The 121,896-nt window shown below is 57.8% G+C and overlaps 7 protein-coding genes across 16 annotated transcripts; 6 read left to right on the forward strand and 1 right to left on the reverse strand.

Moving 5' to 3' along the window:
• Positions 1-2,898: 2,898 nt before the first annotated feature.
• NOL12 (nucleolar protein 12) lies at positions 2,899-8,382 on the forward strand. Of its 6 annotated transcripts, none has more exons than XM_079142107.1 (6): positions 2,899-3,056; positions 4,406-4,511; positions 4,760-4,808; positions 5,271-5,413; positions 7,629-7,726; positions 7,969-8,382. In XM_079142107.1, the coding sequence occupies exons 1-6, from the start codon at positions 2,971-2,973 to the stop codon at positions 8,132-8,134; spliced, it is 648 nt and encodes a 215-aa protein (XP_078998233.1). In that variant the 5' UTR covers positions 2,899-2,970; the 3' UTR covers positions 8,135-8,382. The 6 variants fall into 6 exon arrangements, with proteins under 6 accessions (XP_078998233.1, XP_078998237.1, XP_078998238.1 ...); XM_079142111.1 differs by having other exon boundaries at positions 2,900-3,056; positions 4,690-4,808; XM_079142112.1 differs by having other exon boundaries at positions 2,900-3,056; positions 4,698-4,808.
• Positions 8,383-19,979: 11,597 nt separating this feature from the next.
• LOC306662297 (TRIO and F-actin-binding protein-like) lies at positions 19,980-40,449 on the forward strand (the record flags this gene model as incomplete). Its single annotated transcript, XM_079141792.1, has 9 exons — positions 19,980-20,059; positions 21,483-21,626; positions 24,292-24,490; positions 25,156-25,306; positions 27,865-30,523; positions 33,700-33,814; positions 34,362-35,459; positions 37,984-38,061; positions 40,212-40,449. 9 exons carry the CDS (start codon positions 19,980-19,982, stop codon positions 40,413-40,415), a joined length of 4,728 nt encoding a protein of 1,575 aa, XP_078997918.1. The 3' UTR covers positions 40,416-40,449.
• A 3,617-nt stretch (positions 40,450-44,066) lies between these two features.
• LOC306661656 (TRIO and F-actin-binding protein-like) lies at positions 44,067-64,435 on the forward strand. Of its 3 annotated transcripts, none has more exons than XM_079140729.1 (14): positions 44,067-44,243; positions 48,683-48,739; positions 50,883-50,951; positions 51,039-51,128; positions 51,447-51,556; positions 53,107-53,614; positions 54,214-54,324; positions 59,079-59,226; positions 60,646-60,748; positions 61,169-61,328; positions 61,393-61,503; positions 62,288-62,374; positions 63,111-63,274; positions 63,853-64,435. In XM_079140729.1, the coding sequence occupies exons 1-13, from the start codon at positions 44,070-44,072 to the stop codon at positions 63,270-63,272; spliced, it is 1,890 nt and encodes a 629-aa protein (XP_078996855.1). In that variant the 5' UTR covers positions 44,067-44,069; the 3' UTR covers positions 63,273-63,274; positions 63,853-64,435. The 3 variants fall into 3 exon arrangements, with proteins under 3 accessions (XP_078996855.1, XP_078996857.1, XP_078996856.1); XM_079140730.1 differs by lacking the exon at positions 44,067-44,243 and adding an exon at positions 46,972-47,814; XM_079140731.1 differs by lacking the exons at positions 59,079-59,226; positions 60,646-60,748; positions 61,169-61,328; ... (2 more) ...; positions 63,111-63,274; positions 63,853-64,435 and adding an exon at positions 54,472-54,893.
• A 22,319-nt stretch (positions 64,436-86,754) lies between these two features.
• On the forward strand, positions 86,755-88,797 carry H1-0 (H1.0 linker histone). Its single transcript, XM_079140570.1, has one exon. It carries the CDS (start codon positions 87,114-87,116, stop codon positions 87,696-87,698), a length of 585 nt encoding a protein of 194 aa, XP_078996696.1. The 5' UTR covers positions 86,755-87,113; the 3' UTR covers positions 87,699-88,797.
• Positions 88,798-89,311: 514 nt separating this feature from the next.
• Positions 89,312-95,661, forward strand: GCAT (glycine C-acetyltransferase). 2 transcript variants are annotated; one of them, XM_079140569.1, is made up of 9 exons: positions 89,314-89,561; positions 91,552-91,682; positions 93,230-93,331; positions 93,623-93,769; positions 94,214-94,368; positions 94,481-94,563; positions 94,681-94,852; positions 95,123-95,244; positions 95,486-95,661. In XM_079140569.1, the coding sequence occupies exons 1-9, from the start codon at positions 89,366-89,368 to the stop codon at positions 95,635-95,637; spliced, it is 1,260 nt and encodes a 419-aa protein (XP_078996695.1). In that variant the 5' UTR covers positions 89,314-89,365; the 3' UTR covers positions 95,638-95,661. The 2 variants fall into 2 exon arrangements, with proteins under 2 accessions (XP_078996694.1, XP_078996695.1); XM_079140568.1 differs by having other exon boundaries at positions 89,312-89,561; positions 94,481-94,852.
• A 3,267-nt stretch (positions 95,662-98,928) lies between these two features.
• Positions 98,929-103,049, forward strand: GALR3 (galanin receptor 3). Its single transcript, XM_079140127.1, has 3 exons — positions 98,929-99,423; positions 100,295-100,672; positions 101,480-103,049. Exons 2-3 carry the CDS (start codon positions 100,314-100,316, stop codon positions 102,246-102,248), a joined length of 1,128 nt encoding a protein of 375 aa, XP_078996253.1. The 5' UTR covers positions 98,929-99,423; positions 100,295-100,313; the 3' UTR covers positions 102,249-103,049.
• An 8,142-nt stretch (positions 103,050-111,191) lies between these two features.
• Positions 111,192-121,661, reverse strand: ANKRD54 (ankyrin repeat domain 54). Of its 2 annotated transcripts, none has more exons than XM_079140757.1 (8): positions 121,215-121,661; positions 119,135-119,182; positions 114,907-115,005; positions 112,777-112,848; positions 112,223-112,270; positions 112,025-112,149; positions 111,714-111,821; positions 111,192-111,514 (listed from the first exon to the last, which is right to left on the reverse strand). In XM_079140757.1, the coding sequence occupies exons 1-8, from the start codon at positions 121,537-121,539 to the stop codon at positions 111,440-111,442; spliced, it is 900 nt and encodes a 299-aa protein (XP_078996883.1). In that variant the 5' UTR covers positions 121,540-121,661; the 3' UTR covers positions 111,192-111,439. The 2 variants fall into 2 exon arrangements, with proteins under 2 accessions (XP_078996883.1, XP_078996884.1); XM_079140758.1 differs by having other exon boundaries at positions 114,907-115,000; positions 121,215-121,355.
• Between the last annotated feature and the right edge of the window lie 235 nt (positions 121,662-121,896).

Below are 121,896 nucleotides of genomic sequence, written 5' to 3' on the forward strand. Positions count from 1 at the left end.
CCCCATCCTGATTCCTCCAACACTAGCCAAGCATGCACTCTTTACCAGGACTGAGACTACGATGTGCAGAGGAGATCCCTGGAGCCAAGAACAGACCACTGGGCATGAAATCGGATAGAGCTGTGTTTAAACCTCAGCTCTACTGCTGTGTGTCCTTGGACCAGTTACTCAACATCTCTGAACTCATCTGTCAACTTAATGCTAGCATCTACCCTGTGGGGTTGTGACAATTAGCTAGGTAAGGTATGGACATGTATGGTGCCTGGGAAGATCACAAGTTTGAGGCCAACCTTGGTAACTTAGGGAGACCCCCATCTCAAAATGGAAAATAGAAAGGGCTGGAGCCAGGCACAGTGGTGCACACCTGTAGTCCCTGTGGCTTGGGAGGCTGAGGCAGGAGGACTGCCAAGTCCAAAGCCAGCCTCAACCACTTAGCAAGACCCAACTTAATGAGACCCTGCCTCAAAATAAAAAAAGGGGGGCTGGGGACGTGGCTCAGTGGTTAAGCAACACTGGGTTCAATTTCTGAGGGGGAGGGAGTGGGGAGGGGGAGGAACAGAAATGTACAGTGCCTGGGACCTGAACAGGGGCTCTGGAACATGACTCCCCTCACCCCTTGTGTACCCCAACAGGCTAAGAAACAGTCCAGAGAAATTAAGAGGCGCTCTGTTCTTAGACCCCTCAGACGTCACCCTCAGCTCCTGCTCTTGCCTCTGTGATCTCACGCAAGAGACCGCACCTCTCTGAGCCTGTTTCTTCCTCAGCAAAATGGGGCTCATGCTGCCCAGGAGATGATGTGAAGAGCTGGCCAGGGGCAGCGGCCGGTTGAGTCTCCTGCTCATCTTCATCATCGATTCAATTCAGAGAATGCGCCTTATCTCGCTGCTCCTGGCACACAGCAGATGATCAATAAATGCAAAAATGACTTTTAGCGGAAACCCAGCCAGTAGGGTGGTGGGCGGGCCTCGTCTACTCTCCTCCGGCAAGGGGACCTGGGAGGGTTAGGGCCATGGAGCTGACCCAGGCAGCAGACTCCACCCTGCCTGGGACGTGGCTTCTCTCTGAGCCCTGCAGGACCCGGACCTGGGGCTGGGCTGGGAGAGGGGCAACCGTGCAGAGCCTGCCACCGAGTCCCATGCCAGCAGCTGCCCCTCACGCATTCCTGTCTCTGTGCCAGACGAGATGCCCTGGGAAGGCGGAACTGTGCTGAGTTCAGGGCAGTAGGCGGGGGTGGCTCTGACCCCAGCCCTTGTTATGTGGCTTTGGCCAAGTCACTTCCCCCTTCCAAGCCCCTGCATTCTCCACTGTAAAACAGGGACGAGGGCTGCTCTGGAACATTCCTCAGCCAAGAGTCCAATGAATGAATCGTGGAGAGGGGAGGGGCGGCGAGAGAGGCAGTCTCACTCACAAGCAGGGCTTCCCTTTGATCTGCAGCCACTCTGAGTGGGAGGCTGCGACACCTTACCCTCCAGGGGGGCACGTTGGCTCTGGGCGAATGGTCCCTCAGACCAGCGGCCCAGAGAGCTGGACGAGGAGCCCAAGGTCCAGGTTCAAGTCCCAGCCTTGCCCCAGTCCCTTCTTTCAGAAACAAGTCAGCTTCTCCGCGTGCCCGGCACACAGCAGGCGCTCGCGTGTGCTCCCAGCATCTGTTATCCTCTCCGTAACCCATTCCTCCGCGGGTTCTGGAGTCACCTCCACTGGAATCCCTTCCTGTCCTCTCCCCTGGACGAGCCAACCCTGAGCTGCCCAGCCTCCGGAGCCTGCCACAGAGACATCACCCCCTGGGCTGTACTGATCACTAACCTGACAGCCTGCTGGTCCTTAAAGTCAAGGACAGTCGGACAGCCTGCAGATTCAGGCAGACAATGGGCATGGAAGTCCGTCTGCGCTGTTCCACAGAATGCCTTCACATCCCTGCTCAGGGAAACAGGCAGAGTGGGGTGGTAGCTTGTGCAGCAAACATGAACTTAGCACAGTACTGTGTCATGCACACAGTAGGTACAGCACGTGCTCCTCACAATTAGGGTTCTCAAAGTTTGGCCCAGCAGCGTTGACGTCACCCGACAACTTGCTGGAAGTGGAAATTCTGTGGCCCAGCCCTGCGGAAGCAAAACTGTTGGAGGAGCCTAGTGATCTGTTTTGTTTTGCTTTTTTGGTACCAGGGATTGAAACCAGGGGCGCTTCACAATCAAGCCACATCCTCAGCTCTTTTTTTCTTTTTTTTTTTTTTTTTTTTTTTTTCCTGGGGGGAGGTCGGGGAGGGAAGTACCAGGGATTGAACTCAGGGACACTCAACCACTGAGCCACATCACCAGCCCTATTTTGTATTTTGTCTGGAGACAGGGACTCACTGAGTTGCTTTGTGCTTCAGTAAGTTTCTGAGGCTGGCTTTGAACTCTCGATCCTCCTGCCTCAGCCTCCTGAGGTCCTGAGATTACAGGCGTTCGCCTCCACGCCGTTAGCCTAGCGATCTGGATTTTAGTAGATCGCCCTCCAGACGATCTACTAGCATCCTAATATCCAGAACCACTGTCCTACAATAACCCTACAAAGTCACGAAAATTATCGTCATTTTACAAATAGGGTGAATGTAGCAAAGGGGGCAACTGGTCGCGTCCTCCCCACTGTAGGCAGGATACCCGCAAACAAATCCAGGCAGTTTGGCTCTCATGAAAATCACCGATGAGTTGGCATCAGAACTAAATTAGGACCAGTAAATTTTGGCCATTCACGAATAACTACGATGAGTGCCCACTAGCGCCGGGCATGGGGTCTGGGACAGAAGGCCATAATCACAACACAACACACTGGGAGAGGAGCTGGCACAGGCTGGTGGCCCCTTTAAAAGGCGGGGCCTGGCGGGCGGAACTGTGGATCAACGCTGCAAGGTGCACCCGGGAGGTCGCCAACGCTACACCCGGAAGTCTCTTGGGCGATACAGGAAGCTGCGCCGTAGGAAACCTCACCACGATGGGTCGCCACAAGAAAAAGAAGCAGCGAGATGGCGACGACCGGCGGCCCCGGCTCGTTCTCAGCTTCGATGAAGAGAAGCGGAGGTGAGTGGCAGGGCTGGACAGCGTCCCCCTCGGGCTGCCCGGTGAGGCCTGGGCCAGGCCCGGGTCGCGCCCGCCCGCGCGGAGAGCTCTTCCGGCTCCGCCCCCGGGGCGTGGCCAGGCTTTCCTCCGGGCTCCGCAGCTCCGCGGCGTGTGTGGCCGGTTCTCCCCGAGCTCGCGCAGAGCGACGGCTTGGACCTCTGCAGTCCAGCTGGTCCCATCGACCCTGCACCCAGTAGGCTCTCGGCCGTCGTTGATGAGCTATGAGCCGACGAAGTGAGAGTGGCTTGCCCTCTTTCATGCACTCGCCGGACGCACATTGGGCTCCTCCGGTGCTAGGAAGCCCCCCCTCGGAGCCTCAGCGCCCCGCTAGACAAATGGCATATGGTGGCGGGTCCGCGAAAAACCCAGTGCTGGGCGTCAGAACCAAACGGAATAGAGCAGCCGGCACTGGGAGTTGTTAGGGGCAGAGACCAGATAAGGGTACGCAGCGAAACGCGTGGGTATCACCAGGAAACTCCAGGATAAATCAGCGAGCCCTACGGGTGGGGTCAGGGGCCCGGGGAAATGGGTGTTGGTTCAGTGGAGTACTTTTGCAGATCTGGGTGAAGGTGTTCTTTAAAGCCCTGCCAGCAGTGGCTTCATTCCCTGAAGGGTGATATTTGACAGCGTAGAGGGGCCTTGTTTGCCCTTGTTTGAAGCTTAGAGCTCTGGAGAGTGGAGAGTAGAAAAAGGCAATGTCTCCCATATTTTGCTGAACTTCATGGTCCAGCAGGGAGTGATGGTGCACACCTGTAATCCTGTGGCTGGGGAGACTGAGGCCAGCCTCAGCAACTTCGTGAGACCCTGTCTCAGAGTAAAAAATAAAAAGGGCTGGGGGTGGGGCTTAGTGGTAGAGCAATCCTGGGTTCAGTCCTGCATAACAAACAAACAAACAAAAAAAACCCCAAAACAAAAAACTTAAACAGTCAGGTGTTCCATGGATGATTTGGTCATGATGGCTCATGTAATGATGGCGTACCTTGCCACCTCCAGGTGTAGGACACTACTATTTAAGTTTGTGTAAATATAATTTGTGATATTTATGGAACAACAAAGTCACCTAGCAATTCATTTCTCAAATGTGTCCTTGTTATTAAATAGTGCGTGACTGTACTCTGTGTGACCTTGGGCAATGTCCCTATCTGTTAATGGGGTTTGATCCCTACTGTCGTGAGGGCTGAACGAGTTGGTAGGTGGGATGAGCCTGGCACACAGTGGTGCAGCATTGGCTTTTCTCTCTTCCTAGGTGAGGCTTCTTTCCTTGTATCTCCTCCCGACTCTCCTGCCTCTGGCCTGCTTCCTTCCTATAGGGAGTACCTGACCGGCTTCCACAAGCGCAAAGTGGAGCGGAAGAAGGCAGCTATCGAGGAGATTAAGCAGCGACTGAAAAAGGAGCAGAAGAAGCTCCGGGAGGAGGTGCAGGGGAGGGTGGAAAGAGGGGGACCAACAGCCCCAGATGGCCCTGACAGAGATGGCTGCAGGGAGGGGAGGAGTGTGGGCAGAACAGGACTGAGGCCCCCTTCATACAGGAGAGACACTGACCTGGTCGGGGGAAGGTGGAGGATGGAGTCTCCTCCTGACTGTCCACTGTCAGGTTAGCAGTGCCCCTGTCTGAGATTGGACTGAGAGGCCATAACCACTGTGCCCTTCCCATCTGGTTTCAGCGCCACCAGGAATACTTGAAGATGCTGGCAGAGAGAGAGGAGGCGCTGGGTGAGTCCTCCTGGCCAGAGCTGGAGAACAACTGGGGACCCTGGATTTCTGTGTCTGTTAGTGGGTGGATGGGGAGAGGGATGGGAACCGCACAGGTGACCAACCTCCTTAGCTCTAGGAGTCTTGGTGATGACCCTGGCACCAGGGGTTGGCCTCACATACTCTAAGCACAGGGGGATCGGAGACCAGGAGGAGATGCCAACCTTACCGTAAACTGAGCCTGAGCCCAGTTTCCAAGGACTGGAGGATTTGGGGTTGGAGGGAGGAGCGGTAGCAGCTCCTGATGTCACAGAGTTTGTCCAGATGGGGTCTGGCCGAGAGCACGAGAGGAAGAGTAGATCATTTGTTTGCGGGTCAGTCTCTGGGCCAGTGTGGAAGGGCATTGCAGTTTGGACCGAGGAGGGAGGCTGGAGCTCGGTTGCTTGTTCTGGAACTGAGGCCTGATCTGTGCCTTCCCTGCAGAGGAGGCAGATGAGCTAGACCGGCTGGTGACGGCAAAGACAGAGTCTGTGCAGTATGACCACCCCAACCACACAGTCACTGTGACCACTCTCAGTGACCTGGACCTCTCTAGAGCCCGACTGCTTGGATTACCCCCGCCCGAGGTGGGTTCTGCCCTGGGGAAGAACAGGCGCAGGGCGTGGCTTCTCAGGGGCTTCTGATACTGCCCATGTTTTGGGTATCCCAGTGCAGGGAGCTCTTCCGGGATGGGCCCTTCAGTCCCCTGGCTGTGCACCACAAGGCAGCTAAGGAGTTTAACCACTGAGCCACACCCCAGCCCTTTTTTTCGGCTAGATGGACCCAATACTTTCATTTTATATATTTATTTTATGTGGTGCTGAGGATCCAACACAATGCCTTACATGTGCTAGGCAAGCACTCTACTGCTGAGCTACAACCCTAGTCCTTGCAGCCCTTTTTTGTGTTTTTATTTAGAGACAGGGTCTTGTTGAATTGCTTAGGGCCTCCCTAAGTTGCTGAGGCTGGCTTTGAATTGATCCTCCTGCCTCAACCTCCAAAGCTGCTGGGATTATAGTTGTGTGCCACTATGCCCAGCTTGGGCAAGTTTCTTTGACTTGCCTGCTTCTCTGTCTTCATCCATAAATTGGGAGCTACAGCTGGTAGCACTTGACTTGTGGGATTGCTCTGAGGATAAAAGTGGTGAATCCAGCAAGGTGTGGTGGCTCTCACCTGTAATCCCAGCAACTCTGGAGGCTGAGGCAGGAGGATCATCAGTTTGAGGTCACAGCAATTTCCCTGTCTCAAAAAATAAAAATAAAGAGGGGATATTTCTCACTGGTAGAGTGGCCCAGGGTTCAATCCCAGTACCCCCCAATAAAAGGGATGAATCCTTGTGAATCACTTGATACCATGTTTAACCAGCACTGCGTACTCAGCGAAAGATTGCTATTTATTTTTATTGTTTCTCTGGTGTGATAAGCAGCAATAACATGGCACATCTGTGTACACTGAGAATGAGTTTTCAACCTGTGGGTTGTGAGTCATCAGTAGGTCACAGTCAGCATTAAAAAGAGGGACAGGGGTTGTGGCTCAGTGGTAAAGCGTTTGCCTAGTATGTGTGAAGCCCTGGGTTCTATCTTTAGCACCACATAAAAATAAAATAAAGGTATTGTGTTCACCACAACTAAGAAAACCCTGTATATACACATACACACAACGCATATATGTATATATGTGTATATACATAAAGAGGGATTAGGGAGGTAGCTCAGTGGTAGAGTGCTTGCTTGCTCAGTATGCATGGGACCCTGGCTTCAATCACCAGCACTGCAAAAATAATAAAAAGAAAAGAATATAATTGAGCCAGGTAGCAGTGCATACCGGTAATTCCAGCGGCTCAGGAGGCTGAGGCTGGAGGATCACAAGTTCAAGGCCAGCCTTGGCAATTTAGCAAGGCCCTGAGTAACTTAGTGAGACTCTATCAAAGCAGAAAATAACATGGGGGCTAGGAATGTGGCTCAGTGGTTAAATGCCTCTGTGTTCAATCCCCGGTACCAAAAAAAAAAAAAAAAAGAATTAAAAATAGCAGAAAGCACCATAGTGAGTGCATGTTACCTGGTTTCATGACACGTCAGTTGCGGTTACAGTTGTGCCTGCCTGTTCCTGTAAGAACTCGTTACGTTTGCAGTTGTCCCACTGTGTCTGAGGAGGCTTGGTTGCAGGACTCCCCCATTCCAGGGTCTGCAGATGGTCTGGGTACTTGGGGTAGTCCGTGCCATCCCACTGCCGGCTGCCGGCTTTCTGTCATCTCTCAATTGCTCATGTCTTGCGAGGCCAGTGCCAGGCGCATAGCTACACTGATGGTTTAAGGAACAGTGACAAGAAAAGTCCGTGCAGTTCAGTACAGAAGGAGTGACATTCCCCCAGTGTTTTTAGGCCAGGGCTAGTTGAGTGCGGACCTGGGTACAGAGACTGACCGCATGGCCCTCGTGCAGTGTCCTGCCTGTGGTCCCTAACGCCTCACTCATCTGCCGCTGTGCTGGCCCTGGTGTGGGATCCGCCTCAGGCCAGTCCTGCCACCTTCTTGCTCACTTTTTACTCGCGGGTGTTCACATGTCCACTGTAAGCCACTTGCTGAGGCCAGGGAGGACTTTGAAACAGCTTTCCCCTCTGTGATCCTGGCCTTGGGGGGAACATGGGCCATCTACCCAAGGCCTTCTCTGGCCCCACACCAGGTCTGGGAGGCAGGCCCTGCACCCCCCAGTCCACACTTGACATAACCATGCTCACTTAGGGTGCCCAGGCTGGACTTCCTGTCCATCCACTTTCTGTGACAGTTCTTATTCTGCTCTTCTGTAGCCAGGAGTCGGGAATGGGTCCAAGGAGGAGATGTCGTCTATGGAGAAACCAACCAGAGCCTTACCCAGGAAGTCCAAAGACCCTCTGCTGTCTCAGCGGTGAGCCCTGGCTTGTCCTGGTGTCTGGCATCGGTGACCGTGCCTGTGGAGCTACCTCTTGTTGGCCAGTGGGGGGCAGCTTGGGGAGCACGTGTGGGCCTGCAGGCGCTCTGGAATCAGGACAGGCCAACTTTGGGGTGGGTTTGGGGCCTGTCCAAGGCTGGATGACAACTCGCCCCAAGCCCTCCACCGTGTTCCCAGGACAAACTGAGGCCCTGGCCTCACCCCTCCTCCCTCCGCAGGATCTCCTCCCTCACAGCATCGCTGCACGCCCACAGCCGGAAAAAGGTGAAGAGGAAACGTCCCCGACGAGCACAGGACTCCATCAAGAAGCCCCCAAGTGCCACTCGTACCAGCAAGACCCAGCGCCGCCGGCTGACAGGCAAGGCCCGGCACAGTGGAGAGTGACCCAAGGACACAGCGCCCCAGCCTGGGGTGCAGGGTCTTGTCCTGGCCCAGTACGGTCGTCCTGTAACCTGCGCACTGGGCGGTGATTCCACAGCCAAGCTCGGGAACCAGGACCTCTCAGGTCTGGGACTGGCCTTGTCCTTGGCTGAGGATACTCTGGGCCTTGAACCCCAGGAGCAGGCAGGGTCAGGCCGGGTGTCTTCCCAAATGTATCCCTGCCTGGAGCTCATCAGATCTGTGAAACTCCAGAGGCGTGCCTTGTGGTTTGTCCCCTGGCCTTGACACCATGTCCCAGGCTGGCTTCTGGGGTGGCGGAAATGGGGTGCGTGGCCCAACCTCACCAGCTGCTCTCCCTGAGGGTGACAAGGCTGTGTGAGAGCGGGGTCCCCCTGGCAGATCCCTGGTAAGATCCAGAGCCCACCTGCTGCTCTGGTGGAGGGACAGTGGCAGGCCTGCCCTCTGCTCAGACCTCGGGCTCAAGGCTGCTCAGCTGGAGGTGAAGTGGTGGAGTGACCAGATCTGGGACCACTGCCAGCCTCCCAGCAGCTCCCAGAGCCAACAGGGGGCATTCGTTGGCCTTGGGCTTTTCTTTTCTTTTTTTTAACTTTCTTTCTGGGTTTTGTGTGGCGCTGGGGCTGGAACCCAGGGCTCACGCGTGCCAGGCACCGCTGCACCATGAGCCCCAGCCCAGCCCAGCCCAGTCCTCAGTTGTTAAAGAAAGCGCATCGAGTGTGGCCCCTCCAGCACGGACCCCACTCAGGCCAGCTGGTGTCCATGAGGGCTGCCACTTCTTCATACTCTTTCCAGAGAGAGCTTCACTGTGGCTTCAGGAAGCAGCCTTGGGCTGGGCTGTGGCTCAGTGGCAGAGCACTTGCCTGGCATGTGTGAGGCCCTGGGTTCCATCCTCAGCCCCACATGTAAAGAAATAAATAAAACACAGGTCCATCCACAATTTAAAAAAAGAAAGCAGCCTTGCCTCAGCGCGGCCCAGCGGGAGTCCTGGGGGAGCACTGAGTCTGGCTGGCTTGGTTAGGGGAGCCGTGTCGGGATCTGTGCGCCTCTCTGGCAGGATCAATTGTGTTCTCAACTCCCAGGAAAGCTCCTGGGCTACTGTGGGCTACTGGGCTACTGGGACGCACAGGACAGTGCCTGGCGGGGGTCTGGGGGGGGTGCCTGGGGCGGCCACAGGCTTTACTTCAGAACATGGGAGGGACTCTGGAGGATGGCCACCAGCCAGGGCTGCAGGACAGGCCTCCCCGACTCCACAGAGGGTGTGTTGGGAGCAGCCATACTCAGCTGGAGGGCAGGCTCAGGAACCATGGCTCAGGTGCCACCTGGGGGAACCTGGGCTCCCTCTTTGGCACCGTCAACCCACCTAGCGGTGTCTGAGGACAGCTGGTTCACTCCTGCAGGCCATGCCCAGGCCTGGTCGCTCTGGCCCACAGCCTCCCTGCCAGCGTCCTGTGCTTGGGGCACCTGCTGGACAGAGTGTGCCTGTTTCCAGGTTCTCCAGGTGGTTCTGGTACTCAGCCCAGAGCAGCAGCTGTGGGTCTCACCCTGCAGACCACGGGGAGCAGACATGGCAGGGCGGGGTCTGTGCTGAGCTGCGTAGGCCTCTGGGTCTGTCTCCTTGTGTGGAAGATGACAAAACACCTTCCTCAGGGCTGAAGCACGGCCACCTGAGTGACCACTTCCCCACACCGGCCACCTGTGTGTCCTCTTGCCGTCTCAGCTGAGACATCCCCTGGGGCCTGACTCCAGTCCCTTCCCATCTCCAGTGATGAGCTCATTTGTAACACACGTACACAATTTTCCATGTTTACAAATATTAAATCCCGACCGGCCCCTCCCATCTGTGCCAGTGATATTTCCAGCCAAGCAGAAAACTGAGTCACCATGGTTTGGCTAATCCTAGGGTCAGGAGTGATAGGGTCCAAACTCCCTGGCGAAAGCCCGGGACCCCTCTCCATGCTCCATGCCTGGATTTCTCCCTTCCCGTTGCCCCCAATTCTGGTGTGACTTGGGTCTCTAGGAGTTTCATCAAGACAGGTGAAGCCACTCATGGTGGTACGCACCTTAACCCCAGCAACTCGGGAGGCTGAGGCAGGAGGATAGCAAGTTGGAGGCCAGCCTGGGAAATTTAGCAGGACCCCATTTGGAAAGGGCTGGGGTGCAGTTCAGTGTTAGAGCACTTGCTTGCATGAGTGAGACCCTGGGCTCAGTCCCCAGGACTTCAGGAGAGGGGAAAAAAAGGTGAGGTTTCATCTGGGTCATCTGGGTGTGGTGCACATGCCTTTAACCCCAGCTACTCTGGAGGCTGAGGCAGGAGGAATAGGAATGGAGCTCAGTGGTAATGCCCCAGGTTCAGTCCCAGTGCCACAAAAAGAAACAAAGTTTATCAGGGACTCTGCTGTCCCTTTCTCTCCCCATCCTGCCATCTCTGCTGGTTCCTCCTCAGATGTTTAAACAGCACTGCTAAGTCTTTCTTAAAGAGCAAGTTCACATCAGATAAAACCTTGCTTCCCTCTGAGTGAAAAAAAAAAAAAAGTTTAAAAGACTGAGTTTAGGGGCTGGGCTGTAGCTCAGTGGTAAAGCACTTGGCTGGCATATGTGAGACACTAGGTTCGATCCTCAGCACCACATAAAAATAAAGGCATTGTGTTCATTTACAACAAAAACAAAAAAATTTTTTTTTTTTTTTTTTTTTTTTTTTTAAAGAATGAGGTTTAGCTGTACATATAAAAATTGATCTACACAACTAATTCTCTGCTTGGCAGACATGGGAGGTTACCAGCTTGGAGCTGGGCAGGCTGAAGGGCCAGGATGGCAGGCTTTTAGTTGTTTGGTTTTTGTGGTACTGGGGATTGGACCCAGGGGTACTCTACCACTGTTACCTCTTTCATGCCATTCTTAACACATGGCTTCTGCCTCACAGTCCAAGATGGCTGCCTGAGCTACAGTCATCAAATCTGCATTTCAGCCAGCAAGATGAAGGAGAGGGTAAGGATATGACTTTCCTTTTAAAAACTCTCAATGCTTGGGTTTTGTTGGCCAGGCAGAAGGCAAAGGCCTGGGGCAGGGGGATGAAGGAATTTCTGACTGCAGAGAGGCTGGAGAACTTTGGCCTTTTCTGGGAAACCAAACACCTGTATGAAAATTGGGGATAACAGGTGGTGGCACAAGCCTGTAATCCTAGCAATGTGAGAGGCTGAAGGAGGAGAATCACAAGTTCAAGGCCAGCATTGGCAATTTAGTGAGAACTGGGGGGCTGGGGCTATGGCTCAGTGGTAGAGCGCTTGCCTAGCACCTGGGAGGCACTGGGTTTGATTCTCGGCACCGCATAAAAAAATAAAGATACTGTGTCCATCTATGACTAAAATATTTTAAAAAATATAACTGGGATGTAGCTCAACAGTAGAGCACTAGAGCACCCCTGAGTTCAATTCCCAATACAAAAACAAACATAAAATTGAGGATCATGTTACTAACAGGAGAAGAGGTGTTGGGGGGCAGCCAGAAGGTTCTACACTGTTTTAATTGGCTTTTTCGCTGCTGTGACTAAATGATTGGACCAGCACAATTATAGAGGAGGAAAAATTTATTTGAGGGCTCACGGTTTCAGAAATCTTAGTCCGTAGAAGGCTGGCTCCATTTCTCGGGGCTCAAAGTAAGGCTGAACATCATGGCGAGTGTAGTGGAGGGAAGCAGCTCAGATCATCAGGAAGGAGAGGGAGAGGGAGGGGGAAGGAGAGGGTCTCCACTTTCCAGATACAAAATATGTACCCCAAAGCCAGGCCCCAAATTCCACCTCCTCTAGCCACACCCTTCCACTTTAGTCAACCCCATCAGGGATCAAGTCAATGATCGGGTTAAGGTTCTTACAACCCAGTCATTCCCTGAACCTTCCTGCCTGGTCTCACACGTGAGCTTTTGGGGGACACCTCACATCCAGACCATAACATACCCCAAAGCCAAATGCATAAAAGGCCGTGATGGGGAACTGTAGGCACTCCACCCTCAGTTCCCTCCTTGGGTCAGGCCCTGCTCTGGGACAGCAATAAGCAGTGACCATGGTTGCCAGGAGCTGGGCTCAGCCCACTAAAGGAAGGAGCCTCTTCTGTTAGGTTCTTTTGAGGTGGCTGTTGCGAGCAGTGAGAGGAATCGAGCTTGGTTCTAACAAGAGGACTTTATTCACACAACACACACTCAACATTCCTAATGACAGCCAGTCACCAATACATGGAAGATTCACTCCCTTGTTCACCCGGAGTCCAGTCCCCGTGGACTTACTCAATGCAATGTCTCGTAGCCAAGAAGTCAGTCAGCCAGACCAAGGGGACTCCTCAGCCGTAGCCTCTCGCAGCTCCTCGGAGGTCTTTGGATGTCCTCGGGTGTCTGATAAGCCAGAGGCTGGGTGGTGGTCGTCGCTGCGGGAGAGGTGGTTAGTCGTCTAGCGTCGGTGACAATGGTCGATCAGCAATCAGTGATGGAGTGGACAGCAGCCAGGGCAGTCAAGAGACAGTGATGCGGAGTCCTCCAGTCGCAGTGCTGCTGGTGGTTTGCTCCACAAGTCCAGGGGTTTCGGTAATGATTTTCACCCAGTCACGCTCTGGTCTTCATGGATAAAGACCAAAACACGACTAGACTAGGAGCCCCCACTCAGATCATAAATGAAGGTTCATATCAGCATTGTTCAGGAGTGTCATCCTGCCACACAGCAAGTTTATCACCAGGCACCTTTATTTTAGTTTTACAAGTTCAGGCAAATACCAAATACAGCTTCTTATTACTGCATAACACACGACTGCAAGTCCTATTATTTCCTTTTCTCATTACAGTGACCTGAGTCTCCTGTGGGCCAGGCGAGGTCAGGAACTGTGGAAGACAGGGCCCCTGTGTCAGGGTGGCCTCAGCCTCTGTCCTCTCCAGGGTCCCTGACTTCACCGTGCTGACCTTCCTTTGGCTGTGAGGTGCTCTGGGGAGGCTTCCTGGCTCGTCCCGAGTGCGGCCAGCTCACTGCTTGGCTTGGAGAGGGCTGACTGGGGAACTTCCTTTTCCTGAGCTGGCAGTCTGCTCCCTCAGAACCCTTCAGATGGCGCAGGCTGGTCTCAGTCCTTTTTGCTTGCCCTCCTCACCTCTGGGCTGCCGCGTCCAAGAAGCCTTCCCTGCCCATTTGATAAAATATGGATAAGGCTGCTCTCCCTGTGCCCTAGATGGCATGGGCATAAACATGCCCGTGTGCAGCAAGAGGGTGCTTTGCCTCCTGGGTAAGGGAAGGGCTGCTGTCACTGGGATTGCTAAAAGCCCTTCTCTGCCCCACAGAAGCACCTTTGTTCACTGACTGTCCTGACAACTGGACAAAGGGGCCCTGTAAATATTTAGTGAATGAATTGTCCCAAGTGTCACCCTGATTTGGCTCTAGGTTTTGCTTAAGGGTGGGGGCTGAGAGCTGGGGCCACACCCTGTCTTTCAAACTCAACCCAAGCACCCTAGGCTTAGAGGAGTCAAGTCACGTTCTCAAGCTCACTAGCCAGGAATGCAAGAGAGACACGCACTTCCTGAGTGGGGGTCTCGCTGGCCCCTGTTTTGCTTGGAGTAAGAAGGGTCAGGCAGGAAACTGTTGCCCTTGTTAAGTGGCGTGTTCTACCCAGTTCCATGCTGGGCAGGGATGTCTGTTTCTCTCACTGATCAAGGGACTGCTCACCGTGGGAGGAGTCACACATTTTCTTCTTATTTCCTCTCCCAGAACCCTCCACGGCCGAGCATGTTCCAGGCACAGGTGAAGGTCTGCGTGAATCAGCAAGTGAAGGTCTCTGTCTATAGTGACCCATGGGGGTTTAGGCCTGGTTCTGCCTCTTACTAGCTGCATGATGCCGGCAAGTTAGTTAACTTCTCTGATCTTCAGTTGCTGCGAAATGGGGACCTTAGCACTTAGTCCTTCAGGTGACTACTGAACTTGTAAGTAGCTGGGATTGTAGGTGTGCACCACTGTAAGATCACAACCTTCAAGTTCCTGGAAATGTATCCACTCTCAAAGTTGCCCTGTGCTCTATGAGTTAACCACTGTACATGTATTTTCAGAATGGATTGAGCAGAAGGAGATGGGAAACCTGTCATCCAGGGCACTTTCCAATGTTATCTATTGATCAGATAATGGAGAAGACACCAACCTAAGGATCCTAAGAATTGCCAGATCACAAAAGGTCTTAGGATCACCAGACTGATGTCACCCCTATGAACCTCGCCACACACACCCCTCACCAAGCTTCCTTTAAAACTTCCTTTAAAAGAAGAGCCTAAGACCCCAAAGCACTGCTCGATCGCTCTCTCTACACACACACACACACACACACACACACACACATCTCCCAAATTCTCCCGCAAACTTGCTTCCCTAAATGACTTTCTATACTTCCCTGACACACAACAGAACTCTTCTGTCACCATGTCAAGGACCGCCTCATCTTGCGTTGAGGTCCCCTTCTCCAGGACCTCCTGGGACTCCTTCAGTAGGTGACACTGTCTTCTTGAAGGTAGACAGTCCAGAACAGAGGTCAGCTTCAAAGTGGGCAGGGCGGGTGTAGTCGAAGCCTCTGGGCAGGGATGTTCGGCGGTCCCCGAGGCCACGACTGCAATACTGAGTTCTGTGCATCCATTCGGCGTCTACTGGGTGCCTGTTCTGATACACTTGGTTTACTCCGAACCATTTGTTTCCATTCTCACGTACACTCTTCCAAAAACAGGCACAGAGGTTAAGTCTCTAACCCAACGTCGCGGCTAAAGCCGGCTTAGGGCACTGTGGCCCGAATGATCCAAAGAGAAGATCCATCCACCCGTTCAGCCTCGTCAGACCCCCTGGGAACCGCGCCTGGGAAGGGTTGCTGGCCGCTCAGGCTGAACGTGCGGAGTCCCGCGCTCCCAGGCAGCTGGGCACCGCCCGTCTCCGCCCCGCCCCTCTTCGGCTGGGCCAATCCCACGGCCTTTATGTAAATGAGCCTCTTAGAGCCAGCCTACCACCGCCCAGCAGCGTTTTGATTCATTGTTAAAATGGAGAGGCCGTGACCCTGGCACTCCCACCTCCGCAGCCCAGGTGCGTGGAAACCCGAGCCCAGGTGAGCGCCGAGGGGCGGAGGAGGGCGGCTGGGGAGGGGAAGGGGGCTGAGCGGTGCGGGAGGAATTGGCTGGCTGCATGGATGGAGAGAGTCCGGGGGTCCATCCTCCGGGCGGGGCAGGCGTGTCCACTTAAGGTTTACGTTATCAAATCTAAAGTGCATTTCAGAGAAAGGTTCTGCCAATTGATTAGGGGTAGGGGAGAAACGGGAACAGCAGGGGCACGTGGAACAGAGCCCCCCACCCTGCCCCCAGGGAAATGAACGGCGTTCTCTGTCCAAGGCGTTACTCCTTTATGTGGACCGACAGGGAAACACCGCATCCATCCACCCTCCGCAGCAGGGAGCGAGGCGGGGAGATGACTGTCCCATAAAGATTCCAGGCTCCGGGACTAGTGGATGCCCCACCCTGTCCCCTCTGGGTCCCTCCCTGTCCCCTCTGGTGGAGGACCTGGAGCCTTCCCCTGGCTGCCCCAGTGGAGACCAGCTCTCAGCTGAGATTGACAACAAAGGCCTGATCCCCTGCGAGTGTTGGAGGAAAGTTACCAGGTAGGATAGGGTAGGTGTGGAGTGACTGGGGAGCCATAGGGTGCTCAGGGTGTTCGTGTGTTTGGAAATGTCAGATGTCACCCCTGCCCCCAATCTCCTCCTAGTCTCTGTACCGGTGGGGAGGGCTTCTTCAAGTCCTTCTCCTGACCCAGCTTTGCTTCCAGGGGTGTGAACCCTGGGCTCATGTCAAAACCTCACAGTTTCTTTCTGGCTAAGCTCTGTCACAAACTCGCTGTGTAATCTTAGCCTCTTTACTTTTGTTTACGACTTTGTCCTCGACCCTGAAAATACCTGGCCAGCCTTTCGCCTCACTCCTGTTTCCCAAGTGACCTGTGCAAGCTGTCAGTGTGACCCTAATGCCCCTCACTTCCACCCGGATCCAAGAGAGTGAAGTGCACACAGACCTGAATTTGAACTCAGCTCAGCCTCCTCACCGTGTGTCAAGGAAACTCTGAGCTCTGGTTGTCTGATCTGAACTTACATGAATCTGAACTACAAATGCCAGGGTAGCTAAAAAGGAAAGGTACTCAAATTTGGGGGTGCTTGGTGGAATCTCCCAGGGGAATTGTTTAAATGGCATACCCCTAGGTCTCCCGCCTCCTGAGTGACTCAGGAGAGGGAACAGGGAATCTGTATTTCGTAGCGGGGGTCTTGCTATGTTGCCCAGTCTGGCCCTGAACTGGATTCAAGTGTTCTCCTGCCTCAGCCTCTTGAGTAGCTAGAAATCTGCATTTCTTTATGAGCAGACCAAGAGTGTAATGTACGGTCCTTGAAACACACTTTGAACATCACTGTAGTAAGGACTGAAAAAATCACATGTCAAATAGCTGGCAGCGTGCCTAGGTGCTTAGGTGTTGAGGAGTGTTTACTGAGCGAATAAACAAACATATGAGCGGATGGATAATCATATATCCTTGGTCCTTGCTGGCCTGGAGACCCTGGGGCTAGGGTCTATGTGATGGCCAGGTAGTCATCTGTCCTTGAACTACTCCCCCTTTCTCCCCAGGCCCCCTCTGGAGGGTCAGCCGTTGGATCGCAGGAGCTCCCTGGCCTGGCTGGCCCAGCATGGAGCAGGTGACTGACAGTGGGCCCTGTGAACACCTCAAGGCCAATGTGCTCACCCAGAGTTGCTGTCAAAGCTGCTTCCACCCTGAGGAGGCCCGTGGAGCAAGGCACCAGGTGGGCTGGCTTTCCTGGGTGGTGGGGGTGGTTTGGGTTGGGGGAATCATGATGGCTGGGCCATGAACTTGAAGTGGAATCCAAATGCTTCCTTTGGGCCAGCACCTCAGTTTCCCTGTCAGTACAATGAGGTGGCTGAACCACGTTAATGTCTTCACATCATTAGTTGTTTTCCTCCTGTTTTTGATTTTTACCACAGCTTCATCTAACCTATTACTTACTTGATTGTTCTTTGAATTAACATCTGTTGTGGGGGACGCTGGGCTGGGGATTAGACCCAGGGCCTTGTGCAAGCTGTACCTCTGAGCTGCCCTCCCAACCCCAAATCAACATCTGTTTTTCACTCATGTGAGACAAAACTTTACAACACCACCACAAATAGAAAATTAAGACCATGGTCTAGCGAGGTGCGGCGATGCACACCTGTAATCCCAGTGACTCCAGAGATGGAGGCAGGAGGAGCGCAAGTTCAAGGCCAGCCTCAGCAACTTAGTGAGGCCGGAAGCAACTTGAGGAGATCCTGTCTCAAAATAAAAAATAAAAAGGACTGGGATGTGGCTCAGTGGTAAGGCACCCTGGGTTCAGTCCCCAGTACCAAAAAAAAAAAAAAAAAAAAAAAACGAGGCCTGTACATAGAAGGCTAAAAAAGTAAAAGAAGAAAACCAGAGAAAGCAAAACAGAACAAAACCGAACAAATGTCATCTGAACAAATGTTGGTGTCTGCTGAAGGCTCTGAGCCTGAATCCTGTTGTCTTTTGTCAAAGAGGGAGATTAGCAGACATTGGGTGTTAAAGCTACCCCAGAAACCATCAGAGACTCTCTTCTGGAAGCTTCTGCAAGAGTGAAAGAAGAGTCGCTTTCTCACTCTGCGCCTGGTGCCAGGGCCCATACGCATAATCTCAGTGCCTGGCGAGGGGTGTGGGGCTCCTCAGCCTCCAGGGGCCCTTCCAGCCTTGAACCCCTTTGCCTTCATCATTCCCAGAGGGTCCGAGGCTCCTCCTGAGCCTGGCTGTCAGCTTCCTGCCGGGGGTTAGGTTCTGGAAGGGGCCGGAGTGAGGCATTCCTGTTGGGTTTTGGAAGAAGGCAGGCCGCAGGCGCCTTCTGAGGATTTGCATTTGTGGGCTGTGTGACCTTGGGCCTTTACTGTCCTCATGGGTCAAGCAGGGGCAGCAGGCTCCTCACTCCGGGGGGCTGGCAGTACTTATCCCAGACTGCATGGGGCTCATTCAATACGTGCAGTTTCTTCTCAATCCCTTTCCTGACCAGAGAAGTAAGCCTTGGAGGCTCCTTTACTGTCTTGATACTTCTGACGGCGGCTCCCACCTTATCTCTAAGTTCAGGGACAGATGCCTGAAAGTGTTGGGAGTCCATCTCCTGGGGGCTGGGTAGACACCAGTGCGGGGAAGGAAGTGTGGATTCACATGGGTGTGAGGTCTAACCTCAGACTCACCAGTTCCCAGCAGACCTTGGGTCAGCTCACAATTCGTTCATGTTGAATAGGTGTGTAAAATGTGCCAGCCGTCATGCTAGATATTGGGGACATAGAGGTAAATAAGATAGACACATTCCTGTCTTCATAGGACTGATAGTCTAGTAAGGGACGTGGAAATCAAAAAGAAATTCTGCAAGTAATTATCTAGTCATGGTTGTGATAATTGCCGTAAAGTAATAGTAAGTGGCAAAGGGTAAATGATAGGGCATGGGGAGGGTTCCTCCAGTGACACTTGGCTGCTTGGGGAAGGTTTGCAGGCATTAGCCAGTGAAGCTGGGGAAGTGGAGAGGATGGCAATCATACTGCCGTATGTGCAAAGGTCCTGAGGCAGAAAGAAGGAGGCACATTGGTGGACTGAAAAGTGGGAGGGACACCGGAGCTACAGGATGAAGCTGAATGGGAAACAGGTGATGCCTGGGCCTCATGTGGCTTTGTGGTCGTGCGGAGGAGTTTTGGATTTTATTCTGAGAGTCATGGGGACTCACTGAGGATTTTAAGCAAAGTGACGAATGTGATTCCATTTGCATTGTTCAGAGTCACTGATTTCTGGGCAGAGAATGAAGTTCCGAGAGACGGGAGTGAATCAGGGACCGGCGAGGAAAACGTGCAAGCATTCATTGGTGCCAGAGGGGATGGGGCTTTGAGGGCGGCAGAGGGGCACATCTGAGAACTAGCTGAATAATTTGGACGTCGATTCCTCAGTTGTTTCTGCAGGCAGCGCACTCGGGCTGGGAGGCCAGCGTGGAGCTGCGGGGCATGGCGGAGACCAGGGGAGGTAATGGAGGACCCAGGGCTGCAGCTCAGGGACAGACCATAGCAGGAGATAGAGCCTTGCCCATCATCAGGATCTGGCACCAACGGAGTCTTGGTCATGAATCAACCCACCATCCGCGGAGCAGAGTGGGGTAGGAAGCGAAGAGACCTCGGGAGGCCAGGACACAGCTTTTTCTACACAGGCACTGTCCACCGAGCTACCTTCCGGGTCCCGGGAGAATAGGCTTTAACCACAGGTAACAGGGGGCAGGGAATCCCAGAGGACAGCGACCAGCAGCCACGTGACTGGAGGCAGACCCCGGAGTGTGGCCCCCTCCCAGCGACCACAAGGAGAGTGGCTTTCATGATCAGAGACGGGGCACTGGTACCAAATCCTTTAGCATCCAGTTGCCCCAAGGACAAGACCCCAAGGTGTGAAATTCCCCTGAGCTCTGCAAATACTGAGGACGGTGGGGACAGGCCCGGGACCCAGCTCCATGGAGGACGCAATTCCTGCGTACCAGGCACAATGGGGGAAACGGACCCCTTAGAAATGACACATGCCTGTCATCCCAGCTACTCAGGAGACTGAGGCAGGAGGAGCAAGGCCAGCCTTGGTTAATTAGCGACACGCAGTCTCAAAATTGAGAAATAAAAATCTAAAGGGCTGGAACGCAGCTCAGTGGTAGAGCGCTTGCCTAGCCTGGGTGAGGCCCTGGCTTCCATCCCCAGCCCCAAACACCAACCAGACCCTGACTGGAAGATGGCGGTCATCTGGACTTCTCTGTCCCCACCTGCGCCTGCTGCCACCGTGGCCCCAGTTCTGTACTGCTCCATGGTCAGGTAGGGCAGGAGTGGTGGCTTCTTCCTGAGGCTCCATGGGGAGGGGGAGCCAGGCCCTGGGGGCTGCCGCTGAGGCCTGCTCTGCCCTCAGTGTCCACGCCGCCCCTCTCTGTCTAACCGTGAAATAGAAAGTGACTCTACAGTCAGAGAGCGCCTCGGCCCTGCTGGGCCCTGGAGTTTCCGCTGGGTCCCTATCACAGCTGGGCAGAGACGCGGGCCAGGTCCATTCTGACGTCTTCAGCTACGCTAGAATATGTATAAATGGTCCACGTCCCAGGTGTCCCCATCATCACCGAGAATGTCCAACTGTTGACCAGCTGGTCAACAAAGAGCCCATGGAATCCACTTCCATAGGCCTCTGGGCTCTGGATTCCTGTCCCCTCTCTTCACGGCTGAGTCTCCCACAGGCTGGGAGGCAGGGGAGGGGTCAGCCCTGGAGATCACACACCTGGAGGTCACGGCCAGGTCTGGGGGCGGGCAGCGGAGGGTGGGCGGCTGGGGGTCAGGTCCTGTGGGGTGCCAGAAGCACACCCCTTTCCCTTTAGTCTTGATCGTACTGAGCGTCATCCTAACAACTGGATGTGTCTACGATTTTATTTCCTGCGTCACTGTTATATTTAGGATGGGCAGGGCAGCCACTGTGGTGCCCATTGCAGATGGTGACTAACTTAATTCTCCCGACAGCCCCTGGGACGAAGCTCAGGCCCGTTCTGTGTGATGTAACTGTGGCCACGATCTTGGTCATGCCTCCGTCCCCATTTCAGAGACACGGCCCTGGGTGAGGCCACCCCGTTGGGAAATGGAGGAGCCCAGGCAGGACGCAGGTCTCAGAGCAAAGCCCGTGCTCGCCCGCCAGACAGGCCTCAGAGGGGGACTGCCTGCAGGTCCTGTGGTGTGGGCATGGGTGGCGACGGGTGAAGGTGGAGCAGGTGCCGTGCCAGGCTGGAGGGGCGGAGCCAGGACCCCCTGGTGAAGTCCGGCAAGCCACTCCCTCTTTCTCATGCTGCTCGGTCCCCTGGGTGTCCCAGGCGCCCGGCGGCTGTGGATCTGACACCTCCTACTGCCGAGCGCTGATCAGAATCTGGCTGCGGGGCAGGGGGTGAAACCGAACCTGGTCGGGCCTCCTTGGCCTGGGGTCGCAGCGGACACCAGGGCCCTCCCGCAGCACTGCCCAGGCCCTGCCAGTGGTAACTTTCCTGGGTCCGGGAGAGCCTGGACCCACCTGGGGCACTGATCAGGCTGCGTCTCAGCCCTGGACTGCAGTCCCCAGGGTCCCCAGGGAGCCCTGCCCAGGCTCCCGCCGCCCGGGCCTGGCGAGCTGCTGGGATTGGGTTCCTGCGGTTTCATGTCCCCATTGTTCTTGGCTGGGCCCTGGCTCATGAAACAGTAATGAGGGGCCCCTGCTCCCGGCGGCCCCTCTAAGGTTTCCGCTGCCTCTGCCGCCGCCGCCACGGCCCAGAGTCGGGGCCTGGGAGGGCGGCAGCGCGGGGGCTGAGCTGCAGCCCCCCGGGGACAAGGGTGCTGACAGCCGCCAGCTGCTGCCGCTACTGCAGGAGCCACTGCCCAGGTAACCCGAGAGGAGGCGGGGCGCGCGTGCCATGGCCCTGGGTCCCACCACTAGGGAGGCCCTGCCACTCCAGGCAGCGGGAGGACTTGGGGGGCCCCTGTGGAGCTGAGCGGCCGTTCCCCCTGGGCAAGCCCAGCTCCAGGACCCAGGTGGCCTTGCTGAGGGCAGGAGTGGGAGAGGAGCACCAGGGCCTCGGGCTCCCCGGCCTGGGCCTGACCCGCCTCTCCCAGAGCCCCTGCCCCGCCCGGAGCCGGCAAATCTCTCCTCTCCCCTGAGGTCTGGCTCCCCATCTCCACCTCCAGACCAGCTCTTCTTCCCCCAGACCTCGCCCAGTTCTCCAGGCCAGGAGTCCTGCACCCGCCTCTGGCCACCAGAGACCCCTTTGGGTCACTTCACATTCTCAGACATGCACGCACCTAAACACCCACGAATGGACCTGCGTGTGCTTACACGAGCTCACCTATGCGCACATGTGCGTCCAACACACACGCCTTTACGCCTTTGTGTATACATGCACTTCAGCCTCCCCTGCTGGCGTGCACACCAGGCCCGTGGCCTGTCCCCGCGTGGGTCCCAAGGGGCACGTCCAGCCGCTGGGCGGCCCTCCTGGAGGAGCATGAGATCCTAGGAGGAGGCGTCTGGACCCACCCCGCCCAGCGCGGGAGGGGCTGTGCGGCAGGAGCCCCCACCCCGGGGCGCTGAGCCGCCTGCTCTCTCCCACTCTGCCCCAGGAGCCTGGGAGCCCTTCCCGTGCCGAGGCACCCTACTGTGACCTGCCCCGCTGCCCGCCAGCCCCTGAGGACCCGCTTGGCACCTCAACCTCCGCTTGCCAGTCTACGGTGGGCCTGGGCCTCAGGCAGGGGCCCGAGAGGTGGGTAGAGCCGAGGTCCCAGAGAGGGGCTCCCTGGGGTGGGGTGCCTTCACCTACCCTGCCTGCACCCTCCACAGGGGCAGCAGCTGCCTGCTGGCTGCTGGCAGGGGTCACATGGTTAGTCCATGCACCTGGGCACAGGCAGGCAGTGGGAGAACTCAGATCGTACTGTCCCTTTTTGCACCTGGGTCTCTGGGCCTCCTATCCCCAGCCCCGGCTGTCTTTCCTGAGGGTCCTGCCCACCCTGTGGCTCCCCAAGACCTGGCTCGGCTTCCTCCAGGGTGGGGCGACCGGGCCGATGAGCTATCCCCTCAGCCCGGGACACCCTCCTCACCCTCCTGCCTGAGCATGCACTGCTCCAGCTTTATCCCTCCACCCCAGGCCTGCGTTGACCTGCACCTCCCTTCTGGGGTCACGGGACCTTGGGAGGACACAACTTCAGGATCCAGAAACCCAGGTCCCAGCTTCCGATCTGTCCCTGATGGGCTGTGGGACCTGGGGCAAGTCAGTCATCTCTCTGTGCCTCACTTTCTTTGTGAGATAAGAGGGACTGGGTGCACCTGAGTGGCAGAGTGCTCACCCAGCAGGTGTGAAGCCCTGGGTTCCATCCCCAGCCACACACACACACAGACACACTCACACACACACTCACACCCATTCACACTTGCATACACACACCTGCACACAGTCACACACACATGCACACACAACTCACACTCACACACACACCTGCACACAGCCTCACACACACTCACACCTGCACACTCACACACTCTTACACACACCTGTGCACTCACACCTGCACACACACACCTGCACACAGTCATACACACTCGCACACACACTCACACACTCACACACACACATACACTCACACACCACCTGCACACTCACACCCACTCACTCACACACTTGCACACTCACACCTGCACACTCACACACACGGACACACACTGACACACACACACATATACTCACATGAGGTGCTGAATCAAATTGGCCTCCCTTGGGAACAAGCGCTCTGCACAAGTAGGCTTTGTTTTTATCTATTCATTCGTTTTTCACAGTGATGGAACTCGGAGCCTTGCACACGCTGAGCCGGAGCTCTGTCACTGAGTCACGTCCTAGCCCAAGATGTTATTTTTAAAGGAAAGCTCTGCTTTCAAATACAGTTTGGAAACCCCGGGGTTAAGTGACGCTGAGTGCTTCCCAGGAGGCCTTGCCGGGGCCTGAGTAGCAGGCACACTCTGTGGGGCTCGGGTGGGGAGGCGGAGAAGTGCGTGTTACGTCCCGAATCTAACTGTGGAACCCTTTCTGGGTCATCACTCATTACCAGCTTGTAGGTCACCTGTGTGTCCCCATCTCGGGAATACTGCCAGCCACGAGCCTTCTTGGGTCTGCGGCTACCAGGACTGACTTCTCTAAGACAGCTCTCGCCCCACCGTCTCCCACACCCCCATGAGCCCAGCACGAGTCTGTCTCTCTAGTCTTACTGAGCCTGGGGTCCCCAGTCCTGCCCAAGTGACAGGGGTTCACAGCCTAGCTCTGCCCTTTCTGGCTCTGTGATCTCAGCCAATCTCTTGACCTCTCTGAGCCACGGTTCCTTCATCTATGAAATGGGAATCACTGTCCTCAAAGGGAGGCCGTGGCAGCTACAGGAGCGATCCAACTAGAGATCCCAGCTCACGTGGCCCCCGGTGTGGCTCCCTGTTCTGCAGAGAGAGCAGATTCCTGGCCCCTGGGGAGGGCGTTCTTGTGTGTCTGGGTGTGAAAGTCGAGTGTCTCCTGTCCCAGGGACCTGTCCCCAACAGCAGGACTTCCTGAGGAGGACCCCAAAGCGGCCCTCAGTTGCAGGCGCCAGGAACTCGAGGCGGTGCCCTATCTGGAGGGCCTGGCCCCCTCCCTGGGTGGCAGCTGCTCCGAGGACCCGGGCTTTGACACCAGCTGCAGCCCCCACAGTACCACTGATGACACCAGCGAGCCATCCTCCGTGGTGAGCGGGGGGCTGGAGACCAGCCTAGGTGCCCCTCACCCCCAGACAGGCCGAGCCTCACTGCAGGACTGGGAGGGTCTGTCCACCAGCAGCTCAGGTGAATCACCAGCCCGCCGCGCTCCGCTCCGCCGCCCAAACCTCAGGTCACGGAGGCCTGGGAATGTAGGACGTAGTGGTCACCCACTGCTGAGCCCCATGGCCATTCCTGGTCAGGAGAGGACTGGGGCCCCGTTAGTGGGGAGAAGAGCGGAGCCGGGAGACTTCTCAAGCATTCGCTTGGAGGGCGCAAGAGGCTGGCCTGTCCTGAGACCCCTCCCTCAAAGGACAGTGGTGGGGAGTGACAGGCTCACCTAACAACCAGCCTGGGCAGGTGGCCCGAGCCATGGGAAGGGCCGCCAGGCGTGGGCTCGGAACGGCTCCCACTTCCCCCTGCCCTGGATGGTGGTGGCCGCTTGACCACACAGCCGGAAGGGACGGGCTGGGATCTGAACCCAGTCCTCCCGGCCATGTGGGTTTGGACAAGTGCTGGGCTTCCACGGCCGTGCCCGCTGGCCAGGGTTGGGGGAGGTTAGTGCCAGGCACCCAGTGCCCTCCGCGTGCTGGGCCTGCAGGCCCCCGGCCGCTGCCTCCTCCCCACACGCCTTTTTCCTCCCTTTTCCTGGTAGGACTGGGACACTGTTGAGCGGTGGGCGGAAGGTCCCAGCTGGGACCAGCTTACAATGATCCCACAAAGGGCCCAGGAACAAAGAGCCGACAGAGCCCGGAGGGTCTCCAGGTCCCCTGCAAGAGGAGACGCCGCAGGCCAGAAAAAGGATGGTGAGTCCTTTGGCCATGCTAGTCCCCGTGACCACGGACATGGTGATAAGCCTGGAGTTCCCCAGGTAGCCATCTCGCCGGCAAATGGGGCCGTAGGCAGGGCTTACTCTGGTGACCTGAGTTCTAATGACAGTAACAGTTCCTGTGTAATTGTGGGGCAACCACAGTGGGAACACTACCTGATTTAACACATCATCTTACAACCAGCAGGTTAGGATCTAACCGTGAGTGGAATGATTCACATAAATAAAAAGCCTAGGGAAGGTGACTTCAGGCATGACTGGATCCAGGTGTTCAAACAGCATCAGAAAATTGGTCTTTGATCTGTTTTCTTCTGAGGTGGCTGCATCCTTACCTAGACCTGCCCCTCATGGTGACCACCACAGTGCTAGGTGTCCCGCCAGCTCATCAGTCTCCTCAGGACTTCTTCTCCATCACTGGGGCTACTGTCGGGAAGGGTTCTCCCTGGAACCCAGGATGGGCGATGTGCCTACCTGGTGGTCAGGGTCAGCCTCTGGCAAACCCCATGACCTGCGATATGGGGAGAGGAGAGTCCCCAGAGGAAATGAGGGTGACTGTTACCAGAGAGAGGGGAGCCCACAGCGGCCAGTGACACTGGCTGACATCTCACCGGGATGTGAGCGCAGGATACTGAGTCCCAGAGTTTAAGCCTTGATTGCTACTGCTCTACGTCCACTCCTCGTCTCTGTCTTCAGCATGGACAGGATTTGGGGTTGTGGGGCCAGGACATTCACTTGCTAACCCCAGTGGGCAGTCCTAGCCACCCAGCCACCTCCCTGGGGAGCCAGTGGCCTGGTGCGGCCAGGTGGGATTTGTACTGAGCCCCTGGTTTCTCGCTCTTAGACACATTGTGAGCCGGGTGTAGTGGTGCAGGCCTATAATCCCAGCAACTAGGGAGACTGAGGCAGGAGGATCGCAAGTTCAAGGCTGGCCTTAGAAATTTAGCAAGGCTCAAAGCAACTTACTGAGACCCTGTGACAAAATAAAAATAGAAAGGGCTGGGGACGTGGCTTAGGGGCTTAGCACCCCTGTGTTCAATCCCTGGTACTAAAAAGAAGAAGAAAAATGCACGGTGTGGTGGGTAGACAGCCGCACTCTGTGACAGCTTCATTGGAGGCAGACAACACCTGTCCTGGTGACGTCTTCCTCAATGGCCGGCCAGGGCCGAGGCCCAGGACTCAGCCGACTCTGTGACCCTGAGGGCTCTGCTCTCCACTCTCTGAGCTCTTGCCCGTTTGCACGGCTGGCCAGGTAGGCAGGTGATGCAGAGCCCAGCTGGCAGAGGACAGGGCACACAGCACTCGAGGGCCTCTGTGGGCTGCCCGGGGTCTCCAGGGGCTGAGGGGCGAGGGAGGACCCTGGATGCCCAGGCTCGAGGGCCGCTTGAGACCATGGGAAAGGGAAGTTCTGGGCCACGGCCCTGAGTCCACGGCAGGGGCAGCTCAGCCATGGCCCATGCCCGAAGGACAGGGAGACCCCAGGCCTGAACAGAGTTGGAGCTGGCGGCCGCAGTGTGTGCTGGGCACCTACTGCGTGCTGAGCACTTTCCCAAGTCCCATCCCGAGGGCAAGGCCCTACCCAAAGGGAGCTTGCTGAGGAGAGAGCAGGTGACCAAATGAACAAGACAGAAGGGCTGAGGAAGGACAGAGGGCTGTGTCCGATGGCTGACAGGGTGCCCGAAGGAACCAGCCAGGTGAGGAGGGTGGAGTGCTTCAGACAGAGGCAGCAGCAAGAGCAAAGGCCCTGGGGTGGCAAAGTGTTTGTGGCAAGTTTGAGGAACTGAAAGAAGGCGGGTGCTAAGCTGCTGAAGGAGGGCAGAGACCAGACGCTGCACAGCCCTGCTGGAGTGGGAAATCGGGCCTTATTCCAAATGCAGGAGCAAGGCCCTGAGGGTCCCCCACTCCCTCTCTCTCTCTCTTAAACTTCTTGTTTTGGAATAATCTTAAATTCCTACAAGTGCTGCCAGGATTGTTCTGGAAGTTGCTATTTTGCTGTTCCTTCGAGACCCAGCCCCAGCCCAGGGACCCCCACAGAGCCGGTGGCCAAGGAATCCAGAGGGGTGGAGGTGACACCAAGGTCATGGCAGTCCCATCCTGGGCCTGGGAGTGGAGAAGAGGTGACCGTGGAGGGAGGTCATTAGTCCCCTGGACCAGCGCTTCTGAAACTGAGCTGCCTTAGGTGGTCTGGGATCTGGTTAGCTGTGGTGCACAGCCAGGGCAAGGCCTGGGCGTCTGCAGAGGAGGAGCTGGCAGGCACAAGGAACAGGAGCCCCTAGAGCGTCACACGGGCGCTCCTTAGAAGACATCAGAGCAGCTAGCAGGACCCTCTCTGCAGGAAGCAGAACTGGGACCGAGTTGTGAGGTGGCGTCGGGTCTGGAGCCCCGGTTGGCTTTTGATTTCAAATTCCCGGCCCCAGAAGGAGAGGGAGGTCTAGCCGGCCCTGGTTTGGTATGCGTGGGAGCGGGCTCTGCCCGAAGCTAGGGCATGGGGGCTGTCCAGACCCCTCCTCACTTTGCACCTTCCGCGTCTCTCCCTAGACACTGGTGGTGCGACCCGCAGTGCCGGGCAGCACTGGGCGAAGCTCCGGGGGGAAAGTGGGTACTTCTCCTTGGAGCGACACGGTTCAGCCCCTGCCCAGGCTTCCTCTGTGACGCCACAGCACAGACCTCGTAGCACCACCCCCCCGGCCTCTGCGCAGCAAGAAGCCCCCCAGGCCTCCTCATCCCACAGAGTCACCCAGAGGGACAACCCAGGGGCCTCATCCACACAGTGGAACACCCAGGCAACGCCCTTACCCTCCAGAGGAAGCCCGCAGGGCAACCCCGGAAGCTCGTCCACCCAGCGAAGCCGTCCTCGTCCTCGGCTGTCCTCCCCTGTCAGAGCTGCCCACCAAGACAGCCCTGGAGCCTCTACCCAGCAGGACAGCCCACAGATTGCTATTTCCACTTCTCAACGGGAGACCTCCAGGACCTCCTGTGCCCAGCGGGGCAAACCCAGAGCCTCCTCCCCCAACAGGACCACCCAGCTGGAAAACTCGAGAACTTCTTGTACCCAATGGGACAATCCCAGAGCTTCTCCCAACAAAACCATCCAGCAGGAAAGCTCTAGAACCTTCTGTGCCCAGGACAATCCCAGAACCTCCTCTCCCAACAGGACCACCCAGCGGGACAACCCCAGAACTTCCTGTGCCCAATGGGATAATCCCAGAACCTCCTCTCTCAACAGGACCACCCAGCCGGAAAACTCGAGAACTTCTTGTACCCAATGGGACAATCCCAGAGCTTCTCCCAACAAAACCATCCAGCAGGAAAGCTCTAGAACTTTCTGTGCCCAGGACAACCCCAGAGCCTCCTCCCCCAACAGGACCACCCAGGGGGGCAACCCCAGAGCCTCCTCCCCCAACAGGACCACCCAGGGGGGCAACCCCAGAGCCTCCTCCCCCAACAGGACCACCCAGGGGGGCAACCCCAGGGCCTCCTCCCCCAACAGGACCACCCAGGGGGGCAACCCCAGAGCCTCCTCCCCCAACAGGACCACCCAGGGGGGCAACCCCAGGGCCTCCTCCCCCAACAGGACCACCCAGCGGGGCAACCCCAGAGCCTCCTCCCCCAACAGGACCACCCAGGGGGGCAACCCCAGAGCCTCCTCCCCCAACAGGACCACCCAGCGGGGCAACCCCAGAGCCTCCTCCCCCAACAGGACCACCCAGCCGGGCAACCCCAGAGCCTCCTCCCCCAACAGGACCACCCAGCGGGACAACCCCAGAGCCTCCTCCAGCCAACAGATCACCCCGAGAACCTCCCCTGTCCAACGAGCCACCCCTAAAGCCTCTTGTACCAGATGGGAGCACCTCAGAAGCGCCTGCACCCAGCGGGACAGCCCTGGGACTCCCACCTCTCAGAGCGGCGTCAAGGACAACCCTGGACCACCATCGCCCGGAAGCAGTCCCAGGAACCCTTCTCCCCACCGCACCAACAGAGACATCCCCTGGGCTTCCTTTCCGCTCCGGCCAACTCCCAGCGACGGCCCCCGAACCTCTTCCCCATCGCGCTCCAAGCAAAGTGAGGTGCCCTGGGCGTCCATTGCCCTCCGGCCAACCCAAGGTGACAGGCCTCAGTCCTCGTCTCCCTCCAGACCAGCCCAGCGTGAGCCACCCCAGGCCTCCTCTGGCCCCTCCGGGGCCACCTCTTCTATCCACAGCCAGGGCCACCTCGGGGCCTGGCGGACCTCCTTGCCTGTGTACCCCGCGGCCCACGGGGCGCCCCAGTCCTTCTCAGAGCCCTTCCAGCCAGCCTGTGCCGTATGCATCGGACACCGCGACGCCCCTCGAGCCTCTTCCCCACCGCGCCATTTGCAGCACGACCCCTTCCCCTTCTTCCCCGAGCCCCAGGCCACTGAGAGCGAGCTGCCCCACCATGCCCCCCCCCACCTGCCACCGGCTGTGTGCATCGGCCACCGCGATGCCCCCTGGGCGTCCTCGCCGCCTCGCCAGACCCAGCATGACCCCTTCCCCTTCCTCCCAGACACGTCGGACTCCGAAAACGAGCCCCCCCACCACGAGCCTCCCCAGATGCCCCCAGCCGTGTGCATCGGGCACCGGGACGCGCCCCGGGCCTCCTCCCCGCCCCGGCAGCTCCCCGAGCGCTCCTTCCTGTTCCAGGACGTCCCCGGAGCCAGCACCGAGAGCCTCGTCCCTTCGACGGACTCTCTGCACGAGGCCCCACGCGCGCCCGTGCCCGTGTGCATCGGGCACCGGGACGCCCCCTCCTTCTCATCGCCCCCGCGCCAGGCCCCCGAGCCCTCCCTCCTCTTCCAGGACCCCCCAGGGGCTAGTATGGAGAGCCTGGCCCCCTCCACCGACTCTCTGCACGGCTGCCCCCGGCTGCCCCCCCAGGTGTGCATCGGCCATCGAGACGCACCCCGCGCGTCCTCCCCACCCCGACACCCGCCCAGTGACCTGGCGCTCCTGGCGCCTTCGCCTCCCCCGGGCAGCTCGGGGGGCTCCCGGGGCTCGGCAGCCCCCTGGGAGACCAGGCACAACCTGGAGAGGGAGGAGTACACCGTGCTGGCTGACCTGCCCCCGCCCAGGAGGCTGGCCCAGAGGGAGCCAGGGGCCCAGGCGCAGGGCAGCAGCGCCGGCCGCACCCGCAGCCCTGGCCGCGCAGAGGTGGAGCGCCTCTTTGGACAGGAGCGCAGGTGAGCCCAGGGCAGGGGCGTCCAGCGGGATGGGGAGGCTGGACAGCAGGGCAGGTGGACTCAGGGTTGGGTTGCCAGAGCAAGGTCAGATCCTTCTGCCTGCTGGCTGTGTGACCTTGAAGCTACTTTATCTGATTTTGCATGTTCGTTTTTTGTTTTGTTTTGTTTTGTTTTTGAGGATTAAATGATAGCCTGTGGTCAGAAGCACAGACTAGAGTCCGGCAGGCTGGGTTCAAATCCAGGGTCAAAGCCGCTTATGTCCTGTGTGAACTGCCAACATGATTTCACCCACCTGAGTCTCAGTTTGCTCATCTGTCAAATGGGGGAACACATTTATTTAAATGAAGTTAAATTCTCAGACTTTCTATTTGATCCAGTCAGGGATTTGTTTTGGTTTTTCTTTTCCTTGTGTGAGGAAGGACATGATTCTTTTCTACCAAAGAAAACTCACAGGCCCTTTTGCAATTCCAAAACCAGAAAATGTCCAGCCAGAGCCATGTATTATTTATTTGGCGGGGCTGGGGATGCAACCTGGGGCCACACCCGCAACCAGGAGCCCTGTGTTTTTTATAAGTGAGCTCACAGACTGGCAGGCTTCTTCTTAGAGGTCGCACATTATTTTCCTGGGACATGATACCTGGAGTGCCAGTGTGTGGTACAGCCTAATTCTAGAACGTATTCCACTCCCTAAAGGGGCATGTAATATTTGGTACCTAAAATTCCTCTCTGCTGCCCCTGAGACAGTTCTCTGAGATCTAAACCTACCTGAGAAATCTTATCCCTTATTCTTCAAATTTCCTTTTCCAGTGCACTTGATCCATTTGATATCCAAGTAACAACCTTTGGGGACTCTGGTGTCACCTTTTTTTTTTTTTTTTTTTTTGGTCCTAGACCTGAACCCAGGAGCACTTTACCGCAGAGTCACATCCCCACCACCTCTTTTTGATTTTTAAATTTTGAAACAATGTCTGGATAAGTTGCTTAGGGCCTCACCAATTTGCTGAGGCTAGTCTCAAACTGCAGTCCTCCTGCCTCAACCTTCAAATGCTGGAATTACAGACATGGGTCATGGTGCCTGGCTGATGCCAATTTGTATACCTTTGTTTTAATGATAGTTCAGCAGAGACTCTGAAATCTTTAAACCAAGTTAATTTTTTTCTAGTTCCTCCTGGGATAACTGTTGGAGAGAGAAAGGGGTTTATAACAGAAATCAGGAATTTGTTTGCCCTTGCCATTTAATTGTTCTTATATGATCCTACACATTTTATTCTGCTCCTCTTCAAAGTAGATTATTTACCTTTTAGTCTAGGTTTTAGAACGACTGGGTAAAATTTCCCCTTATATGGCACTTTTTCCACATGGAATACCACTTGTCCTCTGAAGACAAATTTTTAGACTATGCATTTGTGTAAGGGACAGATGAATTTATGGGTGGGTGGCGGCAGAGCTGTATTTTATTGTCTCCCTTTCATCCATCTGGCACGTGTTTATTGAGCATCTACTCTGTCTAAGCATTGTTTTGAGCCTGGGACATTTTTCTGGAAGGGCTATCACATCAAAGCATCGGGAGTTTTAGTTTGATATCTTGACCTTTTTTCATCAGATGCCTTTGTGCTCTCTTATTTTAGAACCATATAAGCATTCTGCTGTCACCTACATTTTTTTTTTTTTTTTTTTTTTTTGTGGTGCTGGGGATTGAACCCAGGGCCTTGTGCTTGCAAGGCAAGCACACTACCGACTGAGCTATCTCCCCAGCCCCTGTCACCCACATTTAAAACAGCCTCTCTTGGGTTTGCTAGGCTTGATGACTTCAGTTCTTTAAACAGTATTTAGAGGTCGCCGAGCCCATTTATGCTTCCAAAGAAAACTCTTCTGCCCTCCTCCATGTGGCCACACCAGCCTTCAGGAACAGGGGTCCCTATAGACACGGTTGCCTCAGATCAGGAAAGCAGGGTCTCTGGAGGGGCCTCAGAATGTTCTAGAATCCCTAGGTCCTCTCTCTCAATGTCTCATGGGGGAAGAAAGAATTCCCAGAAGGAATGCCCACCTGCAAGCAGAAGTCTGAAAAGTGCGCACACAAAAAAGAGAAGGCAGGTTTGCCCTGCTCCCTGGTGTGGCCATTTCCCACTCCCCTCACCCCCACAGGAGAAGCGACCGCCAGTCACCAGTCACGTCTGGGGCTGTGCTTCACCGAAGCGCCCAGACCTCAGTTCTGGGGAAAGCTCACTTTCTTGGCCCTCCAATTAGATTGAACGTGAAGCTGCTCAGGGAGCCCACGGCTTAGAAACCCCCGGGGAACCTGGGCTCTTCTCTGTGCGAGCTGCTGAGGACTCAGCGTGGGCTGGGGTGGAGCGCTTGCCTAGCATTTGCTAAGGCCCAGGCTTCCACCCCAGCACCGTAAATAAATAAATACATACATATTCAAACTCAAATTCCTTCATGGATCTGGTTCTAGTGACATTGGCAAAACCATGTGACCAGAAACCCCAACCTGCACTTTTTTTGACTCTGCAAAACCTCTACGGTGTTCCATATGCTTCTGCAGGCCACACAGGTGCTGGGAATTGAACCCAGGGTCTCAAACATGCTGAGCACATGCTCTGCCCCTGAGCCGCCTGCCCTCACCCACTCCCTCTCCACTTGCCAATTTAGATGAAGTCAGACTCTCAAACCCCATGAAAATCTTCATGGAGTGGTTGGGTCTATGGAGGTGACCTCCTTACTAAGGGAGGGGACAAATGTGCCCCGAGTCTGTTGGATGTTCCTACTTTTCAGTGCTCAATAAATGTTTGCTTAAACATCGTGACGGTGTGTGCACAGTGCCTGGTACACAGTAGGTGCTCAATAAACCTGAATTCCCACAAGAACCAGTCTGCCTTTGTCTGAGGTACCTGCTGGACGGTACCAGGAAGCACTGAGCGAGACAGAAAAGCCTGGCCCAGGCCTGACCCTGCTTCTCTCTTGACATCTTCCCAGTAGCCCCAGGAGGCAGAGTGGCACTGACCACCCCATTTCCCAGAAGGGGACACTGAGGCCCAAGAAGGTCAACCCTCACTCAGGGCCCTCAGTGGGTTTCTGGACCCCCCATCTCCTCCTGTTGGGAGGGAGGGGAGGGCCTGGGTGCTCAGGGTGGAACAATCCCGAAGGTCCTCAGGAGCAGCTGCATTTGCTCCTAGGAAGCCCGAGGCACCAGGGGCCTTCCAGGCTCGGGACGGGGGACGGTCACAGCGGCCCAACCAAGGCCAAAGCCAGCCTCACCGAAGACAGTCCAGCCCCATCCCCAGCAGGCAGGTGAGCACTGCCAGCCGCCGTGTCCCAAGGGACAATCACCCCTCCCCCGCCTCCTCCATGCCAGGCAGAGGCCCTGGGCAGGGAGATCCTCTGAGAAAGGGTCAGGTCCCAGTCACGGGTGTCCAGCCCTCCCCTCCCGCAAGGGCCGGAAGCTCTTAGTCCTGCAGACAGCCCTCCAGGCTGCCCCTTCTTCCCAGTTCCCCGCTACTTTGAGAAGAGCCTGGCACACGCCACCCAGCTCTCAGCTGCCCCTTCCAGGGCGGGGATTGTATTTCTTAAGAAACTCTCAGAGGGCACGGCCCACCCAGGGGAGCCAGTATCAGCACCCGATCGCCTCGGGGAAGGGGAGCCGGAGGGTGCGCGCTCAGGCACGCCTCTTTCTGGAACTGAGGAACGTGGGTGAGAGGGACGAGCTGACCCCAGAGAAGAAACCCAGAGGCCTCCGCTCATCGGCCTGCTCCATCCGGGCTCCTGTGGGGACATAGCTGACTCTCCGGGGCCCCGGCCAGGTCCCCGGAGCCTCACCCGCCTCCTACCTCTTTCTCAGGTGAACAAGCTCCCTGCCCAGCAGGCAGAACCAGCCCAGCGGAGCAGAGCAGAGCCCCCACTGTCCAGGAGTCCCGCGAGGCGGCCTGAGGGGGACCGGCGACTCCAGGCCTCCTTACCACCCCCCAGGACATCGGCCAGACCCCCTGAGAGGGAGCCACGGACAGAAAGGCCTGCCCAAGGAAGCCGAGCAGACCCACGGCAGCCTCTGAGGGGGTGGCAGAGCCAGGAGGAGCTTGGAGGGTCCCAGGGCTCCCACAGACACCTGCAGAGAAGTTGGAGCAGCGACGGGGAGGGCCCAGGGCCTGAGGACCGGCCGGGACTTGGGGAGCCCTGCCTGGGGGCTGCCAGAGCCCTGGAGGGAACATGGAGGGGCCCTCTCACGGAGTACAGGGAGAGCTGGGGCCAGTCAGAGGTCTGGGAGGAGGAGCCCCCCAGGAATGGGCTGCAGGAGCCCGTCCAGGAACCAGCCCGGAGGGGCTGGGGCAGCCTGCAGGAGCTCTCCAGTCCCCGCTGGCCTGGGACTCCCCCAGAGAGCTCCTGGGCAGGCCCAGCAGACTTCCCACTCCTTCCGCAGCCTGAGACACCCTCCGCTCTGGGCAGGAGGGCCGAGGGAGCATGCCCGCACCGCCTTGGTCCTGAGAAGCCACTGGATCTTGACTGGAGGGACTTGCTGGGCCTCTTCCGGGCACCTGGGGAGGGGGCCTGGGCCCGACTCCCACGGCTGGACTGGGAAGGCCTCCTGGAGTTCTTGCAGGCCCGGCTGCCCCACAAGGACCCAACTGGACACTGGGGTGGCCCAGCCAGGACTTCAGGACCAGAGCTGGTCCCCCCAGGCACAAAGGATGCCCCAGAGCCAGAGCAACACAGCCAACCCAAAGACTGGATGGAGGCCACTCAAGTTAATGGACACAGCCCTGGGCAGCAGCCCCAGAGCCTGGCACAGCCACCAATCCCTGCCTGCACCTTCACCCCCACCCAGTGGCTAAAGACCAAAGTGACCAGTGAACCCGAGACCTCAACCCTGGGAGGTCTGGAACAGAGAGGCCACCTGGGGAGCAGCAGCCCAGCAGAGAGGCCCAGCCAGCCAGAGCTGGAGGTAAGTCCGTCCCTCCTCTGAAGGCTAGCCAGAAAGTCAGCCCCGTTCCAGACAATCCTGAGAAAGACTTCCCTGTGGCCACGACCCCAGCTCAGGCTTGTCCCCCGGGGTTCAGTCCTTGTCATCCCTACTGACCGAGATTCTCCCAGCTGCCAACGCTGGACCGGTGTAAGGACCAGCCCTTGCTTGAGCATTCGCCGGGTGCCCAGCCTGGCGCTCTGCCCTTCGCCTCGTGGCGCCCTGATGAGCAAGGCATGGTCCGAAGGACCAGGACTCTGAGGCCCAGGTCGTTCGCAGGTAGTGAGGGCCCAGCCAGAGAGCCGAGTCTGCCCCCGTGGTCACCCTGAGATGCTGAGCTCGACCCTCTAGCCAGGCCCTCTCCGCTTCTGGCCCCACAGCACCTGGTTTGTGTTATGTCTGAGGTCCCTACCTGGCCTGCAGCCAGTGTGGCTGTGTCCCCTCTCCCTTCACTATGCCAAGTGGCTGAGTCCAGGGGAGCCTCACCCCCCTCGCCCGGGACCCTACAACTCTGCAGACACAGAAGAGGCTGCCGGGAGCTGGCTGGGTCTAGGTGGCCACCAGGACAGACTGCTTAAATGGAGGCTGTGTGCAGAGTAGGCCAGCACCAGGCACATAGTAGGTGCTCCCCAAGCCCCTCTCACTGTCCCAGAGCTGGACCTGAAGGGGGGTGGGGAGAGCCCGGCTGCAGCCCAGGAACACAGCGCCTGCTTTGGACGCGCGGCTGCTCTCGGTCTGTCTCTAGCCTTAAAATGGGACCAAGCACTGGCGGCACCCCTGGGGTGACGTAGAGGCTCCTGCCTGCTCATCCCACTCCCCACCCCATGGAGGGTGAGTTTCTTGGCGTTGGAGTTTACTGCCATGTGACACCTTGGGTGCTGTGCCCACTGTGCCTCAGATGGACAGGAGGGAGATGCCAGGGTCCCCATGTTACAGACGAGGAAACCAAGGCTCAGACTCATTAGGCATTGCCAGGGACCACATATGCAAATTTTAAAAGAAATGAGATTAAAGCCTCCACTCCGGAGCCCAGGGCGGCACTGGGGAGCCCTCTCCTGTGGTCTTTCCCGGGGTGTTTTGTTTTGTTTGTACCCTGAGCCACACCCCCAGCCCTTTTTATTTTTTATTTTGAGACAGGATCTTGCTGAGTTGCTTTTATAGCCTCACTAAATTGCTGATGCTGGTTTTGAACTTGTGATCCTCCTGCCTCAGCCTCCAGAGTCACTGGGATTACAGGCTGCACCACCGAGACCCACCCTGAGACTTTTCTTAATTGGTCTTTTATCAGCTCTATACAGATATCAGAGATGCAGGGAGAGCCAGCTTACTCCTGCCCTCTAGTTGCCATTGGACTTGTTGGGGACTAGGGAGACCACAGGCAGCTCAGGGAGGAGGGCATGGTGCTGCGTCCCAGGGACCATTGGCGTGCTGCAGGCTGGACGGTCAAAAGGGAGGCAGGAAGTCAGAGCAACTTCAGCTGGACTTACCCTGAGCTGAGGCTCAGGGGTCTCTGGGAGGCTCCGGAGTGGTAACCGGGGAGTGCACTGAGGGCACTTCACAGATGACAAAGCAGCAGCGTTCACAGGGTCCTGCTGGGGCCGCGGCCACTGCCCTCCATGTCCGTCCCTGGCGTGGCATTCACAGGCGCCCACCCCGAGGGGGCTGCAGGCCTGCGCCCATCTCCCTGCCTTCCCGCGTGCTGTCCCATTGCCCAGATGCTCTCTCCTTGCATCTTGCCCGCCGAGCCCCTGCTGATTGTTCAAGCTTTGGCCTGGGTGTCCTGTCCTCCACGTCCCCCCAGGTCCCCACCCCAGCTGGCCCCGTGCCCCTTCTGAGCTTGGCAGTTCCGCTTCCCGCCATCGGTCACTCTGGATTGTCCTTCCCCATACAAAACGTGAGCTCCCTGGGGCAGGAGCCAAGCCTTCTTTATTGTGTGCCTCTGACCCTGGGCCAGGGCCTGACCTGAGTGAGGTAGGGCTCAGCTCGGCGGGTGGCCGGTCGGCAGCTCCATGGATGTCTGAGTGCCTGCGAGAAACTGAGGCCAGGTGGGGCCGCGGGTGCATGGGATGGACTGACAGATGATGAGTGGCCGATAAATGGTGCTGCTGAGCTGCTGGGTGAGCAGGTGGTGGGGAGAGGAGGCTGCGAGGACGTGCGGGTGTGACGCCGATGGAGGGACATCACGCCATGAATCCGTGCTGGCCGATGAATGGGGGATGACTGTTGGGATGGTGGCAAGGCGGATGGGCAGGTGTGGAGCAGCTGGAGGAAGGACACCAATGTGGGACGGCTGGGTGATGAATGTGGAGAAGTATGAGTGGGGGTGGGGTGGAAGCTGAGTGGATGAGCGGATGGACGACGCTGTACAGTCCAATGGACACGCAGACCCAGGGGTGCTGGCGAGATGGGTGCTGGAGTGATGGATGACAGGTGGACAGGTGGGAGCGGATGACAGGGGGACCTTGGGGAATAACCTGGGTTAAGCTGTGTTTTTTCTCATCTCCAGTTTCAACCAGAGGAGCGTGAGGCGACAGAACAAGGCAAAGGCCAAGATTCACTGACTGACCAGAAGCAGGCGGACCCGGTAGTTGGGCGATGGGTGTGGGCATGGGCACAGGGCATGGAAGGGACAGGGACGGAAATCAGCTGGGCACCTGGGGCTCTGCCCTGGGGTCCTCTGTGTACACGGTGGGGCCTGGAGAAGAGGGATTTTGGAAAGCTGGACAGCAGCGGGACTGGTGTGGAGACCTAGGTGAGTGGCCGGTTCTGGGGTTGGAAGCCCAGGACTCTGCCTCCGACTTGCCGGGCTGCCCTAGAAAGGTTGCTGCCTTTCCCCAGGCAAATGGTGGTTTGGCCCCAGGGTCTCTGAGGCAAGATCCTTCCGGCTCTGGGGGGCAGGACCAGGCAAAGGGGAAGGGTGGGACATCCAGGAGCCAGGGAGGAGTTGGGGAGGGCCGAGGTGTGCCCGGGTCAGCTGGGCCTGGAGGGTTTCCAGGTCCTGGAGGAAGGGGGATGGGAGCCAGGGGGACTCAGGGGGCTGCTCTGGGCCTGGCTGGAGCGCACAGCTCTGCGCCGCCCCTCCCACGACCTGCCAGATGACTCTCATCACCCTCAGCCTCCAGAGGGCTGAGGTCAGAGCGAGGCACACAGCAGGCGACTCACGGCTCCAGCCTGTTTTCTTGGTCCCGTGCCTCCCTGTGCTGCCTCCTGAAAAGCCAGGCCTGATGGGGGAGCATCCGTCTGGCAGCCTGGAGCCCGTGTCGGGCCCTGCTGCTGGTCAGAGCTGGGGGATCTCTGCGTGCCTCGCTGTGCAGAAAACAGGCAGCGCGTCATCCCAGGCCACGCAGCCAGTCGGTGGCTGGGCTTGAACTGGAACCCAGGCTCAAGACCCCCCCCCGTGTTCCCTCTGCCCCTGCCCTTGCCCCCGCTGCTCAGCTCTGCCCTGATCTGCGTGGCTTCTTGCTAGCCGCTTGGTGGGCCAGTCTTCCCATCTGTGAAGTGGGGAGGGTCAGGGGACTCTGGTCACTGACTGGGTTCTGACAGTGCTGCTCTTCCTCTTTTGGAATAATTTCTTCACACTTTCTGAAGCCACAGCTTTGTGAACAAAGAGGAGATAGCAACACTGGGGACCCTCCAGGCTCCCACGACATGGAAAACCTAGCCGGCCCCAAGCTGCCCCGACTGGACAGATGTGCCCAATGCTTCATTCGCTCAGTCGTCATCTGTCCTTCACTCAGTGTGCAGGGGTGGGTCGGGGGAGCAGCGGTGCCACCACTGGGCAGTTCCAGGCTGGTGGTCAGGGCCACGATGGGGCACTCTTTCCTCCAGAGCCTCTTGCTAGGCCTACGCTTTGTGGCCTCCAGCTCTGCTTCCAGGGAGCGTGGATTCCAGCTGGCCCAGTGGCACGCCTGGCATGGGAGGCTCGTGAGTTGGCCTGTTCAAGGCCAGCTTGGGCAACCGAGCAAAACTCACAAATAAAAAGTGCTGGGGATGTGGCGCAGTGTAGAGCTCTTGCCTAGCATGTGCAAGGCCCCGGGCTTGATCCCCAGCCCTGCAACAAAACAAAAACCAAAGAAAACCCCAGGGAATCTGCGACTCCAGAGAGGGACACCCCGCTCTGCCCTACCCCTGCCTGTTGCCTTGTGACTTTGGGCCAATCCCTCTGCTTCCCTGGGGTCTATTTCCCCAAAAAGGATGAGTTCAAAGGGGAACGTTTGGGGGCTCTGCCAGAGGTATCTGCAGGTGTCTGTGACTCGTTCATTTCATGTATGATGGCCAGGCAGGTGACGAGAGTGGGTGTCGGGGGACACTTGTTTGACCCCTTGGCTCTAGAGGTCATTGCCATGAGGAAGATGGGCCTGGAGTTCCACATCTCTTGATATTTCGAGAAATCAGCGATACATATTTAATGCTAGACCGTAATGTACAATAGGGCGCACTTCAGGGGCTGAACGTGTATGTCGGCGACCTGTCGCCACTCCTCTTGGCAACCTGGGGTCTGGCTCTAGGGTGTGGGGTGCACATCCCCAAGGATGCTGAGCCCTAGGGGCCTGTCTGTCAAACACGATATAGTGTGAAGCAGTTAGCAAGCTTGTTTCCTGGGCGGTTCTGGAAGGGGAGAATGATGGGAATCCTGGGCTTTTGAGGTGGCAGAATGGGCAGGGGAGGCTGTGGCCAGGGATGCCCCCATCCTGCCACAGGGACATGCAGCCAACACTGGACCCTGTTTGACAGGCAGACAAGAGGCCAGCAGAGGGCAAGGCTGAGAGCCCGCTCAAGGGCCGACTGGTGACCTCATGGCGGATGCCCGGGGACCGGCCCACGCTGTTCAATCCATTCCTGCTGTCTCTGGGGGTCCTCAGGTGGCAAAGGGTAGGCTGGTTCCAGCGGGGCTGGAGGGCGAGGGTGGCAGAGGGGGGAGGGGAGGGAGGAGGCTGATGTTAGTCCCAGAAGAGAGTGGGGCCTGAGGGGAAATTGGGGCCCCCACATGGAGAGAGAGCCCCAAGCTCCCGCCAGTCTCTGCGAGGTGGGTTTCCTCACCTCAGGGTAGGGCTGGGCTCTTTTTGGCTTTCAAAGCCAGGACAACCAAATAACCCACCCACGCAGCTGGGAGGTCTCTTCAGCAGCTCCTCCCAGCCCTGGGCCAGGGGAGCCAGACTGGGGAGGGGGAAATATGGGGGAGGGCTGCAAGGGGCTCTGGGATTGCAAAGTGTGTCTCAGACCTGGGTCTGAGCCAGTTTCACAAACATCTGGCGTTACGTAACCATCCCCTGCCCAGAGAGGCCTGTAAACACTCTGGCCTCTGGCTGGGGCTTCCTCAGGGCAGGGAGGGAGGCAGCTGTGACCTGCGCCCTCCTGTCCCCTTCTCAGCAGAAGAGAAGGGACCTGGCATCTCTAGGGGCTGAGGGCTGGCTCATGGTCTCCTGTCTTGATGACAGGTCAACTCTTGTACTCTGTATAGTTGGCCCTGGGGCCGGTGCTAGGCCAGGCACCTTAGAGACAGTGTACCCATTTTATAGACTGAAGCTCAGAGAGGTGAGCTGACTCACCTGAGTGAGCCCTGGGTGTTCAGGAACTGATTTTCCTCTTCCCAGGTGAGAGAAGGGTTGCAACCAAACTTACAGGGCCCGCCCTGGTTGCCATATCTATCGAGGAAAAATCTGCCGTGAATCTCAGGGCTGCAAGGGGGCTCTGGGAGACCCGGAGGCATGGAGGTTGGGGAGGGTCATCCGAACAGGAGCTTTCCCAATCCATGCCATTATTTCCTCTTTGGGGGGTCAGGGCACCAAAGGCAGTCAGGCAAACACAGTGATCCAGGGAGGGTGGTACCTTAGAGCCGTGGGCAGGAATTACCTTATCAGATTAGCTGAAGGTCACCAGCAGGTCCACCAGGAGGGGGCAGGTGAGTCTTTGTGGAGAGAAGGGGGAGGGAAGTTAGGGACAGCAGTCTGGGATAACAATGATGGTAATGGTAACCAGCAATCACCATGTACCTACTGTATGCCCAGCTGGTGCTCAGTGCTCAGTGCGCCTGACCACATTCAATCCTCACCTCCAGTCACAGACAGACCCCAGTTGTCCATTTGCAGATGAGGAAATGAAGCTCGGAGGAAAGTCACTCGTTTCAGGTCACACAAGGGCAAGCAGCAGAGCTGAGATTCAAACCCTGCTCTGGCTGATCTCAGAGCTAGATGTCTGCAAACCCTCCCGGCACATGCTGGTCTCCCTGAGTCCTCCTGGATCTCTTAGGGGCACCATGCTTTTTTCCCATTAGACAGAGGTGGCCACTGAGGCTTGGTGAGTGGGGCCCCAGCTGCTCTCCCAGCTGTTCTCCCACCTGGGATGAGGAAGCACAGGCACAGGGATGGACGGCCAGGGCTCCTTAACAGTCTCCTTCCAGGAGAGACATGTAAAGAAGCTTCACGTACCTTTCCTCCCAAGAGGACACCAAGGCCAAGAGCAGAAAGTAGGGCCTTGAATCTTGTCTCCGCGCTCACTTGCCATGTGCTCTGGGCCACAGCCCCCCTTTCTGAGCTGTACCTCATTATCCTCAAAAGAGGGTGTGAGACTGGACCACCTGAGTTTCGGGCTGTGGTCTTTGCCAGCTTAGACACTCACGCCTGGTGGTGCCAGCTCTCTTCGGCCAGGGTGAGCTGTGGCTCCTTCATTTGGTGTTTATCCAAGGCCCTGGGCTGGCCTCCAAGATCTAGAACACACTCCATCCCTGCCTACGAGGAGAACAGTGAGCTGAGGCCCCTGAAAGGTAACTGCTTAGAACACATGGTGCGACCTTAGGGAGGAAGTGCAGAGGCAGAGCACTCCCAAGGGAGCATTTGGCAAGGAGTTTCTGAGTTTAACCTAACCCTTGGCTCCCGTTGGACCAAGGCTTGATGGGTGAAGAGGAATATTCCAGACAAACATTGTGGGGGTGAGGAGAGAGAAAATGAGTGTGTGTGTGTGTGTGTGTGTGTGTGTGTGTGGTGTGTATGTTGTGTTAGGGTGCAGAAGACAGGATGGGGAGTGTTCCAGACATGGCAGCCAGGAGGGACAAAGGACCTGGCTTACCCTGGGCATTTCCAGTAGTTGGTATTCTGTCCCCCTGCATGTGAAACGTACCTATGTGAGGGGGCCAGCAGGTGGGCCTGGCTGTGAGGACTACGCAGGACGAGAAGGTGGAGCTGACCTGTTAGTGAGGAAGGACTTCGTGCAGTGGAGAAGCTCTGGGCCCTGGGTCGAGGGTACTCGGTGAATCCCTGACACTAGGAAACCAGCGGGGCGGGGGTGCTGTTGGTGCCCAGGCTCTAGGCCAGGCCCCTAGTGACAGGTGGGGTCTTCTGTCTGTTCCTCACTCTCCTGAGGATAGAGGCCTGAGTGACTTGCAGGAGGAGGGTGGGAAGTGACAGCAGTGCCACAAGGCCAGGGTCTAGAGTGAGGTGGACTTATCCTTGGCCTCGTTCTTCATGGTGGGGAGACTCCCAGCAGAAAATGCTGAGAAAGAACTAGCAGCTTTCTGGACCTCCATTTCTTTATCTGTGAAATGGTGATAGTCATTACAAGCCAATAATGTTTAAACCCCAAGTCAAGGTGTCAGATTAATTGAAAAGGTGAGTAATCCAGGCTCCCTTGCCTCTTACCTGTGGAGGGCTAAGTAGGGATAAAGAGGTTGTTTCACATGCTTTACTTGGATTAAAGCTTAATCCTCATCTCAACCAGATGATGTAATAGCATTAGCCCATTTACAAAGGGTGAAACTGAGGCAGAGTCCAGTACCTTGCTTAAGGTAACAGAGTTTGGCTATGCTACACAGGCTACAAGTCAATTAGCCAACAAATTCCACCAAGGACTCTACTCATCTGCAGGCCTCAGATGAGATCCTGCAGCCAAAGAGCCTTTAACTGCCAAGAGCTCTGGGAACATGATCGACGGGTGCACACCCACACCCAAGAACCAAATACGAAGCTCTTAACTCAGCAAGATCTCCCGGCAAGGAGGGAGTATTTGGGGAAGGCTTTACCATTCAAAACTCAGTTTGTGTGCATCTTACTAACAATTCTGCCTTACTCTGTGACCTCGGGCAAGTCGGCCCACTTCTCTGCTTCCGTTTTCTCGTTAGTAAAATGGGGACAAGGAGCACTCCCTTTCAGGTCCACCTGAGGACAAAAGTCGTTTACACAGGTAACAGGTGTGCCCCTCCGAGTCGTTAGTACTAGATGCTTTGCCCATGTTCCCATCCAATCAAGGTGCGGGGACCCGTCGGGCTGCTGGGGGCGACGAGGAGGCCACCCCAGCTCCCGCCCTGGGCAGTTGCCGGAGAGAGTCACCTGCACGCCGGGCTCTTCCTTCCGCCCAGCCAGCCGGCTGCGGAGCCCGGCCCGCCCTCCGAGGCTCCCTGCCGCCGCCCCCATCCGCCCGCAGCGCCTGCTGCCGGGCCACCCCCGCGCGCGCGTCCCACCAGGAAGGCTCCGCCCCTGGGCCTGTCCCGCGCCCCCATTGGTCCGCTCGCGCCCCCCGCCGCTGTTTGTCCCGGCGTTCCCGCCGCCCATTGGTCCGCCCGGGTCCTCCCAGGAAGTTTGAAAAAAAAAAAAAAGTTTTATGGGCGGATGGAAGGGGCCGGGACTGCGCTGGGGAAGGGCAGGGCTGGAGGAGCGGCGGGCGCCGGCCGAGAGGGGCGGCGGCGGCGGGGTCCCCGCGCCGCGGAGCCCGGCCCGAGAGCGCCTTCCACCGTCAGGCCGCCTGCTCCCGCCGCCCCGGGGCGCCGCCATGACGGTGAGTGCCCCGAGCCCCTCCGCGCCCCGCCGCCCGGGGGAGCCCAGCCGCGCCCGCGCGGGCAGCCCCCTCCTCACTTCCCGGAGTTGGAAGGTGGTGTCGGCCGCCAACCTGCCTCCGCTCTGCTCCTCTCGTCGCCCCAGGAGCCCAGGCGACCCCAGGAGCTGGGAGCTCCGGGTCCCCGGCACCCCGCTCGCCTTGACGGGACCCGTGGCGGGCGGGTTCGAGCGAGCCTTTCCCACCTCCCCGCCGACTCCGTAGATGAAGACCCGATTTCCCCGGGCCAGGGACCCCGGGGCCGCGGGAGGAGCGCAGACGGGCCTGGCCTGGCTGGGCTGGGTTGTCTCCGGGCTTGCTCGAGTGGGTCGCACAGACCTGGCCTGCAAAGACTGGCCACCCGTGTGGGCGCTGGTGCGAGGTTAGAGGGCGAGAAGGGCTGGCCGGCCCCACACCCCATGGTCCGGGTTCCATCTGGGACTCTGAAGCTGCGGGATAACATGCTCTTCCCCCTTGGGCTTGGGCGCTGGGGCCTTGGGTGGGGCGAAACTGCAGGTGGGGCGGTGGGCATGACGACAGGAGGTTGTTTCTCTCTCGAGGGGATAAGCGCTACTCAAGCGCTGTCAGTACTTGCGCCTTAATAATCCTAGCGAGCCTCACAACTGACTTCACTGTTCTACTTCACAGCCAGGTAAACTGAGGCTTGGGAAGGGTATTGGTGAGTTGCCCGAGGGTTGTCCCTGAGGTAAGGGAAGAAGTGCCCCTTTCCAGATCAGTCTGGCCACCTGATCATGATGTTCTGGGAGGGAGGGGTGGAGCTGCTTTTGATTTCTGGCTAGTGCACTAGGGAGGCTCCAGAGTTTGGTGACCCTCCCGGTTAGGATGAGCTGTGTGTGTGTGTGTGTGTGTGTGTGTGTGTGTGTGTGCGCGCTCGCACATGCGCATTCTGCCTTCAAATTGAGTGAAGTCCTAGTGAGGAGTGGGCTGGGCTGCCTGGGGTGGGGCCCATCTGGGGTCCCTGCCCCTGTGAGCGTGATGACCTGGCGCTGCTGCCTGGACTTCCTCGCCTCCACACATCCTGCCACCTCCCTGCTGGCCCTTCCTGTAGTCGTCAGCCTCCCCTTAGTCAGGGAGCAAAGGGGGATGTTGGGGGAGGAGCTGACTCAGTGTCCTAGGGCCAGGGGGTTGTGTTCACACTGCCCACTGGGTGCCTGCTAGCCCCTGCACGGGTGCTTTCACCCTACCAAATGGATCCTTTAAGGTTGGTGGTGCAGTCCTCAAACAGCTGAGGACACCAACTGTAGAGAGGTGAATTAGCACGCCCTGGTGGTGCAGTTGGTCTCTGGCTGGGCGGCAGTTTGTGTCCAGGTCCCAGTTTCCTATCTAAGGGGAGATAAGAGATGGATGTTGTTGCCGTTCCTGGGGCTGCACATGCTGAGCAAGAGTAGGCTGCTCGTTCCTCCCTGCTAGTGGGAGGAGGGCTTCCAGAGGGAGATTCCTATGAGTCTAGAACTTTGTCAGGTGACGACTGGGGAGGAGGGCAGAGTGCTGGGGGGAGGGAGCAGTGGGTGAAGGCTGGTGTTGGGGATGCTGAGAGCATGCGGGAGGGCCTGGCAGAGGAAAGCTCAGTCATGGGAAATGGGAGCCAGGAAAGGCCTGGGAGCAGAGAGGGGGCTCCCGGTTCACCTGGCTGCCTTTCAGAGCTGAGCCTGCTCCACGCTGGGCCCTTCTGTGCCTTCCTCCACCCTCTTCTCTCCCTGGCCCATCTCCCCACCCCAGCCCCTGACCCAGCAGGTGGCACAGGTCCTGAGGGTGGGTAACTGCTCAGAGGCCTCAGGAGCTAGTGATCTGGGGCTGGACCAGGAATCAGATCCTTGTCCCCCTGCTCTTCCTTAGTCCCAGCCCAGCTTTGCAAGGAGCCTGGTTCCCAAGCCATCGCTGGGCATCAAATTATATGCTTGTTTTCTTGTTTACGGTCTGCCTCTCAGATCCACCAGGCCAGGGGCTACAGCTCTTGTTCCCAGCTGATTTCCTGCCCTAGAACAGTACCTGGTGCTTAAGAAACAAAACAAAACAAAAAACTGTTTTCTGTGTTTCCTGCAAAGACCCTTTGAGCCCCTATCCACACTGGGTCTCTGGGCAAGCAGCCCACCAGTGGGGAGAAGTAAAGGCGTTAAGACAATCTTCACACAGTGGGGCCTCTGTAAGGTGCTGTAGGAGGGGGCTGGTGGGTGGTGGGTGGTAAGTACAGGGAAGGGGACCTCAGAGGTGACAATTAAGCCAACTCTTGAGGCGTGAGTGGGGACTTGCTTGGCCAGCAGACGAGGAAGCCTAGTATTTCAGGCTGAGAACAGGGGCAGGTGTGAAGGACTCAGTGGCCTGGCGTGTTGTGGACGCCCAGGCAGGGGGACGTCAGACTGGGACAGCAGCTCGTACATCCTGAGGCAGCTACACTTTGTTTCGGAGCCACCTGGAACCAACCCTGCAGGTTTAAACAGCCCGGTGACACAGGCCTCTTTGAGTGGGCAGCATGCTTAGAGGGGGCTGTGGCCCCGGTCAGGGAGGGTGGCAGTGGGAGCCTGTGGCTGCTCCTGAAAGGAAAACGGGGCACTGAGCATCAGCCCGTGCCACGGGGTTGACTGGCTGCGGAGCCAGGGCGAAGCGGAGAGGTGGAGTTGGCTGGACCTTTGGCCGCCTCCTCTCTAAGGCCACCGTACGAGGTCGTGCCTAACATGGCTGTACTGGTTGGTACTGCTCTGAAGGGCCAGCAGGCTGCTGTGTCTGCAGCATGTTCAGTCCTCTTAGAAAGCTGGGGGAGGGCAGGACCCTCAGAAACTTGCCATTTCAGGCATCCGGGGCTCAGAGGGGGGATGCGTCTTGGAAAGGTCACAGCTGCTCCACTTTCCAGGCAACCCTCAGGGTCCCTGCCTGTCACTGCGGCTGGGGATCCTGACTGGCTGACATCTGCTCAGCCCACCCAGGGGCTCTCCCCTGGGGCTTTCCCTTGGCTCAGCTCCGTGGGCCTGGCCCTGAGCTTGGCTCTCTGGGCCAGGTTGGGCCCCAAAGCCCAGGTATTTAGACCAGGGAGGTACAAGAGGTGCACTCAGCAACTTTTTCTGAGGCCTGGCTTTTCTGTGGCCAGGCCCCAGGGCCCTGGAGGGTCTCTGTCTGAAGGGCAGTGGAGGTGTGGTCTCTGGTCTTCAGGCTTTGTTTGGGACCACTCGCCAGCCTTGCCACAGGTGGCTGACAGGCAGGCAGAACAGAGAGCACACGACAGAAACAGCCCCAGGGTTTCCTGGCTCAGAGCAGAGCCTGTCTCCTCCTTCAGACAGGTAGCAGGGTGAGGCCACCAGCCTGTCGAGGTCCCTGACCATGGCTGTGCATAGTTCTGAATGTCTAGGCTGCTGGCCCAAGCCCCTAAACCACCTTCCTCCACCTGAGGAGAACGGGGCTCCCTGGGAAGAGGACTGTCAAGAGGTGGCCAGGTCAGGTGGCTCTGGTTTCCAGCTGTCGCCACCCACCCCACGGAGCCATGCCACCCGGCTCCTTCCAGGCAACCAGACACCTCAGCCTGGTAAGCCGCGATGCAGCTGCTGATAGGTGGGCTCACCGCCATGGCAACAGGTGGCTGCCTCCTCCCTGCCCGCCAGCCGTCTAGCCTCCCTGCCTGTGGAGCCCAGGCTGCAGAGGGACCAGACCTAAAGAAGAGCGGACCCCGGCGGGCAGGGAGGGGCAGGGGGCGGGCACCCTTCAATGGACACAGTCAGGGACACGCCTGGATGTGCAGCTTCTTCGCGTTGGCCTAGGTGGGGGGTCTAGCGACAGGCTCCCTGGAGCATGCTGCAGCTGGAAGCCCCCCAGCCCCGTGCCCCACTGGGCAGCACCTGGCAGGTAGGGCTTGCCAGGATGGAGATGCCAGGCCTTCCCAAAGAGGCCTGGGGGACCAGAGGGTTTCTGACCCTGGCCTGGGACTGGCTCCACCTTTCAGGGTCTCCAGTAGATGAGTGGAGGGTGGGACTAGGGGGACCCTAAGGGGCCGCGGTTAGGGGTGGGCAGAGCTTTAAGGTGTACGCCTGGGCCACCTGGGCCTTGTGAGAGCAGAACTGGACAGCTTGCTCAGACTGCTGCTCTGTGTTGTCTTCTGAGCCCCTAGGGGTCTCTGCAGGCAAAGTCCCCTCACCCTTCTTGGTAAAGAAGGCTGGTGGGAGGGGACCTTAGGCCCATGTGGAGTGTGTGTCAGTCACTGGCCCACCCCGGGCTCTCAGAGGATGCAGGGTGGTGGGGGCCTTCCTGCGTGTGGGCAGGTGTTACCCGGGCCCTCACCCTCTCCTGGCTTCTCAGACCTCTGCCTGGCAGGAGTCGGGGCAGGTGGGTGCAGCACCTGTCCGCCCCAGCCAAGGCCTTCCTTCTGGACTGACGCTCTGCCCCCTCACCCTCCACAGCCCGACCTGCTCAACTTCAAGAAGGGATGGATGTCCATCTTGGACGGGCCTGGAGAGGTAGGTGGGCCGGAGCAGGGGAGGCTGGCCTGGGCTGCAGGGCTTCCCTGGCCTTCCCAGCCTTCTGGAGACCTTGCCTCTGGCAGCGGGGGTGGGGCTCAGAGCAAAACCCCGGGGGTACATTTCTTGTCCATTGGAAAGAGGGGCTGAGTCGTGTGGGAAGGAGGGGTGGACATTGTCCTCCTGGGTGATCTGCAGTGTTTCGTCACTCCACCCGGAGGGAGGCTTCCTGGTGGGCACACCTGGCCCCTGTCCCCTGCTCTCACCAGGAGCCAGTTGTCCTCCCATCTCATGATCCCTGCCTGGAACTCTGAGGGTTGGGGCAGGAGGGTTTACAGTCTCGGCCATGGGGTGGGGCTCAGCACAACTCAGAAATCACCAACCTGGGGCCCCTCCGATGGAGTCCCAGCCTTCCCTAGGCCTCGGCAGCCCTGGCTCTGAAGCGTACGTGATGGGTGGCGAGTGGAGATGAAGTCTCAGAGGGTTCCGCGCAGCCCTGGTACCTACTGGGGTCTCAGCTGAGGACCCCTCCCTTTCTCTGTCATATCTGTCTTTGGAACCAGAAAGGACAGTGGCCATTTCACCAGCTCCGCCCTTTCGACTGCCAGGCCTGCTGGGAGTGAAGACTGGCTCCCTGCCACCCAGCCTGGGAGGGGACGCCTCCCACCCGGCCCGCGTGCGCCTGTGGCTCGGGTCTGCGTGCAGCCTGCATGCCGGGCAGGGCTCCGAGCCAAAGGGGATCTCATTGTGTTTCCTGCCCACATGCTTTATTCCCTCCAGCCCATGGCTTTCCGTCCCTGCTGCCTGCACGCTGTTCCCTGGTGGCTGCTCTCCAGACTCACACAAGGCCTGGCACCCCGCCAGTGACCCCTTCCTGGCTTCCCCACCCAGGGTCCCCAGAGGGCAGAGAATTATGGGCCCCACCCAGAACTGGCCGTTACTCACCCTCCTGCACGGGGTTTTGGAATGTCCGAGCTGGACGGGCCCCAGGATCACAGCCAGCCCAGTCCCTGGGTGCACAGGCAGGAGACAGGCCCACCAGGGTGGTGATCCCCTCTGGTCCTAGCACCACCTTGGGCAGCCCAGGCCCAGAACTGGGGAGCCTGCGGCCCACGTGCTCCTTCCCGCCATCTCAGAGTAGGCCTGCAAGGAACGGAGCCCCGTTCGCTGTAGAACCTGCCTGCTTTGCAGAGGCAGTTGAAGCCCCAAGCAGCACCTCAGTCTGCTCAGGGGGAACAGGATGGCTCAGAGCAGCTGGCCCCTGAGAACCATTCCCAGCAACCTGGTGCCAGGCCTGAGCCAAGTGCCATGAGAAACAGAGAGGTTAGGGACTTCTTGCCTTGTCAAAAGCCCCAGAAGACTGAAGCTCAGAGAAGTGGGAACACTTGTGTAAAGGTGCACAGCTCAGTCACACCCTAGATCCTTGGACATGACAGCCTGATTCGGAGTGGAAAGAAGTAGGAAGGTCATCCTTGCACACCCTTGAAAACTGACCACAGCCCAGAGGAAAGGAAACTAAGCGCTTGGGAGGGCTGTGGTAGGGCCAGGGACTGGGCAGCGTGCGTTCACCCTGGCAGCAGACAGACCTCCTGTGACCTTCCCGTGGAGACCAGAGCGCAGAGGAGGCTGAGCTGGCACGTGTGGTGCCAGTGTGTCTCGTGTCCCTGCCCCTCTCCACGTGTCTTGCCATCCTAACCTGGGCTGGAGCAGCCAGGCACTGCAGAAATACCCAGATCATACACGTGCACGTTAACGCAGCCTCACGCTGCCTGTGTGGGCAGCCAGCGGGCCAACCCGTGCAGGCCCTGTCTAGCACTCCTTCCCCGGCCTCGCACCTCTCCTCCTCCCTGGGAAGCCTCTGTCCCTGACCTCTGGCATATGCAATCCAGGGTGAGCATATGGAAAGAGCCTTGGTGAAGTTCTGGCTGCACTGGCCCCTGACTTGGCCAGGCAAGTGACTTACCCAGGACATGCTGCTTACTGATCTGCACCGGGGCAGGTGCTTGAAGACCTGGCTTTCCCTCTCAACCGCGTGTGGAATGGCTGACCGTCCTGGCCAGGGTGCTGACGGGATGGTGGCACACAACCTCCTTCCACGCTCCCTGCGGCCTCGGCCCCCTGCTCATCGCCCCTCTCCCCACAGTGGAAGAAGCACTGGTTTGTGCTGACGGATTCAAGCCTCAAGTATTACAGAGACTCCACAGCGGAAGAGGTGAGGCAGGGGCTGCTGACGGGCCTGACCAGGCTCCGCAGAGGGGCTACCGGGGCCCCTGTGACGGTGCTGGGCCTCCTGTTCTAGGCAGACGAGCTGGACGGAGAGATTGACCTGCGGTCCTGCACAGACGTCACCGAGTTCGCAGTGCAGCGCAACTATGGCTTCCAGATCCACGTGAGACTGCGCGTGGCGGGGGGTGGGCAGCCTGGTGGCAGGCCCCAGGAGATGCTGGCATTGGACGGGATGCACCCATTTACCCAGAGACCCTGTCCTCAGAGCCAGTCAAGCTTTGGTGCCAACACTGGACAGTTCTGGGGAGAACTTGGAGCCAGGGGCAGCTGCCCAGGCTAGTGGAGGGATGTTTGTGCCCTCTGCAACCTCCTTGCTTATGATCTTAGACCCCCTCCTGGGAAGGAAGGGCCACCTTTCCTGGGGTCAGCAGGGGGTTGTGGGGCTGACCACATGGCAACCTACTGTGGTGTGGACTTACAGACCAAGGATGCCGTCTATACCTTGTCGGCCATGACCTCGGGCATCCGGCGGAACTGGATCGAGGCTCTGAGGAAGACCGTGCGTCCAACGTCAGCCCCAGATGTCACCAAGTACGTGCTGTGCTGCGCTGGACAGGGAGGTGTCCACTCTCACATCTTGAGGAGTGGGGTTCTGGGCCCCGCTACCTCTGGAGTGAAGCAGGGAGCCGTGCAGGTGGCCCAGGCTTCCAGCCAGTCAGGAGGCTAAGGCAGGAGGATCACAAGTAGGAGGATCAGCAAGTGGTCAGACCCTAAGCAATTTATTGAGGAACTCCCAGAAGATGCCCAGGGCTGGGTGGGCTCGGTGGGCCTGCCTCCTGGGGTTCAACCCCAAGACGGCGGGGAGTAGTGAGGGTCCTGGCGTTCATCCAGAGGTACACTAAGGATCCGAAGTCTGCCTCGCCACCCCTTTGTGTCCCCTGCATCCTGTAAGCGTGGGGAGGGGACTTGGCTCTCGTGTCAGAGGTCCCCGCCAAGTGGTTCTTCCACCTCTGCCTTGGGGGCCGTGCCTGCGCCTTTGTTGGGGAGACTGGGTCATCTGGTGTCTGTGCATCCCCTCCCAGGGGGAACCTGCCCACTCCAGGCTGCCCGGGTGGAAGGGTGGAGGCAGAGCTCTCTGTGGGGCCGGGACTTGAAGCTGCAGGGCAGCAGGAAAAGAGCCTGCTGTTGAAGGGGGCTGAGGTGAGTCCCCCAAGCCTGGTCACACCCTGGCCGCTCAGCCCGTACCAATGACTTCCCATCTGAATTCCAGATTCGTCACCTGTCATGGTGGATGTCCTGTCTGCACACGTATGCAGATGTGCCAGAGCCTCTGTAGCCTCAGATACTGTGCAGTGAGTTGTCACAGGCTCATCTGCCTTGACACAGAAACCCCAGGCACAGATTCTTAAGCAGCTAGCTCTTTATTCCCTTCTCCAGGGGCACCCCGGGCTGTGGAGTCCAGCCTGGTGGGTGGCTCTGCAGCCCTCCATGCACAGCTCAGTCTCCGGCTCAGGACCCGCCTAGGTTCACCTAGCCAGGCAAGGATCACCCAGCCCTGCAGGGGGAGCAGCCTCTGGCACCTGCTGGTGGAATGTAGTCACGTGGCTAATGTCACTGCAGAGGTTGCTGGGAAGTGTAGTTTTTGGCTGGGTGACAGTGTACCTGCCTCTACTGAGGGAGAACTGCCAGTCACTCAGAGTCTTCACCCCATCTGCAGTGACTGCGGGCAACCCTCTGCTCCCCCATGAGCCCCTGAACCCTGGGCCTTGCCTTGCACATGTTTTCGTTTCGTGTGTTTGGTAATGACTCGCTGATCAGCACTTCCAAAGGGCTTGCCGGGGACCTCACGCTCTCCCCTAAGTCCTCAGCACAGCCCCGCGTTACAGACGGGATGACTGAGGCGCCACTCGGAAGGGCAGGGCAGGGCAGGGCAGCACCGTCCTCCTCTGTGCTGGGTGGCGGAGCTGGGCTGCCCAGGGCCTGTTAACAGTGAAACCGGGCCCTCAGCCTCCAGGTGGGGCTGCTGCCTCCCTGGGGCCTGTCCAGTCGCTGGCCCAGGGCCTGGCACTCGAGCAGCCTTCCGAAGGGCTCCTGGGGACGGAGTGGGCACATCCCCCTGACAGAGCTGTGCTGTGCCCTAGGCTCTCGGACTGCGACAAGGAGAACACCCCGCGCGGCTGTGGCACCCAGAAGGGCTCCCTGAAGGCTGGGGAGCAGCGGGCCGCTCGGGAGGTCATCGGCCGGGGCGGCCCTCGGAGCACCGACGGGCCTCGGCAGGCCCCGGACTACGTGGAGCTCTCCCCCGTGGCTCAGAGCAGCCCGCAGCGGGCCCGCGCCCCCGACCGCCCGACCAAGCAGGAGGAGCTGGAGCGCGACCTGGCCCAGCGCTCCGAGGAGCGCCGCAAGTGGTTTGAGGATAGTCGGGCCCCAGAGGCGCCCGCTGGTGAGGGGCCGCGCAGGAGTCTGGGCGCCCCGCTGACCGAGGACCAGCAGAGCCGGCTCAGCGAGGAGATCGAGAAGAAGTGGCAGGAGCTGGAGAAGCTGCCTCTGCGGGAGAACAGGCGGGTGCCGCTCACCGCCCTGCTCAACCAAGGCCGAGGCGAGCGCCGCGGGCACCCGGGTGACAGCCACGAGGCCCTGGAGAAGGAGGTGGGCCCGCCCTCCATGCGCCCCAGTGGGGTCCACCCGATCCCGAGATAGGAGCCTCGGCCTCCTTGTGAAGGGAGCTCGGGGCCCCAGGCCTTGGCCTGTTCCAATCTCGTTCTTTCCTTCCTGGCTCTGCCTCAACATTAAACCGCAGAGAAGGGAACTGGGAAGTAAAGGGAGAGGCTGCTTGTTGTGCACCTTGCACATACCAAGCCTTGGCCTGTCCTCTGCCCCTTCGCTTGCTCACTCGGTGGCCGCAGCAGTCTCAGGATCCTGCAGGGCAGGCCTCGTCACACTTACTGGTGGCAAAACAGACTCAAGATGTTTCCCCTGCCACCCTCACGGTGTGGGAGAGATCTGTGCCTGCTCTGTGTTGTTGGGGCTTCTCTGGGCTGAACTCTGGCCAGCCGGGGAACAACCTGAATGTCCCCTTGCCTGCACCTCCACACTAGGCCTGCTCGCCCTTCTGGAACCCAGAGCTATTCTGGGCCCCCGGGAAGCTGGGCCCAAGTCCTGTGGAGCCAACAGCCTGTGGGACCCTGCCTCCCACCAGCCCTCCCCACCCCCCTCTGCACCACTGACCTGGTCTCCTTCCCTTGTAGGTCCAGTCTCTTCGAGCCCAGCTGGAGGCGTGGCGTCTCCGAGGGGAGGCTCCTCAGAACGCACCCAGACCCCAGGAGGATGGCCTCATCCCCCCAGGCTACATCTCTCAGGTACGCTGCGCAGCTGTTTGAGGGGTTGGGGGCAGGTTTCTGGTTGCTGTGTTACCAGAAAACAGCTGATGTTTTGGGAGCCCTTCCTGTGTGCTGGAACCCACGAGAGGCATTTGACATGCATCCTCTCGTTTAATCTCCCCACAGCTGGTGGGCATGATCACTGTGCCCATTTTACAGACAAGGCCACTGAGCACTGAGAGGTTATGTGATTTGCCCGAGGTCACCCGACCTGCAGGTGGCAGAGGTGGGATTTGAACCTGGGTCCGACTGACTGCAGAGCCTGTGTGTGAGTCCCCGTGTGACACTCTGCACTTGGACCTCTCCCACGCATCCCCTGGGGAAGGGGGAGCCAGTGCCCTGGGAGCTGCCCCCAAACACAGGGAAGGCCCGCCAGTGCCTTCCAAGGAGGTCTGCAGGACACGGGCGCCTTTGGTGGCCTCTGGGAGCACACCATCCACTTAGCGGCTCTCAATGGGGGTTATTTTGCCCCCTAGGAAGAGTTGACTGTCTGGAAACTTGATAGTCCCCACTGGGACGACTAGCTCTCCAGAAAGCTGTGTGTGTGTGTGTGTTATAAATTTTCCTGATATAAAGAATATTTAGTTCACAATTTACAAATAAAAATGACGTAGTACTTTTCATTATGAATTCCACATAGCTGACCGACTCGCCTCAGGGGGCTCGGGTGACTTCCCCCTCCTCTTGTACCCACAGCTGTGAACGGGCACATGTAGTTGTGAGTCTGTATTGAACATTTTGTTTATTTGTGCTAATAAGTAAGATAAGAAGACATACTTTGAAACTTGGTAAATGCGAGCAACTTCTTTCCTGAATCAGATGATAGTTTCCCATTGAGAATATTCTGTTAAGAATAGTTCTGCCGTTTTTTGGTCCCGTGGGCACCTGAGGGCTGTAGGTGACACGCTCAAAGGCTAACCTGCATTCTTTGCATTGTCTCGTCTCTGGCTGAAGTCCAGCCGATCCCTAAAGCAACAGCCCAAGCCCTGACATAACGCTTACCGTACACACTCCCCCTGTGGCGGGCGCCACGTGGCCAGCACCGAGTCCCTGAGGTCGCGGAGCCAGGGTCTGGGAAGAGACGCCATAGGGAGCGCTCGCCCCATCCACACGCCATCAGATACGCCTCAGGAAGGCGCGTGATAATGACCGCAGTGAAACAGTCAGGGAGTGATGCAGCTTGAGTGTTTTTGTTTTTCATGTAATTAATTTAATGATAAATATATAAATTTAATTTTTTTAAATGGTCTTCCTTAGTAATGAAGTCATAAAATTCCTAAAAATTTGATAATCAGCTGTCTGCAGTCAGCATGCCACTGACTAAAGAGAAAAGAATGCTGGGGTCCCAAGCCCTGGGAGCAGGACCCTTCTAGAAGTTTCCAGGAGGGGAGGGAGTCACCCTGAGGGCTCTCCAGGAAGGCTTCCTGAGGGCAGGCTATGATCTGAGGGTGGGAGTGTGAGCCATCGTGGGGGATGGAAGGCCAGTTGCTGCCCATGAAGGGCCTCTAAGGTCAAGCTAAGGACTTAGACCCCAGGGGCTCTGCCAGTGTCATGGGGAAAGGGCAAATCCCAGGCAAGGAGCTGTGCCACGCTGGAGGGCAGTGGGCTGGCAGGTGTCTGGAGGGGGAGTATTTTAGGACTGGGCCCTGGCAGGCAGAGGGGAGCCCTCCAGGCTGGGCTGCTGGCCGGTAGGGGCCATCCAGGGCTGAACTGAGGAAGAAAGGTTCAGCTGAAGGCATGGGGTGGGCCTGGGGAGGAGTGCTAGCCTGGGCTCCCCAGGCGTAGCCGGGGTGGGTGCTGGGGAGGAGGGCTAGCCTGGGCTCCCAGGTGTGGCAGGGGTGGGTGCTGGGGGCGCTGGGAACCCAGTGCTGTCCAAGTGCCTCGGGCAGGGCTTCTCCAGGCAGGCCTGGCTGTGCCACAGCCTGGGACCCGCGGAAGACCTGGAGGCCCCACCCAGGGCTTCCTGCTGCCTCTGTGGGGGGTGGCCTTTTTGCCCTGGAACCCAGCAACTCCGCCTTCATCTGTTCTGCTGTTAACCTGCTTCAGGGCCCATTTGGAAAAGGTTTCTGCCTCCAACGTGAAGCTCAGCTCGAAAAGCAGTGCTTGGGCTCCTTGCTTACAGAAAGAAGCCGACGCCCCAGAGGGGCAGGGCCCCGAGCTGTGGGCAGACCTGGAAGCCAGCCTCCCGGGCCAGTGTGTGCGCCAGAGGCCACAGCTCTGCCCTCTCGGCTTGGGAGGCTTGGGGCGGGCAGGAGGAGCAGGGTGAATTGGGTGGAGCTGAAGAAGGTAGTCAGGGAACTGCCGAGCCTGGGATGGAGGGCGTCGGAAGGGAAGTTGTCACACATCCCCCGAGGCGCAGGACGACCCAGCTAGAAGTGCAGTGGGCCCTGGGGAGGTGTCAGCTGGGCAGGACTCCCCAGCCTGTGTCTCGGGCTGAGTGGGCGCCCTCCTGTGGGCTCAGGCCTGCCACACTGAGGGGTCTGGAGCTTCCCGTGCGCGGACTTGGGCCCCTCCTCTGGCCGTGGAGACCCCTCCAGCCTGGTGCACCGCTGCATAAGGTCTCTTCACGCACCCTGAGTTCACGCAGAGGTGTGGCTGGTGTCAGGACACTCGGGCCACTCAGGAAGGTAGGTCAGGGGCAGCTCCTCACTTCTAAGGGTCCATCTCCTGGGCACCTCCTGCTGCTGCCCCACATGGCCTGTCAGCTGCCCTGTCTGCCTGCCTGCTCTGGCCCTTTAAGAGTGCAGACCTGCCCCAGGGTCCTGACCTTGTTCTCCTGTGCCCGGCTGCCCTCTGCTTAGGGCTGCCTCATGGGCGGTCTTGTGAGTTCTGTCTGAGAGATGGTGAACCTGAGGCCCAGACGGGGGCTCGTCCAAAGCCACTTCCTAGGACCCCCTTCTGCAGGGCTCTGAAGCGGTGATCTGTTGTCCCCCTCTCCCACCCAGACACCTGGACTCAGGAGGCCCCTCCCTCCCTCAGGGAGGCCTGCTGCAGCCGGAGGAGGGCTGGGGCAAGGCGCGGCTGGGACCTGCTGGCCATGGCGTCTTGCCTGGCTCTTTCCCTACGGTCTTTAAGGACTGTAAACATTTTTAAAATGGTACAAGGACACATTTGCATTTTCAGAGTGATCCAGATGGCTCTGGGAAGTAGCTTGGGTGGTAGAGCTCCTGCCTAGGCACAGACGAGGCCCTGGCTTCGATTTCCAGCGCCACAAAAATAATAGTAATAATTCAAACCAAAGGTTAGAAATGAGCATGCGCACTCCCAGCCTCACCCACCCCAGTGACTTGCACCCCGTCTGTGCTTGTCTCTGACGCAGATGGCCACAGACAGCGGCTTCAACAGCGCCAGTGCCCCGTCTCACTGGTTCCGAGGCTGGAGGCCTGGCTGGAGGCCAGGCGTGGGTCTGGCTGGGCCCAGGTCGGGTCCGCGGGACTGCATTCTCTTCCGTGGCCTGGGGTGGGGCCGGTGCTTGCCGCCTCCATCTTCTGCTGGCAGACCTGTTCTTGACTCATGGTCCTGTCCATCTTCAAAGAGTGCAAAGGGGAGGTCTAGCCCTTGGCTCTTCATGTCCCACTGACCACTCTTTCCTGGTCACATCTTTGGACTCTGCTCCCCTGTGATTGCTTATGCCCGCTGCCCCCTGCATAGTCCAAGATAATCGCCTGAGTTTGAGGTCAGCTGACCAGCAGCCCACATGGCCTCTACAGCCTTGATTCCTCTTGCCATGTATGTGACACAGTCATAGGTCCAGGGAGTAGGCCATGGGCACCTTTGGGGCGCTGTTACTCTGCCTCCCACGTCCATGCCCTTTTCTGCTCTACATGCACAGCTTGGGCGTAGAGCTGGGTGGCTTTGCCTCTGAGCGGGAGCATGCTGTGTACGTTGTCACAAGCCAGCTCTCATGGCGTACCTCCCGGGACACCCTCCACAGCAGCCAGAGGGGCATCTGAGCCTTAGCAGCTGCCTGGGGCCTTCGGGAGGCGCCATCCCATCGTTTAAGCGTTCTGTCATTAGGCATTTAGGTTGTTTCCAGTTTTCATCTGTTGCGCGCCTTGCCGTTGGGGAAAACCCTTGTCCCCAAGTCTGTGCACGTGTGACTTCCTGTGTGATCACTTAGGAGTTGACCTGCTAGTCAAGGGAGAAAATTGTTAAGATGCTGCAGATCCGGAGCGTGGCGCTCCCAGCAGAGGCCTCGGCAGGCTTTAGAGCCCTGACCCCTTACCTATAGGGCCCTGTTGGAATGTCACTCGTTCCAGCTTGTTTGCTAAGCATCTCCCGTGTGTTGTGCCCTGGCTGGGCCCCCAGTGCTCGGTTGGTCAGAGTCCCGTTTTGGGGTGTTATGTTCTGGCAGAAGCAGAACCTCTGGAGGCAGGGACAGAGCCACGAGAGGCATCTCGACTGGGCTGCAGGCAAAGCCAGTTTCCTAGGGAGAGGCCAGGGCATTCAGGCAGGGGGAACAGCGTGAGCTAAAGCTCAGAGGTACGGACACACCCAGAGTCCGTTTTCATGATGGGTTGCTGGGCAGGGATGGGGCCACAAGGCCAGCCTCAGAACAGGGACTTGCGCCTGCAGGATGGGGAGCCCTGGAGGCAACTGAGGCTTCGGGGGAGGAGCAGGTGGGGGGTGGGCAGGTCCCAGCAGAGCTGACGAGTGCGCCGGGGCTCCTTGCCTGGAAGGGCTGCTGGCCTGGGCAGTGGGGCGGCCCGTGACCCCCAGCCTCTGGCCTGCAGGAGGCCTGTGAGCGCAGCCTGGCGGAGATGGAGTCCTCACACCAGCAGGTGATGGAACAGCTGCAGCGGCACCATGAACGCGAACTGCAGCGGCTGCAGCAGGAGAAGGAGTGGCTGCTGGCCGAGGAGACGGCTGCCACGGCCTCAGGTGGGCGGCCTGCGGGGGGCCCACGCCCAGCCCCAACCCAGCTTCTAAGCGGGAGGTGGGTTCAGCAGGACTGGTCTCTGGCCCTCAGGGGTCTGTAGCCCCTGGGGGCCATCTCAAGTCACAGGTCCTGTCCTTATAGAAGGGCCGTGTCCCTGGCAGCCCAGGGTCGGGCGTGAGCGATGCTCAAGCCTGCGTGCCCTTCCCTGTGCCCACTCTGCGTCCGCAAGGAAGCGTCCCTAGTCCCCTGCTCCCCAGAGCAGCCCGTTTCCTTAGAGAGGTTAGTGACTTGTCCCAAACGGCACAACGTGCGGTGGCAGGGCCAGGGTTGGAGCCGCGGCACTCTGACCGCAGAGCCAGGGTTGGAGCCGGGACACTGACTGCAGTGCCCGCTCTACTTTTCCAAGCCAGAGTCAGGAACCACCCGAGACGGCTTCACCGCCCCTCTGCCCCACGCCGGCAGCCATGCTGGCCTGGTCTGGGCTCCAGGGCTTGCAGAGCAGCAGGAGGCGTGAAAGAGGCTGCCAGTGCTGGACACGGTCCCCATGCTGGGCCTGGGCCAGGGGCTTGCGTTTTAGGGAGGTCACCCTGTGCAGGCTCCATCATCACCCTCACCCTGCGGGCCGCGTCTCCCCTGTCATCCCGCACTAAAGCTTCTGCAGCGAAATCGAAAGAAGTCGAGTTTGTGTGAAATAACAAAGACCATAAACGGCCTCGTGTCCCTCGTCTAGGGGATTGTCATCAGAATGATAGGAAACTTCCATTTCACTGTTCAGAGCTTTTGGATTTGGGAATTATAGGTAAAACTACAGATGGTGACGTGTTTAATCCTCACAACATCGCTGTGTGCTGTGGAAAAGTTCTCAGGCTTTGGGAGACCTTGGTCTGAGAAAAACAGCCAGCTAATGTCTGGGGACTTACTCTGGGCCGGGCCTTGTTCTAAACACTCTGCACACATCCTCCAGTAACTCTGGAGTGACGTTGCTGCTGTGAGATCCTATTTTCCAGATCAGGCACAGAGAGGTTAATTCACCTGCGCAAAGTCACCTAGGTCTGTGCAGACTGCAGAGCCCCAGCTCCATCCTCCAGCCTAGGCGGGGCAGATGGGTCTCGTTCGAGGGCCCTCCGGGCTCTGCAGAGATAGTCCATCAGGTTGGGTCCAGCCCAAAAGTTACTAACAACAGGAGGCACCAGTCGTCAGACATTGAGGTGTCCCACTAGGAGGGTCTGTCAGATAGGATTATCCTCCTGTGGTGGGATCAGAGAAGCTGAGCGCTTGCCCAAAGCCACTCAGTCAGGACACAGCTGGACTCTGAACCTGTGTCCCAGTCTGGCCTCCACCAGTTCATGAGGCGGCTCAGAGGAGGCAGGGGTTGGTGCCTTCCTGTCTCCAGCCGCTCTTCTGCCCCTGCCCCCTTCTAGCCATGGAAGCCATGAAGAAGGCCTACCAGGAGGAGCTGAGCCGGGAGCTGAGCAAGATGCGGAGCCTGCAGCAGGGCCCAGATGGCCTCCGCAAGCAGCACCAGTAAGACGGGAGCAGGCCTAGAGTCGGTGGGCTGGGCCTGCCTCAGCCAGGACCCTGCTGCCCGCCATGGCCAAAGACATAACAGGGCGGCCCCGCTGAGGTTCCCTGCCCAGTCTCACACAGGGACAGGGGCAGCAGGGCCACAACCAGCCAGGCCAGTCCTAGTGGACAGCTCTTCAGGCCTGTCTCAGCTGGTCTTGACCGCCTCCCTCCTCGCCCCTTTAGCGTCCCCACGCCTGGGCAGGGTCACCCCCCCCCCCATAGAGCACAGTTCTGGAACTGGGCCATCGGGGCCTTCACCAACCGCCCCGCAGCCCGGACAGGCTGTCCCCAGCTTGCAGCCTCCTGAGGGTAGAGGGCAGAATCGGGGAGGGCCCTGGAGTTGGGAGCTGCCGCAGCTGCCCACCACCCACTCCCCAGGTCGGACGTGGAGGCGCTGAAGAGGGAGCTGCAGGTGCTGTCGGAGCAGTACTCGCGGAAGTGCCTGGAGATCGGGGCGCTGACGCGGCAGGCCGAGGAGCGCGAGGATACTCTGCGGCGCAGCCAGCAGGAGGGCCAGGAGCTGCTGCGCCACAACCAGGTGGGCCTGGCCCCAGGGAAGGGTGGGCAAGTGGGCGGCCCCGCCTTACCGAACACCCCCCCAGGAGCTGCACGCCCACCTATCAGAGGAGATCGGCCGGCTGCGCAGCTTCATTGCCTCGCAGGGCACCAGCAATAGCCGCGGGCGCCCCGAGCGCAGCTCCTGCGAGCTGGAGGTGAGCGGCTGGGCCTGAACAGGCTGGGCGGGGGCTGGGGCTGGGGCTGGGCAGAAAGATCCCTGATAGCCCGGGACGCCGAGTCTCCCGGGAGGGCCCCAGCCAGGGTCGGGCCCACCCACCGGTCCAGTCCCCCGCCTTCCTGAGCTGCAGGGGCTCCTCTGTAAAATGCCTGGCACCCCGTTACTAAGCGAGGTCACAGCGAGAAAGTATGTGTGATCTGGGGTCACCTGGTCCTTTATTTATCAGCAAATACTTCCGTGAGTCCTTCACCTCTGGGATGTAGCCCTGCCACAGCCCGGGAGTCACGTACTGTCACTGTCCCTGTTGGACAGATGAGCACGCGGACACGGGGAGGTCAGGTGCTTTCCAGGGTCCCAGGGCTGGTCCCGGCAGGAGCAGGGTTTGAACCAGGCAGTCTGCCTCCAGTCAAGCTCGTGAGCCACCCAGCCCCAGCTGGAACCCCGTCCCCCTCAGGCAAGGTACCTGCCATGGTCGCCAGCTTAGCTGTGGTTGACAGCAGGTCCATAAGAGCTTCCTTTGACCTTGTCCCCAGCTGAGGCCTGGTGCTGGGTTGGGGCCACAGCTGTAGGTGACAGGTCCCCGCACACTTGTTAGGGACAGCAGGAGCCGGGAAGGGGAGAGCAGAGCTGCTCCCAGCAGTCCGCCCGGCAGGACAGAGCAGGGAGCTGCATCCCAGGGGTCCCAGCAGCGAGAGGCCGCGGGGCACTGAGGCTGGTGCCCTGGCCTCCAGCGCCGGCTCATCCTGGCACCCCGTCCCCAGGTGCTGCTGCGGGTGAAGGAGAACGAGCTCCAGTACCTGAAGAAGGAGGTGCAGTGTCTCCGGGATGAGCTCCAGGTGATGCAGAAGGTAGGCACTGCCCCGTGCGAGCGCCAGCGCCGCCCCGCCGGACACCCCGTGCTCTCCTCAGGCTCTCAGGTTCATTATCCCCAGTTAGACAGGGAAGCTGAGGCCAGGAAGGGGAAATGGCGCCACCCAGCCCACACTTGCTTTCATTTATTCAGCCTGATTTTGTTTATTATTATCGAGCACCTACTGTGTGCCAGGCACTGTGCTGGGTCCTGGGGAGACAGTGAACAAAGCAGACCAAAGGCCCTGCCCCCGAGGAGCCAGCACTCAGTGAGGCCCAGCCCCCGGGCTTAGGAGTTGGGGGGCCGGGGCACAGGCCAAGTTTGCGCCTCTGGCCTGGCTGGTCCCCCTTGGCTGCTGCGTTTCTGCCCGACACATGCTGCCGGTTGGGGACCAGAGTGGATGTGTCGGTGGCTCTGAGCATGTGCGATCTGCTCCGGGCTCGCTGCACTCAAAGAGCAGACAAGCGCCGGCCAGGCTGGCGGGGTCTCTGCCCTGCTACGCACGGCCCTGTGCTCTGGGGGAGCTCCATCTCCCTGGGCCTCTGCGCACCCCAACGGGATGAAGTGACTGAACCCGCGTCTTGGGTTGGGCTGGGAGGGGTCCCTGGGGGCTGAAGTGTGGGGCTGCAGAGGGCCTGGCCGCTTGGTGCCGGCTGCCCGGTGCCAGGGTAGGCATGTGCCAGGCTCAGGCGCAGGAACCAGGCTTCCGGCCCTCAGCCACCCCCGCCCACCAGGACCAGCGCTCCACCTCGGGGAAGTACCAAGACGTGTACGTGGAGCTGAATCACATCAAGACACGGTCAGAGCGGGAGATTGAGCAGCTGAGGGAGCACCTGCGCCTCGCCATGGCCGCCCTGCAGGAGAAGGAGTCCACGCGCAACAGCCTGGCCCAGTAGCCGTGAGCACGGTCCCTGCGCTGGGTGGTGTCCGAGCGCTCCTGGCCCAAGGAGGGAGCTCACGCCCGCCCCACCCGCTCGCCGGGCCACCTGGGCGGGGCTTCCTTCTCGGCCACCAGGGCTGCCGTGGGAGCTCAGACTCAGGCCACAGGCTGCACGGCCTTGGCTGTGTCTCCAGGGGTGCAGAAAGGTCTCCAGGGCCACTCCACGGCCTGACTGGTCCACCATGGGGCTGGCGGGGACACAGGAGCACCGCTCCAGGCTTGCTGGCCCTCCCGGGAGCCGCAGGCTACAGCCCATCATCCTCCAGGCCCTCCGGCCAGCGGGTCCAGGCCTTTTGGTTTTCCTTTCCCAGGGCCCACCTGCCTGAGTGGCTGGCCCCTTCCTCCCAGTCCTCACGAACTTCCTAAGGCACATGATGAGGCCATGGGCCATGGGGAGCCAGGAGTCTGGTGCAGCCTTCGGGAAGGGAGGAAGGAGGCGGAAGCACCTACCCGCGCCCTCGCCTGGCCATCACCCAGCCAGGTACACCCACAGCTGGGGCTTCCCTGGCCCTCAGCTCCCCCACCTTTGCTTCCAGGTCCTGGTGGTCCAGTCCAGCTGCAGACCCTCCAGCCCAAGGGACCAGCTGCCCTCCTTCCCTGATGGGTGGAGTCAGAAGCCAAGCTTTCTCGCCACCCTGTGGCCGCGCACGCACTCACCCCCACCACACCCGCGCACACTGCGGATCTGAGCGCGCCCCGCACTGGGTCTTACCTTGCACCTTCTTCAGGATTTTATATGTGAAGAGATTTTTATAGAGATTTTTTCCCCAGAACACTTTATACTTTTTAAAAAAGCAATTCCTGGTGGTGTGTGCCACCAGCACCGACTTCCTGTCTCCGGGAGGCCTGGGCAGCAGCCAGGGCAGCCGACTGGTGGGGAGCGGCTGGGAGCCAGCACCCCTCTTCCTGCCCTACCTCCTGCTAACTACTTCCTGCCCTGGCTGGACCCACACCCTGGGACACTGGACACAGGGACAGATGGACAGAGGAAGCCAGCAGCCGCCCCGCGGCCCCACCTCCTCCTCCGAGGGGTGCTGGTCATGGGAACGCTGGCGCCACCCGGAAGGCGCTTCTCTCCTGCTCCGTGAACCTTTTAACTTAATAAAACGTTTCAGCAGCCCCGTTGTCCTGGGCGGCCAGCAGGGTGGGAGATGGAGAGTGGGCTTCCTCGAGTGGCCTCTTCACCTGCACCCCACCCTCCTGAGCCGGGGCATGTGGCATCTGAGAGTAGCGTTGAGAAGCCAGTTCTTCCACGAGGCCAGGACGTGATGTCCGAGTGTGGCCGCAGGGCAGTGGCAACATGGGGTGTCAGAAGCATCAAGTGCAGGCCCCACCCTGACCTGCTGGGGCAGTCTGCTCTTTGGTGTGGCCCTGGGGATCTGCACCAAAGTCTGGCAAGCCCTGGAGCAGAGGCTGGGAGCTGAGGCTGCCCCTGGCCAGGACCCGGGGCAAGCCATCCTCCTCCTCAGCCTCAACTTGCTTCTCCAAATGGGCATTTTCCTTCCAACCCATCCTGCGTGGAGGCTTGGCCTAGAGGTCATGCCAAGCCCTGGGCAAGATGGGTCATGCTGGCTATGGTCATGCTCATGAGATTGGGCAGAGGTCCCAGGAGGCCCTGGGAACCCAGGAAGCCCTACTCGGCCTGCAGCCACCCTCGGAAGCGGCTGTGAAATACGACTTTTCTTAATGGAAAAGTCAAGAAGGGATTCTACGTGGAAGGAACAGCAGGAGCAAGTGCCTGAGAACATCCCCGTGTTCTGGAGAAGACCAACAGGAGTGACCTCGTGGGTGGGGGAGGTGTATCCACCCCCTTGACCATTACTCGGAAATGGGCACGGAAAGCAATGCCAGAGATGAGGTGCAAGCAGAGGTCTTGGGGGTGGGGGGGTCATCTGGGAATGTGCTCCTTGCTTCTAAAGGAGGACACAGGCAGGGAGGCCCCTTGGCCTTCAGTATTGAGGAAGTCCTCATACTGCCACCATCTTGTCCCATCCGTATGCTGAAAATCAGCAGAAAAGAAAGTCAGGGTCCCCAGGCCATCAAGTGACCCAGCCTTGGCCAAGCTGCCTCAGGACTTATTGTCTTGGGAGTCGAGAAGCATCCCCAGACCCCTCAGGTGGAGGCTGCAGCCGCAGCCCCGTCATGGAGACGCGTGCCCCAGCCGTCCTCCCCACTACCCAGGCAGCCCTCCCGTTCCTGGCCTCCACCACTGCCTCCATCCATCTCCGGGTTCCCATCCTACACCTGGGCTGTGGCAATGTCCTCCCATTGGTGTCCTCCCCTACCCCTGCTCCCTCAGGGCTGCCTGGGTCAGTGGAACGAAACCTGGCTGACACGAAAAGCCACCCCATGCCATGAGTCACGCCAGGTGTGACGAGGCGCCGTGCATCTGTCATTAAAAACCGGCTTCATTCTGCTACCGGAATGCTCAGACTAAGAGGGCTGCTGACAATATCAAGTGTTGGCAAGGACACAGGACTGGACATTTTTGCACAGCTGGTGGGAGTGTGCTTGGTAGGGCCATTGCGGGAAGCGGGCAGTTTCTTACCAAGTGAAGCACGTCCACCTTCTGGCCCAGCATTGCCGCTCCTGCCTGCACAGCCAAGAGGAACGAGCACGGTGCCCACATCGTCACCAGTACAGTGAGACGCACAGCAGCTTTATTCAAATCTGGGGACATGACAATTGTCTATCAACAACAGAATAAATACACTGTGGCACATTTATACGTTATAGCACAGTACTATGTGGCAATGGAAAGAATTACTACTACATACGAAAACATGCACGAATCTTCCAGACATAATGTTGAGCCGAAGCCACAGGAGATCACGTGTGGTAGGATCTCACGTGAGGCTCCAGAACAGGCAACCAAGCTGGGCATGGCGGTGCCCACTGTAATCCCAGCAGCTCGGGAGGCTGAGGCAGGAGGAGTGCAAGTTCACGGCCAGCCTGGGCAGCCTAGCAAGACCCTGTCTCAGAAAAGTAAGAAGGGCTGGGGATGGACTTGGCTGTGCGGCTCTTGCCTAGCATTCGCAAGGCCCGGGTCCCATCCCAGCCCAAAACAAAACAAAAAAAAGCAATCAAAGCATTCACTATGGCAACAGCCACCAGAACAGTGGGTACCTTGGGCTGGGGGAGGGTGGGCGCTGCCTGGGAGCAGGCACAAAGTGACTTTCTGGTGCCAGAAATGTTCTGCCTCGAGCCTCGAGGATAGTGTCACGGGCACGTCATCGGGTGTGCTCGCTTGTGAAGCACACACGTTGTGCACACTTCGGGTTGGTGCTGGGTGTACAGAATAACTGCTTTAAAAACAACCACAAGCCAGCGTTCCAGAGGCCCCGTGAGCCACCTGGGGGACACCCGTAACCTGTCACACCGGGAATTGGCCAAAACCACGTGGTTTGGTGGCAAGTTCTGGGCAACAGCTGGGGCAGCCGGCGGTGCTGGGGAAGGCAGGCAGCGCCTTCTGACCCTGCCTGCCCCAGCGCTCCGGCCAGTCACTCCCTGCTCCGGACTTCACTTCCGGATGTTGGATGGGCGGTGTCCCCAGGGCGGTGTGGGTATGAAACCCCACTGTCCCCAGGCTCTGTTGCTGTGACCAGCCCCGCAGCCTCACACTTAGAGTAGCAGTTCCGTCCCCAGTGAGGCCCAGCCGCTCTCCTGGGTGGCTCTCCCAGGGTCCTTCTCGCGGTGGCAGGCGAGTGTGGCAGGGCCAGGGTCCCCAGAAGCGCCCTTGGGTGCCCATCAGGATGGCCGCTGGTTCCGAGGTTCGTGGTCCCGGGACACACCCCTCCTGGCCCTCCTCCTCCGCACGGTGCTCTCTTGCAGGGCGGCCTGGGAAGGCCAGGGGATGGTTTCCGCCACATTCCTCAAAGGGTCGCGGGCTCGAGGGCGCAGACCACAGCTCGCTCCTGCGCCTGTCTCCGGAGGTGGTAGTCTGCACGGCCCCCTAGCGCCTGCTCCCGGGGCCTTCTTCCCCTCTCCTGTCTTCTTTCTGTGCTCTCTGTCATCGCCTGATGTCTGGTCCTTGGCTATTGGGGTGATAGACACCCCAAGCCTCGTCATCACCAGGAAGCCCCCTCCCCACTCCCACAATGGGGCTAGACGCCTGCTCTGGCTCCTGCAGCCCCTGCCATGGTACATTCTCTCTGTGTGGTTCCCCCAACTATGCGCCCAGGGCCCAGCCCTGATTCTCTTCTGTCCCCAGTGCCCAGCCCAGCGCACAGAGTCTCAGCTGGATAATTGTTTGTTGACCGACTGACTGACTGACTGACTGACTGGAAATGAATGACTACCCAGCCAGGCACCCTGCAGGCAGGGCACAGTTACAGCCTTGGCCCCCACAAGATGACAAGAGGCTGTGTTTCCCCATAAACCTGCTGGGAAGCCCAGCAGCCAGCCTGCAGGGCTGGAGGCTAATGGCAGTTTCCAGTACATAAAAGGGCTGGGCTGTAACCGTGAGTCATCCCTGTCATCCCAGAGTCCCACCCGGACTTCAAAAGGACCCTGTGGGCTCTGAGGCCCAGGGAGGGAGGAGCTCACTTTGATGGAGCGTCTGCAAACTTTATCAACAACATTCCTCTTGATGCTTACTGCCCTTTGAAGTACCCATGGATCTCCCCACTTTACAGAGGAGGAAACTGAGGCTCAGAGAGTGTCTCTGACTCACCCAAGGTCAGTAATTTAGTGCTTCACAGCTCAGCAGGTCCATCCAGAGCCCAGCTTGTCTCCCTGTCCCTGCCGCCTGTCCTGACAGCAATACTGTCTACCTCTTGTCACCACGGGCTACAGAGCAACTCTGCATAAGCATTTCCCCCTTGTCACCTCCTTTAATCCCCAGAACAGCCCTGCGGGAGGTGGCACAGCTGTCCCCAGTTTGTAGGTGAGGAGCAAGGACTCCAGTGTACCGCATCACCTGGTCAGGGTGCCAGTCCCCTGCCCAGGTGGCCTCCGGAGCTGACCAAGCTCTTCTCATTTCAGACTGACCAGAGATGAGCCACTTGGGGCTGAGCATGGGGGGAGGTGGGAGGACCTCTGTGGGGTCCCTGCAGGAGCCATCGCCACATTCCTTCCAAAGGCCCCGGAAGTTGGAGGCCCCGAGACAGGGCAGGAGGGTGTCTCGGACACCTGGGTGGTTGACCCGCCCTCGCCCCTGGTGACCCCAGCTCTGGCCTCACTGCCCACATGGCGGTGCCAACCACACCTTCCCAGAGCCCCTGAGCTCCCACGCATGGTGCCCCTGCCTGGAGCTCCACGTGTCACGCAGATCCTCCCCAGTGCTGGCCTCCTGGCCCTGTCCGGCTCGTCCCCTGCAGCTGCCTTGCAGCTTCTCCAGGCCATAGTTCAGGGAGGCCGGCAAAGAGCAGGGAGCCTAGTTGGTCGCTAGCTCTGAGTCCCGGCTTGGCCACCTACTGGCCTTGTGTCCTTGACTGAGACGTGGTCATGTCCTCCCTCAGGGACGCAGTGGATGGGCTCCAGCAGGGGGCAGTGCCTCGGGTGCTGCGGAGACCCCTGCGTGGGCCCTGGTTGGCCGGGGGCCCAGGGACGCAGCCACCTCCCGTTTCTCCCTAGGAAGGCAGGTGCCCCTCAGCCAGGCCGCCCCTCAGGCTGCCTCCAGGGCTCCCGCGGCCGCCCTGGTCCGCTGGTTCAGCGGCATCCGTGTCGGAGCAAGAACATCCGGCACAGTGGGCAGCAGGGCAGAGACCTTACAGACGACAGGGGCGCAGGCCAGCCGGGGCCACACGCCAGGCGGCACAGTGTGCAGGGCCGATCCTCCCGCTCGGGTCTGCACCTGTGAGTCACCGTCAAAACCTCTCCTGCATAGCCACGCGCACACATACACACAGGCACGCGCACACACCAGACCCAGCAGCCGGCTGCTTCCTGGGCGCAGGCCGGGTCGTCGGGTGCTTACTCAATATCAGGTGCACCTCGGCTCTGTTCCTGTGTGAATTCTGACATCAATAAAGTTTTTTTTTAATAGTGAAACACACCTGAAGGCACGTGGTTGGGGCAGCAGGGTTCAAGCCAAGCCCAGGTTGGCCATGTGGCTCCTCCGGCCGCTCCAGCCCGCTGCCCACAGGGCGCTAGCTTCCTCACCCGAGAGGAGGTTGCTAATGGGATTAAATCAGAAGCCAGGAGTGTGGCCACACCTGCGGGGACAGCTGCTATCAATCCTGTTGATGTCCTGGTCAAGCCTGTTTTGGGCACCAGGGTGACACAGACAATAAAGGGCACACCCTGTCCCTGCCCTCACCCCACAACACAACAACCAGGAGAGCGGGGGACACAAATCACCCAGCAGAGGACCCGGGAGGCCACCTGGCAGAGGCGCCACCTCCTCCCCATCTTCAAAGATGAACCGGGGACGTGGGAGGTAGGGTGCCTTGGGCGGGGAGCAGAGCCCCAAGACTCCTGAAGAAAGACTCCTGCTGGACACACCCACGTCCACATCCGGTCACGACGCCCGCACACCCTGCCCCCCTGTGGGTCCCCTCTGCCCACATGTCCACCTCCGTGCTTCCAAGGGTGCCCCGCAGCTGGCTACCTGTGTGACCCAAGGAAGTCACTTGAGCTCTCTGGGCCTGTTCCCCCAGCTCTCGCTCGGCGGCAGCAGTATGGGCCCTGTGGGGATGTGACCAGGAGAGCCCGGCAATACCCAGAACCCTGGACTGTTTTGTTGTTTTTTGTTTTTGCAGCACTGGGCTTGAACCCAGGGACACTACCACTGAGCCACATCTCCAGTCCTTCTTATTTATGTTTTATTTCTTTAATTTTTCTTAGTTGTAGCTAGACACAATACCTTTATTTAATTTATTTATTTATGCGCGGTGCTGAGCATCGAACCCAGTGCCTCACACGTGCTGGGGGAGCGCTCCACTGCTGAGCCACGGCCCAGCCCTATTTTTTATTTTTTCTTTTGAAACGGAATCCTGCTATGTTACCTAGGCTGCCCCAACCTCCCGCGTTGCTGGGACCTCAGATGCGCGCCCCTGAACCCTGCTGAGAACAATGTTTGATCAACGTCCACGAGGATGAGTTCCAGTTTGTTTATTAATATGCATAATCATGTGCTTAATCATGTGACAACATTACATTATTGGTTTGTATTTCATGGGACATTTTCACGTTTTATTAAAGCAGGCCTAGTGTGCGTGTTGTACACACGTGCAGAAAGCCCACATGCGCCTATTCCCAAATCTCATGCACATCTGATGCACGCGTGCCTGCCCCCACACACACCTCCAACACACAGCTTACATGGGTAGGCACCCAGGCACGTGACGCAGGCGTGGACACGCACACCCGCCACATGCCCGCCTCTGCCCTCTTCCCCCCAGGGCAGTGAGGCAGGTGGTCTGAAACACCTGTGATCTGGCAAAAAGTGGCCGTCTGCGTGTGAACTGGAACATGTTTGTCTGTGAGAATAACCTGTAGTTAAATGGAAAGGCCCATGTGTACCTTACCCCGAGAAATCCACGGGGAAGGACCCTAGGCTGTGCCGGTGACCAGGATCCAGACCCCGTACCCTCCTGGGGACCTCCCTGGGGCAGAGTCCCCCTTCCCGTGGGTCCTGAGAGGCAGCTCTGGTTCCCCGCATCACATCTGCATTCAACAGCAGGAGGGAGAAGAGAACGAGAAGGAAGGACAAAGGGCCCGTCAGCCGCTCCCCCGGCCCATGCCAGGAGGCTCTGGCACAGCCTGGCCATTGATACTCTTTGGGGCAGAACTTGATCACATGGCCACTCCCAGTTGCAAAAGAGGCTGGGAAAGGCAGTCTCCATTTTTGGCAGTTACGCGCCTGACCGAACACCAGAAGCTGTATCACGGTGCCCCTTGGGGGACGTGGATATTGGCTTCACACTTTCAGTGTTTGCTGACTTCAGCTTCCCAAGACTCAGAGACCATCCATCTTGGGGACTCTCTGTAAGGCTGGGGACATATAAACTATTCAAGGAAGACAGACTCTTTTTTTTTTTTTTTTTTCAGTACTGGGGATTGAACCCAGGGGTGCTCTACCACTGAGCCCCATCCCCAGCCCTTTTTATTTTGAGACAGGGTCTCACTACATTTCTGAGGCTGGCCTCAAACTTGCAATCCTCCTGCCTCAGCCTCCCTAGTTGCTTGAATTATGGCACCATAATACCTGGCCAAAGATGAACTCTAGTCATACACCATCCCATATGGCTACTCAGAAAGGGACTGGCAATAACCTTATCCAAAGCTCTTGTGCACTTCAACATCTGGCTCTAGCCCCTTCATCCTGTGTGACCTTGGTCATGTCACTTAACTTCTCTGGGCCTCAACTTCTTCATTTATAAAATAAGAATAATCATCCCCGGGCTGGGAATATAGCTCAGTTGGTAGAGTGCTTGCCTTGCAAGCTCAAGGCCCTGGGTTCAATCCCCAGCACCAAAAATAATAATAATCATCATCATCATCATCCCCACCTTAGAAGATGGTCATGAAGACAGACATGGTGATGCATACCTGTATTCCTAGTCACTCAGGAGGCTGAGGGAGGAGGATCACAAGTTTGAGACCAGCCTGGGCAACTTAGCAAGACCCTATCTCAAATAATTTTTAAATTTGTTCTTTTTAGATATACATGATAGTAGAGTATTTTGGCAGATTATCAAAATAATTTTTTTAAAAAAGACTGGGATGTGATGGGTGTGGTGCACATACCTATAATCCCAGTGGCTTGGGAGGCTGAGGCAGGAGGATCGTGAGTTCAAAGCCAGCCCCAGCAAAAAGTGAGGTGCTAAGCAACTCAGTGAGACCCTGACTCTCAATAAAATACAAAATAGGGCTAGAGATGTGGCTCAGTGATCAAGTGCCCCTGAGTTCAATTCCTGGTACCACCCCTAAAAATGCTGGGATGTAGCTCAGTGGGAGAGAGCCCCTGGGTTCTGTTCCTGGGATAGAAAAGAAAAGAAGAAAGGAGAGGAAGAAAGAAAGAAAGAAAGAAAGAAAGAAAGAAAGAAAGAAAGAGAGAGAGAGAGAGAGAGAGAGAGAGGGAGAGAGAGAGAAAGGAATAAATAAATTAATTAATTAAAAATTTAAAATAAAAGCACTTTTTATTTTTTACAGTGCTGGAGAGGGAACCCAGGGCCTGGTGCATGATAAGCAAGTTCTCTACCCCTGAGCCACAACCCCAGCCCCCCTTCAACTCTTGACATATCAACGGCTCTCCATGCCGACAAACTAGAGAGTTCCATCTTTATTCTTACTGGCTTCCTAAGACTGGGATTTATTCCACTGATCCATTCTGTCTGTTTCACAGGTAGGTTTTTTCCCCTAATTTTTCTATGTTCAAAATAATGCTATAGCTGGGCGTGATGGCACATGCCTGTAATACCAGCGGCTTAGGAGACTCAGGATTGTGAGTTCAAAGGCAGCCTCAGCAACTTAGCGAGGCCCTAAGCAACTCAGAGAGATCTTGTCTCTAAATACAATATAAAAAAGGGCTGGGGATGTGGCTCAGCGGTTAAGCACCTGAGATCAATCCCTGGTGCATAAATAAATAAATAATAAATAATAAAAACATTTTTAAAAAATAATAATGCGGGGCTGGGGTTGTGGCTCAGTGGCAGAGCATTTGCCTAGTACGTGTGAGGCACTGGGTTCGATCCTCAGCACTGCAAATAAGTAAGTGAATAAAATAAAGGCCCAGTATAGAGGGGTGGGGGGGAAGGGAAAAAAATAACAGAATGAATCAAACAACATTGCCCTACGTAAATTTATGATTACACAAATGGTACGCCTTGACTCCATGTACAAATAGAGAAACAACATGTATCCCATTTGTTTACGATAAAAAAAATAAAAAATAAAGGTCCATCAACATCTAAAATAATTAATAATAATAATAATGTGATAGTGAACATCCTTGAACTCTTAATATATTTGTGTGAATTTCTGGTTTCCTTAGGCCACATTTCTGTAAGTGGACCTCTTCCCTGTTTTAAAAGTTTTGGCCTCTCAAACCGCATCAGGAAATCAGAGATTCCTACATCCTCAAACCTCACGCAAACTGAAAAATAGGGCCCTGAAAAATCAGAGCTTCAATCAGCAGGTCACCGTCCCCTCGCTGAATCCACGAAAATCTCGGCCAGAAGTTCAGACACTCAAGACGCTCGTGGCCTCCGCGGCCCTGTTGGAGGCAAACGTGTAATGTCCACGCCGCTTCCGCAGGGCCGCCACGGTGCCAGCAGCTGACACCCGCAGCTCGGGCCTGGGTCAGGGCGCGTGCCTCAGGGGAAGGGCCTGAGCGTGCGCAACGGAGCGCGAGGCGCCGGCCTTTACCCACTCCTCCCCGAGCAGGGTACCAAAGCATGGTGTTCCGGTCTGGTTTGGTTTTGGCTTTGGTTTTTCGGTACCAGGGATTGGACCCACCGAGCCACATCCCAGCCCTTCTGTTTAATACATTCTATTTAGAGACAGGGTCTCGCTGAGTGCTTAGGGCCTTGCTAAATCGCTCAGGCTGGCTTTGAATTCACGATCCTCCTGCCTCAGCCTCCCAAGCTGCTGCCAAAGGTGTTTTGGACACTTGCAGGGAGTGGCAGCAGCTGCATTGGAGCTCCAGGCCGGCATGGCCCTGCCCAGGCAGCATCCGGGTCCCACGCGTGGGCTGGGCATTCGCCTCCAGCCATGCCCCTCCGGCCCGCCGCTGGCCCCGGCACGGGGTGCGGAGTAGGAGAGGGTTTGCCGGTGCCTAACAGCCCTGCGGCTGCGGGAGTCCCACCTGAGTTTATGTTTTAGAATTCTGACATTAGTGGGCCCAGAATCTTAGCTGCCACGACTCTCTTACTCTGAATTTTTGATTCTGGAAGTCTCTGCAGTTTATTCCAGGAAGGCCATTGCTCCTTCTTGTGGGCAGTGGGGCCTCAAGCTGGCGGGAGGGGACCACCGCGTCACGGGCGGCCTGCTGGTCTCTCGGATGCAGGGGCAGAGACACAAACTTGCTGTCTTTTCCCGAACCCCTGCCCCAGGTGTGGCTTCAGGGTGCCTCGCGTCCCTGCCAGGGGCCCTTGTGTCCCTCCTGCTCCAGGCGGGCTCACCCGCAGAGGGGCACTGGGTCAAGCTCAGCTGCCCACTTGAATGGGAGAGCTGGCGCCAGTCGGGAAGGCAGGCCGATGCTGGTGCTGCTGCATTTTGAACAAATAAAACAGGAGCCCCGCCCCACCCCCACTGCCACGTGCCCCGGCCTCCCTGGACTCAGGGAAGACCCGCAGGGAGACACAGAGGCGGGCCACCTCCTGGGCTTCCAGGCCTGTCCACACACTTGCCCAGGCTGGAAAAGACACAAATACAGAGCCCTGGGGAGGTGCAGAGCCACGTGAGGACACAGCCCGGCAGGCCAGGTGCCCTCAGGCGAGACCACGGGCAGCACCGCGACTGGAACCCAGTCTGGGTCACAACCCAGCGTGAAGGCCAAGCTCTGGGACCGGGCTCTGGATTTGGCCTCATCACAGCTGATGTAGAAGAGGGCATGGAGTGGAAGGGGCTGGGGCAGGAGCCCCCAGGGAAAGCCCAGTGGAGGGCATCCACCTGGAGGTGCCCTGGGGCTGAGGACAGAGCTGGAGGCAGCCTCAGCAGGAGGCAGCCTCAGCCAGCTGGCTCCCTCCCTGCTGCTCTGGGGTGTGTCCCAGAAGGGGCTTTGCCACAAGACTCACTTGACCTTGAACACTTTTTCTCCGACTTACCCGGAAAATTTTCCAGCCGATGGAGCAATTGCATAAATAGCGCACTAAGTAGCCTAGCACCTTCGGCCAGGTCCCAGCCACCCACGTCCCACCTCCCGGGCTTTCTCAGCTGAGCTCTCTGTTGCAGGACAGCTCTGCCTACAGGACCCTTGTCCCTGGGTGTCCGTGAGGCCAGATTCCAGAACATTCCTTGGATACCAAAATCTTCAGCTGCTGACACCCCTTATATAAATGGGGTAGTATTTGCACATAAGTGACACACCCTCCACAGACTTAAACCAAGTCTAAGTCACCTCCTCCAATATAAATGCTACGTAAACAGCTGTTAACTGTGCTGTCTGGGGAAATGGTAACCCGGCTGAGGACAGGGAGTCTGGACATGTTCAGCACAGATGCAGGCACTTCCCTGCCCCACTTCCTTCCCTCCTTCCCTCCTTCCTTCCCTCCTTCCCTCCTTCCTTCCTTCCTTCCTTCCTTCCTTCCCCCCCTCCCTCCTTCCCTCCCTCCTCCCCTCCCTCCTTCCTTCCTTCCTTCCTTCCTTCCTTCCTTCCTTCCTTCCTTCCTTCCTTCCCTTCTTTCTTTCTTCTCTTTTCTTTTTTGCAGTGCTAGGGCTGAAACCCATGCACCAGTCAAGCACTCCATCACTCAGCTACAGCGTGGTCTCTTTCTGCCTGTTTTTGGTCTGTGGTTGGTTAGGCCCACAGACATACTGAGCCAGCTGTATGCAGACGGGAACTTCTGTGTCTACATTTCAAAACATGACCTTTGCTGAACAATCCGAATTGCAGCAACACGACCTTCCGACTCCATCCATCAGCAAACGTCTCAAGTATGAGGACATTTGCCTATGTGACCATAATCCAGGGAGCCCACTCGGAAGCAGATCGCAACACCATGTGCCTAGATTCCTGGAGGGTCCTGGTAGAGTTGATGTCTTTTTAAGTCCAAGATCCCATCCAGGGTCACATATTGAGTTCGATTGGCAGGTGCCTTTTGTCTCCTTTAAGGTGGAATCAATCTCTGGCATTTTGTGGTTGTTTGTTTGTTTGTTTGTTTGTTTTAGGGGGTGTATGGTGGATTGAACCCAGGGGTCCTTTACCACTGAGCCACCTCTCCAGTCCTTTTTATTTATTTTTTTTGTTTTGAGACAGGGTCTTGCTGAGTTGCTTAGGCCTCATTAAGTTGCTGAGGCTGGCTTTGATCCTCCTACCACAGCCTCCTGCGTCGCTGGGACTACAGGTATGCACCAACGCACCAGCCCAGCTTGCGGTCCTTTGTGACCTTCATGTTAGAGGGTCCTGGCTGAGCATCTTGCAAACAGTGTCCTCAAATTGGTTTGCCCTGTTCTTTTCTCACGACTGGACTCAGGCTGAATGTGACCAATCTAAGGTCCTTGTTCCTAGAAGCAAATTATAATCTAAGTAGGCTGATGCAACGTCCACTCCCGTGGGGGGGCGGTGTGTCTTGTCGCTCTGCGCCAGCCCCACCGTCATTTCTAAACATCTGAGTTAATCTCATTGAAAACTGCAACTTGCTACTGTTCAAAGCTGCATGACTCCGTTGCCTTACGACATGATGGGAGCCACTTATATTGACGTGTCTAGAAATGCCGTTTTGAACTTCCTCCTGTTGGGGGGTCACCGCTGTTCTTTGGGGGGTTTGTTGGCACCTTCTTCCGTCTGCCCCCTGGCTTTTGCTGGATTATGACTTGCCTCTTCATCAGGGGATGTTTCTGACGTTAGGAAGGCCCCCTCCCTGCCCCCTCTCTCTTTGGCAGTGCTGGGCATTGAACCTGAGGGCTTGTCGTGTCAGGTAAGTGCTCCACCTCGGAGCTGCACCCAGCCCTCTTTCTTTATTACAAAAGGAACGTGTGCTGATTATCTATGCAATTAAACAGTATAGAAGAGTATGAAGTAAAGTATCAAAGTCCAGCATGAACCTGTTTCCACTTCTCAGAGAAAACAGTCACTGACAGCATGGCGCAGCCCGGGCCGCTGGACAGCGGGACGGTGTCATGGGCAGTTCAGCCACCCTTCCCTGACCAGGCAGTTACCCCTGCTAAGAAGCCCAGTGTCTCCCTCTTGAGGTCTCTTCCAGAATAGCCCGGAACCTCAGGGCTTGGTGGGTGGGAAGGATGCCGGTCCTCCCTCGGCAGTGAGGCCCCTCCTGGGCCTGGACCAGCCTCCATTTCCTTCCAGCAGCTCAGCCCTGGCCTCTGAGCGGGAAGGACACAGAGTGCGGGGGGCCAAACCATAGGGCGTCTGTGCCCTTCACCAGCACCTGGCCTCAGCTCCGAGTGCAGTGGCCGGTCCACACTCCCTCCGGGGGGAGTTCTCTCCTTTGAGGCCCTGGGTCCTCTTTGCCAGCTGACCTGGGACATGACGATCCGAGGGGCAGCCAACCCCGCTGACCCTCATGAGACAGAGTCTGAGCCCGAATCCCCTCCCCCTGGGCTGGGCAGCCCTCCCCAGCTGCCCACCTTCTCCCCAGTTCAAGGCAGGTGCAGTCTGAGAGCTGCGTGAGGGCACAGGCGGGAGAGTGTCAGGTAGGTTCCTTCCCCACCTGGCAAAGACAGCGACCACGACAGCGCAGCCACGCGGCACACCTGCACGCAGGCCACTCAGCCCTGCGGGGGCCCGCAGTGACCACTCGGTGCCTGGGCTATCATCATACGCTCGTGTGTGGCTAAGTCTCCTGCTCTATGAAAATGGGATTTCCTGTGCATGGTTTTCTTTCTTGTTCTTTTTCCTTTTGTTCGGTACTGGGCATTGAACCGCTGAGCTACGTCTCCAGTCCTCTTTATTGTCTGTGTTCAGACAGGGCCTCGCTACGTTGCCCAGGCTGGCCTCAAACGTGCCATCCCCCGCCTCAGTCTGCTGGGTCTCTGGGGTTCAGGTGGGCGCCCCAGCGCCCGGCTCCGCCCCGTTTCTCAGAGGGCTTTTCTCCATTAGTATGGAGACAGTCTCCGCGTGGGTACGCGTCAGGGCCACAGAGATTCCCTAAGGATGGTCTCCGCGAAAGACTGATCGCTGTCCGTCGTGGCCCCGGTGCTGACTTGGGTGGTGTAAAACTTGCACATTAGTTAAGGTTTGGTTCAGGTAGAGTTGAACCGTGACCTGCCTTTCCATTTCTTCATCTGGAAGTGTGTGTTTGTCTTTCTGGTCGTTTGACTCCATCCACGTGGGATTGCCATTGATTTCCTAACTTGAGAGAAGCGGGTGAGAGGTCAGCCTCCATGGGGTGAGGCCGCAAGGTAGAGGAAGGGCCAGGAGCACCACCAGTGAGAGCCAGCTGGGGCGGGATCCGCAAGAAAGGGTCTGGGGGCAGACTCTCCAGCCAGTGCCTCCTGACCTGCCTGACTTTGCTTCAGCTCTAAAAGCAGTGTTCCTGTTCTCGGTCACGGCGGACCTTCAGGTTCTCCTGAGGACTAGCCCTCCACAATAGACCCCATCTGCCCTTCTCTCCGCCTCTACAGCCACCACCATTTGGTCAGTGCTGGATGGCCCAGCTGACCCCTAACGGCCTCGCCCTCAGTCCATTCTGTATACTACAGTCAGGGGCGGGGCACTTTGAAAAGCAGGTGGCAGAGCCGAAGGCCCATGTGCGCCTGGCTCCTTCCCCTTGGCTCAGGACACTGGCACTGTCAGCAACGCAAGAAACTGGAAACCATGCAAATGTCCGTTACTCGACGGGACTCGGTTCCCTGTGGCTGTAGAAAAAAGTACCCCAAACTCGGTGGCTCAAGACAACACAGGTGTGACCTTGTGAATCTGGGGGTCAGGACCCCAAAATGGACCCCGAGCGCTGAGTCAGTGGGTACGCGCGCCCTCTGCAGGCTCTGGTGGAGGCTCCATCTTTCCCTGCTTCCAGAAGTCCGGCATCTCCAAGGTGGGCAGGGCCCAGGCAGGTCTTGCTCCAGCGCCGCGTCTCCGGCTCTCCTGTCGCGCTCCTGCTCCCTCTTCCTCGCTGAAGGTCCTTGGGATCACGTCGCCCTCCCCGAGTCTGGGCCATCCCCCATCTCGAGGCCAGCAGGTCAGCCGCCCTGATTCCATCCACAAGCTCCATTCCCTTGCATGCAACGCCGAGTGCACAGCCCCAGGGACCCGGATGGAGACCCCTGTGGGCACCGTTCTACCAGGAGAAGCAGGAAGACGAAGGGCGGCTTCTTCCTGCGGCGGAACTGCGGCCTTCGGGGACAGATGTGCTGGGAAGCTGTCCACATTGAAGATTGAGGGTCCCTCGCCTGCCCACACCCTTTGCCAGGCCCTGAGGGGGACCCTAGCATTGTAGGTCAGTTAAGCAATAAAAACATGACAATTCTGGATTTTGTGATTTTTCAGACTTTTTTAAAGACGGGTCCTCCTATGTTGCCCAGGTTGGCCTTGACCTCCTGGGCTCAGGCGGTCCTCCTCAGCCTCCCGAGTAGCTGGACTACAGGTATGCACCACCATAACTGGCCTTTGACAGTTTTTTTTTTTTAAATCTGTCTCATTCTAAACATAAATTCACTTTTTACCTAGTTTTGTTTTACAATCTTGTGGGTTTTTGAAGAGGACCCCATAGTCAAGTGAGCTTTGGGGCTGTGTTGCGTACAGTGGTGCGCACCTGTAATCCCAGCGGCTTGGGAGGCTGAGGCAGGAGGATCGCAAGTTCAAAGCCAGCCTCTGCAACTCAGTGAGACCCTGTCTCTAAATAAAATACAAAACAGGGCTGGGATGTGGCTCAGTGGTCAAGTGCCCCTGAGTTCAGTCCTGGGAACCCTGTGCTCTGGCCACGGCGAGAGATGAACTGACCCCAATAACGTGTGCCGCAAGGGCTAGGGCCTTCTGGGAACCCAAGGTGTGGCTTAAAGTTCCATGTGCCAGCCAGCTCGCCTCTCTGACCCTATCTTACACCACGCTACCCCTGGATGTCTTCTGCCAGCCACGTGGACTTCCCTGGCACCTGACTTCCCTATGTGCATCTGTCACCCCATCACACCCGGGTCCCTTCGTCCTAGGGCTTCTCAGTCACAGTTCGCAGCAACAGCAACGCCCTCCGCCCCTTCAGCGTGGGAGCACCAGAGAGCCACCACCCAGTTCGTGAGTCGCCTGTGCCCCTGCTCAGGGCCCTTCCCTCCAGGGGCTGGAATTCTGCACTTTGATCAAGACTCGCACTCTGCGGGGTGGATGAGGCGGACGGGAGAGCGGAGGCTACTGAAGGTACTGGAGCGAGACCTGGAGACGGAGGGCTGAGGCATGGGGGCCAGGGAGGAGAGGGGCCAGTGGACCGTCCCCTTTTCTCCGCTGTGTCCTGTGATCACACCTTGGGAACCTGCTGGAAATACCGGTTGCCACCCGGGGACTGAGCGTCGCTGGGATCCTTTCAGTTGAGAAGCAATTGACATTTGAAGGCACTTTTTTACAAACGTCCCCTCCTCTGTACCAGCAGACTGCTGCTTGGTGACTTTGTGGCATCCACTCTGGCCACGGCCACAGCCTGGACTTGAGCAGGGCCACACTGGCGCTGTGGAGGGTGTGGAGGGATTCCGCTCACACTCAGTCCCGCGCTCACCACGGGGGAGGGGAGGGGTGGCGGGGACCCTGAGGACCAGAACAGCCCTCCCCAAAGATGCCTCTGTCCTCACCCCTGAAACCTGTGGGGATGCTCTGTTCCGTGGCCAGGGGGAAGGAGGCCGATCACCTGCTGACCTTGAGATGGGGGATGGTCCAGATCATGGGGAGGGCGACGTAATCCCAAGGACCCTTCAGTGAGGAAGAGGGAGGCAGGGGCGTGAGGGCCGGAGACGCGGTGCTGGAGCAAGACCTGCCTGGACTCAGCTGACCTTGAAGGCAAGAGAACCCCGGGGGCCACTGCATGCGGGACTTCTGGAAGCAGGAAAAGACGGACCCTCCACTAGAGCTTCCAGAGGGAACATCTACCCGCTGACTCGGTGACTTTGGTCCATTTTGGACTTGTAAGGCAGTTCATTTTTGTTGTTTTAAGCCCACCAGGTTTGGGGCAGTTTGTCATAGTACCAGTAGAAGACCATACACTGGGTAACTTACCCTTCTACCTCTCCTCAGAGTGGAAGCAAACGCCCCAAGGACACCAGACACAACTCTCTGACCTGGCCTGGGTGCTTTGGGGCAAATCTTCCTCCATACTTACAGGAAGCCTGGACACACTGGGAACAGTGAAAGGTCAAAGCAGTTCAAGTGTGCATCAAGAGGTAACAAGATGCAGTACACACAGACAATGGCCTGTCACACAGTAAGAGAAGAAATTCTGACACGTGCCACAACATGAATGAACCTTGGAAACATTATCCAGTCACCGCAGGAGAAAAACTGTATGATTCCACTGGGTGCAGTGGGGCATTCTGGTAATCCCAGTCACTGGAGAGGCTGGGGCGGGAGGATGGAAAATTTGAGGCCAGCCTCAACAGCTCAGGGAGGTTTCTATCTCAAGAAAAAGGGGGGACACTGGAGATATTGCTTAATGATACAGCACCCTTTGGTTTAATTCCCAGTACCATGAAAATGAAAACGAACAAGTAGAATGATTCCACTTATAGGAAGTTCTTAGAGTTGTTAAATTCACAGAAACAGAAAGAATGGTAGATGTTGGGCTGGGCCAGGGACAGGCTATTGAATGGGTGAAGAGTCAGTTTTGCAAGATGAAGAATCCTGATTGCTGGGCAATGTGCGTGTACTTGACCCGCTGAACTTAAACACAGTGAGGACACTGAATTATATGTCTGAAGCCAGGTACATACCTGTACTCCCAGCGACCTGGGAGGCTGAGGCAGGGGGATTGCAAGTTTGAGGCCAGCCTCAGCAACCTAGTGAGACCCTGTCTCAAACTTTAAAAATGTAAAAAGGGCTGGGGGTGCAGCTCTGGGCTCCACGCCCAGTATCAAAAACAAAAGCAAGCAGTGGTGATGACACCTTGCATTTCCAAGAGGACAGATGGTGGCAGGGGATGTTGAAGGGCCTCTGTCCCCTGAGCCCTTGGCCCGAGGAGCTCCCCTCCCCTCCCCTCCCCTGCCCTCATCCACTGTCCTCTCCTTCTGCTCCCGTGGTTTAGGAAGTGGCCACAGGGCAGTTAAACTTGACGCTGAGCGCGCCTCGGTTTGAAATCCAGCTCTGCCACTTGCTGCTTGGTGACTCTGGGCCAGGTACTTCACCCGTCTCGCTGAGGGCATTGCCAGCCAGCCCTGGGGCGCAAAACCCCATGTGAGAACCACACTGCGAAGCCGAGAGGAGTCCCTGGACTGGCGCCCCTCCCGCTGGCCACTCTGGCTTTCCTGGCTGGCTCCTGTCCTCTCTGCCGGTCCGGGTCCCCGTCCTTCCCCGCTCTCTCCACACTTGCCCCCACCAGCACAGACCCCTCTCTGCAGCCCCGACTCCCCGGCCACCTATCTCCTGGGACACCTCTGCCTGAGCCCTCCAGGCTCTGCAAACCCACTGTGGCCAGAGTTACCCTCTCCCCGGCCTCCTGTTGACACCTGTCACTCTGTCTGTCAAAATCCAGGCCCTCCCCTCCAGCCCTCACTGGCGGCCACTCCATCAGACACCCCCGCGGGCTGCATCCCCCTCCTGCCCTCTGCAGCCTGCCCTCTGCAGCCCGCCCAGCCCGCGGCCTGTGGAAGGCAGTGTCACGCACGGCCCTTCCTTCCCCTGCACGCAGCTCCTGTGCCTGCCTCCTCCTGCTGCTCTCCACGTCCAGTCCCCTTCCTGCGCTGTGAAGACACCCACGTCCCTTCCTGCCCCCGTGCCTTGGATTGGACTGCTGCCCCCACCGTTCCTGTGCAAATCCCATCTGTCCTCCCAGCCCAGCCCCTGATCCCGGGGAGTCCTTCCTCCCCAGAGCTCTTGCTTCCTCTTGTTCCTGAAGGAGAGACTGAACCCGGGCCCCAATCCCTGCCTGTGCGTTCGCGGAGGCTGGAGGCGCTCTCAGAGCCCCCAACGGCTTCAGCTTCTAGATAAGGACAGCTTCGGTTCAGCAGGGTGGACAGGCCACTGCCCTGGCCCGTGGTGCCTGACACACGCCCCTTCCTGAGGCCTCAGGACACATCCCTCCTCCACCCATTTCCCTCCAGCCCCTCTGCGGCCCCCTCCTGGTGTCCTCTGCCAGCGCCTCCCCACATCAGGTCCCCGCCTGTCCTCGTCCTTCCCTGATCACCTGGCCCCCTGCAACGGCCTCCTAACCTGCTGCTAGCCTGGGCCTCAGCAGCCTCTTCTCCACATAGCAGCCGGAGTTGCCTGCCAGTGGGTTCATGTCCCTCCTCGGCTCCGAACTTGCCCATAGCTCCCTTCTCACTCAGTAGAAATCTAAGTTCCTACACAAAAAAGCCTGTCATTGGATTCAAGCGCAGTGGCCTCCCCAGATTCCTCCTTGTAAGCCTTACTTGTCCACCCTTCAAACTTTTTTAAACTCTCTTCCCATTGTCCACCTTGATCCAGTCACTCTGCACATTCCTACCACAGGGCCTTTGCGGTAGCTCTTCCCTTGCTTGGAAGATTCTTCCTCTGAGAATAAAAATGGCTCCCTCCCTCACCCTCTTCAAATCTTTGCTCAGACGTTAGCTTCTTAATGAGGCTCCCGGGACCACCCTGTTTAAAACTGCAAACCACTCCCTTCAGTACTGCCTCTACTTCCCCGCCCTGCTCTGATCTTTTTTTGCAATTATCACTTTCCAATACACTGTACAACCTTTCTCCTGTAGTTTGTTCCTTATGCTTCTCTCCTCTCCCTCTCATTCACGGCTGGATCTTGGCGCGTAACCCAGACTGGCCCCTAGGAAGCGGACACGCTGGGATTCCTAAGCCCAGAACACGAGTGAGCGACCTTGCCAGGTCTCGCAAGCCCCCGGGCGGCGGATGGAGGGGGCCTGGGCTAGGCGTGTCAGCCATGCTTGGCCATCAAGCCTTCTGGGCCTCCCGTCTGTGACTTGGAGATGTGTCCAGGGCGCAGTTAACGCTGGTACCCCGACCCGTTCCCCGCGCTGGTAAGGGCGTGACCCTGGCACGCGGCGTGCACTGCTCCGCGCAGGACGTCAGTGGCCCTTCGCACCGACCCGAGGAGGCGGCGCCCCTTTCCGACAGGCGGAGAAGCCGGGGTGCTCCGCGGGGCCCGCGCGGGAGGCGCAAGGGTCGGCGGGGGCGGCGCGGGGACTACATTTCCCAGGAGCGGCTCCCGCAGCCCGGCGCTCGGGGCTTTTAAAGGGCCGCGCGTACGGGGGCGGGGGCGGCCCTCTGCCCGCCGGCAGCGGCTCTGCGCCGGGAGGGACCCGAGAGCCGCCGGCGAGGGGCCGGGAGCCGACCTGCAGTGCCCGCGGGCGAGGCGGCCTCTCCTCATCCTGCGCCTCCCCGCGGCCGGGCTGGGCCCCCAGCCCCGGGACCCCTTCATTCCCTTCCAGCGCCTCCCAACAGGGACCGGGCGGCAAAGGCGGGAGCAGGGTGTCCGCCGCTGGTGGCCGGCGCCTGGTCGCGACCCCTCCCCCATTTCTGGCTTCCGTTCCGGGAGAGAATTACAGGTCGCCTGGATGGGCGGGGAAAGCCGCCAAAAACTGAGGGCCGGGGGCGCCGCGAGCCGAGCCGGCGCTGCCCTCCCCGACTCCTCCCAAGCCCGCTGGTCCCCGGTGAAGTGGGGTGCTGGGGGTGCTGGTCACATTGCCTCCCGGGCGGCAGGCACAAAGGACCAAGAAACTGGTGAACAGCACTTTGCAAACTGTCGTGCGCTGTGCGAATGATGTATTTCAGCATCATGTCACTGGATTCAACCGTCGTTATTCTAAGGCAGAATGGACTCGGGGGCGGGGTGCACGTGGAGCATCTTGGATACAGGGGTGGCGCAGGGTGCCACATCTTGGATATAGGGGCGGCTATTGGGGTATGTATTTCCCATCCAGATCTTAGTGGCACCCGGAGAATTGTCTTTGAAAATAAGCAAAACAAACCTGCGTTGTGTTTTCAAATCAGGAAACCTCAGGGCAACTGACATCACAGAAATGAGAACCTTGACCTTTCCAACTAACCTGCCCTTCGCGACTGCTCTCCCGGGCCTGGGCCACCAGATAAGCCCTGGGAGCAGGCGTCTGCACGGGTCTCGGGCCACCCCTCCCCCCACCCCTCCCCCGTTCATTTGGATTAACCCATCCCACGGCGTGAATGGGGGAACCCACTAACTCGCCTCGGTCTCAAGAGACTCCCAGGTCCAGTAGGGGCCCGCCCAGCCGCCCGTTACCATCCCCGATCCTACACCTTCCTCCCCCCACACCCCCTCCCCGGCAGGACGGGCTGCGCACAGGGATGTGATCTCCATTTTGCCCAGCTATCAAAACCCACTCCCAGGGGATTGTTTGATTACAGAGTGACAGACCTTTTTGCTAAGGGAATAAAAGCTGGTTGTTTGAGGGAGGGGCCCAGGGAGCAAGCATCCCCGAGTCCTAGCCCCAGAGTCCCTTGCCAAGCAGACGTGGCACGTGAGCAGGAGTCCTAGGGTCTCTGGGATCCCTTCTGCTGGCATCTGACCCCTGAAGCCCCACCCCAAGCCCAGGACCACCTACAGACCCAGGCGCCCCTCGTCCACTTGGTCGGTACCTGCCGAGCAGTGCGGGAGGAAGTGTTTACATTTTAACAAAGACAGTGCATCTTCCCAGCAAAATGGCGGTGGGCTCCCTGAACAACTGCACTCCTCCGGAGGATCAGTCACGACCCACGCAGTGGGACCTCTCCTCGGGCAACCCCAAGCGCCCTGCTTTCCAGTCTCTAAAGCACTCAGGGCCCCCAGGACCGACTGGCTAGCCTCTGAGGCAGCTCCTCCATTGTGGATCCCCCACGCCTGCACCCAGAGCCTCCCAGCGACCTTGGGAGCGGGGCGGGACCCCCAGGCTGGGCCTCAGGGGTGCGGGCAGCGAGCTCTGCCTGCGACACCCCAAAGCTTCCAGGCTGAGGGAGGCACGGAAACGAACTCTCCGTTAGGGATGCGGGGGTCCTCCGGGAGGGCGGCAGGCGCCCGGGGGCCCCTGCCACCTCCCTGGGGACCCAGCCCTACGGGGGCTCGGCCTCAGGAGGGGACCTCCAGGCGTGAGCCGGGGGGCTCGCTGGAGGAGGCCTCAGGAGGGGGAAGGGACAAAGCTGGAAAGTGCTCTTCCAACTCTTCCAGGGAAAGTTTCCCTGGGGGGCCCGCGGACGGGCAGGGGGCGGGGGGGCGGGGGACGGGGGCGGGGCGACCCCCGAGAGGTGGCCGGACCCCGGGGGAGCGACCCCTCCCCCCTGTCCCGGCCCGGCCCGGCTGGGAGTCTCCCCGCTCGGGGCCGCGTGTGTTAGTTGGGGCTGCTTTCCGGCCGCTCCGCCGGGCTGGGGGGCGCCGCAGCGGGCCGGGAGCGGGGTCGCAGGTAGCGCCAGGGGGGCGCTTTGCAACGGGGCGCCTCCCGCCGCGGGGCTCCCCGGCGCCGCAGAGCCAGCCCCCCGCAAAGGGGAAATGTGCCGGCGCGCCAGCGGTCCTCGGCGCCGTTTGGGGCGCGTGGCGGGCGCGGGGGGCGGCGGCGGGGCCGGCGGGCCGCCCGGCAGGGGAGCCCAGGGAGCCGGGCAGCGGCCCCGGGCGGCGGCGGGGGGCGGGAAGGCCCGGGCCGTGGGGAAAGGTCGGATTTGCTCGGCGGAAGAAACACAGATGGCGGCGGCGCGGCGCCATTCCGGGCCGGGAGCAGGCAGCCAGCAGCCCTGTCCTCACCGCGGTCCGCCCGCCGCCGCTAAATACCCGGATGCGCCGCCCGAGCGCCAGACGCGGAGCTAGGAAAAGGGAGGCAGAGGAGGCGGAGGCGGAGGCAGAGGCAGAGGCAGAGCAGGAGCCCGAGCCCGAGCCTCAGCCAGGCGCCCGCGCCGAGCGCACACCGGCGCGGCCGGGCCCCGCTAGCCCTCCCGCGGCCCGTGCCCGGCAGGAGAGGCCGCGACCCTTCGCCCGCGACCCCGACAGCCGGACTCGGGACTGGCCAGCTGGTCAGGGGCCCGAGAGCAGACCCCGACTCGGGCTTTGCCCAGCCTCCGACCAGGGCTGGTCCTTTGGAAGGCGCCTTCCACAGCAGCACCCGGCGGGCCACCATGACCGAGAACTCCACGTCCACTCCTGCGGCCAAACCCAAGCGGGCCAAGGCCTCCAAGAAGTCCACAGACCACCCCAAGTATTCAGACATGATCGTGGCCGCCATCCAGGCCGAGAAGAACCGCGCCGGCTCCTCGCGCCAGTCCATCCAGAAGTATATCAAGAGTCACTACAAGGTGGGTGAGAACGCCGACTCCCAGATCAAGCTGTCCATCAAGCGCCTGGTGACCACCGGTGTCCTCAAGCAAACCAAAGGGGTGGGTGCCTCCGGCTCCTTCCGTCTGGCCAAGAGCGACGAGCCCAAGAGGTCAGTGGCCTTCAAGAAGACCAAGAAGGAAGTCAAGAAGGTGGCCACGCCAAAGAAGGCCACCAAGCCCAAGAAGGCTGCCACCAAAGCCTCAAGCAAGAAGCCCAAAGCCCCCCCAGTCAAGAAGGCCAAGAAGAAGCCGGCTGCCACGCCCAGGAAGACCAAAACTCCCAAGGTTGTCAAAGCCAAGCCCGTCAGGGCGTCCAAGCCCAAGAAGGCCAAGCCAGTGAAGCCCAAAGCCAAGTCCAGTGCCAAGAGGGCCGGCAAGAAGAAGTGACAGTGGAGGCTTTCCCATGGACGCTCCTTCCTCTCTTTTCTGTAAATACTTTTCTCCTTTCTGCTCTGTCCATCCTCATCTGCAACCCTTCACCCCTTTCTGTTCTGACTTTATAAGAGATAATGTGGATTCCTTAGAAATTGGGGGGGTAACTCCCAAGGACCGAGCCACAGACCCCGTCCGGGTGTGATGAGGATGTGCTCACTTGTGTTCTATTGATTTGCTAGTAATCTTAGGGGTAGGGATTCGGGTGGGTGTGTGTTGGGGGTTTGTCTGCTGAAGGCAGATGGGGGAGGAGGGAACAGCCAGGCGGTTTGCTCTGGCTAGCCCAGAGGCAGCAGGGATGGGGGCTGTAGGACTGTCTCCCACGTCTTGAGCTCGGGCACCCCTTTTGAGAGTTTCGGAACCCTTGGTGGGGAGGAAAGGGGTGGCAGCCGCCAGCGGCACAGACGTGGAGAAAACTCTCCCTGGGCCGACCTCCCAGTGGCCAGCAGTGGCAGGTCCAAGCCCAGTTTCCTTCTCACTTTTGTTAATCTGCCCTTGTGGCCTCTCTGTTATCTTAGGGAAGGGGAGGGGGGTCCAAGTGACAGCTGGTTGGGAGAAGCTAGTGCTTCTCCCAGTCAGCTAGAAACTAGCCATTGGAGGGTCTTTGTGGCTTTGCAAAGCCCCCTGTTAAATGGGAGGGGGAAGGGGGGGAGTCAGCCAGCCAAGTGCCTCAGTGTGCCCTGTTGAAACTTGGGTTTCTCCACATGATTGATGGATTGTGCCCTAGGAGGACTTTTTGTTGTCCCTCCTGTGTAAGACGTGGCTTTACTTGGGCCCAGTAGCCACTTAAAAACCTCTCGACCTCTTTTTACTTTTATAAGTGGTGGTAGGCGGGAGGGGGGCGGGGAGTGGACGGCAGGACCCTGCAGCTGTTTGGAACTTGCTAAGTAGTGTTAGAGCCAGGTCTGTGCATGTGTGTATGTATATATGCCTGTCTAGGGCTGGACCACGTCTCGCAGGCAGCGGGGAGAAAAAATCTGTACAGTTGTCTTCCTCTTATTTTTAATAGCAGACTCGCGCACTTGCGCGACCCCCCAACTTTTTTTTTTTTTTTTTTAAACAAGTGTTATTTGTGCCGGGAAAAGATTCGCTGTCGTTGTAATTTTAAAACTTTAAAATAAAACTGGGAAAAGGAAAAAAAAAAAAAAAAACCTGGGGCGATGTACTTTTCTACACCTTTAAGACGGGAGGAGAACGCGGAGAAGTGGGGCTGGCGCGCAGCGGGGGGACTTCTGGGGCCAAGTGTGCACCTGAGAATGCCCCGGGGCGGGGGCGTCCCCAGGGCCGGACGCAGACCTTAGGATTGGAAGAGGTAGGACGGGCCTCAGCCTTCCTCTAGGCTCCCGCCTCTGGGGTCCGGGGGACAACCCTCCGAGAGGCGAGCGTGTAGGCAGGGGATGGGAACGGGGTGGCAGCCTGGCTGGGCTGGACCCGGGCGCTACTTCCTCCAGTTCTTTACAAATGCATCGGCTCTCGTCCTTGGCTGATGCCGCCACGCCCCTTGAAGTGGGCCCCTCTCGCTGCGATTGGCTGCCGCGGCCCGGCCCCCGGCCACGTGACCGTCCGCGGCCGCCTTGCACACGGCACCGGGCTGGCGGGCGTGCACTGGCACGGTAGGCGAGATGTGGGCTGGCAGCTTCTGGCGCGCTGCGCTCTCCCGGGCTCCCTGCGGCAGTCGCGCGCAGTCAGCGGTGGCTCAGCTGCGCGGCATCCTGGAGCGGGAGCTGGAAGGCATCCGCGCCGCTGGCACCTGGAAGAGTGAGCGGATCATCACCTCCCGCCAGGGGCCGTACATCCATGTGGATGGCGTCTCCGGAGGTAACTTCCGCTCCTGGGAATCGTCCGACCTGGCTGGCTGGTCGAGGGCTTGTCCGGGGCTCGCACAGTAATGGAGATTCTAGAGTCGGAGCTGGGATTGGGGGCGGCGCCTGCATAAGGTAGCTCCGGGTCCCCTTCCCATCTGTCAGGCTGCTATGGCTTCCCAGTGTTAACTCTAACCTGGTTAAACTCGTTCCGACGACGGGAAGTGATTTACCCTTCTTGGCGCAGAGGACAGGGATAGACCGAGGCCTCGCCCTGTGAGAAGAGACCCAGCTGGCTCCCACCTGTGGTTTCAAGGAAAGGTGGTGGGAAAATCTATTCTTAAGCGGCTGCTGTGTGAAGAGGCTCTACTAATTTTCGCACGTGGACTTCTGCTAGTCTCTAAATATAGGATTGACTAATCTCATTTACAGTTGCAAAAGTTGGAATTCAGAGATGTGATTTGCCCAGAAACCCCCAGCTTGCTGCAGGTAGTTGTGGGATACTGGACCTGGAAATTCAGCTAACTGGCCAGAGAGGGCAATTTCAAAGTCAAAACCAGCAAGCAAGTTCCAGGGTTGCTACAGAAGCCACACATGCATGGTCCCCATCAGGTCTCCCTCATTTCACTGCAAGCAGTGGTCACTGCCAGTCTTACTTGTACTGGCCTCAGATGGGCAACGGTTAGCAACAGGCTCCAGGACCTGCTGTCTCCCTAGGAAATAGACCTGAATTCCTTGGTACTGATGTATTCCTTTGGAAGTCTAGGAAATCCTTGTCTTCCCCCAGGGGAAACATGGACCCCCAGAAGGCACTGGGGGTCCATGCACCTGACTATGTGGTTATCATTACCTGTCCTCTCGGAAAGGTGAGGGTAAAAAGAGGGTCAGAGGCAGAAACCCTGTCCTCCATCCAGGTACTGTCCAACAGAACCCCCAGCCAGAGGGGCCCAGAAGAATGCAGAGGTATTTAATCAAAAGATGGGAGGTTAGCTGGGCTGGTGCACACCTGTAATCCCAGCTATTCTCGAGGGTGAGGCAGGAGATCCACAAGTTCAAGGCCAACCTGGGCAACTTGATAAGACCTGTCTCAAAATTAAAAATCAAAAGGGCTAGGGATGTAGTTTAGGGGTAGCGAACCCCTGGGTTCAATCCCCAGCACCACACACATGCACCAAAGATAGGACATGAGATCAAGTTCTCATCCTGTCCTCACCTTGCCCAGAGTGTGAACCTTCCTCTCCTCAGGCTTCAGGTTCCTCCTCAGGTCAGCCGTGTTGCCTTTGGGCTTCATAATTGACCGAGGCCTCAGAGGCACCACCATTGGGGTTGCAATTCTGTATGGGCAGCAAAATAAACTCTGGAATCAAAACTGCAGTGGGGCCAGGCATGGTGGCACATGCCTGTAATCCCAGCAGCTCAGGAGGCTGAGGCAGGAGGATCATGCATTCAAGGCCAGCCTCAGCAACTTAGCAAGACCCTAAGCAATTCAGTGAGACCCTGTGTCAAATAAAATATTTTTTAAAAAGGGGAAGAGATAGGGCTCAGTGGTTAAGTACCCCTGAGTTCAATTTCTGGTACCAAAAAAACCCAAAAAACCCTGTAGTGGGCATCTCACCCAGCCCTGTCCTTTTACCCACAAGGAAATCAAGACCTAGAAGAGGGGTTGGTGGGGTCTGCGGGGACAGGAGAAGCCTGTGACGAATGGCTGAGTTCCTCTGGTGGGATGTGATTCACTCCAGGGTTTAAATCCTCATCCTTCACAGTGCAGCACTGAGCAGGGACCCCTCGCTGATCCTCCTTCTCTGTAGCTGTTGGCTTCAGTGCCTTCTGGGGGTTCACCAGCCCCCATCCTGGCCTCCATCCCAGAACGGAGCATCTGTGTGATTGTAGCCTCCTTACCGGTGAATCCAGGTTCCTTTCCCCTCTGGGCCATTTCTCTGGGGCCTGGCGCTGTGACCTTCCCACCCTGCCTGAGACACTGTGTCATCTCTTGCCCTTTTCTTCAGGGATCCTTAACTTCTGTGCCAACAACTACCTAGGCCTGAGCAGCCACCCCGAGGTGATCCAGGCTGGTCTGCAGGCTATGGAGGAGTTCGGAGCTGGCCTGAGCTCAGTCCGCTTCATCTGTGGGACCCAGGTACACAGCGGATGTTGGGGGTGGCAGTTGCTGGTCCCTGCTGTCTGCTTCCCACAGTCAGCAGGGCTGGTTTCGCCAGCTCAGCTAATCCCAGTGCCCTGGGCCCATGCTAGCCCCAGAGTGGGCTCATAGAAAGGCTGGGCGCGGGCCTCTTGCTGAGACACCTCAAGGTAAGAAACTACCTTTCCCAGCTTCTGTTTCCCCACCTGCAGAGCAGAGTGCCTCACGCGTGCACGACTGCAGGAGGAGGGGAAGGCAGGGCTTGTGAACGAGGGTTCTGGAGTGTTGGTTCCTAGTGCTGTCATTTATGAGCTCTGTCACTCTGGGCAAGTGTCCTAATTTCTGGTTCCCTTCATTGGTAAAATGGGGAAAATAGTACTTAATAGGACTGTTAGAAATTAAAGAGTTAGTACAAGTAAAAATCCTTAGAACAGTGCCTGATCCACACTTCATAAATTTTGACTACTATTTATTGTGTGATAAAACGTATTCACGTTAAACATGAAATATATTCAGTACTTACTATGTCGCAAGGACATTCCAAATAGTAACTCACTAATATCCTCTTAACGATCTTGAGTGATAGATGCTGTTCTGATCTGTTGTCGACATGAGGCCTTGGAGGCCCAAAGAGGTTGTGATTTGTCCGAAAGCATACAGCTTGTCATGGTGGAATTTGAACCCAGGTGGCCTGGCACACTTTTTTCTCGAAGAGAAGTAAGGGTGAAATAAACATCAGGGCAGAACCCCTGTCTCCCACACAGGAACTCTCCTACAAAACCCTAGCCAGCTGGGGGTGGGGACACATGCCTGTAATCCCAGCAGCTTGGGAGGCTGAGGCAGCAGGATCTTGAGTTCAAAGCCAGCCTCAGCAATGGTGAGGCCCTAAGCAACTCAGTGAGACCCTGTCTCTAAATAAAATACAAAATAGGGCTGGGGGTGTGGCTCAGTGTTTTAATGTCCCTGGATCCCGCCCCCCCCAAAAAAAAAAAAAAAATAAAACAAAAATCCCTAGCCAGACCAAACGGCTTTCAAATCTAAGATGCAGACACTCAGATGAACAGTTACTTATGTAATCCTCTTCTTTGCCATGAAGCAACCCAAGGGATACTCCATTTGCTATTAGGAAGACATCTTCTCTAGCCTGTAATTCCAGTGACTTGGGAGACTAAGGCAGGAGGATCACAAGTTAGAGGCCAGCCTTAGCAACTCAGCAAGACCCTGTTTCAAAATAATTTTTTTTTTTTTTTAAAAAGGAAAATGTCTTCTTTCCCCATCAGCACCCACAATTCCTCCATTAGATCCACCCAGGATGGGAAACCTAGCAAGTCCCCAACTTGGTAGGAACCATCTGTCAGATTGCTGCCGCTCTGGAATTGCCTGTGTGGTGCAGAGAGAGGGATAAGGCCTCGGAGTGTAGAAGGCGGGCAGGCAAGGCTGAGGCTGCTGGCCTTCTGGGCTCTGTGCTGGGTGTGTGAGGCCCTCTGAGCCTCTGTCTCCTAGGACTTGTCCCACGTGACTCCACCTGGCTCGTGTACATGTTTTAGAGCATCCACAAGAATCTAGAAGCCAAGATAGCCCGCTTCCACCAGCGGGAGGATGCCATCCTCTATCCCAGCTGTTTTGATGCCAACGCTGGCCTCTTTGAGGTACGTGGAGGCTGTGCATGGGAGCTGGTCATGGATGGTTTAGGGTGGGCCAGTGGAGAAGCCAGAAGGAAGCTGCTGCTGTGCCTGGACACTCGAGTGCCCTTTCTTACAGAGGTCACGGGAGGGCCTGGCAGGTGTTCTAGGAGGAAGGCTGGGGCTGGCTGGGGCTGGGGCTGGGGAGGGCACCTGGCTTCCCTGCCCAGAGGAAGGGCTGGCAGTAAGCTCTGACCTGGGGGCCCTGGGGGAAGGGGCCGGAGGCTGGGCGAGGACTCCTGGAGCTGCCTCCCTCAGGCTCTGCTGACCCCCGAGGATGCCGTCCTGTCAGATGAGCTGAACCACGCCTCCATCATTGACGGCATCCGGCTGTGCAGGGCCCACAAGTACCGATACTGTCACCTGGACATGGCGGACCTGGAAGCCAAGCTGCAGGAGGCCCAGGTGGGATGAGGCTCTGGGGCAAGGACCTGGGCTCGCCCTCAGCCTCCGTGGTGAAGGCACCGAGGCTCCCATTCGGGCACGGCCTGGAGGTCTGAAGCCACCAGGTCTCCAACCCAGAGCCTTCAGCCACACAGCTGTGTTCTGTTGCGCCAGCTGCCCGAGGGCAGCGGGCACCTCTAGGAGAGGTAGAAACAGTGGTAGGACCTGGCTTCACCTCAGCCGGCCCTCTGGGACTGGACCCAGGAGCCTGAGGCCCGAGACACCTCTCACTGCCCAGGGGCTGCGTGCGGCTCTGGACTGCCCTGGAAGAGGCATGTAAGGCACAGGCGGGGAAGAAAGGTGGCGCGCCCCCATGCCCACCTCTCAGGTCCCCAGGAAGCACACGGGCAGGTGCTTTGGCCCAGCTCACCACAGTACTTACCACCCGCTCTTTCTTACCTGTAGAAACAGCGGCTGCGCCTAGTGGCCACCGATGGAGCCTTTTCCATGGATGGGGACATCGCCCCCCTGCAGGAGATCTGCCGCCTCGCCTCTCAGTATGGTGCTCTGGTCTTTGTGGACGAAAGTCACGCCACCGGCGTCCTGGGGCCCACAGGACGGTGGGAGCACATGGCACCCGAGGGTGGGTGGAAAACCGGGATGCCAGCCCCGCCTGACCCATGAGTCTGGCTCTCAGGAGGCCAGTGGCAGCCATGGCTGCTTCCCTTGCAGGGGCACCGACGAGCTGCTGGGCGTGATGGACCAGGTCACCATCATCAACTCCACCCTGGGGAAGGCACTGGGCGGAGCATCAGGTGCTTCGAGGGGTATCAGGGCAGGCGGGGCAGCAGAGGCGAGGGCAGCACTACTGTCCCTGGGGGGCTCGGGGTCGGCTCTGCCCGACCCACCCCTCCCCTCTCGCTTGTTCTCAGGGGGCTACACGACAGGACCTGGGCCTCTGGTGTCCCTGCTACGGCAGCGGTCCCGGCCCTACCTCTTCTCCAACAGTCTCCCGCCTGCTGTCGTGGGCTGTGCCTCCAAGGCCCTGGACCTGCTCATGGAGAGTAGCACCATTGTCCGGTCCATGGCTGCCAAGACCCAGCGGTGCGGTTCCCAGCAGGGAGGGGCAGGCGGAGGGGGGATGTGGTGCGGGCTTCCCGGCCCGCAGGTGCTCTGCCTGTGCCTGTGGTCTCCGTGTCCCCGCTGGTCAGCCCTCTTTCCACCTATCTTGTTCTGCCTGCCCTGCGCCTGTTTCCTCAGCTGCCCTGAAGAATCTTTATTGGATCTTCTTGCAAATCTGGACACAGGTCCTGGGCCACGTGCCCAGCAGCAGCCCTGTGGATGCTTCTCAGTGCCGCCCTGCTGTGTCCACAGGTTCCGCACTAAAATGGAGGCTGCTGGCTTCACCATCTCAGGAGCCAGTCACCCCATCTGCCCTGTAATGCTGGGTGACGCCCAGCTGGCCTCTCACATGGCAGATGACATGCTGAAGCGAGGTAAGGCAGCTGGGGCAGGAGGACCCATGAGGATCCCAAGGAAAGAAACGGGGTAGACTGGGAACGCCTCCTCCCCGCGTCCCCTCTCTAGACCTGCCGCGGTCCCTCCCGGCAACCCGACCACCGGCAGCACGTCTGAGACCTTGGGCAGCTGCTTCCCTCGCAGGCCTCGGGGAGGTTGGCACTGTGCCGCGTCTCCAGAGCCCGCCCTCTGCATGAGCTCTTGCTGTCACCTCCACAGGCATCTTTGTCATCGGATTCAGCTACCCTGTGGTTCCCAAGGGCAAGGCCCGGATCCGGGTCCAGATCTCAGCGGTGCACAGCGAGGAGGACATTGACCGCTGTGTGGAGGCCTTCATGGAGGTGGGGCGGTTGCACGGGGCACTGCCCTGAGCTCTGGACGGACAAGTAGAGCCAAGGCCCAGGCCTGTGCCACGAGGGTGTGAAACAAGAGCGTGAGAAGTGGCGTGACACTCTGGTCTGCTTTATTCTCTGCGCAGGCCCAGTCCTGTGGTGGGGTGACGACAGGCAGGAGCCAGGGCTGCAAGGGAGGCTCCTTCAGGAGGACGGCCCCTCCCGGGGTGACCTCTCCAAATTAACACAGAGAGTGTCTCGGCAGTAGGCGGGGACACTGTTGGCTCAGCTGCACTCCGTGGACCCTTCCCCAGGCCACCCTGTTCTGTAGCCCCCCAAGTCTCGCATGGGTGGATACCTGTCCTCTGCCCCATCCACAGAATGTCCTCTAGCTACCCAGACAAGAAGAGATGGGGTGCCCATGCCCACGTTTGGGAGGAGAGGTAGGGCATTTAGGTCCCAAAGAAAAGCATGTGAATCGCTACTGGAGAAGCCCCTGACAATCTGGAACGCTGTTCCAGCCCACTTTGTCCCTGACTCCGTGACCGGAGGCAAGCCCCATTTCCTGGGTGTCCCAATTTGCTCTACAGTACAGAGGCTGTTACACTGAGGTCTAGGCCTTTCCATGGCGTTCCTTCCAAGGCCTGCGGCCTCACGGTCAGTCGCCAGGGGGCGCAGCGATATCAGGCTTGAGCCGCTACCGCTCGCCGCCCGCTCCGCCTCCTCCAGACTGCTGGCCTTGGACTGCACGATTTGGGCGGCCCGCAGGCAAGGCCAAGAGGGCCGATCCGCTGCTCCAAGGCTCCAACCTCCCTTTTTCCTCCCAACAACTCGCCACTCCCCTCTTGGAGGTGCCAGCCTCTTTGCCATAGTCGCCTCCCCTGGTGCTACATGTGCCACCGGAGAACGCCTGCATGGCTCTTAGGGCTCGGCCTTGTGGGCTGGCGGTGCTGGTGGGGGTGGGGAGCGAGTTTTGAGTCTGCAGCTCCAGCCTCCGCGTGGTGTGGCCTTGGAAAGCGTGTAGTTTGCCTGGCGTGCTACGTAGGAGGAAAAGGCCCCTTTTCATTAAGAACAAGAAACCAGGCCCACATCTCTGGCGCCTGCAGCCCTGCTGTGCCTGGACACTTTGGGGTGGTTGATCAGGGCGAGCTCTGGCCCAATCCTGCAGGTGCTTAAGGCTGAGATTCTGGGCATCCTGGCCTGCAGTCCAGAGGAGCTTGGGGCAGTCGGCAGGAGGTCCTGGTGCTCTAAGGGATCAGGCGGCACTGCGGCAGCTGTGTCAGCGGTAGGAACGCTCGCCCGCCACCACCACGGGGGTAGAGCACTTGGCGCCTGGCGCGCTGCTGCGGGGGGGTGGGGGGAGTGGAGGGGTACCTGGCCCAGTGGCAGCTGGGGACTCATCCAGCAGTGCCAGAGCAGCAGCTTGAGGTGCGTGACTGCGCCGGCCTGCAGGTCATGCCTGGTGGCCAGGAACAGTCAGGAGGTGACGTCGCTGTCGGTGTGGCGGGGCCAGAATACAGGGCCCAGGTCTACCGAAGACCAGGTGAGGCCATGGAGGCGAGGTCCACCAGCCAGTGGCCTCCGGAGCCTCCTGCAGCTCCTGGGCGCCGCTGCTGGTGTTGAGCTCCTCGCCGGCAGTGCGGGCAGCGGCAGCACAGCGACCTCTTAGGCCAGCTGGCCGCGGCAGCACCCCATACAGTGGGCCAGCTTGCGGCTCAGCGTGTCCATCCGCCCTTGCCGGGTCCGCCACTGTGAGACGCCTCCGCCGCCTAGAAGGGGTCGTAGGGGGCGCACGGCAGACTCACAACCGATTTGGGCGCATGTGTTTCTGCTTGGGCGCATAACGGTGGTCGCCAAACACCCGTGACAAGCCGTAGGGTCGCGCAGGACCTGAGGGGCGGCTGCGGATCAGCAGCAAGTCGGTGCCCTGCGGGGCCCAGAGCTCGGGGGACCGCTCCCAGGACGCACGGTCCACATCCTATGCATCGGGCCCTTGGTTGAGAGGCGCAGCCACGAGCAGGGCCACGGGCAGAGCAGGAGTAATGGGAGGAGGTGGCAGCGGGGACCCGCTGGAGGTCGGGTCATGACAGCATGGCAGGCCTGCCAGCCACTCTTTCCGTGGCCACCCCTCCCCCTCCCTTGCCCCTCCTCCTCTGCCGTATCTGCTCCCTGGGCCCTAGTACTGCCAGCCCAGCCCCCTGGAGGAGAGGCACTGAGGGCAGGGAGCTCCCAAGGAGCCAGAGCAGCCATCATGGGTCTAAGAGGCTTTCCAACCCATTCTGGGATTCCTGAGTGCCAGGGCTGCTGCTGTCCGTGATTCTAAAACACCACCACACCAAGCCTGGAAGCTTACAGTTCCCCTGCTCCGGGAGCCCAAGATCCTACACCGCTAATGCCCTCACTCAGTTTTGATGGTTCTGGATTCAGGTTTGGAGAGTCTAGATCTGATTCCCAATAGCTTCAATGCACTAAGTCTCTGTCAACGTTTGGGGGATTCTCTACTAGGTGAAACTGGCTTCAGAGTCACCTCTTTGGAGGAGCTGATCCCAGGGTCTTCCCCAGCTCCTCTGGCCTCCAGTGGAAGACTCAGCTCTGCCAGCACCCTTCACAGTCCCTCCTCCCGTCCGTTTCTAGAAAGACCCTTCCTGGACTCATGGCAAACTGCTTTCTGCCTCACTACACCTGCCCAAGGTACCAGCAACCTCCTGATTATAAATCTAGTCCGCCGCGCCCATCCAGGTGCCAGCTGCTCTGTCCTCTGGAAGCATTTGGCTGTGTGCCACTCCAAGGGCCCAGGCCACACCCCATGGTGGAGTCACACAGCCACTCACCTAGACCTCCTGACCTCTTTGGCTCTTGCCTGGAGAAGAGGCTCCTAATAGGTCACTCATCGATCTCTCCCTCTCTGTCCATTCATTTGACCCCAGGTCACAATAAACCAGACATGTCCCTGCTCTAGAACCTTCACTAGTTCCCTGTTATCCTCAAGCTAAAGAGAAATGCTTAGGTTCCTGAACTATCTGGTTTTCAGCTGGACTAAGCCCTTGGAACAAGTTTAGAGGAGATGGCTTTCTGGGCGTTTACAGGGCCTGAGGAGGGGGTCCTACCCGGAGTCTGCAGGAAGGGTGCTCATGGACTGGCTTCCCAGCTCAGGGAAGCCTTTTAAGACTAGGAATTCAGCCAGACCTGGTGGCATACTCCTGTAATCCCAGCTACTCAGGAGGCTGAGGCAGGAGGATCACAAATTCAAGACCAGCCTCAGCAACTTAATGAGATCTTTTCCAAAAGAAGGTGGGGAGGGCTGGGGATGTAGCTCAGTGATAGAGTCCCTGGATTTAATCCCCAGGACCACACACATACACACAAGGACTACGCAGCCTACCCTTTCTTCCTGTGGATTGGTGTAGAGAGGGGAGAGGAGAGGGGCGGAGTCATCAGCAGGGCTTACGGAGGTGGGAGTGTCAGGAACAGGCTGGGCTCTGGGCACGGAGGGGTTAACCACAAAGCCAATCTGAGAGAGCGAGATCAATGGTTACTCCCAGGAAAGAGAGAACGAGGCAGCAGCAACGCAGAAAGGCAGAGAAGAGCCAGGCAGAAGAGCATGCCACCCGGGGAATCAGGAGTGAGCGGGGTGGCTGGTGGCTACTCTGGAGGGAGTGCCCAAGCCCAACTCAGCAGAGGGGGCAGAGGAGAGGAGGGGCCTTGAAGGCGAAGAGGGAGAAGTAGGAGGCAGAGCTGTACCTGCCGGGAGGCACAGCCGCTGAGCCAGGAGGCAGCCCGAGCTTGGCTGTTCCCACCCAGGAGGGCCCCGTGCCCAGGGCTGAGGTGGGTTTTGCCCATCCTGGGCTTTGGGGGCTTGCTGCATGCTGGGTCCTGGGTGGGGGCAGGCGGCGCCCTTCTTCCCTCCTCCCTGCTTCCCTACCCAGCTCCTAATTCGTCCCTACCCCCATTGTCCCAGCATGCAAGGGGATCCACAGGTAGTAGGTGTGGGCTCCGGGATGGGCAAGGATAAGGTTATCAGAGGTGCCACGTTACAGTCTCCGGTGAGCCTTCCAGCCTAGGAGCCAGGCTACCAAGATGCACCCAAGGTGTGCCATTCACCACCATGTTCCCTCTCTGGGCCTTAATTTCTCCATGTTCAATAAAGACCCTACGGTCTTCCTAGCTTTGCCCTTGTGGGGAATCTCACTAGACCAGACTCACCAGTGACTTAGGGATGTCACACATTTTGTTAAGGCTACCTGCCTGAAGTCAGAGAAAGTCCCAAATCCATGTCCAAGGGTCTCCCCTGAGCTTCAGAGTCACTTGGAGAAATAAGGGAAATACACAAGCTCCTGGGATTGATGCCGCCCCTCCCCCACCTGTCAGATCTCACCTGTTCTATGGCCTTCATCTGCCTCACGAGCTGGAGGTGTCTGTCCATAACTCAAGCAGTCCTCTGCACCCCGGGTCATAGGAGTGTTCCCTAGGAATCTGAGGAACTGCATTCCCCCAACCCCGCCAATGTGACTACCAGGGACTTGCTCCCACAGTGGCTCTGAGTACTGACTTTAGGCTTTGCTCCTTCTCTGCCATTTCCCGTGAGCTTCCAGTCCAGGACGCCCAGCCAGACCCAGGCTGGGGAAACTAGGGCCTCCAGGACAAGTGCCCAGAGCAGGGGACACACTGCCTGAGGACTCCAGCTTCTCTTCCCCAGGTGTCCATCTGATGGGGAGATGGCTAACACCCAGAACATTTCACTGGCGAGCCCGGGAAGTGTGGGGGCCGTGGCAGTGCCTGTGGTCTTTGCCCTCATCTTCATGCTGGGCACAGTGGGCAATGGACTGGTGCTGGCGGTGCTGCTGCAGCCAGGCCCAAGTGCCTGGCAGGAGCCAGGCAGCACCACGGATCTGTTCATCCTCAACCTGGCGGTGGCTGACCTCTGCTTCATCCTGTGCTGCGTGCCCTTCCAGGCCGCCATCTACACGCTGGAGGCCTGGCTCTTCGGGGCCCTGGTCTGTAAGGCCGTACACCTGCTCATCTACCTCACCATGTATGCCAGCAGCTTCACCCTAGCTGCCGTCTCGGTGGACAGGTGCGCTGTGCTGGGGCCCAGCTGGGGAGGGAGACCGGAACAGATGCTCACTGGCCTTAGGAAGGAGACAGTGAGGGGCCAACAAGGGATGGGGAGGGAGAGAAGGAAAGCCTTCTGGGCCACTGCAGGGGGTGCCTCAGGGGATCCTGTCCTCCCCACCACCACCAGAGTCCAGGGGACATCTCTTCGGTCTCAGTGTTGACACGGTACCTAGCACAGAGGAGGTGTTCTGTAAGTGTGAAATTCGTGGCAGAAGAAATTCCCAATGTGCTAATAAGGTATTTTACAGCTGATCACACCAAGCCCAGGGCATGCGCATGCCTGCGTCCTGTGGCTTGAAACTTGGCCCAGGGCCTAGTTGATAACCCTGGGCAAGTCACCTGTTTTAGCCTTACTTGATTCCTATATAAAAGCATCCTGGATGTCTAAGAATTCGTAACATCTAAGTGCCCGCCTGTAATCCCAGCGACTTGGGAGGCTGAGACAGGACCACTGAAATTTCGAGACCAGCCTCAGCAACTTAGCGAGACCCTGTCTCCAAATAAAAATAAAAAGGGCTGTGGGTGTAGCGCCCAACACCAAAAACTGAAAAATAAAATAACATCGAGGGGCGACTGCGCCGTGCTAGGGGCCAGGCTTGGCTCTCAGCACGTAGCCTGTTAGCGCCCTGAGTCTGTAGGAACCCCCGACCGTTCAGACCAGGAGCTCAAGGTCCACCCGGGCCCAGGTCCCCTGCGCTGGGGCGTGGACACGGGCCGGCGGGGGAAGGCCGCCGCCCGCGTGCTGACCCCGCACCGCCGCCCGCAGGTACCTGGCCGTGCGGCACCCGCTGCGCTCGCGGGCCCTGCGCACACCGCGCAACGCGCGCGCCGCCGTGGGCCTGGTGTGGCTGCTGGCGGCGCTCTTCTCGGCGCCCTACCTCAGCTACTACGGCACGGTGCGCTACGGCGCGCTCGAGCTCTGCGTGCCCGCCTGGGAGGACGCGCGCCGCCGCGCCCTGGACGTGGCCACCTTCGCCGCGGGCTACCTGCTGCCGGTGGCCGTGGTGAGCCTGGCCTACGGGCGCACGCTGCGCTTCCTGTGGGCCGCCGTGGGCCCCGCGGGCGCGGCGGCGGCGGAGGCGCGGCGGCGGGCCACGGGCCGCGCGGGGCGCGCCATGCTGGCGGTGGCCGCGCTCTACGCGCTCTGCTGGGGCCCGCACCACGCGCTCATCCTCTGCTTCTGGTACGGCCGCTTCGCCTTCAGCCCCACCACCTACGCCTGCCGCCTGGCCTCGCACTGCCTGGCCTACGCCAACTCCTGCCTCAACCCGCTCGTCTACGCGCTTGCCTCGCGCCACTTCCGCGCGCGCTTCCGCCGCCTGTGGCCCTGCGGCGGCCGCCGCCGCCACCACGCCGGCTGCCCCGCGAGCGCCCGCCGCGCCCTCCGTCGCGTTGGCCCGGCGTCTTCGGGCCCCGTGGGCTGCCCTGGGCACGCCGGGCCTCGCGGAAGGCTGCCGGCCGGCGGTGGCTGGGGCAGGGAGCCCACCCACCTTGGAGAGGCCGGGCGAGCCCTGTGCGCCCGAGGACCTGAATAAACCTTGCCCTCTGGACTCGGCTGGTGTCCGTCCATCTGTCTGCCTGTCCCCTTCCTGCAGAGCAAGACGCCTCTGGGCTAGGGGACCTGGCCAAGGCCAACAGCTCTCTCAGGAAGCAGAGCAGTGGCAGATCGGTGGCAGATTTGGGGTTCCAGTGCAGTGGACGCTCCTGAGAGGAAAATGGGTCCACCCAGCCGGGCCCAGCCCCGCGTCGCTGGTTCTGTCCAAAGCTAGCCAGGAGGACAGTCGCTCTACCTATCCATCTGGTGGACACCTTCCAGGTCCTGCTTCCTCATTACCTGTTACCAAGACCCTTCTCTGTCCAGACCCTGTTCTAGGTAATTTAATACTAGCAGCTAATAGCAAATATTTGTGTATCTCACATAGCGCTACCTTTTTTTGTTTGTTTGTTTTTCAGTGCTGGGGATTGAACCCAGGGCCTTGTGCTTACAAGGCAAGCGCTCTACCAACCCAGCTATATCCCCAGCCCTACTTTCTTTAATTGTTAAGACAGCCTTACAAGATAAACAGGATTAGTCTCATTTTACAACTGTAGACATCAAGGATCAGAGAGGCTTAGTGATTGTCCAAGGTCACATAGCTAATGTTTGGAAGAGTGCGTTTGAACCTGTGGCTGTCAAAGCATTTCTAATCAGTGGTCTTCCTTTTCTACTTCTGGGGCCTCTTCTCTCTATCTCCATGGTTCCCGCAGTTTTTCTTGGTTCTTCCTGCTTCATGTGTACAAACCTGCAGCTCCCCAGCTTGTCACAGCTGACTGGATTCTCCCCAAAACTCTGAGAGTTTCCAGTTTTCTTCCTTAAGAGTGTTCTGTAACAAGCACCATGGCAAATGTCTGTAATCCCAGCTGCTTGGGAGGCTGAGGAAGGAGGATCTCAAATTGGAGATCAACCTCACCTACTTAGCAAGACCCTATCTCAAAATAAAAATTTAAAAGGGCTGGGGTTGTAACTCTGGTAAAGTATTTACCCAACTTGTGTGAGACCCTGGGTTCAGTAGCCTGCGAAAGAGAGAGTGGGGGGCGGGGGTGCTCTGCTTGGCTACTCAGGCCAAAGGGCTAGTCAGGCTTCGCTTTACCAGTCAGGTCCCGGGTCCATTCCCTGGTCCAAACATCCTGCGTTATTCCATTAGCTAAGGCTCAGGAGAGACACTGAGTTTCACTTGTGGCCCCAGCTGGCCTCCCAGCGGCCCTAGCTGCCCTGCGGCCCCTCCCTCCCTGCCCCCTCTCGCAGTGGGGAAGTCTGTGGCTGTAGAAACCACTAATTAACCAATAAATCAGTCCTGATGGTTTGGAGCGGCCCCCTTCCTCCCTCCCTTCCCACACATCAATAACATTTATTAGCTTTGGGACGGAGGCCTGAGACCCTGCGCCTCCGTGTCTCCTTACTATCCATGCGTCGTGGTTGCTGGGGCACCAGGAAGGCCCCTCCCTGACAACGGACAGCTGCTGTGTCTTCATCACTGCCGGCCACCTGCCACAGACCCAGAGGTCAGGGTGGCCGCGGGAGACTGAGGCCAGCTGGAGGAGCCACCGCTTCCAGGGCCTGGCCCAGGCTGCCGCACCCACCTCGCACTCCTTCCCCCACGGCTCTGCCTGGGTTCCTGCGGCCGCCTCTGGACATGGCGGTGGGGGTGTTTCCCGGAGGCAGGGGCTGGGATGCTGCCTGCCAAAGCGCTGCGTGTGACTAAGCCATCACCCTTGCCCTCTGTGTGCCTTGCCCAGCCCTGGCCAACAAGGGAGAGTGTCTCCATTTTCAAAAGAGCTGGGGCACAGGGGTGGGGTAATATGACCAGAACCAAATAGCAAATGAGAGGCAGGGCTGGGATCTAAACTGGGCCTGAGGGATCACTCAAGGGCAACCTAGCAGCCTCAGGAAAACACGGAAGGGCCGCAGACGGCGACACCCGCCAAGCAGACAAGGGAACCAAATGCCCTGGGCTGGGCGGCAGCTGCACAGCTCCATGTTGGCAGGAGCAGGTAACCCAAGGCAGCCTCCACCCGGGATGGACAGGAGACCAGGTCACGTAGCCAGGGAGCAACAGAACTGGAGTTTGGCCTGCAAGAAACCCTGGAAAGGAGTTGGTCTGGGAACCCTCGGCAGTGGCCCTGGGTTCTAGGACTCTGTTCAATTGGCTGGCACCCTGAGACCTCCCGGTTCTGAAGCAGGTCTTTCTGGCCCAGCAAGTGACATGAAGGTCCAGGTCCTCATGTAGCAGAGACCGTGCAGCCTGACACTTAGCAGACACATGCAGATGCAGGAGGACAGGGTGCTAGGGAAGGAAGACTTGACCCCGACGTGCTTTCTCTTCTTTGTCCTCAAAACATTTGAGGCTTGGGAGAAGATAGGAGACTCCAGTCTGGCTGGAAAACCAAAAGCAAAGAGAGGACAGCACAGTGACCTGAAGAATGGGGCCATAAACAGTCACACTGTGTTCCGACAGGGCTCGGAGTGGGGAGCCTGTCTTCCTGGGCCGTGCAGGCAGGAATCCCAGAGGTGACATTTGATCTTCATTTTCCTGGAAGGAGGTGGGGAAGGCGCACCAGGTGGGCAGCAGCCGGCACAAGGCAGGAGGGCGCGGAAGCAATAAGTGGGTTTGTGCAGTTGGAGCAGAGTGGGGTCAGCAGGGGAGGGGGCGAGGGCAAGTGGGGAGAGCGGGGGAGTCATCCAGGAGGGGAGGGGCCCCCCAAGAGGTGCCGCCCAGAGAGCTGCGGGTTGTTGTGGAGAGCCTGGGAGGACAGAGACCAGGAGAACGCTGTTCCAGCCCTAGTGAGGAGACCAGCTAGTGCTGGGCCGGGGCTGGGAAATTACTTTTGCCACCAATGTGGCAGGAAAATTGATGGCCTGCTGCTGGGCTTGGACTTGGCCCATGAGGCTCCTGGGTTTGCTTCAGGGGGCTAATGAAATACTTGGAAGAGCAGATGGTAGTAATGGTCTGGTTAGGAGAGAACTGTGTGTCCTGCAGAGCCCAGGGCAGGCGATGTACCGGCGTAGGGGCTCAGTGGGCCCTGGCCTCTGCCCATCAGGGCCAGGAGAAGGCACCTGATCCGAGGACCCTGCCAAGTCCCTGGCTGAGCCTAGAGCATCCTCAGGGACCCAGAAGGGTATCTGTCTTTCTTTTCTTTTCCTTTCTTCTCTTTTCTTTCCTTTCTTTTTTCTGCATTGGGGATTGAACCCAGGGACAATTTGCCTCTGAACTACATCCCCAGTTCTTTTTTATTTTGTTTTTTTGGAGTCAGGGTCTCATTAAGTTGCCAAGGTTGGCCTCAAACTTGTGATCCTCCTGCCTCGGCTCCAGAGTCTCTGGAATTTCAGGTGTGTGCCAGCGAGCCCTGCTGAGGAGTCCTTTTTTTGGTAATGGGGATTGATCCCAAGGGTGCGTAACCACTGAGCACATTCCCAGCCCTTTTTCATATTTTATTTAGACACAGGGTCTCGCTGAGTTGATTAGAGCCTCACTAAATTCGAACTCGTGATCCTCCTGCCTCAGCCTCCCAAGCTGCTGGGATAATGGGCTGCGCCCCTGCTTCCAGCAGGACTGCTTCTTAATGGAGGGAGGTCTGGATTCCGCAGTCCTCTTGCTTCCCTGTGTGCACACCTTGTGGGGAGCTGAAGTGCTCACATCTGGACACCTCCTAGGTACACGTTCCTCTGCAGGCAAGAAAGACAGAAGCCTGGGGGCTGTGGAACCTCAGAGAAGCCTCACCCAGTGTGCCCACCAAAAAAGACTTCCTAGAGGAGCTGGTGCCCAAGCCCAGCCTTGAGGTGGAAATTCATCAGGGCAGATGAAGGAGGAGAAAAGACATGTTCCGGGCTGCCTGGCATCCGGCCAAGGAGGGAGGTGGGAGAGGTGGGGACGAGCCATGGAGGACTCTGGATCTAATCTGAAATGGAGGCTGAACTTTGTCCTGAGGGCAATGGGGAGCCATTGAAAATTTTAAAAGCAGAGTGACTTGATAAAAGGTAGGGAAGGCTTTCTGGCTGCCAAGGCCGGTTTTCACGGGGTGGGAGAGCAGAGAGACATGGCTGGCAGACCCGTCAGGAGGCTGGGCTGAGAATCCAGGGAGGTGGAGGCCTCCAGGATATGGCTGTCGGGGGCAGTTGAGGACAGGCGAGTGGACCACTTAAGTGGTCTGATGGTTGGGGCCTGGTGATAGCCGGAGGGCAAGGAGAGAGGGGTCCCAGGTGACACCCAGACTACTGGAGTGGGCTCCTGGGGGCAGCAGTGTGATGATTGAGGGGCAAGTTGGGAGGAAGATGACGAGCTTCAGGGGGACAAGTTGAGACCCAAGGGCCTGGGTGACATGGCAGCGGGTGACTGTGCTGCATACTTTAGGAATTTGGGTCTCATCTGCCTTAGAATTTGAAAACAGAGAAACAGAGGCTCAGAAAGAGCCAGGATTGCAGGGATGGGGTTTTAACTGAGGTTTGTTTGATTTGGGGGATGGTCTTTGGGGGGAGCAGTGGCAGAAAAGCCCCCCACACCCCTTGCAGTGACCATGGCAGGGCTACACTTGACCCTGGTGAGGGCAGGTGAGGTGAGGGCCCTGGCACAGCCTCGTTACACGGCCTGCCTGCAGCTGGCAGGAACAGCGTCATCTCAGCCTCGAGGTGTGGACCTGGGGAAATAAATGCCAATTAACCACCCTGAAGTTCTCGAATAATGAACATCAGTTCTCAGCCCTAATGTAGGGCTCATTTGAGAGCCGCTGGCTGGATTCAAAATGGTGCGGAGAGGGGTCAGGCTGAGCACAGGTGGGGCTGTTTCTGGTGTAAGGGACCCAGCTGGGGCTGGGGTTGTGGCATAGTGGTAGAACACTCGCCTAGCACAAATGAGGCCCTGGGTTGGATCCTCAGCACCAGGTAGAAATAAAATAAAGGCATTGCGTCCACCTACAACTATATTTAAAAAAAGAGACTCCAACTGATTTATTGAGGCTTTTGGGTTTTGTTTTTTTTGTTTGTTTTTTGTACTGAGGATTGAACTTAGGGGTACTCTATCACTGAGCCACATCCCCAGATCTTTTATTTTTTCTTTAGTTTTGTATCAATATTTAATTTTTAACTTTAATGTACAAATAGAAATGGAAAATTACAATCAAAACTACTGCAAAGGAAGGACAAGCCCCAGAACAGAAATTTCTTGAAAACAGAAAAGAGCTACTCCCTAGAAGCATGCAGGAGGTGGGACGGCCTTGGGAAGGGGCTCCAGGGGCCTCCAGACAGCCCCAGGCCCATAGGTCTCCCCTTCGGCCACAGGAGGGGCACAGGAAGGTTCGTGGGCTGGATGGGCAGGGGCTGCTGGAAGCCTGGTTCTGGAGTCCTCAGATGAATTCCCCTCTTAGGAAACAAGGATGTGTCCAAAGTGCATGTGTGACACTTGAGACACAGGCAGGGGACCGCGTCCCCAGATCTTTTAAATCTGATTTTGAGACAGGGTCTCAAGTTGCCAACTTAGCCTTGAACTTGGGATTCTCCTGCCTCAGCTTCCCAGGTAGCTGGGATTCCAGGTGAGCACCACCATGCCCAGCTTGAGGCATCTGCTTGGTGCCAACTAAGTGGCCTGTGTAGGGGTGAGGCTGCAGCAGGAGGAAGGGAGCAGAGGGTCCAGGGCGCCAGGACAGGGTGGAGTGCCTCCGGGTTCTGGCCGTGATGCTGGGAACCTGGGCCTGGGAGGGCAACTCAGTGATAGTGTCCTGTGGGGGAGGGCACAGGCCTCGGCGCCACAGTCTGTTTGAACCCTAGCTTCCACATTTCACAGCTGTGACTTCTCTGGGTCTGTGACCCGCAGAACTGAGCTCTGAGCCGAGTCTTACAGACGCACTGGGGATGCGCCCAGAGGTGAACCACCTAGGGGCTCCCTGTTCATCCTTAGCCCCTCGAAGCCCTTGAGTCCAGCTGAGGAGGCTCAACCCATCCACCTCTGCCCACTGGGCAGATCTACACCACCAAATGCCTCCGTGACGTGGACCAACCAACCTCCTGGCTTCCAAAGTCAGAGCAAGTGGCCAGGTTCGCATGGGTCAGAGCGTTGCTCTGTGACAGTGCTCTGGCCTAGAGTCCTCGCCTGGGGTGTACCCCACCTCCCCAGCCCGTGTACTCCTTGCACAGTGCGCTGGTCACATCTTCTTGCAGGCCCGAGGTCCAGTGTCAGCTTGGGGGCTGGCATGGGAGCTTGGGGCTGTCATGCCCAGAGCCAGGAACTTTGCTGGGGTTACCCCGGACATCAGTCTGGCCTCCTTACCCTAGCGTGGACACCACACCCCATGCAGTCTGGGAAGCAGGTTGTCCTGGTGGGGAGCACTTTCTCAAGACCATTCTACCCCAGACTGAGGTCATGCCCAGAGCTGGAGCACTGGGTGCCTGCTCTGGGATAAGGATACATCTGGCCCCCAGGGTGGTGGGGACAGCCTGTCTTTCTGCCTGTCCTTTGGACCTCAGGACCTATCTAGCCAGATTCTATCCCTTTCTAACCAGCCTCTCAGCCTACTGGGGCCCTAGGCCTGGCTCAGGCTATCCGCTCTGCCACTCACCAAAGATCAGCAGGGACCACTCCAGATCCAGCTCAGCTCCATCACCTCGCATCATCCTTTCCCCGGGTGACCAGGTGCCTGCCTTTCCACTGAGCATCTGTCTCATGCGCTCAGTGAGGGAAGGGTCAGCCCCTCCCTGCCCCTGGGAACACTGGCCGATCACAGAGACGGTTTTCACTCGGCACAGTTCATCAGTCCCTACGCATGGGGAACCCTGTGCTTTGGAAACCTAGGAGAAGGATGTGCCTGGGCTGGGCACATCCGCCTGACCTCAGGCAGCTCCTTTCTCTCTCAGCCTTCCAAGAGTAAGGGATACATAAAGCAAGTGGTGGCAACATTTTACTGCAAACACTAAATCAAAGGGCTTGGATAAAGGGCCTGCTGGCACAGAGTAGGAACTCAGCAAATGTGGTCAGCCTGCATGCGAGCCAATGGGGTGAGGGCTCTGGATACCAGCTTGGCAGATCAGGTTCTAGCCCCAGCCACCCGGTGGGGCGACCCTGGCAAACCTGCTTCCCCCACTCTAACAGCAGCAAGGTCCGCCTGGAGCACTGCTGGCCAGTACACGTGGCTCCCAGGAGTGGCTCACAGCAGGCGTAGGCAGGTCTTCACCCACAGCCATGATGTCATCAGTTCCAGAGCAGCTGGCACAGAACTAACCCGAGGAAAACCTCGGCCAGGTGTGCTCTCTCCTGCCTGCCAGTCCAGCGCTCAGGGACCACGTGTGTGTCTTCTGACTCACGCTAGTCTGGAGCCGACTTCATCTGGCTGGCTCTTCAGACAGATTTGAAGTTATCGGAAATATCCAGGCTGGGGATTTCTGGCAAGGCAGGCTGGCTGGCTGCCTGGCTGGTGAGCGTTTGATGACTGACTTATCAAGCCCTCTGGTCACCATCTGCATGGCTGGAAGGGACAGGACGATGACAGGTGTTGCACTTGGCTCTCCCAAGGCTTGGAGCCCCAGGTGGAAGACGCAGCAGGAGGCCTGCCTGGTGTCCCAGCTAGGCATGGCTTGTCAGGGCCCAGGACTATGAGGAGTCAGTCATTCGCTCCCTGTGTCAGGCTGTCCTGGGAACCCACCCAGTCTCCTGGGGCAGTCTCGCAGTCCTAGCACACCCAACTCTGCAGGTCTCTGGCCTCAGACGTGTCTGCGCAGCCCACAGGAGGTCCCTGGTACCCTCACCCACCTGCTCCACAGTTCTGCAGTGACGGTTCCCCACTTTTTCAAAATGTGGGCAATGTTGTGACCAACGCCACGGTTTCTTTCTCAGCACAGCATCCTGGGGGCAACCCTGGGCTAGGCCAGTGTCTTATACCCTTTTTTTCCTCCAGGGTCTGAGGAGCAGCTGGGTTCTAAGAGACGAACTCAGATCTGAAGCACACCATGCTGGGACCTGGGGACTAGCTCTCCCTGTGGAAGTAGTCAGCCTTCTAATTTGGCAAGAGGACAAGTGGACACACAGACATAGCCTGATCTTCCTATCATGAGGGGGCACTGCCTGGCACCTATCCACAGGGGGGCAATGGCCTGAGGATCACTGGCTACCATGCTACTGCAGCAAATCACACACACTAAGCAGCTTAAGAATGCAAATTTATTCTCTTATAGTCCTGGAGGCTGGAATCTAAAAACAGCCTCACTGAACTAAAGTCCAGGTGTCAACAGAGCCAGCTCCTTCTGGAAGTTGGAGGGAGAATCCATTTCTTTGTGGCTTCCAGAGATGGCCTGTGTTCCTTGGCTTGTGACCCCTTCCTCAACATCTTGCTCCTTCCCTTTTCAACTTCCTGCTTCTGTCAGCACACCCCACTTCCTCTCCCCTCCTGCTTCCCTCTTACAAGGATCTCTGTGATTATATCTGACCCACCTAGATGGTCTAGGATCACCACTCTGTGTAAAGACCCTGGACTTGATTATACCCATGAAGCCTCTCTTGACACGTAAAGTAGCATTCACAGGTTGCTGACAGGAGGACTGGGCACCTCTGGCTGCTATCAGCCTATAACAACCAGGCTGGAAAGCCATTCTACCTTCCTGGTGTTTCAGTGACCAGGAGGGCAAGGACTGGAGATTTTCGGCAGGGTCCTTCCTAGCCTGTTGGGCGTCACCAGCCCTCCCTTCCAACCAGCAACTCACACAGCGTCTCCGTAAAAGTCAGGATGAGCCTAAACCTAAGTGCCAGTGAGCAGTATGGGGCCAGACAAGAGCCCCTGCGGAGCCGGCTGGCCTGAGGGTGCCTGAGCGTACCTGCCCCAAGCCAGCTGACAGCAACGAGCCCGGCTAGGAAGGTGTGTAGAGAAGGCTCTGGGGCCTGGACGGGGCTCCAGGAGGCCCTGGGATGAGTGAGGCCCGCCAGGAGAGCACATGGGCCAGGGCGTGCGTGTGACTGCAGAGCTGCCAGAGCTTGGGAGTGGAAGCAGCAGCTAGGGGCTGTGGTCCCGGCCCAGAGACGGGACAGAGACTGCGGTTGGGAGCAGTTCCAAGGTCATGGGGAGAACGTCTCTGCCCCTGGCCTCTGAGGGCAAGGCTGAGGTCCTCACCAGAGAAGTGTCGCTTCAAGGTCCCAGACACTGGGCTTTTCTTTGTAATGAGAGAGCAGAGGGGCAGGGGCGGGGGCAGAGCAGGAAGCAGGGGGCCTCTCTGCTACCTCTTCTCCATGTTCTGCATCTGCAAACTGAGGGAGGTGAAGCTGGCCAGGAGGTCGGTCACTTCATCCACCTGTAGGATGAAACCCAGACTGTCCCAGGGTGCCAGGGCCCCTGGGCTCCCCCTACCACAGGCCTCCTCCCAGGGCCCCTGGGGGCTTCGCTCCGATGGTGGAACAGCAGGGCTGGGAGCACAGCGGCCGTGCCTGCGGTCACATCGGGGCCCCTGACATGAGGTCAGGCTGCCTGGGCAGGGCTGGCCTGCAGCTCACCTGCTCCCTGGTGCTCGTCATCTGGAGGCGCGAGCAGAGGTCGTCCAGCCGCTCCCGCTGGTCACGCCGCCCCAGGCGCTCCAGGTACTCCCTCAGCATGTGGATGATCTGCAACAGGGGTGAGCTGAGCCACCTGGTCCTGAAGGCACAGAGAGGCCTGGTGCTTGTGCCAAAGGCACAGCAGAGTAGGAGCCACCTGGGGCTCATGTGAGATGACTCAGGGGCCTGGAGGCCAGAGGCAGGGTGTCCGTGAGTGCAGCACCTGCCCAGGGCCTGCTCAGAGCCTTGGACTCAGCAAAGGGCGGACTCACCTGCTTCACCTCCAACCGCACAGCCTCCAGGCACTGGGAATGGCCCTCCTGCAGGATGTTCAACTTCGACTTGGCCAGGTGCAGGGGCGTGCGGCCAGCTCGGTCCAGGGCATCTACACGGGCCCCTGAGGGAAGAGGCGGAGGTAAGCACACTGGGCTGAGGGTGAGAGAGGAGGGCGAAGGAGAGGGGCCACATACCTCCTCGGAGCAGTGTGGTGATGACAGGGACGTGGTTGGTGCAGGCCGCTGAGGGAGAACAACAGGGAGGTGAGAACAGGAGCCTGGGGTAGGGAGCAGGGCTGTGCCTCCAAGTAGGCCTGTGCCAACAAGGGCCACCTGGGCAGCAGATGGCAGGAGTTAGCAGCAAGTCCAACCCCTTCCCTGTGCAGCTGGGAAACCGAGGCCTGAGTGGGACCCGTCTCACACGCCGCACTGTGAGCCGGCGGCAAGGCTGGCACCAGGCGAAGGTCTCCCGGCACGCTCCCTCAGAGGCGCTGCTGGCTGGTCAAGGCTGTGAAATCGGCTCTGCCGAGGACACCACACCACCAACTGCAGAGGGACTGGCTGGTCTGTGGAAGGCAGGCTGGTGGGAAGTGAGGCCTGGAGCCCGGAGATACCGCTGGGAGCCAGCAAGACCCCAGACTCAGGAGCCTGCCTGCGCTACACGTGTCATTCTTTGTTGTTCTTTTTAGTTATACACGACAGTACGATGCATTTTTACACCGGTGTCTTGGTGACGCCTGAGGACTTACCCAGGTGCAGCGGCGTGTTTCCCAGGCCATCTCGCTGGTTGGGGTCAGCGCCGTGGTCCAGCAGCAGCTGCACTGGAAACAGGAAGGCCCGGGTGGCCGCCAGAGGCCTCGTGCCCTGGACCACACCCCCAGTCCAGCCAAGAGGCCCTCTTGGCGTGGAGCGTGGAATTCGCGAACTTGATGGCCTACGTTGTTTCATTCACTCCTTCCATCACTACTAGCAGGGTTCACGCGCAGGACTCTCAGATCCGGGGACTAAGGATCCCAGGAGGGCCCCTTGGCTCACATGGATGCTCCAGGGCTGTTTTTAGGGGTAAGGAAAGTGCTAGAGAAAGCTGCCCAGGCATTTTCTCCTCTTTCCTCAACCAAATGCCACAGTGAGAATTAGGCCAACTGAGGACGCTGAGCTCAGTGAATAGCATCCCTCTCCTTGGCAGCCTCAGTCACCTCGGGGACGGCTGTGGTATTGCCAGGTTTGCTAATTACCCTACCGGATACCCAGGCAGGTCCAGGACATTGTATGGGGGTACTGGACTGAGCCTCACACCATACACAAAAGCTATTCCAGAGGTACCCTAGACCTTAACTGTGCAAGCTGAAATAGCGTGGTTTCTAGAAGAAAACAGGAGAATATCTTCATGACTCTGGGATAGGCGAAGATTTTGTAAATGTCACAAAAATACTAACCATAAAAAAGGAAAGACTGATAAACTAGATTCATAAAAATTAAGAACTTGTGTTCATTAAAAGATACTGCTCACAGGCCAGGTGTGGTGGTACAAGCCTGTGTTCCTAGAGACTTGGGAGGCTGAGGCAGGAGAATCACAAGTTCAAGGCTAGTCTCTGCAACTTAGGGAGACCCTGTCTCAAAATAAAAAGTAAAAAGGGCTGGGGATGTAGCTTGGTGATAAAGTACCCTGGGTTCAATCTCTAATATCTATTCTCTCCTCAAAAAAATACCACTCATAGAAGGGAAAGGTCAACTGGAGAGGAGGGCGCTGATGGTTGATACATGATTTGTGTCTAGAATGCAGAAAGAATGCCTACAAGTTTTAAAATAAAATCACATCAAATCTTTAAAAATATGTTTTGAGAATAAAACTTTCCATAAAAATGTCTAAGAATTCCTACCAATCAAGACAGACAACTTGTTTAGAAAGTAGACAAAACACATGAACAGATGCTTCACAAGAGGACATACGAATGGCCAATAAATACATGAAGAGGTGTCAACATCACTGGCCACCAGAGAAACCAGATTAAGCCACCACGAGCTGTTACAGAATGGTCAGAATGTCAGCAGAGCTGGCAGTGAGCATGAGGACGGGGGACACGGTGGGGCACGCTGGCGGGAGTGGGGGGTATGCTGGGATGTCCACCACAGCTAAAAGACATCTACCCTGGTGACCCCTACCCCCTGTCCTGGGCCTGCACCCCACAGAGACAGTGCTTGTAGCCACCAAAGCGCAAGTAGGAGAATGTTCCCAGCAGTTTGATTCTCAATAGCCAAGACCTGGGAACCACCCAAATGTCCACCAGCAGCATGGGTGAGCCGGGGAAGGGCACATGGCAGGGAGTAGCCAGCACGAGAGAGGACAAGTCACTGGCACGCACAACACTCATCCACGAAACCACAGATGTGACCTTGAGACGTGCACAGAGGAGGGCACGCGGTGTGCTTCTGTGAATGTAAAATTCAAATGCAGGCCAGCCCGGTCTATGGGAGCAAGGACTCGATGGGGCAAGGACCGAAGGGCCGGGGGCTGCCAGGACGCTGGACGTAGCTGGCAACCTGGCCAGTTACTGTTTGAAGCTACACCACATTTAAAAACAAAACCCAGCAGTTCTGCTGTGTGGTTGGCACTGAATGCAAGTGCCAAATGTCTCCCAGGCCTGGCTCTGTCCCTGCTGGCTGGCCCCTCCCGGGAGGCCTCGCTTCACCCTGGCATTACTCATGGTCCTGCCCCACCTAGCAGTGCTGACCCCGGTGAAGGGGCAGGGGACCGTGGCGTCCAGCCTCCTTTGTGTTCAGTCCCTCCGCAGCCCAGGCTGTGCAGACAGCAGCTGCTCCTCCAGGGCCTCTGGAGAGATGCCACGTGCCAGTCCCACCCGTTCCTTCCCAGGACTCACCGATCTGGTCGTTGCCGTTGCAGGAGGCAAAGTGCAGCGCCGTGCGGCCCTTGTCGTCAGCTGCACAGGGATCGGTGCCATCTTCCAGCAGCTGCTGCACTGACACCGCCAGGACAGGGAGGGGACAGCAGTGTTAGCTGAGCCTAGTCCCCAGGGATGGTCGGCAGTGCTCGAGTCCTCCTGACAGGCACTGCGACACACGGGAGAGCTGGCCCCTCCCAGATGCGGCCCCACAGGGACTGGCCTCCTGAGGACGCAGCGGAGTCCATGGGTCCTGAGGGTCAGATTACGTGCTGGGCAGACTTCACGGGGCGCCTGACCCTCAGAGAAACCCCAGCATACGCTGCGGCCCCGCCCTCCACCTCTCCGTTCCACCCGGACACTGCTGCCCCTGCTGCTGGCTGGCGCTTCCATGGCTCACGGAAAGCAGCCCTCTGGAGAAGACAGAGGAGGTGACGGGCCACACACTCTGAGTCCCAGGCTCAGCTAAGTGAAGAGAAAGGAGCAGGGCACTTCCTAGAGGGTAGAAGGCCTGAGTTCCATTCCCAGCACACACACAGGAAAAAAAAGAAAGAAAAAATGTATAGAGACCCCGCCTGGGAAGGGGCAGGAAGGCCTAGATCTGGTCTCAGGTCACCAACGACTGGCATAATCTCTGCTCTGCCCAACTCTAGCGCGGCTGAAATGGGAACAGTGGATGTGAAATTCCCTTTTGAGCCGCATGGAGGGGCTGTGAAACGTGAGACACCGGGTACTAATGCACATGTCCAGCCGAAATGAGGGAAATCGCTGCCAACATCATCTGCGAGTCAGCGATGCTTTAGTCTCCTTCCCCCAGCAAAGCTCTCAAGGAGGTGAGTCCCTCCAGCTGAGTGCAGATGGCTTCGCCTCAGGCACCGCCCCCTCCCTGGTGTCCCGTCTTCAACAGCAGCAGCCTGTGCCATTCTAGAATAATACCAACTGCACACCGAGGACAAGATGGGTGACAGGCATCTGATGGTTCAGCCCTGAAATGACCAAGCAAGGTGTCACATCCACTTTTCAGACCAGGGACCTCAGGCCTGGAGGGATTGTGTGAAAAATCCAAGCCACACTCACTGTGATGAGGCAAACTGGGCGGGAAACCCAGGCTGTCTCCTCCAGCGAAGCCCTTCCTGTGTTTTGGCTTTTGATTTGGAAATGGGATCACAGTCTCTCCAGCTACATTTAGGTTTTTGTTTTGCTAATCTTTGTAGACTGGCCATCAATCATGCTGTCTGCAAGTAACAGATGCTTAGTCAATGTTGCTGACTGGCTCAGTGAGTGAGGAAGGTGGCGGGAGAAGCCGAGAGAAGTGGGACTTGCGGCCATCCCAGTATTCCTAAGGGCATTCAAGGGCTGGGGAGATAGCTCAGTTGGTAGAGGGCTTGCCTTGCAAGCACAGGGCCCTGGGTTCGATCCCCAGCACCACAAAAACCAACCAACCAAACAAAAAACCCTGAGGGCATTCACCAACAGAGCCTGTCCCACTGAGAGAGAAGGGAGCAAAACAGCCAGCCAGGCTGGGTGTGGTGCTGGTGCCCGGAATCTCAGTGACAAAAAAACCATAAGTTAATAAAAAAATAGAAACCTTTATCAGGAGCTATCAAAATACGTACTCTTGGGCTGGGGACGTAGCTTGATTGGTACGGCACTTGCCTAGTGTGTGTGAGGCCCTAAGTTTGAGTCCCAACACAACTAAGTAAATAAATACATAAAATATGCATACCCTTTAAGGTAATCATTCATACCTGAGGAGGAGGGAAACACCTCCTCGCCCCTGCGGGGGACCCAGCGCTTTACCACTGAGCTACATATCCAGCCCCATCCTCCTTTTTCTTTATGAGACAGGGTCACACTAAATTGCTTAGAGCCCTGCTAAAATTTCTGAGGCTGGCTTGAACCTGCCGTCCTCCAGCCTCAGCCTTCTGAGTAGCTGGATTACAGTGTGCGCCACTGCACCTAGGTGAGGTACTTCCATTTTGATAAAACAGTTACATAAACTATAAGAATGTTTATAATTACACAAAATATTATGTGGCTACAAAACGTGTACATAGTAGTTTTAAACCCATAAAGAAAATTTCTACCCACAGGAAAAGGGACTAGAAAGATACCAACAAAATATTTTTTTTAAGTTGTAGATGGACACGATACCTTTATTTTATCTGGTGCTGAGGATCGAACCCAGGGCCTCATGTGTGCTGGGCAAGCGCTCCACCACTGAGTCCCAACCCAGCCACCACCAAAATATGAAAGTGACCCGATCCTCTGCTGACATTATGGATATTTTTCTAGTATGCTTTTCTAACTTCTGAAACATTTTAAATGCGGCTGTTATTCTCATACTTGAAATACTTTAAATGATTATGAATCCATAGAAAATAATTTTTAATTTAACAATAACAGGGTATAAATTTTATGTTCATTATAATTGTTAGACAACATAAAACCCAACATGTAAAGAACAAACATAAAATGTTAACCATAAATGCCATGAAAGTACTGGTGAGGCCGAGTACTGTGGCGCACACTTGTAATCCCAGCAGCTTGGGAGGCTAAGGCAGGAGAATCTTGAGTTCAAAGCCAGCCTTGGCAATTTAGCAAGGCCCTAAGCAACTTAGTGGGACCCTGTTGCTAAGAAAATACAAAAAAGGGCTGGGGATGTGGCTCAGTGGTGGAGTGCCCCGAGTTCAATTCCGGGTACATAAAAAAGTGACAGTGAAAAACATCAGCCATTCTCACCTTCAGAGTCCTGCAGGTAAATCTAAGAGGCTCTGAATGGAAAATTACAGCATTTCTATCAAAATAATAAAACCCCCCAATTTAAGATGAACTGAACTTTCTGTGAGAGGTGAATAAAATTAAATATTCTCTGGTCATACACTGGAGATATGAAAAACAATTATTGTTTTTCACCAAGAAACTATCTTAGGTTGCTGCTTGGATATTGCAAAATATTAAAGTTCACGGAAAAAAGACCAAAGTGAAAAGAGTGAAAAGCCCTCCAGCTTCTAGGCCTGCTGACTACCGCTGCGCTAGAAACAGGGGAAGCATCTGGAAGCCTGCAGTGCAACACCCAGCTCTCACACCTGCTGCAGGTGGGCCCCTGTGACCCACGGCTCGTCATCTATACTCACAGCTTGGCTGTTGACCACAGCATCCTACCACCAAGATAGAATCATGCACAGAACAGTGCCCACATTCCGATCCCTAGGATTTGTAGATGACAGGTGTCGAAAAGGACATTGCAGAGTTGACCAAGGCTAAGGACTCTGAGATACAGCTTATCCTGGATTACCCAGGCCTAATCTAATCACCTGGGTCCTTAAAATCAGAGATTCTATCCCTGCTTCAAGCATCAAAGAAACAGCAGATAAGAAGGACTCAGTTGGCTTTGGAGACAGAGGAAGTCTTCGAGGCAAGCAATGTCGGGGCCTCTAGGAGCTGGAAAAGGCAGGGAAACATATTCTCCCTAGAGCCTCTGGAAAGAGATGTAGCCCAGCTGGCACCAGATTTTAGCCTGGTCAGTGAGACCTGGGATGGACTTCTGACCTATGGAGTTACCTGATAATACACGCATGTGGCTTGTGCTCTGTTGAAGCAGCCATAGAAAACCAACACACCACTTCCCCTGACTCAGGGGAAGAATGAAGCCAATGGCTACAAGTAACTTTGTCCTAGAAGCTGTCCTTATGCCCTCCTTGCTGCCACCTAGTGAACGTGGGAGAGCAGTCCTGAGTCCTGGGAGGAACCCCGCCCACGCCTCTGCCTCTGAGGCTCTGTCAACCAGCAAGTTAATCTGAGGACCACAGTCTCACGGAGCAGCAGGAGGTGGCAGATGGTCACCTGGCGGTTAACTTTAAGAGTTAACTTTAACTCTTATTAGCCAGACAGTCCAAAACAGTGTCTGCTCCTGCTCAGGGCCGTACTGGGGTGCCAGGATCCAAAAGCAGACAAGTCTCCAGCAACAGGGGACTCACAGTGATAAAATGCTACGACATCAGGAAGTTCCGGGTGACGGGGAGCATGGGGAGCAAGTACCCAACCTGCCTTACCTTCTTCAAAATTACTGCAAAGCCAGAAGATAAATAACACACTCTTGTGCCAAGGGGACAAGCTGGCAGCGGCCTCTTCCCAGGTTTGTTACCCGGCCTTCCTTCCCTAGTGGTCACGCGCCCCTGGAGCTGGACCCATGGCGCACACTCACCTGTTTCCACATCGTTGGCATTGGCCGAGTCCCTCAGTCTCTTCAAGGCTGAGATGAGAATAAGAAACGCCAGTTAAAAATAATCATCACAACTTACTAGGAGGACTTACTAGGCTTACTAGTTTTTCTCCTAAATCTAAAGGAAAAGAGCCCATGCGGTGGCGCATGCCTGCAATCCCTGTAGCTGGGAAGCTGAGGCAGGGGGATCGTGAGTTCAAAGCCAGCCTCAGCCACTTAGTGAGGCCCTAAGCAACTCAGTGAGACCCTGTCTCTAAACGAAATATGAAAAAGGGCTGTGGATGCAGCCCAGTGGCCAGTGCCCCTGGGCTCAATCCCAGGGAAACAAAGGTGCCAGGATATAAAACACCACAGCGGGAACAAGGGGAAACAGCGAAGGCCACTCTGTGTAGCAATTCTGACTCCTGGGGCCAGATCTTGTTTCTGTCACTTGTAGCAGTTGGTGACCTTGAGTGAGCTAGTTAACACCCCCACCCCGCCTGCCTGCTCTGGGAAACAGGGATGAGTTGTGCTGCCAGCTCCAAATTGCTGTGAATACAAAACAAGGTGACTTACACAGAAGTTCTCTGGAGCTGACCACACCAATACTCTTCTATTTCCCTCCCAAACAGGCCATTCCCAAATGACTTACCTAAATTTGGTAATTCTCAAATGGAGACATTTTCCCCTTGAATGATACTACCGCTATATCAGAACCAATAAAAACCAATGCCTTCATCATCAGAGAAATGATCAGAAAATTGTAATTCAGATAATAACAAATCCTTACATACATATAGTACTTCATGATTTATATATCTCCTTTTTTTTTTTGGTACCAGGGATCGAACCCAGGAGTGCTTACCCACTGAGCCACACCCCCAGCCCCTTTTAGTTTTTAAGACAGGGTCTCTGTAGGTTAGTTAGGGCCTTACTAAATTGCTAAGGCCAGCCTCAAACTTGTGTTCCTCCTGCCTCAGCCTCCATGTTGCTGGGATTACAGGTGTGCACCACCATGCCCTGAACTTCTTTAATTTCCACAACACCAACACATGGGTTGAATCATAGCATGTTTGAGAAGAGACCCTAAATATCACCATTCTTACTCTTTCCGGGCCTTGGTTTCTGTGTCATCCATAAAATGTAGAAGACAAATGGTAGACATCATCTGTGAGCAGGAGTTTTGAGTGTGACTAACCTGGGTACTAATATCAGCACAGGCACTTTCTATGTGACCTGGAGGAAGACAATTTCTGAGCCTGTTTCCTCATCACTAAAATGGTCACAATTGCTGTATCTCAAAGAGTTCTTGTGAGGATTACAAAAAGTCAGTCTAAGAGGGTAGATCTGATCTCTAAGACATCTCATTATGAAGATAGGAGTCAAATGGTCAGAAGATCACTGTACGGAGTGTCAAAAAAGTAGGATTTTAGGCTGGGGTGTAGCTCACTGGTAGAGAGCCGGCCTAATATGCACAAGGCCCCAGATTTCACCACTTGTGCTGCAAAATATAATTAATAAATGATCAGGTATGACCCAAGTGTTTAGCACGCAACAAAGGCAAGACAGCTGCTATATACTCAGTATCTTACTTGGCTTGGCTTTTAAGGCAAGTATTATACCCATTTTGCACACGGAAAACTGAGGTTGAAAAGGTCTACAGTTTGCCCAAAAGGCTAAGTGTGGTAGAGGAGTCCGATCCAGGTCTGTGCATTTAGCAAGTTAGTACAACTAAGCTAGAGGCTCCAGCCTCCCCTCTCTGATAAGAGCATTCTCAGAATCCCACACCGTCGTCTACTCATGAAACCCGCGGTCGTGGACAGCTTCTCTCCAGGAATGATCAAGTGAGAGGCGTCCGGAGTGACCGGCTGAGCAGGAGGACTTAAAAAAAATAAAAGGGTCTCTGCAGCTACAATAGTGATCATCACTGGAAGCAGACCCGAGGGTCCCCCGGGCTCTCGGCCCGACATCGGAGACTCCAGGCCGCTGGGAAGCGGGAGTCGGCGGTCGGTTCTAAGGGCAGTAACTCGCGCTGGGTCCCCGCGACCCGCGGCTGCCAGGGCCGGCCGCTCGCGCCGCTCACCGTGCACCTCCTTGCCGGTGGGCCCGAGCCGGCGGTGGGGCCTGGCGGCGCGCCGGAGCCGGCCGGCGGGGATCTTGCAGCGCAGCTCATCGCGCGGCTCCGCGTCCTGCTGCCACAGGACGTGGAGGTAGCGCAGCGGGGACTGGGCCCCGCCGGACGCTCGGCCCGGGAGGCCCGCGCCGCCGCCCAGGGCAGACCCGAAGTCGGCGAAGGAGAAGAGGCCCTCGGCTTCCGTCAGCGGCTCCGGCGCCACCGCGCACTCGCCTTCCGAGCTCGAGCGGCCCGAGCGCGGCCCGTCGTCCGCGCCCCCGGCGGCGGCTGCCATGGTAACGGCTCCGCGCGGGCCCGGCCGCTGGAGCCTCGTTCCCGACCGACCAACGGACCCACTTCCCTCCGCCCTAAGCCTTGCTGTCAGCGAGCGAGCGGGCGGGCCGGGCCTGCAACCACGGCAACGGAGCGAGGGAGGGTTCACAAGCTGGAGCTCCTGGACCAATGAGGATCCTTCCGACCTGCACCTCACAGCCAATCGGGCATAGAGGGCGCAGCACGAGCAAGATAATTGGACGGGGGTTTCCAGCAACGTGACTGGCGGATATAAAAACCAATCATAAATTTGAAGAGCCCAGGGCCCCCGCCGTGTGTCGCTACCGGAGCCAATAAGACAGCGGAGTTTTTAAGACCC

This window comes from Sciurus vulgaris (assembly GCF_902686455.1).
Source record: "Sciurus vulgaris genome assembly, chromosome: 5".
NCBI classification, from domain to species: Eukaryota; Metazoa; Chordata; class Mammalia; order Rodentia; family Sciuridae; genus Sciurus; species Sciurus vulgaris.

Bases quoted from the DNA above. Each gene is read 5' to 3' on its own strand.
- NOL12 (XM_079142108.1), top strand. From the start codon at position 3,002: ATGGCGACGACCGGCGGCCCCGGCTCGTTCTCAGCTTCGATGAAGAGA. The intron at 3,057-4,341 runs GTGAGTGGCAGG...CTCTCTTCCTAG, and splicing joins TTCGATGAAGAGAAGCGGAG to GTGAGGCTTCTTTCCTTGTA. The intron at 7,727-7,968 runs GTGAGCCCTGGC...CTCCCTCCGCAG, and splicing joins GACCCTCTGCTGTCTCAGCG to GATCTCCTCCCTCACAGCAT.
- GCAT (XM_079140568.1), top strand. From the start codon at position 89,366: ATGTGGGCTGGCAGCTTCTGGCGCGCTGCGCTCTCCCGGGCTCCCTGC. The intron at 91,683-93,229 runs GTACACAGCGGA...TACATGTTTTAG, and splicing joins GCTTCATCTGTGGGACCCAG to AGCATCCACAAGAATCTAGA. The intron at 93,332-93,622 runs GTACGTGGAGGC...TGCCTCCCTCAG, and splicing joins CCAACGCTGGCCTCTTTGAG to GCTCTGCTGACCCCCGAGGA.
- LOC306661656 (XM_079140729.1), top strand. From the start codon at position 44,070: ATGGGCGGATGGAAGGGGCCGGGACTGCGCTGGGGAAGGGCAGGGCTG. The intron at 59,227-60,645 runs GTGGGCGGCCTG...GCCCCCTTCTAG, and splicing joins GACGGCTGCCACGGCCTCAG to CCATGGAAGCCATGAAGAAG. The intron at 61,329-61,392 runs GTGGGCCTGGCC...ACACCCCCCCAG, and splicing joins AGCTGCTGCGCCACAACCAG to GAGCTGCACGCCCACCTATC.
- GALR3 (XM_079140127.1), top strand. From the start codon at position 100,314: ATGGCTAACACCCAGAACATTTCACTGGCGAGCCCGGGAAGTGTGGGG. The intron at 100,673-101,479 runs GTGCGCTGTGCT...CGCCGCCCGCAG, and splicing joins GCTGCCGTCTCGGTGGACAG to GTACCTGGCCGTGCGGCACC.
- H1-0 (XM_079140570.1), top strand. From the start codon at position 87,114: ATGACCGAGAACTCCACGTCCACTCCTGCGGCCAAACCCAAGCGGGCC.
- ANKRD54 (XM_079140757.1), bottom strand. From the start codon at position 121,539: ATGGCAGCCGCCGCCGGGGGCGCGGACGACGGGCCGCGCTCGGGCCGC. The intron at 115,006-119,134 runs GTGAGTGTGCGC...TGGCGGTGTCAG, and splicing joins TGCCAACGATGTGGAAACAG to TGCAGCAGCTGCTGGAAGAT. The intron at 112,849-114,906 runs GTGAGTCCTGGG...TCCTGTTTCCAG, and splicing joins CAACGGCAACGACCAGATCG to TGCAGCTGCTGCTGGACCAC.